General features: G+C 43.8%; 2 protein-coding genes across 3 annotated transcripts; one reads left to right on the top strand and one right to left on the bottom strand.

The window, feature by feature from the left end:
- The first annotated feature begins 25,660 nt into the window (after positions 1–25,660).
- CDHR3 (cadherin related family member 3) lies at positions 25,661–87,972 on the top strand. The gene is made up of 21 exons (XM_073331857.1): positions 25,661–25,732; positions 29,790–29,992; positions 32,465–32,633; positions 37,240–37,331; positions 39,041–39,135; positions 39,246–39,350; positions 45,033–45,184; positions 48,619–48,808; positions 52,940–53,108; positions 55,344–55,443; positions 55,591–55,689; positions 59,293–59,519; positions 64,361–64,532; positions 66,650–66,894; positions 70,239–70,420; positions 72,142–72,155; positions 74,557–74,597; positions 76,503–76,551; positions 82,242–82,342; positions 83,549–83,597; positions 86,947–87,972. Exons 1-21 carry the CDS (start codon positions 25,663–25,665, stop codon positions 87,333–87,335), a joined length of 2,913 nt encoding a protein of 970 aa, XP_073187958.1. The 5' UTR covers positions 25,661–25,662; the 3' UTR covers positions 87,336–87,972.
- A 32,576-nt stretch (positions 87,973–120,548) lies between these two features.
- On the bottom strand, positions 120,549–132,711 carry SYPL1 (synaptophysin like 1). 2 transcript variants are annotated; one of them, XM_073331837.1, is made up of 5 exons: positions 132,628–132,711; positions 131,328–131,446; positions 129,704–129,908; positions 122,277–122,465; positions 120,549–120,786 (listed from the first exon to the last, which is right to left on the bottom strand). In XM_073331837.1, the coding sequence occupies exons 1-5, from the start codon at positions 132,694–132,696 to the stop codon at positions 120,655–120,657; spliced, it is 714 nt and encodes a 237-aa protein (XP_073187938.1). In that variant the 5' UTR covers positions 132,697–132,711; the 3' UTR covers positions 120,549–120,654. The 2 variants fall into 2 exon arrangements, with proteins under 2 accessions (XP_073187938.1, XP_073187946.1); XM_073331845.1 differs by having other exon boundaries at positions 132,640–132,696.
- Between the last annotated feature and the right edge of the window lie 11,468 nt (positions 132,712–144,179).

Here is a 144,179-nt window from a genome sequence, read left to right as displayed (position 1 = left end):
GGGCCAACTTCTATTGAGAGAGAGATACACTTTCGAGCTTACACAGAGCTCTTTTTTCAGGACCTGACCTGAAGAAGACCTCTCCCTCCACTTGGTTTAGGGGAGGGAGAAGGGGAGAGGTAAGGGAGTGTCTGCATTTTTCCTTAATCCCCTCTTGCTGGGGAAGGGTATCTCTGCATCTCCCCTCCCATCCATCCCCTAATAGTAGAAGACAAGTCTCCCTCACCCCAGTGCTAGGGAAGGGGATGGAGGTCTCTGGGTCTTCCCACCCCAGAGCTCTCTTGATAGGGAATGGGGGGGTCTCTGGTCATCCCCACCCCAGTGGTCCCAGGCTGGGGATGGGGCGGGGGGTGTCTCTGAGCTCCCCTTGCTGGGGAGGCTGGTTACAGTCCCTCTGCTTTGCCCTGTAATTAGGTGCTCAGAGCAAGAAGGAAGCAGTCATTAGAGTCAAGGCAGGAACCGCTCCACAGCCCCCCTGCTATGTGGAGGTCACAGGAGTCCCCAGGTCAGTGCTAAGAGCCAGACTGGACAGCTGGAGTGTGTGAGGAAGCAGCACCCCCTATAGCCTAGAGAAGGGGCTCAAGCCACAAAATACAGGTCTGCTTTTGGATCTGAACTTCCCCAGTGTTTGAGGGAAGCTGGGGTTTGGTTCCACCCATTAAAAGAAGGGAGAGGGTAGCTGGAAAGTTTGGATTTGGGTCAAAACTCCCAAAAGTTTGGAGCTGTCTGGATGTATGTTCAGGCCTCTCTCTAAACACACCTGTTTTAATGTAGGTCATGTTTTGGCCTTTAATTGACAAAACTGACTTGGATAAAATAATTCCCCCACCCCACCCCTTGCCAAGACCTTGCCCACTTTTAGAAGCCAACTCAAACCAAACCTTGCTTCAGGTTCTGAAATGTTTTGATAGCTGTTATTGTATATCCTATTTCCAGTCTGTACGGGAACCAAAAGTGTCAAGATCTCATGAGAAAGCCTGTTCTTTTTGTAATTCTGGCTAAGACTGGAAGCAAAAGTGCCAGAAATCAATCAACTCTAATCTATTGTACTTACAGAGCATTTATAGACCCTAAAAAGAAAAGGAATACTTGTGGCACCTTAGAGACTAACCAATTTATTTGAGCATGAGCTTTCGTGAGCTACAGCTCACTTCACGGTATGCATCCGATGAAGTGAGCTGTAGCTCACGAAAGCTCATGCTCAAATAAATTGGTTAGTCTCTAAGGTGCCACAAGTACTCCTTTTCTTTTTGCGAATACAGAGTAACACGGCTGTTACTCTGAAACCTGTCTTTATAGACCCTAACATCTACATGCTAAATTTAAAGACTATTTTTAATAAATTCCTCATAAGAACATAAGAATATAAGAATGGCCATACTGGGTCAGACCAAAGGTCCGTCCAGCCCAGTATCCTGTCTTTAAACCATGATTTGAGGACTTCAGTAGCTCAGACATAGGTGAGAGGTTTATCACAGGAGTGGGTGGGTGAGATTCTGTGGCCTGCGTTGTGCAGGAGGTCGGACTAGATGATCATGATGGTCCCTTTTGACTTTAATATCTATGAATCTATGAATCTACCAACAGAGGCCAATGCCAGGTGCCCCACAGGGAGTTAACCATAACAGGTAATGATCAAGTGACCTCTCTCCTGCCATCCATCTCCATCCTCTGACAAACAGAGGCTAGGGACACCATTCTTTACCCATCCTGGCTAATAGTCATTAATGGACTTAACCTCCATGAATTTATTTAGTTCTCTTTTAAACCCTGTTATAGTCCTAGCCTTCACAACCTCCTCAGGCAAGGAGTTCCACAGGTTGACTGTGCCCTGTGTGAAGAAGAACTTCCTTTTATTTGTTTTAAACCTGCTGCCCATTAATTTCATTTGGTGGCCCCTAATTCTTATATTATGGGAACAAGTAAATAACTTTTCCGTATTCACTTTCTCCACACCATTCACGATTTTATATACCTCTACCATATCCCCACTTAATGGGCAGCAGGTTTAAAACAAATAAAAGGAAGTTCTTCTTCACACAGCGCACAGTCAACAGGTCCTAATGAAGTGAATGACACTTGAGGCTGTTAACCAACTGTCCAGCTGGGGCGCAAAGAAATCTTTGTGTATCTAAGGCCATCAAATTATGTAATTGGCTAGTAACATCTAGTTATGCAGCCTCTTACAAAAATTATTCTAGTTTTTTATGTATACAAGATGGCGTGTGACATCTAGTATATACAGAAGATAACACTAATGAAAAAGTAAACTACATAGTCCGAGGGAGATTTTTTTAACAACAACCAAAAACATTATAAACAAAGTATTTAATTAAGTACTGTTGGCACAGTTCTACCGTCAAATACATTTAAAATCAATTGGAGTTGTGCCCATGTGTATGACAGTAGCATTCAGCCCAGTACTGGCTGTTGTTTTTTAAAACTTCCTTTAACTGACAGACAAAAAATATGCTATTCCTTTAAGAGACAGTGGGCATCAGTAGATTCCCTCTATTCGTGTATGTTTAATTCAGTTAAATAATAAAAATAATTTCAAATCGAAATATTCAAGTTCAGCCAAGTTACTAAACACAAACATCTCTGCTCCCTCATGTAGAGTTGGTGAATTCTTATTTTGTGTATATTGAAATGTGCTCAGTGTGAACTGTAACATTGCTTTTAATTCATATTTATTTACAAGAAACCTGTAATCATTTGGTAATGCAATACTAGCTTCCCTTTCTGCACTAAGAGAACTGTTTCTCCTCACTATCACACCAACTAATGGCCAGAAATATTACTGAAAACCCAGTGAGATCAGAAGACCTGCTGTAGAGTGGATTGTAAATATAACTGAAAATAATCTGCTCATAAACACACAGACTAGGCCAAATTCTCCAACACCATAAGCAGTGAAACTGCATATGAGTTGAAACATGTAATGGTGGTGACTTTAAAATGCTTTCAAAAAGCTTTGCCTAGTCAATTTTGGTAAAAGGGAAAAATGGTCATCTTGACGTTTTAACATATGTAAAATTGTTGATATAAACCAGCATAAAATGGAGTCAAAGGCTTTGTGTAATCTAAGTTTGTTTGGGATGCTATATGATGGTGAAAAGACCTCCAAGTAGTCTTATGAAAGCATAAGTTTACATAACAATGGACCACAAATTCCTTGAAACAGAAAGAAATGCCTACATTTGGGATACTGGAAATGATCTTATTTGGACAACTGAGGCAGAGATGTCTGACCATTCCCCTTCTAGATATTTTAAAAAAATGCGAGGGGCATCTATGAAGTTCTGGAGATACTTAAATATGGGGGAATTTCCACACCTTATCCAAGTTTAAACACCTTTTCCTGTGGACACTGGGAGACTTCTCTTGAGACATCAATGGACCAATAAGAATGTCAGGCCATCACCAGCAGATCAGTTGAATCCTAATGATGTGGCCACAGCGGCAAAATGAGGACAGATACATGCATGGAATTAAGCGGCAGGTGGTAAATTTTTTTAAACTTTTAACACAAGGGAGGGGCACTACCCACCCATCACCCATAGTCTCCTACACAAGGCATTTAATTGGTTCCAGTGTGGGGGTTACAGGGCTTCTGACCATATGACTGTAAGACATGGTAGGCTCTCCTCAGCCTATGTCCCAGGAATCAGCTCTTTCTGAGTCCTAGCACCCTCACCCTGCAAGGGGGACAGATGATGCAGCAGGGTGGGGACCTCAGCCCACGAGGGCCACAAGGTCTCACCCAATCATATAAGCCCAAGGCCCATCACCAAAATCCTAGGTCTTTTACCTCTGGGAACGGTTAATTTTATTCTCTTAACCACAGTGGAAACTGGCCACAAGTACTGATGAGTTAACAGCACCACTCCTTAGGTATCATGCGCGTTCCTACTTAACCCACTGTGGCTTGCAGGTGCTGCGAGGAAGGCAAAAAACTCCCTGGTCCTCTGTCAATTGACCCATGGGAGAAAAAATTCGTTCCTGACCCCCCAAACAGGAGATCAGCTAGACCCACAGCATCTGTCAGGGTGGGTTCCCATTCCTAGTTCAGGTGGGTAGGGTGGGCTGCTGGGAACACAGCTGAAAGAGGCTCCATATGACCCCTGTGCTGGGCTAAATCCCTTGGAGCTGGGGAATGCTGGCCAATCAGCACCCCTCTGCCCCAGCTGGCCAGTGGATGCCAGAGACTCCCATGGGAGGAGCTACCTATTGTTCCTGGCCAAGTGCCTCCCTCCCTTGTTACTGGGACTGTCCCCCTTTCACTGCCATCTCCGTCAATTTCTCTCACCCATCGATGTAGGTGGATGGCCTTTGTAACCAACCCCAGTACAGAGTATCCCTGTGGGTGTTGTGGTACACAATAGTCGCTCTAGGTGTCTGGTAGCACGCTCTGTGTACCCGAACTTTGGAGGCCAGGTGCTCCAAGCGCTAGGCTCTAGCTCTCACTGGGTTCCCACACACATACATGTTAAGTTACAGAAGATGCTTTACTAGGTCTGGCAAAGCAGAGAATGCAAATCCCCTAGACACAATTGCTTTTAACAGTTACAGGAAAGGATTAAAACAATAGTTCCTTACACAGCTCCTGGGGCAGTCCAGTTCAGGGACAAGGGAGGTTAAAGGTTCCAATCTCAGCTCTCAGGAAGCCTTCACATAAATGACGGATATAATATAAGCCTGCCCTGGCAGAGCTGCAGCCGCTGGATGCCAGTTGCGGGATTTGCATGGGAAGTTTTTGCTTATTATTATGCATATTATTATTATGGACTCCAGGGAGATTACTGAAGAACCCAGGAAGCTGAGTAACATACACCGCCTCCTCAGTTGTCCTGGAACGTGCATGGCGCATATAAAAAGCTCAGGTTATTCTGGAAGAGACAAGCTTTTTCCACAGAATGGCTTGGGATCACAGGAGGGAGGCATGCCACGGCTAGTGGGGCTCCAGCTAGCTTGGGGCTCCTCCGGCTGTTTGGGGGTGGTTGGCTCAGGGCTTCTCCGGGAGGAGGAGCTCAGGGCTCTGGCCGTGGAGGGGGACTCGGGCAGAAGAGGTGGAACCGGGGGGACTAGCCTCCCTGCTGGGGGGCTCCACCAGCTGCCCATGAGCCTGTGCTCTGGCCTGTCCTCCACAAGTAGTTCCCATGTTGCTTCTCTGGCCTGCTGCTCCTGCTCTCATCCAGGTTACTGATTCAGTTAGACCTCAGCGAAACTAATATTCCCATTGTTATTACTGCTTGCTGTGCGCTCCACAATATCTCTGAGAGTAAGAGGGAGACATTTATGGCGGGGTGGGAAATTGAAGCAAATCGCCCAGCCACTGATTACATGCAGCCAGACACCAGGGCAGTTAGAAGAGCACAGCAGGGCGTGCTGTGCATCAGAGAAGCTTTGAAAACCAGTTTCATGGCTGACCAGGCTACAGTGTGACAGTTCTGTTTGTTTCTCCTTGATGAAAACCGTCCCCTTGGTTCACTCTACTTCCCTGTAAGCCAACAACCCTCCCCTCCTCCCTTCGATCACTGCTTGCAGAGGCAACAAAGTCGTTGTTTCAAATTCATGCATTCTTTATTAATTAGTCACACAAATAGGGGGATAACTGCCAAGGTAGCCCGGGAGGGGTGGGGGAGGAGGAAAGCACTGGGTGGGGTGGGGGAGGAGGGAAGGACAAGGCCACACTGCACTTCAAAACTTATTGAATGCCAGCCTTCTGTTTCTTGGGCAGTCCTCTAGGCTGGAGTGGTTGGGTGTCTGGAACGCCCCCGCCCCTGCGTTCTTGGGTGTCAGGGTAGGAGGCTATGGAACTTGGGGAGTAGGGCAGTTGGTTACACAGGGACTGCAGTGGTGTTCTGTACCTTTCCTGCACCTCAACCATACACTGGAGAGTATCAGTTTGATCCTCCAGTAGCCTCAGCATTGCATCCTGCCTCCTCTCATCATGCTGCTGCCACCTTTCCTCTTGATCCCGACACCTCTCCTGTTGCTCCTGCCACTTGTCCTTTCGTGCATCTCTCCTGTCCTTGTGTTCATTTTGTGCTTTCCTGGACTCTGCCATTGTCTGCCTCCACTCATTCTGCTGGGCTCTTTCAGCGCGGGAGGACTGCATGAGCTCCGAGAACATTTCATCAGAAGTGCATTTTTTTCGCCTTCTTATCTGCGCTAGCCTCTGGGACAGAGAAGCTAGTCGCAGCGTTGAAACATTTGCAGCTGCGGGAGGATAAAAAGGGAAAGTAAAATGGAAAAAGACACATTGGCCATTTAAAAGGAGGAGCTGATGTTTTCGGGTTAATGTGCAGCACAAACCCAACTAACCCCCCCCCACACACCCAATTCTCTGGGATGATGGCTTCAGCCCTCCCCCCACCGCGTGGCTAACAGCAGGGATGATTTCTTTTCAGCCACAGGCAAACAGCCCATCAGGAATGGCCACCTCTGAATGTCCGCTTACTAAAACCACCCTATTTCAACCAGGTGACCATGAATGATATCACTCTCCTGAGGGTAACACAGAGAGATAAAGAACGGATGTTGTTTGAATGCCAGCAAACGCTGGGACCATACGCTGCAACCCTTTGCTTGGCAATGATTCCCGACTATGTGCTACTGGCCTGGTGTGGTATAATGTCCTACCATGAAGGACGCAATAGGGCTGCCCTCCCCAGAAACCTTTTGCAAAGGCTTTGGGAGTACATCCAGGAGAGCTTTATGGAGATGTCCCTGGAGGATTTCCACTCCATCCCCAGACACATTAACAGACTTTTCCAGTAGCTGTACTGGCCGTGAATGCATCCCAAGTCTTCAGGGCAAATTAATCATTAAACACGCTTGCTTTTAAACCGTGTATTATATTTACAAAGGTACACTCACCAGAGGTGCTTTCTCCGCCTTCAAGGTCCGGGAGCCCGGGTTGGGAGGGTACTGTCTCCAGAGTGATAAACAGTTCCTGGCTGTCAGGGAGAACGGTTTCTCCGCTTGCCTGGTGTGCGCTATCTTCAACCTCCCCTTCCTCCTCATCTTCCTCGTCCCCAAAATCCTCATCCCAGTTGTGTGAGACTCCCTTGCAGGAGTCAACGTACAGGTATGGGGTAGTTGTAGGGGCACCCCCTACAACTGCATGCAGCTCATCATAGAAGTGGCATGTCTGGGGCTCTGACCCCGAGCGGGCGTTTGCCTCTGTGGTTTTTTGGTAGGCTTGCCTGAGCTCCTTAAATTTCATGCAGCACTGCTGCGGGCCCCTTTTATAGCCTCTGACCTTCATGCCCTTGGAGATTTTTGCAAATATTTTGGCATTTTGTCTTTTGGAATGGAGTTCTGATAGCACAGATTAGTCTCCCCATACAGCGATAAGATCCAGTACCTCCCGTTCGGTCCATCCTGTAGCTCTTTTGCGATTCTGGGACTCCAGGGTCACCTCTGCTGATGAGATCTGCATGGTCACCTGTGCTGATCAGCTTGCCATGCTGGTCAAACAGAAAATGAGATTCAAAAGTTCGCGGGACTTTTCCTGTCTACCTGGCCAGTGCATCCGAGTTGAGAGTACTGTCCAGAGCGGTCACAATGGAGCACTGTGGGATAGCTCCCGGAGGCCAATACCGTCGAATTGCGTCCACACTAATCCAAATTTGACCCGGCGACGTCAATTTCAGCGCTAATCCCCTCCTCCGGGAGGAGTACAGAAATTGATTTTAAGAGCCCATTAAGTTGACAAAAATGGCTTCGTTGTATGGACAGGTGCAGGTTTAAATTGATCTAACACTGCTAAATTCAACCTAAACTCATAGCGTAGACCAGGGCTAAGTACTATGTAGACCACCCTGACAGATGTTTGTCTAATTTGCTCTTAAAAATCTCCAATGATGGAGATTCCACAATCTCCCTAGGCAATTTATTCTCGTTCTTAACTGCCCTTAAATCTTGAATTACTTTGTGTCTACTAAGGGAGCAGAGTGGGGTAGTTTTTCACCCCTCACAAGAAGAGGAGGCAGCACTGGTTTTTTCTCAGAGAAAGGTCTTCTCCCAAATGTTTGTCAGGAGTCTGAATTAGATAAGCATTTGCAAAAACAGGAAGAAAAAAAGTTTTTTTCAGAAGTAAGTTACCTTTTAATGACATTCTTACAGAATTGATGATTGAATCCCCCCATGAATTTTGCCAATAAATTCAAAGATTTGTGACCAGCACCTTTGTGTTTTGGGAACTTTCACCAGAAGTGGAGAATGTTGCTTTCATCCTCACATTCTCTAAAAGAAGATGATGAAGTGAAATTTTATTTTCCAGTGATTCTCTGCCCCCCCTCCCCCAGTATAAAATATTTGCTTTCCATTTTTATTTTTTTTAATTTAAATTAGAAATGGGTTCTTGGAATCAAAAGTTTGAGTTATTACGGACTACTCTGTTCAATGATCTCACGAATTATGTATGTATGATGCTACTGGTGTAGATGTTAGCTTAAATTCCCTGCTTGAGGGGATATATCATATTACAGTGAAATTCTTTTTTTGGCACCTTTATCATCACCATCATCCCTTGTTACTGAGGAAAACAGATCAAGGAATGAAAAGGAAAAGGAGGAGAAGAGCTTTCCCAGAATTATAACAAGATAATTTTTCATTTTCAGATTTCCCAGTATGAACTCCTCATCCATGGGGATGGAGCAAATTCCAACCTTCCCTGACTGCCTACAGGTCTTTAGGATTATTATTTACTCAGTACAGGTAGTGTGCTTGACACTGTGCAAGTATAGAAGATACTCATGTGGGCCAGCTGCCAGGATTTTGTAGGTGCTGCAGTGTTAGCATCTTTAAGTAACTGTTTGAGGCTGTCTTGAAAACAGAGAAGCTTATCCACCACGTCAATACGAACCTTCCATAGTAGACTATAGAAGCTATTGCTCAAATGCACCCTGAATGTTTGGAAAGATGTACCAGTGCAGTTTAATTTAATCAAAAATAGCAGCAGTACAAGGTAGCTTTGAATGATCAAAACCTTTAATAGTAAATACAATCTTTACAGTTCTAATGTGGAAAATTTTCTTAAGGAAGGCATTACACAGGCTGCTTTGACACTTACAGAGTCAAGATTTACAACCACAAGGCAACATGGCTTGCACGACTGCCTGATATTCTTTAAAGCTGGTGTCCTTATGATGTCCAAGATCTTCCTCTAAACACATTTGTTGGACCTGCCAAAAACAATGCATGCTTTGTTAATCTGTATGGTGATTTCAGCATCCATACAAAAAAGCATTGTCAGATTCAACACTTCCCAAGTGGCATCACTGATGAAAATTTCATGTTCAGTGAAGGGATGGGCAGATGGAGCTTGTCAGAGCAAGTCTGTCTTTTCTTAATCTAACAGTAAGAAAGTTGATTGTTGCTATATTAAAATGAGTTACCAATGTGTGGAGTTCCTGCTCAGACTGAGCAACAAGAACAGCATCCTAAGGAGGTCGAGCTGTTTGGAAACTTTAGTTTTTCCTTCAGGCATGATAGATTGGAGAATTTACCTTATTGCACATGACTGTCATTTTCTGCCTGGAGCTTGGTGGTGGATTCAGCATTAACTGCAGCAGTGAAACAGGTAAAGTGCAAACACACATCCTTGCTTGACATCTGTCCTGATCTGACAGATCACCACTGTAACCGATCCTTTCAGACATATCCTGATGGAATGAATGGATGATAGCAACAAGCCTATCTAGGCAGCACTCCCTGAAAGGAAGACACAACATGCTCACAAGCCTTAGATGAACTTAAGGCACCTATAGTGGTTAGTATTGTTCACATGCTCTTTTCTGAAGTTATTGGAGAATAAAGATCATGTTTGTGATACAATATTCTGCTCAGAAAACACGTTGGCTTTCAAAAGAACACATTTGGTACATGTTCCACAGAAGGAGACAAAAAATGGATTCTTCCCACTGCTTTGTCAGGAATAGCTACATTTTTATAGACATTAGGGGGGAGTTAACTTATTTTACTTAGCTTAGAAATGACAAACGTCTCACGGGTTTGAAAGTTCATTCAACTCAAATTTGTTGGCCCTATGTTCTATATAGGAGGAACTGTGCAGAAGTCAGAGAAGGGGAGAGGTAAGTTCTAATTAACAAATAAATACAATCAATATGTACTACATATAGGGTACTTCTTGTTGGAGCGTAGTTTCATTTTGGGCAGGTAGGGTGTATGTGTGTGTGTGTGTGTGTGTGTGTGTGTGTGTGTGTAAACACATTTTCCCCTAACAAACTAAGCATTTTTTAAATTACATGAAAAAAATTGGCTTACATTTTGAGGAAAAATATTAATTAACTGTAATTTTAGAAAGTCAAAAATGTATATTCAAGAGGATGGCAAAACCTTCATGTAGTTCATGCATCCCTAAAACAGAAATTTTGAAAACAAATATTTGGTAACAGATTCAATTTACCAGTAGCAATCCAGCTAATCTGGGAGGACAGAGTTACTTTCTCCCACCTGAGTAAATTCTTTCTCATTTGTTTTAAGAATGGAATCTAATTTATATCAAACAAACTGTTTAGCTGGGGGATGATGACTAACCCTCATAATAATTCACAGAGCATATAGTCCCATTTAAATGGAAGGGTACAACGTACGTTAGGTTTTGAGAATTACATTGAAATCCAGAGACATTGGTATACTCCTGTATTTCCCCACAAAGGAGGGCAATAGCAAAGGCTGAAGGTTAACAATCACAGATGAAAGCGGCAGAGTCCTGTGGCACCTTATAGATTAACAGACATATTGGAGCATAAGCTTTCGTGGGTGAATACCCACTTCTTCGGATGCATGTAGTGAAAATTTCCAGAGGCGGGTATAAATATTTATTTATTAATTATTATTATTATTACTATTTATACCTGTCTCTGGAAATTTCCACTACATGCATCTGAAGAAGTAGGTATTCACCCACAAAAGCTTATGCTCCAATACGTCTGTTAGTCTATAAGGTGCCACAGGACTCTTTGCCGCTTTTACATGGCTAACACGGCTACTCCTCTGATACTTGAAATCATAGATGAGACAGTAATGCCAATTTGTGGCCTGTCCCTCGACTCCCATAAGCATGACCTCAGATCCTTTAGACACATGTGCCTGAAATGTTTCAGTAGTTTTGCAGCAACGGGTACAACTACTTTTTTTAAAGTATTTGACAAAATGATGCTCTGCATTAGCAACAATTGAAGTGGGTGTTGCTTAGATGCTATGGTGGTAAGTACCTTAAATATGTATATGTCAAGGTTCCTTCCCAACTCCGAACTTTAGGGTACAGATGTGGGGACCTGCATGAAAGACCCCCTAAGCTTATTCTTACCAGCTTAGGTTAAAAACTTCCCCAAGGTACAAACTTTGCCTTGTCCTTGAACCCTATGCTGCCACTACCAAGCATGTTAAACAAAGAACAGGGAAAGAGCCCACTTGGAGATGTCTTCCCCCAAAATATCCCCCCAAACCCTACACCCCCTTTCCTGGGGAAGGCTTGATAAAAATCCTCACCAATTTGTACAGGTGAACACAGACCCAAACCCTTGGATCTTAAGAACAATGAAAAAGCAATCAGGTTCTGAAAAGAAGAATTTTAATTAAAGAAAAGGTAAAAGAATCACCTCTGTAAAATCAGGATGGTAAATACCTTACAGGGTAATCAGATTCAAAACATAAAGAATCCCTCTAGGCAAAACCTTAAGTTACAAAAAGACACAAAAACAGGAATATACCTTCCATCCAGCACAGCTTATTTTACTAACCATTAAACAAAAGGAAATCTAACACATTTCTAGCGAGATTACTTACTAACTAACAGAAGTTCTGAGACTGCATTCCTGATCTGTTCTCGGCAACAGCATCACACAGACAAACAGACCCTTTGTTTCCCCCCATCCAGCTTTGAAAGTATCTTGTCTCCTCATTGGTCATTTTGGTCAGGTGCCAGCGAGGTTATCTTAGCTTCTTAACCCTTTACAGGTGAAAGGGTTTTGCCTCTGGCCAGGAGGGATTTTATAGCACTCTATACAGAAAGGTGGTTACCCTTCCCTTTATTTTTATGACAGTATAGAACATCTTTTTTTTGCCTGCACTGAAGACAGTTCAGCCAATAGAGCAATCCAACTGGCTGAACATTGTGGAGTCTCTTTTGATTTGAGAAGAGATGCAGCATTACATTTAATAAGTGCTCCATTTTCACTAGAGATGGGAAACTTATTTAAGCATTACATTTATTTCTTAGCTTTATAAAAATGTATATATCCTGGGGCAGATCATAAACTGATGTAAACTTCAGTGGAGCTATGACACGTTCTAACAGCTGAGGGTCTGCCCCCATATTTCTCTAAGAGCCTAATCCAAAGCCTAGTGAAGTCAATGAGAGTCTTCACTGGGTGCTAGATCAGGCCCTAAACAAATATACAAACATTTAAATACCCCAATTACATAACAAATTGAACCAATGTCAAAAAGACCCTCAGCCACCCACTCAGAATGCACCAAACTATCTAGTCCAGCCCTTACATCAGCAAAAAGCCTGAGCAAACATATGGGACTAGCAATATTTACTAGAGGTCAACAAGCTCATGCTCTGTCAGACCATGGGGGTGGAGCAAATTCCAACATTGGTCATTAGCTCCCTGACATTTATATTTAGGGAAGCTGTTAGTTCAAGCATCTTAGTCATTGGGGAGTACATGAGGTGAGAGAGGGCTTTGTAATATATTAATAATCTCTCCCCTGCCTGTCTTTCAGATATTGTTAGGTATTTTGATTCTCTGTTTGGAAGACACTAGGACCTTTCACCAGCAGTTCATGGCATGTTGCAAAAGAATCCTGACCGCTCCCTCCCTCTCAAACCCACAGAAGAGACAGGCAATGGAGTCCTTATATACTATCTAGAAGTGGTATTACTATTATTATGGGATACCCATTAGCTAAACATTTCTTCATTTCTTGGGTGGTTTATGATACGTGTTTTGTGTCATACTCAAAGTCCTTCCCAAGGTGGGAGAAATTCCAGAACAGGACTTACCTTTGACTATGTCAATAACACATTTTTATATACATGTATGTTACTTACTCAGCTTCATGTTTAATTTGAGTTCATTTGTTTTCATTCTTTCCCACAACACAGTCTGGCTGTATCTGTGATTTGAATATTGTTTTTACATTATTATTGGGCAGAAACAGGAGTCAAATCACGAGCCCCAAACAGTAACATACCACACCCCAAAGATATTGGTGGTGCACTGTCGTGAATTTAAAGCAGCACACACAAACAAACATTACATTATTAGCTAGAAGATCTGGATATTGTTTGCAACTGTAAGTTTTGACTGCTAAATTGATTTATTTTCTAATTGTTTCAAAAGCGACAAATGTATTTACCTCTAGGTTCCACTGCTTTGAATCTGGTCCAGATTCATAATGACAGAAAATCATTACAATCTGGCACATATTTTGTCGCCTATTTAAATGAGCTGATGGTCTCAGTCAAGTATCTCAGACATAGGCCCATATTAAAAAAAATCATAATTAGCTCAGCTCAGAGGCGAAGGTTAAATGAGCAAGGGCACTGAACTACCATCTTACCCTTACAAGGGATCTCTTTAGGTCAGATCTAATTGGTGCTGCTGCCCATGGTGTTTTTTCTTTCTCTGTATAAATGCTAGTGTTCTTACTCTGGCAGCTTTCATGAACGGTAAATGCAATGCAGAATATCTATATGTGTGTGTAATTATTTTTTCAATGTAGTCAATGAGTCTACTTGTGTGAATAAGTGCTCACCAACACGAGGGAGGGTGACACAGTTAAATTCATAGCTTTCCAGAAAACAGAGTGATATATATTTTACCTACCAATAAACAGACCCACGAGAAAAATTGCAAACCCAGCAATGGACAATATAGATATATGATCAGTAAATGATAGACTTTGTGTCAAACAAGGCACAGAAAGGTCAGGCTCACATAATTCTCAATGCAATTTACTAACGTTTTATGTGTTTTTTATGTTTTAATAGCTCAAGGGATCTGTGGCTGAAGAACACCTGAGAAACCACACTGGTCTCTTTTGCAATGCTTTCTCTCTCAGCTTCAATTACCTGGTGTACGTTTTTTAAATGAGAAAAGTGTAAAACTTTCTACAAAGATCTTTATGCAAAGGACTCTAAGGCCAATGTTGTCTCTGGTGCATTTTTAATGTGCTCTGTAACATTTGTCTAAAATGTACAGGGTGACTATTTTTTCTGTGCTGGATTTCTGTGCGGCACTAGATGGCAATATTCCCTCAGCTCCAAAAACAGAGTCATGGCAAGAAGAGGGTATAGCACAAGATCAAATTCTGCCCTCACTTACCCTGAGGCAGTTCTGGTTACACCAGTGGGGTTTTATGTGTGATATCAGAATCTGGTCCAAAAGTTTCCCTGTTTCTTTATATTCATTCATCTAGCTTCAGATTTTACAACTCTCAGAACATTACTTGAACAAATAGTATGTAGCAATAAGAGCTGCTGTTTCATTACAAAAGCTTGGTCTCATAATATTTGCACCAAAACGTGTCACTGGACAGGCATGTCTGCATCTAGAATATCACTCTTGCTTTCCTGCTGCACTTTAAATATTGATCTAGAGATGGAATAAGTCACACTCACTCCTCCAATAGAGCTTTGCCTCATGTCATCTGAACCTGGATCACTTCTTCACTCAGACTTGCTCTCAGTTACACCAGCGTAATCAGAGTTACTCCACTGACTAGCATGCGGCAGCTCTGCATTCACACCAGTATAATTAAGAGCAGACATTTTTTTCTTTTTATGTATTTAATTGAATTTTTTTCTCCCCAAGAATAAGTGGAGAACAGAAAAAAAGTCAAAAGAACAGAAAAAGGAAAGGAAAGGGGAAAGGAAGATGACATCTTGATTTTCATCTGCTATGAATTAATCAAAGGTTCCTAAAAAGTTAGACCAAATCTTTTCAAATTTGTCAGAGATCCCTCTGGATTGTATTTCTAGAGATGAACCTTAGCCATGGAGTTTGTGGGCAAGGAAGTTGGAGGCAGTGTTCACATTTGTCCTTACCTCCATTTCTTTACATAATTAAGATTCTACTCGCCTCCGGATCACTTTTTTAGGGCCCAGTCCTGTTCCCATTGAAGTTGCATTTTGTCATTGACCTCAATGTATCTATTAAATACATCAGAGGGATAAATACCAGCAAGGGAGAAGAATTATTTAAGTTAAGCACCAATGTGGACACAAGAACAAATAGCTATAAACTGGCCATCGACAAGTTTAGGCTTGAAATTAGATAAAGGTTTCTAACCATCCAAGGAGTGAAGTTCTGGAACAGCCTTCCAATGGGAGCAGTGTGGGCAACAAACCTAAGTGACTTCAAGACTGAGCTTGATAAGTTTATGGAGGAGATGATATGATGAGACTGCCTACAATGGCATGTAGCTGATCTACGACTGCCAGCAGCAAATATCTCCACTATCCAGTAATGGGACACTAGATGGGGAGAGGTCTGAGTTACTACAGAGAACTCTTTACCAGGTATCTGGCTGGTGGGTCTTGCCCACATGCTCAGGGTCTAACTGATCACCATATTTGCAGTTGGGAAGGAATTTTCCCCTGGGTTTGATTGGCAGAGACCCTGGATTGTTGTTGTTTTTTGCCTTCCTCTGCAGCGTGGGGCATGGATCATTAGCAGATTTAAACTAATGCAAATGGAGGATTCTCTGTAACTTGAAGTCTTTAAACCATGATTTGAGGACTTCAGTAACTCAGCCAGAGAGCGTGGGTCTACTACAGAAGTGGGTGGGCAAGGTTGTGTGGCCTGCAATGTGCAGGAGGTCAGACTAGATGATCATGACAGTCCCTTCTGACCTTAAAGTCTATCAGTCTAAAGAGAGCTGGCATATTCTTTGTTTCCGGAGGGACACACAATCTGTTAGCATTCATAGGAAGAGGCACAGTCCCTGCCCAGAGACCTTACAATATAACGGCCAGTGTGTGGCCTGGATTGTGCAACAGCACAACAGAGCGTAAGGTTCTCCCCTTATTTCCTTGCACTAGTTACCTGGATCACAAGTGGCAGCACAGGGAGGCCTCCATAAGGCTGCTATGTCCCCACTACCCTCCTTGTGCAAGTAGGTGGGACGTGCCATGCAGTGGGTGAAATCTTGGCTCCTTCCCCGCAACATGCCGGTTAGTATCAGTGTACTTAGGAAAATCGGCTGCACCAGGTACAGGGAGAGGCAGAGTCCTGAGAGTCACAGTCTGCCTCCAGTCTGCTCCAAGGGAAGGGAAAACTTGCTGCCCCGTGTTGGTGGCTTGTGGCAAAGCACAATCAAGGCCTAAAGTTATAAGACAAACAGACAGAGGGTAAGGGGAACAGGGAACAAAGCACAAGTGAAGTAGTCAAGGTGGTAACTGGACATGACTTGGTAACACAATGTCTGATTAAAAAATGAAGCAAACCAAACTGTCTTAAGCTATGTAGGCCCAGATGCTGAACTGTGCCTCTCAGGAAACATAGCCCCAGGAGCGAGGGGGCGGGGGGAGAGGAAATAGGCAAATATGGCCTTACTGCCCCCACAGAACCTGCCACGAGCTGGTTCAGTTCTCAGCATAAACTATAGCAGTCCAAGAGTAATTGAGCCCAAAACACTGTAGACACGTCTCCTCTTCCCACAGCAAATCCATTCCCACCCCCACGCTGCCCAGGGACCCAACCGCATGCTGTTCAGGGAACCCCCTCACCCCCTGTTTGTGCTGGGGAAACTGGGCTGCTTTCCAGTCCCATTGTGCTGCCAAAGTGGTGTAAAGGGGCCAGAATGCAGCCCAAAACGAGTTGGCCTTCAAGTGGGATTGCATGCAGAAAGAGCTGTGGCTTTGGATTTCCTGTACACAGAGAGTGGTGTGAAGATGGCTGTGGGGCTAGAGGAGAAATTCATGTCAAAGTGGCACCACTGGCTGGGGTACAACAGGGAAGGAGACCAGTGTGGATACGCAGGGAGGAGCAGAGCTATGCAGAGCCTTGAAAGCAAGGACAAGATGCTTAAATTTGGTGTGGTAGAGGAAAGGGAGCCAATGGAAGGATACAAAGAGCAGAATGACACCATCAGATTGACAGGCAAGGAAGATGACTTTAGCAAGTCCTCTGTCTGGGTTGGAATGGAGGACATGTCTCAGGGAGGCTACAGAGGGGAAGCTTGCTGTAATCAAGAGAGGAGGAGCTGGGCAAAAGGTTTAGTTGTAGGAGTAGAAAGGTGGCACCAAGAGCATGTCATTTTCAGCGGAGGCTTGAAGAGGCACAATCCATCCCAGAGCCAATGAAGCTCTGGACCATCTTCAATACAGGGCTATGCCTATCAGGCACAATTGAGCCTTTAGGATGGTTGGGGAAAGGTTTGGGTTGTGACTTATTTTAAGGGAACTTGTTTTCCTGGTCTTATGATAAAAATAATATTTTCCACTTCTATAACCTTTCCAACCAAGGACCCCAACATGCTAACAAACGTTAATGAATTAAGTCTCACAGCACTCCTATGAGGCAGTGATGTATCATTCTCCCTATTTAATAGGTGGAGAAACTTGGCATAAAGAAGTTGTGACTTGCCTATGGTTACACAGTCACTCTGTGGCAGAGGCAGGAATGGGGAACCCAGAACTCCCAACTGCCAATCCTCTACTAGGTCACACGTTATTCTGCTAAATACAATGCAAACTCTTTCACAGATGACAAAGGAAAATATTCTTGCTGTGTTAAAATACCCTGTAAAACCACCTATTTAATATTTTACATGCAAAATATAATTTCATAATAGAAAAGACTATTTATTTTGTTCCTTGTGGGATAGGACGTTGTTTGACCATGCCATGCATCACCTTATGTACATAGAAACCTTAGAGTTTCTGTACCAGGAATTATACAGCACTTTCTTCCTTGTGGCATTTGTATCATTCGCTACTTTAAAGGGACATTTGTATATTTACAAATCTTATCAGCTCAGGAGGCTAAACAATTATAGCAACAAACAAACTAGTAATATGCAGCAAGTGCTGTAGCATGAGGTACAGTGGATTGTCACATGGATTTAACCCTGATTCAATGGCCACTGGATTCAGTGGAAAGACTTTGATTGACTTCAGTGTGTTTTGGACCAGGCCTTTAGTTGCCTTTAGATTTTAAGACAAATCAAACAGTCACATATCATGTCACACTCATGACTGACATGGTCATCAGTGGGAATTCCATCTAGACACTGAACGCAGCGTATGGTCAAATATTTTTATTGTGTACTACAGGACCTGTATTTTTAAAAAAATCTTTATATACTTTTTGAAGATCAGGAACCACAACTCACAAAGTCATTGTTGCCACATCCATTCTAGTTAAGGTGGATTAATTTTTAAATTTATGTTTCATGAAAACAGTTTTAAAAAAATATGAAACCAGGACAGAAACTCCTCCTGAAACATATTTCTCAGTGACGTGCCCCTTACATTCATGGTGTTTTAGAAGGAGCATTTTTCCTGGTGTGAGCTTGGGGCTGGGGGCCAAGAGCTCCAGCTATGCTGCTGACTTGCTGTGTGGCCTTGGGCGGGTCACTTGACCTCTCTGAATGGCTGGTTCAAACACAGCCAGGGTGCAACAGAATCCTTGTTGGTTCCTTGCTGTGAGGATGGGAGAATCTGACCATGCCCAGTTATCTACACTGTCCAGCACAGGCTCTACTTCCTTACTATTTGCATGGCAGGGGAGGGGCGTGCTCTGCCTTTTGTGGGCTAAGTCTCTCCAGATGGGGGATCAAAATGAAAATGACAAACCCCAACACATTCAAGGATAATCCCTCCCTGTAACCCCAGCAAAAGGGGTGGGGGGGAGCAGGGTGAGTCTACAGTGCTGCCAGTGATCCGGCACTAATGTAGTGAGTTGTGTGGAAATTGCTCTGGCTGGGCTTCTGAGTCAGAGATCAGCCTGTTCGCCTTACCTTGGGAGTGCACTGTACGCCCCTCAGGGGCGGACTCAAGGTCTCCTAGCTAGGTGTTCCTGCTGCAGCTTCAGGAGTCACTCCTGAAGTCTGCTGCTTAGGGCAATCTGACTCCTCCCCCATCCCACTGCATTTCTTCCCCTTTAAAGGCCTCCTCCCTATCGTGAATGATCGACAGGACCGGAGATGGGGGGCTATCCCTATCTTCAGGGGCACTCTGGCACCTCCCTCGTCTGTGTGGGGTCTATACATTCCATCACACAGCACCCTTGTGAACCCATTTGGTTGGGCTGTTCCCTTCCACAAATCAAATCAATACTCTCCAGTCCATACTTTTAATTAAAATTGTGAGAGGGGATACAGAGGGAGGGACAAGCAGGAGATGAAGCAGAAGGAAAAGAAGGGATGCAGAATCATTTTGAAATCCTTTATGCATCTCTCTCTCTCCTTTTCATATGAAAAGAATAAAGCCAACTGTATCTATATTTATTTGGATTCATATGAAACACCTAGTGGGATTTCATTGACATCAGACACACTATGTCAGACACAATCTTAATTTACATATTATTTAGAGCTGATACAAGGAGAAATTTTCAGCTAGATGAGAATCAAATGAAAATGTTGTGTGGGCTCTTGGTGCTGGCCCTCAGAGTAGCTTTAACATTTTAGGGGGAAAAATGATCAAGGGAGCTAATAGAAAACAATTGCAGTTTTTAAGAGGAGGGAGATGAAGATAAAAACTGATTCAGTAAGTTACCAAAACTGGTCATTGTAATAACAATAATAAATATTCCCTGATGGCTATGAATCAAGTTTGCAAAAGTCTCTCACTTATTTAGGAGCAGTGGCTACCTACATTTCAATGGACAATTATCACAGCAAGTACAAAATGTCCTCTTCCCTAGGGTAGCCGTAGAAACAGAAAAGTAAACTGACTCAGAGTATCACCGCAGTGCCTGAAGAGCGGCAGGATGAAATTCAATAAAGACAAGTGCGAAGTACTTCACTTAGGAAGGAAAAATTAAATGCATAACTACAAAATGGGGAGTAAGTGTCGAGGTGGTAGGATTGCTGAAAAGGATGTGGGAGTCATAGTGGATCACAAATGGCATATGAGTCAACTATGTGATGCAGCTTCAAAAAAGGCTAGAATTCTGGGGTGTATTAACAGAAATGTATGTAAGACACGGGAGGTATTTGTCTCGCTTGACTCACCACTGGTGAGCTATGTTCCCTGTAAGCGGCGCAGTTGGGCGGCTACCCAGCAGAGCTTCAAGTGCCGCACAGCTGATTATCAGAGCGCACACACATCCAGCCAGCAGCGTGTGTTCAGGTGCCCCTCCACACCCTCTCCACCCACCTACCCCCCGCTGCTTTGCAGCCATGTTGCTCCTGCAGCTGCTCCCAGGACCCTCCTGGTGGCTGTGCAGAGCAGGAGGAAGAGGGGGTGGGGTGGGGGAAGGAGGGTGCTGATGTCAGGGTGTCCCTCTCCCCTGTACTCCGTCTCCACAGAGCAGGGTAGAGGGGTCAGGACTCAGGACTCGCAGCAGCTCTGAGGTCTGAACAAGCCTTCAGGTGAGTGAGTGCCTTAAAGAGAGACAGCACACAGTCTATCAGAGACTTCCCCAGCAGTCAGCACACCATCTCTCTCTCTCTCTCTCTCACACACACACACACACACACACTCTGTCTTTCCCCCTCCCCATGTACCCCATCTCCGCAGAGCGGGGCAGGAGGACATGGTTCAGGAGGAGGAGAGCTTTCACTGAGTGCCATAAAGAGACAGCAGACAGGTGTCTCTCAGAAACTTCCCCAGCAGCCAGCACACACACACACACACACACACAGAGTCTCTGTGTCTCTCTCTCACACACACAGAGTCTGTGTATCTTACACACACACACTGTCTCTGTGTCTCTCTTTCACACACACAGAGTCTCTGTCACACAGTCTCTCACACACAGTCTGTGTTTCTCTCTCACACACACTGTCTGTGTCACACACCTCCCAACACTGTTGTTGTTGTTGTTACTTCTTGGTACTTCCTGCAATGCACATATATTCTCTGTAATTTTATTATTTCAAAGTGCTGTTATTTGAGTTTTTTGACTGGTCTATGCATTTCATAACTTTTATTTCGCTCTCCCACTTAAATTTAATTCTTTGAGTAGTGAGTTCTAAAATGCCTTCCTTGTCCTGGCTGGAGTAATTATCCCTACTGGTAATTTCTTTAAAATATATATTATACCTAAGTTTTTTGTTTCTACTGGTGGCGCACATCTGCACATTACCTTGGTGCACATAACAATATTTAGTCTGCACATGGGTAGAAAAACTTAGAGGGAACATTGCTGGTGAAGCCTCAGCTGAAGTACTGTATCCAGTTCTGGACACCACATTTTAGGAAATTGGACAAATTGGAGAGAGTCCAGAACAGGGCAACAAAAATGATAAAGGGTTTGGAAAATCTGAACAATGAGGAAAGGTTAAAAAAACCTGGGATGTTTAGCCTTGAGAAAAGAATACTGACAGGGGGGACCTGTTATCAGTCTTCAGATGTGTTAAGGGCTCTTAGAAAAAGGATAGTGCTCAATTGTTCTCCATGTCCACTGAAGGTAGGACAAGAAATAATGGGCTTAATTTACAGCAAGGGAGATTTGGTTAGATATTAGGGAAAAGTTTCTAACTATAGGGTATAGTTAAGCTCCGGAATAGGCTTCCAAGGGAGGTTGTGGAATCCCCGGGATTGGAGGTAAGGGCCGAGAATTTCTTTAACCATTTGTTCTGGTGCAGCCTCCAGATGATGTTGTATGATGTGTGTCCTCCCCAGGCTTTTGCAGAACACCTGAACGTACTAAAGTCTCAGATCATTTGCAAAAACTAGGCCTTCTATTCTTGTGCAAGAGCCCCATTCAATGGCTTGAGTCCAGACTCTGGGCTAGCAGCTACCTCAGGACCTAGTTCAGGGCTCGCCAGCCAGGGATCTATCAGGAGGACTCCAAGTCTTCCATGACTTGAGAAAATGTACATGATAAATCTTTGTCTCTTTCCTCTTGCTGGGTAGCTTGATTTCTTAATCAAACAGGCCATTTGACTCAGAGAATGGTAACAGGAGCAACACCCTGTCTCTGGGGTGGAAGGTTTGTAAGTACGCCCTGTGGATGTTCTTGACTCTGTTGAACCTGGATGAGGTCCTCCTCTGCGAAAGTGCTCAACTTCTTCAGACGTTCCAATAGTCAGAAGATGTATTGGGTTTCCCCAAGCACGTTTCACCTTGCTCCTTCCATCCCTCTAGCAACACATCCAAGATACCTTGGGGCTGGCATTCATAGAGCAGTTCAAAAGAAACTCGTGGAGGGTTGGGGTACCTCTCGCATGACAAACAGAAGTGGTGGGAGGAGCCGGTCCCAGTGTCTGTCCCAACAAACCTCTTCAACATCTCTTTTAACATCTTTTTAAATCTTTCCACCAGGCCATCAGTTGATGGATGGTACATTGATGGGCCTTGATTTTAAGTAGCTCAGATTGCTGCAGTGGGGTTTGTACATGTTTTCTGTCATGCCCAGGGTGCAGCATCTGCCCTAGCTGGTGAGCAGCTGGAGGCAGTGTGTGTCCCATCTCCAGCAACCCCTTGGCTGTGAGAAAATTTTCCATCAGTTGTACCACATCCAACAATGAGTCAGGGCAATGCTGGAAAACCCACTCCTGGCCCCTCACCAGAAGTATAGACAAGAATTGCTCTGTGAGGACCAATTCTGCAAATTGAAGCCTGATGTGTTCCTTGGGGTGAAGCCACCATCAGCAGTCCTCTTTTAAACATTGCGTCACTACTCGCAGGCGTGCCTCCTTGGGGTAGGTCTCCAGCCTAAAGCGGTACCTAAGTGTCTCTTCACATATATCCAGATAATCTGAAATAGCTGTCTTCAACCAACGGTAGTCTCTAGCTTGCTCTAGATCAAGGTTATTTTAGGCTGGTTGTGCCTGTCCTGTCAGGTAGGGAGCTAAAACTAATGCCCAGTGCTCTGGAGGCCATTGAGAGGCCAACACTACCCCTGACAGGAGCTGAGAATGCCTCTGGATCATGGTTTGGGCCCATCTTCAGCGGCACAGGTAGCAGCGCTCCTCTTGGCTGATTGGGCCATGCTAGGCCTTCCTGTTCAGGGAAAGGGGTTTTTAAATTGCAACAGAAAGATACTCTGGCGTTCTTGCTGGTGGGTCGCAATCGCCTTCAGAAGCTGCTGCGGCTGTGCTGGCTGGGCCTGCTGCTGGATCATCCACTGCAGCAATGTTCGCTGCTGAAATTGCTGTTGCTGGTTGGCCTGCTGCTGTTGTCATTCTACCATCCACTTACACCGGTGCTCAGGGTCCATATCGACTGATAATCCCTCCCCAAGGTCTGGTGTGAAACATGTTTCTGTCTCAAGGCCTTGTATCAGGCATAGGACATCTTGCCCATATTCGCCACCACTTGTAGTCAGCTGGCTCGCAGCTTGGGCTCAGCCATCATCTCTTTAAAACTCATGCCCTAGGGTCCTTTCTGGAATCCCCATTCCCGAGCAAGCTCACTTTTTCCAGCGGGAGTTGGGCTTACTTCGAGGGTCCTTTCTGATTCTAATTACCTCCTGTTCTTGGCACCGCTCCTCAGGTCCAGCTACGGGGAACTGACAGAGAGTGGACATCAGATCCTTTCTCAGGGCTGCAGTGTCTGTCTGCCCTACTCTAAGAGGGGGGAGGAAGGAAAAGCCAGTCACTGTCTTGGGCTGGACTCCCCTGGCTACTGGGCTCGCTAGTGGTCTCCAGCAGCCTCTCTTCTTGGGCAAACTTCCCCACATTGTCTGTGACCCACTTCACCTTTTGAAGCTCCCCTTCTCCAAGTAGAGCATCCTCTACAGGTGTGCCTAATTGGCACTGCCTGAGTGCAGGGACACTTGTTCGGCTTGCTGTCAGTGGGATGGGGGGGGGCGGTGTCCCATCACAGCAGGAGGCTGACGAGATGTTGGGGGGGGCTGATGGAGTAGGGGGGAGTGGAGGAGAGCGTGGGCATCATTATTATCATAGATGTACCATGAGGCTCAGAGAGTGACAAGGCAGAGCTGCTGTGGTTGAGAAATTCCTTTGCTAAGCCAGTGTCCCTTGTTTTCCTGCCACATTGTCCCTGAAGTCAGTGTGAAGTACAGCAGAAGAATGACTTCTCGTGTCTTGCTTACGTCATTCCTGCTAATACATCCCAGAATGATGTTTGCTTTTTTTGCAATAGTGTTACACTGTTGACACATATTTAGCTTGTGATTCACTACTATGATGATCCCCAGTTCCCTTTCTGCAGTATTCTTTCCTAGGTAGTCATTTCCCATTTTGTATGTGTGCACCTGATTGTTCCTTCCTAAGCAGAGTACTTTGCATTTGTCCTTATTGAATTTCATCCTTTTTACTTCTGACCATTTCTCCAGTTTGTCCAGATCATTTAGAATGTTAATACTATCCTCCAAGCACTTACAACCCCTCCCAGCTTGGTATCGTCCGCAAACTTTAGAAGTGTATTCTCTATGCCATTATCTAAATAATTAATGAAGGTATTGAACAGAACAGGACCCAGAACTGATCCCTGTGGGACCACACTCGATGTGGCCTTCCAGCTTGAACCAGTGATAACTATTCTCTGAGAATGGTTTTCCAACCAGTTATGCACCCACCTTATAGTAACTCTATCTAGGTTGCATTTCCCTAGTTTGTTTATGAGAAGGTCATGCAAAACAGTACCAAAAGCCTTACTAAAGTCAAGATATACCACATCTACCGCTTATTCCCCTATCCACAAGGTTTGTTACCCTGTCAAAGAAAGCTATTAGGTTGGTTTGACATGATTTGTTCTGGACAAATCCATGCTGACTGTTCCTTATCACCTTATTATCTTCTAGGTGTTTGCAAACTGATTGTGGAGAAGTCTGATTTATGTAACTGTGCACATGAGCACTGATCTATTGTTGGCAAAGGGATCTGTGTGGGCATTCAGACAAAGGAAGAACCAAACCAACAGACTCAAATATATATTTATAGAAGAGAGAAAATACAGGACAAAAGTTATGACACAGAGCATGGAGGGAGCGGGACCTGCTCATGTCATTGCAGAACAGAGGCAAGGGAAAAGCCCTGTGCTCTCATAAGCAATAACGATACATTGAGTGCACACTAGAGGATTTTGTGAGAATGGATATACCAATATAACTATAGTGGCAAAACCCTTCTAGTGTAGACAAGTCCTAAATGACTCTGACACCCCAGAACAGGTGTGAAACACACTAGCAGCATGGGGAAACATGCAATGCTGCACCCAATATTGTCCCTGGTCTATGGAGAGAGAACACCTCATTCCTCAGAATTATCAAGCTGGCATTGTATTATCTATTCCCCTCCTTCTTTGTCATTCTAAAAGGATTGCAGTTTAAGGGATATTTTATGGTATGTCAGCAAGGAGCCATCCACTGAAGAGCAAACAGGCTGATGGTGTTTAGAAACTCCCTTAGATACGGCAGAACCTTTGTTTGATTTCTTACTGGACAGCATGACAAGGAAGAAAAATTTAGGTGGAGCTGAAGCAGACTGAGGCAAATAAGACCCAGATCTTCTTTCAGTTCACATCCTAGGACTATGGATGGCAGGATTCTAGGGAAGAGGCAGAACATTTTTCTTCTTTTGGTTTTGTTGGGAAGAATATCTGGTAAGAACACTATTTTATTCCATTGCTAAATTTAAATCATTCTTGTCTGTTATAGTTTCTCTTAAGGGACCTAAAGTGTACTTTTGAGATCAGAACTTTTGACAAAAGAGTTCAAGGAACAGCTGTTTTGTTACCGGACTGCAGTGAGCCATGGGGCTGCATCAGTATAACTGTCAGGAGATTTCGGCCCATTGTGATCATTTATATACCATTACAATAATATTATGCCGGATGCTGTGCTACAGAATAACATCCATGGTTCAAGATGAGCGTATTGGGGTGGGAAAGCAGGTGAATTTTCAAAAAAGCAAAGTCAGTTCACTTTAGGCAGCTCCAGGTTTTGTTCATATTTCATTTGTGGGTTAATTGAATTAAAGAAAAATTGTAGTTTTTAAAATGACATGAACTTGACCTATGTTTGTAGCAAGTTTTAAGAAGACCTTGCCATAAAGACATGTATAGAGCCCAGTTCTCCACCACCTTAAAGCTTGTGTAAATGGTAACATTTTATACCCTCTTCTGATCTGGTCGCTTTTTAAACACTGATGTAGTCATTTACACTAAAAATCAGACTGGTAGTGTTTTATACCCACTTTGCACAGATATAAATGACTGTACCAGGTACAAAGCGATAAGAATCAGGCCAGTAGAATTTAGACTTTTTTTCTAGGTTCATGTTAGTGAACAGTTGGTGAATTAAAAACCAACCAATCAACCAACCAACCAAACCCTCTCACCCACCCCCCACAAAACCCAGACCATGGCATGTTAACTTGGCAATATCAGTATTTGGGTTCAGCATGAGAGCATTACAGATACACAAAGAATAGACCTTCTAACAAGCAGCAAAGAAGAATGGATTGCTTACAGCAGAGGTTTCTTAAACTGTTGTCCATGGACCACTAAGCACTGGCTGGTGCTTGCAGAGAGCTGGCTGGTCACACATTGCTGGCTCTCCTCCTTTTTTTCTAGTCACTAAGTTGCTTTAAAAACAGTGTTGCCAACTCTCATGAGTCTCATGATATTTGGTGTTTTCCCCTGTAAGTCCCAACTGCTTTAATCTGTAGATTGCATGAGGATCTCAGCTTTCAAGAGAGTAAAATTTGAGTGTACCATAAAGGCTCAGAAATCAGAAGGCAAAGCAAGAGGTCTCAAGATTTTTTTTTAAAAGAAATTCATAATTTTTAATAAAAAGAAAAGGAGTACTTGTGGCACCTTAGAGACTAACATATTTATTTGAGCATAAGCTTTCATGAGCTACAGCTCACTTCATCAGATGCATTCAGTGGAAAATACAGTGGGGAGATTTATATACATAGAGAACATGAAAGAATGGGTGTTACCATACACACAGTAACAAGAGAGTGATCACTTAAGGTGAGCTATCACCAGCAGGAGAGCGGGGGAGGGGGGAACCTTTTGTAGTGATAATCAAGGTGGGCCATTTCCAGCAGTTGACAAGAACGTCAGAGGAACAGTGGGGGGTGCGGGGGGGGGGAATAAACATGGGGAAATAGTTTTACTTTGTGTAATGACCCATCCATTCCCAGTCTTTATTCAAGCCTAAGTTAATTGTATCCAGTTTGCAAATTAATTCCAATTCAGCAGTCTCTCGTTGGAGTCTGTTTTTGAAGTTTTTTTGTTGAAGAATTGCCACTTCTAGGTCTGTAATTGAGTGACCAAAGAGATTGAAGTGTTCTCCGACTGGTTTTTGAATACAGTATCCCCGATAATGTCACGGCAAACCTGGTGGGTGAACTTTGTGACTATTTCACATTTGGGGACAATGTATACCTTCAAATCAGTGGCACTGCTATGGGTACCTGCATGGCCCCACAGTATGCCAGCGTTTTTATGGCTGACTTAGAACAATGCTTCCTCAGCTCTCGTCCCCTAGTGCCCCTATTCTACTTGTGCTACATTGATGACATCTTCATCATCTGGACCCACGGAAAAGAAGCCCTTGAGGAATTCTACCATGATTTCAACAATTTCCATCCCACCATCAACCTCAGCCTGGACCAGTCCACACAAGAGATCCACTTCCTGGACACTACGGTGCTAATAAGCGATGGTCATATAAACACCAGCCTATACCAGAAACCTACTGACCTCTATTCCTACCTACATGCCTCCAGCTTTCATCCAGACCATACCACACGATCCATTGTCTACAGCCAAGCTCTACGATACAACCGCATTTGCTCCAACCCCTCAGACAGAGACAAACACCTACAAGATCTCTATCAAGCATTCTTACAACTACAATACCCACCTGCTGAAGTGAAGGAACAAATTGACAGAGCCAGAAGAGTACCTAGAAGTCACCTACTACAGGACAGGCCCAACAAAGAAAATAACAATACGCCACTAGCCATCACCTTTAGCCCCCAACTAAAACCTCTCCAACGCATCATCAAGGATCTACAACCTATCCTAAAGGACGACCCATCACTCTCATGGATCTTGGGAGACAGGCCAGTCCTTGCTTACAGACAGCCCCTGAACCTGAAGCAAATACTCACCAGCAACCACACATCACACAACAGAAACACTAACCCAGGAACCTATCCTTGCAACAAAGCCCGTTGCCAACTGTGTCCACATATCTATTCAGGGGACACCATCACAGGGCCTAATAACATCAGCCACACTATCAGAGGCTTGTTCACCTGCACATCTACCAATGTGATATATGCCATCCTGTGCTAGCAATGCCCCTCTGCCAGCAATGCCCCTCTGCCATGTACATTGGTCAAACTGGACAGTCTCTACGTAAAAGAATAAATGGACACAAATCAGAAGTCAAGAATTATAACATTCATAAACCAGTTGGAGAACACTTCAATCTCTCTGGTCACTTGATTACAGACCTAAAAGTTGCAATTCTTCAAAATAATAAGTTCAAAACCAGACTCCAATGAGAGACTGCTGAATTAGAATTAATTTGCAAACTGGATACAATTAACTTAGGCTTGAATAAAGACTGGGAGTGGATGGGTCATTGCACAAAGTAAAACTATTTCCCCATGTTTATTTCCCTCCCTCCCCCGGCCCTGCACCCTCCACTGTTCCTCAGACGTTCTTGTTAACTGCTGGAAATGGCCCACCTTGATTATCACTACAGAAGGTTTTTTCTCCCCCCCCACCCCCGCTCTCCTGCTGGTAATAGCTCATCTTAAGTGATCACTCTCCTTACAGTGTGTATGGTAACACCCATTTTTTCATGTTCTGTGTGTATATAACTCTCCTCACTGTATTTTCCACTGAATGCATCCGATGAAGTGAGCTGTAGCTCACGAAAGCTCATGCTCAAATAAATTGGTTAGTCTCTAAGGTGCCACAAGTACTCCTTTTCTTTTTGCGAATACAGACTAACACGGCTGTTACTCTGAAACCCATAACCTATGTCCTTTAATAGGCCAATGCTACATGAGGATACCTTCAGTGAACAAACAGGCTGCATGCTTCACTGGGCTGAGCAAGGCTTGCTCCTCCCTGCTTTGTCCCAGCAAAGGTGAAGTGAGCTGTAGCTCACGAAAGCTCATGCTCAAATAAATTGGTTAGTCTCTAAGGTGCCACAAGTCCTCCTTTTCCTTTTGATTTTTAATGTGATTCAGTGCAGAGAGGCAGCAGCAGGGGGTATCAGGTGACTGATATTTCTAGCTATCATGCGAATACAAGCAATGGAGTAACAATACTGCATTAACATCAGTAACTTGCAGTGGCAGAGCCCCAGCATTTAAGCAGAAAATAAATAGTTTGAGCCTCCTGTCACTTGCATGGGTTCGACAGCAGTGTAACATCACAATTCATATCAGCATGAGAAGAGTTTCAGGTCATTTCTGTTCACAGCACGTGGCAGAAGGTGTGTGCTCTGTCCCAGCTGACATTCACAGAGAGGGCATGAAGTGAGCTGTAGCCCATGAAAGCTCATGCTCCAATAAATTGGTTAGTCTCTAAGGTGCCACAAGTCCTCCTGTTCTTTTTGCAGCACAGCTGCTACTCTGGAACCCTTCACAGAAGTGTAATTTTACTTTCCTTTTCAAATATGCAGGGGGAAAAACACTGTCACTTAATGGCTTGCCTGCTACAGGCAATGTGACAGAAAATTCTTCAGCTTATGTTTTGGTTCATACGTTTAGTGTTACTTTATCACCATCACCTTCTGAAGTGGCTTCAGGATATCCTTTAATAATAAACTCAAATCCACTTACGAAAGCTTTTCGGATTGATCCTGGAGCTACACATACTTACCAGGTAAGTTTTCAATTCAACTTGGGCAATGTGTTTAGTCTGTAGACTGATGCTTACTCTTTGGATTACTGAGAGCTGATATTGGTACCGTATTTATTCATGTATCATTTAATTGTAAGAGTTGCAAAAGCAGATCAAGGTATCTATTACAGGAAATTCAACTCTTATAGCACCCAAATAGCTGATAGTGCTTCTAGGCTTTTTATTGGTTTTCAAACACCATATTTGTTCCACATATCACAGAAGTAATTGTTTTGAAAAATACTAAGGTGAATAAAGAAAAGGAGGACTTGTGGCACCTTAGAGACTAACCAATTTATTTGAGCATGAGCTTTCGTGAGCTACAGCTCACTTCATCGGATGCATACCATGGAAACGCACGGTATGCATCCGATGAAGTGAGCTACAGCTCACTTCATCTCATGCTCAAATAAATTGGTTAGTCTCTAAGGTGCCACAAGTCCTCCTTTTCTTTTTGCGAATACAGACTAACACGGCTGCTACTCTGTAAGGTGAATAAAAGCACCTGGGGCCTGATTCTGATCTTACCTACCCCTGTGTGGATCAGGTAATGTAAACTCAGAATCAGGCCCTCATTGAATCCAACTTGTTGCACTATAACAGAATTTTACTAACTCACCTTAATGGGGAAGATTGTCAACCTTACTTAAGCTGAATCCAGTTTAATCAGCCCCTTGAAGGCTCCCTCAGTACTGAGGAATCCTTGGACTTCATAGAGCTGCCAAAGGGATGGTTTGCCACCCTCCTGGCTGCTGATTCAGATGGCATCTTTGGGGAAGGGAGGTATAGCTTGGGCCCCAGATATCCTCAGTTACTGGCAGGGCCCTTGGGGGCTCTGCACAGCAGCATAGCTGGAACAAGCTAGAGCAGTTCTCCAGGTTCCCTAACTTACTGGGAGGCAGTACAGATCAGCTGCAGGATCCGAGGGACAAGAAGTTAGCTTAAAGCAGAAAGGTGCAGCAACACCAGATTGAGGCCTTCCTTACCCCTAAAAAAATAGATCGACTTAGCTTTATCTCCCAGGGCTGTGAAAATTTTCACACCCTCTGTGATGTAGTTAGGTCGATCTAACCCCCATGGTAGATGCAGCTAGATCAACAGAAGAATTCTTCCATCACCCTAGCTACCGCTTCTCCAAGATTTTTCACACTTGCTATCTGGTCACCCCAAAGGGAAACCCCCCCTTCTGAAAATGTATGATGCATCTACACTGCAGAACCATACCTGTGCTGCTATAGTGTAGATGTGCCCTGAAATCTGTCCCAATGACTCCATTGTGAATTACTAAGTTCTGCAAACTAGTAGGCAAGTGAACAAACATGATTTAAAAAGCTAGGATGATGCGGCACAAATGTAATTAGCTCATTTACTGGACAAGCGTAGTTAGTGTTAATTATTTATGCTGTTGCATAATATTCTAATGAATGTGTAGTACCATATTTTGTAAAAGTAATGAACGCCTAGTAATGAGATACCCCAGAACTACACTCTACTATTAAGTCTTTGCTGAGATATGGGGAAGGCTATTTTCATGCATGAATTATGGGGGCTGACAATTAGAATCTCTATTTTCACAGCCCTCTGCTGCTGTGGTGCGAGAGCGGGAGGAGAGCATAGGGAGATTCTTACCTACCCTCCACCCACAGAACAAAAGCAGCAGAGCAGGTTCCCCACACATTATGCAGGAACATGCTAGCCCATGCACCAAGTCTCCTGCTTTGAGCAGTGTATAGCTAAGGCTCCCCCTCTCCAGGCCCACAGCAGCAGCAATCGGTAGTTGGAGGTAGAATTGTTCCTGCTCAGAGGCGCAAAGAGTGGTCCAGCTCACCTCCAGATAACATGCTGTATTTCTCCATCGTGCACTGTAAGGACAATTGAGCATCTCTTTCCTCTTCATTGGAGAGGCATCTAAAAACAGCAGCATCAAAGCTGAATATATAGCTTACCACACTGTTCATGAAATCAGTGAAAATGTTTAATTGTTGTGAATTGGAGGTATATTTCTATTAAGCAGGACCCAATCTGCTTAGAAATATCTAGATTCTCATTTAGACTGTGTGACAGAGTGGCACCCACCTCCCACGAGCGCACCCTGGTTGAGGGTGTGCATGCCTGCGATTTTTTTCTCTGCTCACAGCGACCCATCAGCCACTGCGTTTGTTAAGTGGGACTTCGGTGACTCAGCCCTCCGGCCAAGTCACACTCTCTCCATGTGCAAAACAAGCAAAGCCCTTCCGGGGGATACAGTCCAAAATGTCCTTCAGTCCTCCCTGGACTCAGTCTTTAATAGTCCAACAGGGACCTACTGCAGTACCCCCTCAGTTGGTGCATCTTCCTGTAGCCCTCAGTCTTTAACCAGTCCAACATGGCACCTTTTTATATGTATTTATTCCTATATACAATAATTACAGATTTGATTGCATAGTGTGCTACTAATAATTTGTTACATTTCAGGTTGTTACCACTGGAGATCCTGTTCTAGATTATGAAACTATGCCAAACAGCTTTGATTTGCAGATTTATGTCAGTGATACAGCTGGGGCAAGTGACCTTCAAATACTTACTGTCCAAATAACAGATGTTAATGAACCTCCTGTGTTTCGTGGCAATTTGGCAAACCAAAGTAAGAGAACTGCTTGAAAGTAACAAAAGAGACTAATGCTTGAAATTACAACATTGGGAAACTAAACCTTAATCACTAAATGTTATAGACAGAATGCCTAGCAATGCTTATAGTTAAGATTGGCCAAATATTTCCATTCTAGAGGGTCACTGTGGTTGTTACCTGTTTTATGTTTTCAGCTGAAATTTAGTGATTGATCTCATGCAGGGAGTGACTTCCCTCCTTGAGACTTGCACTAAAAATGGGTTAGGCATTTTCAAATACCAAAAGAGTGAAAAGAAAGCAGTGCTAGTGATAACAATAAATATTTATGAGCTTTTTTGATTCGTTGAAGTGTCTTAGTGGCAGCTATTAGAGACTTCCCATTTGATAGGGAGGTAGAGTGGGATCCATACAAGTACATAAACATCCGAGTACTATTTTTAGGCATCACAGCAATCCACAAAACTCCCCTTGGCTGCGCCTAACCATCTAGGCACCTAAAGTCTCTTGCCATCTAAGTTTCTGCATCTGAACCTCCTTCTGCGCATCCGGGTGCCAATCTCCCACCTAAGCCACACAGTGATTGACAAACCAGGGGAAAGACAAACTGTTTGGCCACCTAAATCATTTGTGGGGCCTGATTAGAGGTTGCCTAATTCCACATGAAACAGCTGGGGTGTGAGGCAGGAAAAGAGGCCCTCCCTTATAACCTTTAGCATAGTGGCTAGGGTTCTGAGCTGGGATGGGGGCAATGCTCAGTTTAAGTCCTCTCTCTGCCTGATGAGGAGAAGCATAGGCACCGACTGCACAGGTGCTCTGGGGCTGGAGCACCCACGGAACAAAAATAGTGGGTATTCAGCACCCACCCGCCGATCAGCTGTTTGGCAGCGAGCAGAAGATGCTGGGGGGAGAGGACGGAGTGGGGCCAGGAACAGGAAGAGCGAGGGTGGGGTTTTGGGGGAAGTGGCATGGCCTCTGGGCAGAGTGGGCGTGGAGCATCCACCCAGAAAAATGAAAAATTGGTGCCTCTGAGCAGAAGGGATTTGAACAGGGATCTGCCACTTCTCAGGTGAGTGCCCTAGGCTATGCAGTCTCCCTCAATCTCTCCTGTTGAAGTTGTTCCACTTTAAATAATTGAACAATTAAATATTAATTGGGCCAGAAAAAGAGCCTATAGCCTGGTGGTTAGGGCACTCCCCTGAGAAGTGGCAGATCCCTGTTTGAATCCCTTCTCCTCATTGGGCACTTGAACTAGGGCTCTCCCACATCCCGGGCGAGTACCCTAACCCTTGGGTTAAATATTAAGGGAGCTCCTTCTCCTGCCCAAGCCTGGCTGTTGTGTGTGGATTTAGGCAGCCTCTGATTGTTCCCTGCATGTGACTTAAGTGGCCAAACACCCACCTTCTCCCAGTTTGTAAATCACAAACAAAGATAGGCCCCTCCTAGCAGCCCGGATTTAGGCATGGAAATCTGACCTGAGGGTGTGGGGCTTAGGACATGCTCCCCACCCCCCATCAGCATCTCCCATTGGCTATTTTAGGCAGATCCCCACCTAGCCTGTTGGCTTTTGTGGATCACATTCTGAGGCACCTATCTATCTCCTCATATAGAAGTCTAGTGGCTAACCCAGGCCTTTCAGATTGCAGTGTTGCTCCTGTGTTTTTTAGTCACCTAAAAGTTAGGCATTGTGATGCTGAGTGTCTCGACATTCGAGTTCCTTCTATGGAACCAGGCATAGCCACTTTGTTATGGACATACTGTTTTGTGCCTTGTTGAAAACTGAATTGGATTTGGAGAAGCAACAAAGGTTTAAATAAATGTACTTTGTGCATGTGCAAGAGTTTCTGAAAGACAATAAAGCTAGTGTTCAGCCGGCGTGCACAGCAGTACAGTGAATCTGCATGTGTGTGAGAGAAATTTATGTGGGAAATCAGTTTTAAATGTAAGGTCATGGGGATTATGATCTGTGATAGTGCATAAGGAAAGAGACAGGGTTCCAAAAATACTATCTCCATGTGATCGGTGATATTGGCCCAGCTCTGTGTGTGTGTGTGTGGGCGGGGGAGGGTGCAATGTGTGGGAACTTGGAGCACCTCTGCTTCATTCACTGCAGCAATTGCTCAGGGTGTTGAGAAGGAGGCTGGAGTTCAAAAAATCCCTTCTTCATTCAGGGTGGGGTTTGGAAGGAGAGCAGTGTATGTTCAGTACATGGCCCCACATCTCAAAGAGGATAAAAGTAAATATCAAACAGCTGCCTGGCTCACTGAGCACCTATCTAGCTCACTCAGTAATGAGGGGACTTGCAGAACTTATACCATGACATCATGTAACTGAAGGCTGTATAACATATACATATATAAAGGGGCAGAATTAAGGTTACAAGAGAAATCATAATTTTGTCACTTCCTGACTTTTAAGAGTTTCAGTTTGAAACTTCAGTGTTCTAACATGTGTGTGTGTGTATATGGAACAGCAATGAATTATTAAACATTCAAAGATTTTTTTTTCCTACCCAAAAATACAGATGGGCCAGAGCCACAAAATATGGAGCCAGCTTATGAACTCCTCAATAGGTGGGAGAATGGCAATGTTATTTCAGGGTTTTGGCTCACTGGCAGAGGCCAGTGATGAAGTTTGGATCTAAGTTTAAATACTGATCCCTGCCAAAGTTAAGGATTAAGAGCCAGTACAGGTTTTGGTTCAGGCCCATTTCTAGCTGGAAAACAGCCAGTTTAACAAATAACATGTAAGCATCCCTGGAGTTCTTGCTTCTTTACTATACTTTGTACAAGAGACAAAATAAACTCCTTGGAGAAGGGCCTGGGTCTTCAGAGCATGGACAGTGCCTAGCATGTTGTGGGTGCTACTGTAAAAAATAATAATGAGATTTGACATGATGATGCTTCAGGGGATGGGCGCAGCATGAAACATGCTATATTTGGGAGCTTGTTAAAAATAATTGCATCAGTTTAACACTCAGCTAGAGCTGCAGTAAATCAGTGAACACAGACATAGGAGTTGTCTAACTGGGTGGGGTTAGTTATCAATACCAGCTGCCGTTAACACTGATGGCACATTCACTGGTTATTAAAATGTGTCTGTTTCTCATTAAACTTCATATTCATATCACTGTCATCTAGGAATCCTCATTCTGCTGTTTGGGGATTACTGCTGCTCCTTTGGGCACAAGCAGCCAGTCAGGGTCAGGGACAGATTAATATTCTATAAGCACAGGACACAGCAGACATGAAAAAATCTACAGTAAATAATGAGTTAAAGGTCCGCTTACTCATTAACTGCCCATACTAGCAATAATTCCTATACGTCTTAGGAAAGCTGGGGTTCCCATGTTTCCAATGATGTAGCACATGAGATCCTAGTCCTAGCAGTTCATGATATGAACTGAATTGACGTAGACACAGTGAAGAAAAAGGACAAACACAAGGATGGATTTTAAAGCATCAGGCCACAACTTTATTACATTTAACACTTGGGAGGGCTGCTATCTATCCTGTTAGCCATACTCTCACCTACCAGGCATTTTAAGTGGTTCCAGTGTGGGGGCTAAAGGATTCCCTACCCAATAACCCACCACTCATGTAGGCTCTCTTCATCTTACCCCTAGGACTCAGTTCGTTTTTCTGAGTCCTACTCCTGCCCACAAGGGGGACCAAGGGTACGAAAAGGGGGGAACCTCAGCCCACAAAGGCCTCAGGGTCTCCTCCTATCCCATGAACACAAGGCCCACCAGTAAAATCCCAGGTCTTTTACTTCTGCGAACCATCCCTTTTATCCTTTTAACCACACTCAAAACTAGCGGCAAGTTGCGATGAAATAACATCCTTATTGAGTATTAATTATTAAACTCTGTTCTTATTTAACTTAACCGTGCCTCCAGGATGCTGTGAGCAAGGCAAAAAACTCCCCAGCCCTCTGCCAGTTTGGCCCCTACAGGAAGAAAAAAATTCATTCCTGACCCTACAGCGGGCAAACAATCAGAGCCATAGCAGCCACAAAACACAGCTTCACGGCTGCTAGTACAGGGGACGAAGGGTGAGGCTGCTAGAATGGAGCAAAAAGCAAGAGGCTTCACGAGGCCGAAGCTAGGGTTTAAATTAATGAAAGAGGAGAGTGAGGGACCAGTCAGATCCCTTCCTCCCCAAGCTTGCCAACCAGTGACTAGAGACTTTGAAGGGGAAGGGCACCCCTGCATCCTCTCAGCACATGTTCTCTTTCCACATTCAACTGGGCCTAACCCAATTGCTGCTGGCCCCATCAGGTTTCCCATTCATTGAGGCAGGTGGGTGGTACTGGTCACAATCCCCCAATGACATAAAAATTCAAGCTAGCCCAGGTCATTTACCAATGACCAGTTCAAGATATGCTCTGTCTGTCAGTGATGTAAGCTTCATAATCACAAATATTGATGGTTGTCTATTTACAGCATGGGGGCATGTTCTTTTGACCCAGCTGTGTGTTGTTTTGGTGTGTGTTTGGGTATTTTGTTTATTTTGGAATTAGACAGAGTTGCAGAGTGAGTACATGCATCAGGTAATGACGTGTTCTGATACCTGTGTCTTTTTTAAAGATAAAATTAACATTGACTATATTTCTATTCATCCAGCTGTAATGATCTATATCTTGGAGGGAAATAGAACACCTCCTGGAGTTATTTACCAGATTGATGCATCTGATCCTGAACAGTCACAACTCACAGTAAGTTTAATTAAGGAAAAAAGAGAGAGAGACAATGCAATCCACTGCATCTGAAGTATAACTAATTCCCAGGAACTTTCTCCTCTGAACTCACTCATCAGGCATATAGAAAACGGAATATTGTCAGTTGAAATGAAACATTTTAAATAATAAGCTAGAATAGCAGAATGTTATTTTTGATAAGAAGGGACCAATCTCTCACCACTGGGGTATGGAGTAGGTTTTAAAATTTGAACACCCTGAAGTTAGAGTTTGGAGACAGGGTTTTGCTATGACCCACCATAGATATAGCAGGTAACGGGGTCTTTCTTACAAACTGTCTCCAAAACCCCTTTTCAGAGTAAGGGTTAAATGGGGCTTTTAATCTTTTATGTTACATTGAAGTTTCTTTTAAATGAAACATTGGGGAAATAACTCTTCATGCAATGAAACCTCAGCATTTAGCCATCTGGAAAGCAATACAGTGTGATTTGTGGCCAACAGCTTAAAAAAATGAAAAGGTTCTGGAAATCAGCAGGAATTTCAGAAAAGTCACTTTTTGCAGACTTTTACCTGAGAAACTGGTGAAAGATACAACATTATCACAAACAGACACTTCAGGTGTTACTTCAGCCTGTAGCAATACTCAAAAGACCAATTACATTTTAGGAGCTGCATTCTTGACCTCCTTACTCAGTCTTTTCTCAGTCAAACTCCCACTGAAGTCAATGTGGGTTTGACTGAATAAGAAAAGATGTAAAGGCCTCAGGATTTAGCTCTAGATTAACGATTATTGCCAATGAAAGAGAAAAATAACTGCAGTGAATTCTTCATAAGCAAAAGTCTTTGAATCTGTGATAAATCCCAGTCATAATAAGGAGACGCACATGCAGAAATGATGGACTGCTGGTACAATAATACTCCCAGCAGGAAAACTAGAGTGGTCCATTGATAAGAATTTGTTAGCTTAATTGATTAGATTACTCAGCCGCTTTTTCAGCAACTTCAGTTAAACATATCACAATAGGAGATGAGTTCTGGTTACACTCGGTTCTATTTCATTTCTGTTTGTCAAAGAAGTAACACAAGAGGAGTAGCACCAGTTGAGCAGGTCTTTCATAAGGCTGTAGGATTTTTAAGAACACTTTACTGATCACCTGGCTTATCATTATTTGATGCTGTATGTTCTAGAATATCACTTGTTAAGTTAGGCCTGGGCTACACTACACAGTTAGGTTGACTCAAGGCACCTTACGTTAACCTAGCTGTGGGTGTCTCTCCACTTGAATTTGGCTCCTGATGACATAAGTGCCCCATTACACTGATTTAATAACACCACCTCCCCAAGCAACATAGAGTCAGGGTCAACGTAGTTAGGTCGACGCAATGTGAGTGGGGGTGAGAATTATTCTGATAAAAATGTGACACAATGACTAGCTTGGTATGTGACCATGTCTCTTTCTAATGGGGACCACTGTCATGCCCTGCTTGCTATTTACCAGAAGATCTACTTCTATAGCTCAAGTGACAGTGGCTTGTGTTTCTGGTGATGAATGTCCTGGGTTTGATCCTGCTGGTGACCACGATGCCTGTACATTTCCATACACAGAGTTCTGGGAATACTGTAAATGTGGGGCATATATTTCCTTGATCCATTCTGTATGCCAGTGAATGAATGGCTGGATGTTTTAAAAAGATACAGATACTAATTCATAATCCTTTTATTCCAGTATTCATGTACCCCTGTGTCACAGCCATTCATGGTTTCTCAAACTGGAACCATTTCTTCCACAAAAGAATTTGATTTTGAGAGAGATCCACATCTGTAAGTATTCATTTTGATCCTCTGATCATTCTCGTTGTTCATTGTTAACAGAGACCTACTGCATGTAATCCACGGTGTGATTCTGGTTTGATTTTGTTTTTATTTAACAGTTATTTGTTAAACATAACAGTGACAGACCGCCTAGGGCTGAGCACCACCAGGGCAGTGATAGTCAACATCATTAACACCAATGACGAAACACCTTACTTTACCACGTAAGTGAAACGATCACTTTGCACCCTAAAAATACACATAGTTCTCAGACTTTTCAGCCTCAGCATTATTGGTTCAACCTTTTGGGAGACTCTATAGCATAGCCATTAACTGATACAATGTCTCATTGTTTCCATGTACTTCTCCCTCTTTCTATATCCATCTTTTTTAAACTTAGATTGTAAGCTATTTGGGGCAGGGTCTATCTTTTTGTTCAGAGCCTATCACAGTGGGGTCCTGCTCCATGACTGGGGCTCTGAGGTGCCACGACCATACACATAATAATAAACTAATGATAATACATAAGAACAGCCATACTGGGTCTGACCAATGGTCCTTCCAGCCCAGTATCCTGTCTTCCAACAGTGGCCAATGCCAGGTGTTTCAGAGGGAATGAACAGAACAGGGTAATCATCAAATGATCCATTCTCTGTCACCCATTCCCAGCTTCTGGCAAACATTAATAACTATTCTAATAACTGTTGCTAAAACACTATTTTCATTTTGTTATGACTTCTTAGTCTCTTGTTGGACGTTTTTATCAGTTTCTTTCCATTATCCCTGTACATGTTATTACAGTTAATTTTCAAAGCTTGTGTTTGATGCTAAGTCAAGCATGAAGACATACACTCTGTCTGGCTGAAACTCACCCCTGTGCAGAATGTCAAAATAAGGTCTATGGTTCGGATCCACAAAGGTACTTAGACTCCTTACTGCCATCGATTTAAACTGGAAGTTAGGAGCCTAAATATCTTTATGGATCCAGGCCCTAAGTCCCAATTTTAGGGTCCACTGCAATGCATAAGCCCCCTGTGACGAAGTGGGACTGTTCTTAATGTTTCCTCTGAATAGTGTGGGGGTGCCTCAGTTTCCCCTATGCAGTTCTTAAGTATCTAGGTGGTGGGGTAAGGGTGTATGATCACTGCAGAGCCCTAGAAGGCAGGTGTGTGCAGGAGTCTGGCCACAGAGAATGGCTGACACCCTGTTTCCGGGCAACTGATGATCTGGGCCCTTCCCCCCTGCAAGGTGAGAGCTAAAGGGTTGGAGAACAAAGGAATCAGGTGACCTCCTGGCCTGGGAAAGGAACAAAGCCAAGAGGACAAAGCCAACTTCTTGTCAGCAAGTTAAGGAAGTATGGGCTGGATGAATGCACTATAAGGTGGGTAGAAAGCTGGCTAGATTGTCGGGCTCAACGGGTAGTGATCAATGGCTCCATGTCTAGTTGGCAGCCGGTATCAAGTGGAGTGCCCCAAGGGTCGGTCCTGGGGCCGGTTTTATTCAATATCTTCATAAATGATCTGGAGGATGGTGTGGATTGCACTCTCAGCAAATTTGCAGATGATACTAAACTGGGAGGAGTGGTAGATACGCTGGAGGGGAGGGATAGGATACAGAAGGACCTAGACCAATTGGAGGATTGGGCCAAAAGGAATCTGATGAGGTTCAATAAGGATAAGTGCAGGGTCCTGCACTTAGGACGGAAGAACCCAATGCACAGCTACAGACTAGGGACCGAATGGCTAGGCAGCAGTTCTGCGGAAAAGGACCTAGGGGTGACAGTGGACGAGAAGCTGGATATGAGTCAGCAGTGTGTCCTTGTTGCCAAGAAGGCCAATGGCATTTTGGGATGTATAAGTAGGGGCATAGCGAGCAGATCGAGGGACGTGATCGTTCCCCTCTATTCGACATTGGTGAGGCCTCATCTGGAGTACTGTGTCCAGTTTTGGGCCCCACACTTCAAGAAGGATGTGGATAAATTGGAGAGAGTCCAGCGAAGGGCAACAAAAATGATTAGGGGACTGGAACACATGAGTTATGAGGAGAGGCTGAGGGAGCTGGGATTGTTTAGCCTGCAGAAGAGAAGAATGAGGGGGGATTTGATAGCTGCTTTCAACTACCTGAAAGGGGGTTCCAAAGAGGATGGCTCTAGACTGTTCTCAATGGTAGCAGATGACAGAACGAGGAGTAATGGTCTCAAGTTGCAGTGGGGGAGGTTTAGATTGGATATTAGGAAAAACTTTTTCACTAAGAGGGTGGTGAAACACTGGAATGCGTTACCTAGGGAGGTGGTAGAATCTCCTTCCTTAGAGGTTTTTAAGGTCAGGCTTGACAAAGCCCTGGCTGGGATGATTTAACTGGGAATTGGTCCTGCTTTGAGCAGGGGGTTGGACTAGATGACCTTCTGGGGTCCCTTCCAACCCTGATATTCTATGATTCTAGGAGGAGGGGCTGGAGGGAGTTTCAGTTTGGGGCTGGCTGGAGACATGGAGTGAAGGGCAGACATGGTTGTCTGGCTCACTGCCCCTAAAATGGACCCAGCTGAGGGGTCCGATTCTCTGCACCTACAAGCTCTGTTTTAGACCATGTTCCTGTCGTATAATAAACCTCTGTTTTACTGGCTGGCTGGGAGTCACGTCTGACTGTGAAGCTGGGGTGTAGGACCCTCTGGCTTCCCCAGGAGCCCCGCCTGAGCGGACTTGCTGTGGGAAGCACACGGAGGGGCAGAGTATGCTGAATGCTCTGAGGTCAGACCCAGGAAGGTGGAAGCCGTGTGAGCTGTGTGTCCTGAAGACAGGCTGCTCACAGAAAGGAGACTTCCCCAGAGTCCTGACTGGCTTCATGGGGAGCAGTTCCAGAGCATCACCCAGGGACTCCGTGACACCCCCTACTCAGGTGCCACCTTTAGGTACCTAAACATTTTCTGTAAAAGTTCCCTAGCTACCTTTCTGCCTCTGGACATGTGAGCTGCTGCCTCCCTCTAGGGGTCTGGACACCTGTCTCCTGCCTAACTCCCAGCACGATCCATGAACTGAGGGAAGATAGGCATTCACCTGCCTATCTTCCCTGCAGAGCCTGATCCGGCAGCCACCCTGAGCAAGTTTTGGTGTCAACAAGGTTATTTTACAGTGGAAAGGAATGTGGGCTATAATGGTTAGAGCAGGTGCCTGGTAGGTTGAACTCCCAAATTCTTGATCTGACTCTGCTAACGACTGCCTGTGTGGTCTTGGACAAATCACTGAAATATTGTATCCATTTTATAGAGGTTATCTACCTCAAAGCAGTGTTAGAATTAAGGGCCTTAATCTTCACTTGCACAGAGAAAGGCTCTAATTCTTCTCCTGATCCTGGTGGCAACCTGGCACAAGTTAGGGCACAGCAAGGGCTGATCTAATCCATGCTAGGTTGTAACGTCCCTCCACAGGCCATTATGCCTGTGAAGATCAGCCAGAGTGCAGTGAGGTTCAGCCCTGCCCTCTATACAGAGGAGGGAGAAGCCAGCGACACTGTTTTATCACCATGCCAAGAGACTTCCAGCTGCCCCTCTGGCTGCTTTGTGCTGCCTGACCAGTGGAAAGCTGCTGGAATTGGGGCCAAGGATCTGGGTATGACCTGTAAAGCCTGAGATGTTTGGTGAAATAGAAGAACAAAGTATTATAAATAGAAATGTGGCTTTTTCTTCCTGCCTATTTGATACTTGAAATGCATGAAGGAAACAATTAGCAGAGAGAGGTTTAAATGTAAATGCCCCACGTTAGTGTGCTGGTCACATACAACTAGGAGGAGCCTACATTTCAGAAACACCATTTGTACCTGTAGGACCACATTGTTTTCTAGACTGATTTTCCCCCTCCAAAAGTTGCCATTATTGTTATTTTATCCAGGAGACTTGAAAGACTACTGGTATTATGCTAAATATCTAGCTACCTTTTCAACCATACTATATCCTAAGCTAATGAATAACAGCAATGACTTCGTGTTTTAGATGTAAAAAACAATATTTATATAGAACAGAGAATCACTGGTATCTGGTTGATCCCTGAATGAAATGGTCTCTTCCTATTCAGAATAAGGATTTCTATTGGTATTACAAACCAAAAAGCACAGCTCAAGCTGTTTGTTAAGAGCTTGAGCTTCCAAAGATAAAATGACACTTCATTAATTGACCTCCCATATCACTACTGAGTCACATACAAAAACACATGTGAGCTGCATGCCTGGGCTTTGAACTTCATGACTCTATCATGATTAGAGCTGTGGTGGGAGTTTGGGAAAACCTGACAAGTTTACAAACCTGTTTTCATTTTTTCTGATCAAAGCTTTTAGGGTGAAAGTTTCAAAGGGTCTTTTTAATAGTGCCCACAAGATATGCAAACACATCAGTTTTTGGTGTGCAAAATCCTACATTGGCAGCCAACCCTTTGAAAATCTGTTCCTCAGAATGGGAAACCAAAGGAGGAGACAAGAAAGCAAATATGTTTCTCTCTTAATTACATTGTAGTCTTTGTCTAAAAGGCATTGCCTGAAGCATCCTATATAAAGCTACTGGCAGGAGGCTGATAGATCAGCAACAGCACGTAGTCTAGATATATCTCAAAAGGAAGTGGCCAAACCCATGGCACAGTGGTGTTGGCATTCAGCACTACCTGCAGTGTGCTCAGAAGCTTCCTGTCTCTCCATGCAAGACCCTGTGGAGGGCTGAATAACCACTCTATGTCATGGCTAGGACTGCCTGTGGGGGTGGGTAGGTGGTGTGGGTTCCAGTCACAAAGAGGGCAAGTTTTTTAAAAATTGGAATTTAAATGAGTTGGAACTTATTGTGTCTATTCTCCATAGACCTCACTACCTTCCTGTTTGCTTCTAGGTGAAATTCAGGTTGTCTTTGATCTGTCAAGCTCTATGTGGCTTCCCTCCTCTTTCCCTGTGTGCTGATGTAACAATTAGGGCAGCTTGCGTGCTGTCCCTAGCAGTTCCTACATTCGAAAATCTGGGGACCAGAGCCACGATATCCTCCACAGATGAACTAGGCTTTGTAATTCACTTCCCTGGCTGGTCAAAGCTACCCCATGTCTATTGTCCTTCAGAGTATGATATATTGCCCCCTGCTTTCCTTGGGGGCCATGGACTATGGAATGATTAACTAGTTAAGTAATGACATGGGAAGCTCATTGAAATGTTGACGTTTGCCAGTAAAGATGCTGAGCACTTCTGGAAAGTGTTGAGCACCCTCCACTCCCTTTGACTTCAGTGAGCACCTTGCCACAGCGGGCCATAAGACATGTGCATTATTTTCAATAAAATAGGTCAGATTTCCATTAGGGGAGTCCTGAGGCCCTTGCATAGTTTTGCGCATGCTCTGCCATGCCTACTTTTGCACATGCAGTGATTGCAATTGCACATCAGAATACTCATTTGTACATGCAGCTGCAATAATCACAAGTAACCATGCAAATCTGCATGTAAAACAATGCCTGGGCCATAAGCTCATTCAGGAGAAATCTGGCCCTGCCAGGGTGAATATGTTGAGCTGATTTTATAAATAAAGTGAACCAAATGTTGCCTGGAGTTCTGGGAATGCTCAGTCAGGGGAAAGCAGACCCTGTCATTTAAAAAGTTTATTGCACCACTGAGACAAGTTCTTTAAAATGATATTGTCCTGGCAGCAGTGACCGTATTTATTCCGTAGCAAGATTCCTTATACCGCTGCCGCTATTTTTATCTTTTAACCTGTATGTGGATGGAATGAAAACAGCTAATCCATTTGCCAGGAGATGGATTGGATGATCTAACAGGTCTCTTCTATTTCTGACATCTACAATTCTATGACTCTCAAGCAATATTGACACTTAGCAAGGGACGTGGGGGAATATTTATTTGCCTCTGTTGAACTTCTTTGTCTACTCTAGGAAAGAGAGAGTCTACAGGATTCCAGAGGAAAACAGCCCAGGAACTGTTGTTGCCAATATAACAGCTAAAGATCCAGATGATGATGAAGGGATTATCAGCAGACTTGTCTACAGCATCAGTCCACCTAATACGCATTTTGCCATAAATCCATGTAAGACAAACAAAAATACTATTTGTCTTTCAATCTATCTCTGCCTTTTGGTACAACGAAAGGAAACAATCTAGGTTAGAAAAACTCTTTTGGCTCCAGTTTTAAGTTACCTTATTTCCTTCTGTCGCTGCCCATATGAAGAAGCAGCATACTTTATATAGGGTTAACACATTCTTAGGGCCAGGTCCTTGGGTCTGGCTGAGCTGTGCTCAACATGGAAGTGAAAAATCGGGGGGGGGGGGGGGGAAAGAGGCAAAAGTGGCTTAAACTCATCTGATACTGAGGGCTGTTCCCCCCCGGCACCTCCAGAATAAATTAGTGTAGCCCCACCATTTTCCTAATCTGTGTTGGCTGCAGAATTCCCCAAGGGGCTGTTGCGCTGGCTGGAGATTTTCAGGGCACACTCCAGCCACCTCTGGTCCTGCCTGCAACATGCGTACTTCGTCAGCAGTGGGCTGGGAGGGAGTGATGTAGATAGTGATGTAGCCTGGGTTTCCCCTAGGGAAGCGGTCTCCTCAGTTGCCTTCTTAGGGCAGTTTTATGCCTCTTTGAACCATGAGAGCAACACAACGTGGTCAGATCAGGGGGCTAAGGACTGGGACTTTAATGTTCTTCATGGTGCAGGCTGAATCCCCTCCCAGGATATGACCTACAGAAGCCCTGTAATTCAAATCCATTATTTCCCCCAGGTGAGACATCTCAGAAGACTTGAAGAGCTCATATAACAGGAGAGAAACACTTCTGCCCCCTATTTTCCTTCTGCCCATGCATACCGGGTTCTCCTCAAGTCATTTACAGCTGCGTCAGTGAATGCTACCCTTCCGAGCTGGTAGCACTTTCAATCTGATTGGTGCAGTTGTAAATGACTACACAAAGCACAGGACAGAATAGAATCAGGCTCAGTGACTTTTTCTTCTTGCTAAATGCTTTGGATTCCTTATGCCTTTTGGGCTTAAAGCGCTACACTCCCCATTAGTACACTATGAAACACAGACAGCGTATACACACATTCTGTCACCCTCTTCTGGCTCTTTATCTATAGTAATACGTGGCAGACAAGTTATCCTGTTTGAACAGTGGCAGATGAAAGGGTATATAACCAAGAAGTGAATGAGTGAAGACAGAACTTGTCACACTAGAGGTGGTTTTGGAATTAATTGATAAATTTAACAGTAACAAGTCATCGGGACCAGATGGCATTCACCCAAGAGTTCTGAAAGAACTCAAATGTGAAATTGCAGAACTATTAACTATGATTTGTAACCTGTCCTTTAAATCAGCTTCTGTACCCAGTGACTGGAAGATAGCTAATGTAACGCCAATATTTAAAAAGGGCTCTAGAGGTGATCCCAGCAATTACAGACCAGTAAGTCTAATGTCAGTACCAGGCAAATTAGTTGGAACAACAGTAAAGAATAAAATTGTCAGACACATGGAAGAACATAAATTGTTGGGCAAAAGTCAACATGGTTTCTGTAAAGGGAAATCATGTCTTACTAATCTATTAGAGTCCTTTGAAGGGGTCAACAAATATGTGGACAAGGGGGATCCAGTGGACATAGAGTACTTAGATTTCCAGAAAGCCTTTGACAAGGTCACTCATCAAAAGCTCTTACATAAATTAAGTTGTGATGGATAAGAGGGAAGATCCTTTCATAGATTGAGAACTGGTTAAAAGACAGGGAACAAAGGGTAGAAATAAATAGTAAATTTTCAGAATGGAGAGGGGTAACTAGTGGTGTTCCCCAAGGATCAGTCCTAGGACCAATCCTATTCAACTTATTCATAAATGATCTGGAGAAAGGAGTAAACAGTGAGGTGGCAAAGTTTGCAGATGATACTAAACTGCTCAAGATAGTTAAGACCAAAGCAGACTGTGAAGAACTTCAAAAAGATCTCACAAAACTAAGTGACTGGGCAACAAAATGGCAAATGAAATTGAATGTGGATAAATATAAAGTAATGCACACTGGAAAAAATAACCCCAACTATACATACAATATGATGGGGGCTAATTTAGCTACAGCTAATCAGGAAAGAGCTCTTGGAGTCATCGTGGATAGTTCTTTCAAAATGTTCACGCAGTGTGCAGCGGCAGTCAAAAAAGCAAACAGGATGTTAGGAATCATTAAAATGGGATAGAGAATAAGACAGAGAATATCTTATTGCCCTTATATAAATCCTTGGTATGCCCACATCTTGAATACTTTGTTTCAGAGTAGCAGCTGTGTTAGTCTGTATTCGCAAAAAGAAAAGGAATACTAGTGGCACCTTAGAGACTAACCAATTTATTTGAGCATAAGCTTTCGTGAGCTACAGCTCACTTGAATACTGCATACAGATGTGGTCTCCTCATCTCAAAAAAGATATACTGGCATTAGAAAAGGTTCAGAGAAGGGCAACTAAAATGATTAGGGGTTTGGAACGGGTACCATATGAGGAGAGATTAAAGAGGCTAGGACTTTTCAGCTTGGAAAAGAGGAGACTAAGTGGGGATATGATAGAGGTATATAAAATCATGAGTGGTGTCGAGAAAGTGAATAAGGAAAAGTTATTTACTTGTTTCCATAATATAAGAACTAGGGGCCACCAAATGAAATTAATGGACAAATAAATAAAACAAATAAAAGGAAGTTCTTCTTCACACAGCGCACAGTCAACCTGTGGAACTCCTTGCCTGAGGAGATTGTGAAGGCTAGGACTATAATAGGGTTTAAAAGAGAACTAGATAAATTCATGGAGGTTAAGTCCATTAATGGCTATTAGCCAGGATGGGTAAGGAATGGTGTCCCTAGCCTCTGTTTGTCAGAGGGAGATGGATTGCAGGAGAGAGATCACTTGATCATTACCTGTTAGGCTCACTCCCTCTGGGGCACCTGGCATTGGCCACTGTTGGCAGACAGGATACTGGGCTGGATGGACCTTTGGTCTGACCCAGTATGGCCATTCTTATGTTCACTACATCATAGCTGAGAATGGTTCTTATTTATACGTAGATCTAGAGCTGCCTTGAGAGCACTAGAAAATGAAGTTCTGTCTTTAGCCACAGAGCAGGGACAGCATGAACATTAGCAGTGCACGCTTCCCAACACTACTCTGCCAATGTACCTCACCCCTGACTTACAAAGACCCCTACTAGGGGTGAGAGGATAGGCCAGTCTCCATGCCTGGTCAGTTATTGGCTTCTCTGCTGAGGCTGTCAGCCATCATGGTATTTTTGTGCTGTGGACACTTATCTGCTAAGAGTTAGATAAAATGCATCAGTTTATTTCAGATCACTAAACAAACAGCTGTGACGTGGAGGTAGGGAAGGCTGTATATTTATCACCAGTTCCCTGAGTCATCAAGTCCTTAAGGAGAACAATACATTTAAATAAGAATTCTTGTCATTTCTTTTCCAGTAGTATCTAACCTGTCCATTCTTTTCCTCTTAGTCACTGGTGTGATTTACGTGGCTATGCGAATAGATCGAGATGCTGCTCCCCTGCGTCTACATCCTAACATCTCGTTGGTCATTCGTGTGGAGGACAGTCCCAGTGGTGGGCAAACGAATGAAACAGAGATAACCGTCATTATTGAGGATCTTAATGACAACCCACCAGAATGTAGCTTGTACAACTTCAGGTACTAAGCCACTCACAGTGTCTCTCACCAATATGACGGGGCCAGTATGTGGTGTAGGGCACCCTAGTTAGGCACCTAGATCCTGCATATGTGTGTTCAAATGGGCACTCCCTATCGGCTCCTACTGGTAAGTGCTGACTGTGTGTGCTAAGATGCAGGGCTCAAACATCCTGTTGGCTCAGATTTGAAAATTGGGCCCAAAACATCTGTGCCAAATCAGGCGTTTATTTATCTCTCTCTCTCATTCAGCTGCCAATCACCACAGCATCGAGGGGCCATAGACTGTATATAATTAAAAGTAGCATCATTTCTGTCCAGAACAGGGGCAGACTTTTCACCTCTCTCATTTCATGCTAATTTATTAAATGGGATCATTGTAAGCGGTTGACTTTCAGACTGTTCTGGCTGTTATTAATTTTAACCTTTGCTCTCTCCTTTCCCAACTCCCTTCCTTTGTCTGCTATCTTCATGTTCCTGGCCTGCAAACTCTTCAGGGCATAGACCACTCTGCCATTATACACAGTTGGTGTGCAGTTGCAAGCACTATCAATTACCATCAGTCCTGCTATTTTCTGCTGGACGAGTATCATTCATACTGTATGTGTGTGGTAAGGGGGGATAGGTGAGATTGTGACATGAAGGATTTAGAATCTTTCACAGTTCATGGGGCTGATCATGGTGTTATTCTATCTTTGTGCTGTTGTCAATAGAGCTGGGAGAAATTTTTCACACTGTTTATTTGCCCCCCTCCCATGCAAATTTAGTCAACATGAAACTATTCACGAATTGGACAGGAGTTTTCCAGTTTTAATAAACAAAGAATGGAGGGAGGGGGAGAACAGGATTGACAAGAAGGCTTTGGCACCATTCACAAAACTGCTGTAGGAGGAGGAAGCTCCCTTTTAATCTTTAGCCCAGTGATTAGGGTACTCATTGAGATATGGGACCAACCGCCCCCCCCAGCCACTAAAATTTTTGAGTTGCTGAAATTTTTCAGTTTGATACAAACTGCATTTTATTTCACAATTTTTCAGAACTACCAGGAAACCGAAAAGTCAGTTATTCACACAGCTCCAGTTGTAAGGCTCATTGGATGTATTTTTTGTCAAATCTTTTCAATTCACATTTAAAAGACCCAGTCCTGTAACCCGTCTATTTGTGAAACTCCAGAGAGGGTCAATGGGATCTGTGATTGAACAAGAACTACAGAGTTGGATCCCAGGGCCTGGTTCTGATCTCATGTCCAGTTTTATATCAGTCTAACTCAATTGACTTCAGAGGTGTCACCCTTGAATTAAATTGGTGTAACTGAGAGCAGAGTTGAGCCCTAAGCACTTTGTTTTTAAAAAACTGCAATACAGTTTTAATAAAAACAAAACAAAAAAACCCCAGAATCAGAGTGATAGGCAAGAAATTCACTTTAAACCAGTCACTTCTGATTAGATTGAACTCCTAGATATTTATTCATTCTTCAGGAAATGAGAGAAGAGCTCTCTAATTAAAGCATATTGAAAAAACCAGAATAGCATTAAGTGAGATGGGAAATCAGCCCAGCAAAATTAGTTTAGTGACAGGAAAGTGTTTCTCTCTAAATTGAGAAATTATTAAATTGATCTGAACGGTTTACTTTAGGTTCCAAGGATGGCACAAAGCACCCAATTAGGAAGAAAGCCTGTAGTAATGAAGAATCTCCCTCTCCTGTGTTTTTAAGCATCATGATCCTTAACCTGTAGCTCTTTGGGATATTTTTCATTGATTCTAAGGCCAGAAGGGACTCATTTGATCATCTAGTCCAACCTCCTACATAACACGGGCCATAGAACTTCCTTGAAATAATTCCTGTTTGAACTAGAGCAGGTCCTTTAGAAAAACATCCAATCTTGATTTTAAAATTGTCAGTGATGAAGAATCCACCATGACCCTTGGTAAACTACTCCAATGGTTAATTACTTTGACTGTTAAAAAATTATACCTTATTTTCAGTCTGAATTTGTCTAACTTCAGCTTCCAGCCATTGGATTGAAGAACCTATTATCAAATATTTGTTCCCCATGTAAGTACGTACTTACCACGCCATCAAGTCATCTTTAACCTTCTCTTTGTTACCCTAAATAGATTGAGCTCCTAGCATTTATCACTGTAATGTTTTCTAATCCTTTTGTCATTCACATGTCTTTACTCTGCACCCTCCCCAATTTATCAACATCCTTCTTGAATTGTGGACACCAGAACTGGACACCATGTTCAGTAGTGGTCAAAGCAGTGCCAAATACGGAGGTTCATCCTATTCCTCGTCAAGATTCCCCTATTTGTGCATCCAAGGATCACATTAACTCTTTTAGCCATAGCATTACACTGGGAGCTCATGTTCAGTTATTATCTGCCATAACCCCAAAGTCTTTTTTCAAGGTCCCTGCTTCTCAGGATAGAACCCCACATCCTGTAAATAAATCCCCAGGAGTCTATGTCTCAGACAAAGCACAAGCTATTCCCAACTTGCCTGACATATACAAGGCTGCTCAAGGAGTACTGAGTGAAATGACTGGAGTGGTCATGATTCCATCCCATCCCTGCAAGCAACAAGGAAGTAGGGAGATGGAGGAGATACTGTGGGAAATAGAACCGCAGAAAGCTGCAAAATCATTCTGGATCGGGTTCTTGACATTGCATTATAATATGGGTATCAGAGCCTTTCATCAATAGAAGATGGGATTGTCAAGATGACAACCATTAGAACAGAACATCTGGAACTCATTCCAACTTCGTTTGTCTACTATTCCATTCATGGAGGAAATAACTCTTCAGTTCTGCAAATCTGATGTGATGAATGAGAATTGCTTTGATTGAGGTATATCAGATTCAGCTGACAGATCATGGGTTATTGTAAGTAGTTTAGTTGGAAATATATCACACGCTGTTCAAAGATAAAGAATAAAAACTAATTTCAGTGTTTGAAAGTAACCTTATGCCTTCATAGGCCCTGATACAACAAAGCACAAAAACATATACTTTAAACATGCAAGTAGTCTAATTGATTTTGGTCCCACACCAACTTCAATGGGACTACTCACATGAGTAAAATTAAGCATATACTTAAGTATTTTGTTCAGTGAAGAAAAACCCAGGCCAAGTATCAATTAAGGGGCAAATGAAGTAGCATGTCTCAGCATGTAGATAGAGTACTGAAATGCAGATTTTTAAAAGATACTCATTTGAAATTAGAGGTGGATTAAACTGAGATCCTGATGCTGGTTCCAAAGTTAAGGGGTGTTCTGAGCATTTGAATCATAGAATCATAGAATATCAGGGTTGGAAGGGACCCCAGAAGGTCATCTAGTCCAACCCCCTGCTCAAAGCAGGACCAATTCCCAGTTAAATCATCCCAGCCAGGGCTTTGTCAAGCCTGACCTTAAAAACCTCTAAGGAAGGAGATTCTACCACCTCCCTAGGTAACGCATTCCAGTGTTTCACCACCCTCTTAGTGAAAAAGTTTTTCCTAATATCCAATCTAAACCTCCCCCACTGCAACTTGAGACCATTACTCCTCGTTCTGTCATCTGCTACCATTGAGAACAGTCTAGAGCCATCCTCTTTGGAACCCCCTTTCAGGTAGTTGAAAGCAGCTATCAAATCCCCCCTCATTCTTCTCTTCTGCAGGCTAAACAATCCCAGCTCCCTCAGCCTCTCCTCATAACTCATGTGTTCCAGTCCCCTAATCATTTTTGTTGCCCTTCGCTGGACTCTCTCCAATTTATCCACATCCTTCTTGAAGTATGGGGCCCAAAACTGGACACAGTACTCCAGATGAGGCCTCACCAATGTCGAATAGAGGGGAACGATCACGTCCCTCGATCTGCTCGCTATGCCCCTACTTATACATCCCAAAATGTACTTATACATCCCAAAATTTGGTTTGGGTTCTGTCTAAGGGTTTTGGTTCAGCCCATTAGAGAGAGAAAGGGGTTAGCCACAAAATACAGATCAGATTCCAGTTCTGCTCCTAAAGTTTGGGGTGTTGGAATCTGGGATTTTGGTTTGAAAAGTATGTGGAAGTCAATATGCAGTACACTTCAAAAGCTGTTCAGAGGAATGTTGTAAAGAGGCATGATGGGAAACATTTCTTTTTGACAGACTTGAGGTATCTGAAACAGCCACCACTGGGACACTCTTCCTTGACCTACGAGATCACTGCCAGGATATAGATGTTGAACCACCAAATAATGAATTTAACTTCACTGGACTGTCCGGACTTGGAAGTAACAAATTTACACTGAATCCATCTGGCTCTGGAAAAATTGTGGTTAGTTAATTGTTTTGTTTTAGGAAGTCTCAATTAAGATGGCAGTTTCTTAAATCTAATTAAGGTGTCTTCTAATACTCTACATTCATTATCCTTTCAGGAAAAAATGTTATTCACATTGGGCTAGGGTGAAGTCTATTGAAACTGTTGATGAAATGCACGCATGATTTGTGTGTGTGTGTGTGTGTGTGTGTGTGTGTGTGTGTGTGTGTGTGTGTGTGAGAGAGAGAGAGAGAGAGAGAATGTTCTTTATGGAGTCTAGAGATCATGATGCACAATTGCTCTTTATTCTAAAATCTGAAAGAATGGTTAAAACTGGAGAAAAAAAAACAAAGCCATAGACTTGTTTGAAATCTCCTTTCTAAGCAGTGTGGGGGCACATAGGAATGAGTTTCAAAGCACTATATTGACATTGATTGTTTAACATTGATATGGAAGTATAACACGAGCAACCAGGGGCAGGTCTCAGCAATTTAAACAGTGCCAGACTAATCCCAATTCACACAAGTGTTTGTAAAATACTATATGAGATCTTGGCTATTCAGAAGAAAGATTGACATACCATAGAAATCTCAAACTCAAAACCGCCTCTTGACTCCACTGATAAGAATTGTAGAGCTACCTGATCACTCTTGTTACAGTGTGTATGGTAACACCCACTGTTTCACGTTCTCTGTGTATATAAAATCTCCCCACTGTATTTTCCACTGCATGCATCCGATGAAGTGAGCTGTAGCTCACGAAAGCTTATGCTCAAATACCTTTGTTAGTCTCTAAGGTGCCACAAGTCCTCCTTTTCTTTTTGCGGATACAGACTAACACGGCTGCTACTCTGAAACCTGTGAAGGTGGTCAGTTCATACAAATGCACGTTGGGATTTGCACTTGTTTATTTCACATGACAGAACAATGGATTCCTTGTGCTGATATCAGTCAGATCTGCAGTTACAAGAACTCTCTCCCATTGCTTGGCATGTGTAATGTTGGTTGTTTTGTGGATAAAAACTGTGCAGATACACAAACCAGCAAGCACCTAGATATACCATTCAAAAGAGGAGAACATTGCTGAAGCATGATGGATGTTGATGTACAGCAAACTACTTCCTCATCTACAAGGCTAAGAAACATTTGCATGACAACACAGGAATTTATGATCCTAATCTCCTCTGCTCACCCTGGCTGTATAATGTAACATGCTGACTAACTGTGCCATTTCCCCTCCATTGGCTATTTCATAGAGGATAAGAGCCTACTACTGCTACCGGCTGAAGGAGTTACTATTTTAACTCAAATGGTAGAGACTTGAGCTTTAGTGCTGACAACCCCAGTATGGGTGCTACAAAGGATAGCACAATGCAAGAGACTGGGTTTTAATTCCCCATTTGGGCAACCACTTTGTAACAACTCTCCTCAGGGATTATCATCAGTGACTGAACCTGAGACCTTAAGCATAGGCCTACACCCCATGATCTAAAGCAGGGGTTCTCACCCTTTTTCTTTCTGAGGCTCCTCCAACATGCTATATAAACTCCATGGCCAACCTATGCCACAGCAACTGTTTTTCAGCATATCCAGTAGATTAAAAACCAGGGCCGGCATTAGGGGGTAGCAAGCAGGGCAATTGCCTGGGGCCCTGCAAAGCTAAATTGCTTGGGCTTTGACTTCAGCCCTGCACGGTGGGGCTTGGGCTTTGGCTTTCTGCTCTGGGTTCCAGGGAGCCTAATGCCAGCCTTACTCAATGGTTTATTTTGGAGGACCCCCTGAAACTTGCTCATGGTCCCCCCCAGGAGGCCCCAGGCCCCTGGTTCAGAACCTCTGATCGAAGGGATCAACATTGTTAAGTGGTGGTGGTGGTAGTGGTAGTAGTAGGCTTTTTTCCTCTTTATGGACCAACCATGAGATAAGGGACTTGTTACACTTAGCCAGCAGCTTACACACACTTTGAACTCAAAAGATAAAAAGATCAAGACTTTCAGCTACATATAACACAGGCCACCTACAACTTTAGCTAAAGGAGAATGAATCTTCTTGGCTGTAATGAAGTTAGGAATTACAGCTAGCCACCAGAGAGTGTATTCAGTCCTGTAATTTATTAATTGCTTGTATAATTCAAAGAGGGCGGTGATATATGTACTTAGCCAGCACATGGACAGAACACTGGAAATCATCATTTGCTTGGTGTGTGCTGTGACTTTATGTAACAAGGTATAAATACAGTTTCCTTTTTTTAATCTAGTTGATTGGAGGTCTGGATTTCGAAAATCCAGATAATCTAGCAGTTGAGGAATATACTTTGACAGCTGTGGTGCAAGATATTGCCCAGCCTTACTATACTAGCAAGTATCCCTTTTATTCTTCTTTGCTATTTTTTTCCTATGCTGTTACTGCATAGAAGAAGGAATGTTATTCAAAATATGTTTATGTTCAACAGATGTTTTCATAGCCATACTTAACCATTAGTTAATCTTCCATTGTGTTTCCAGATAATATCTACATTTACATCAAAATAATTCCAGTGAATGAATTCTTCCCAGGCTTCAATAACCCATCATATGTATTCAATGTTTCAGAAATTACCCGAGGTACAGTAAGTAAAGGCTGTCCTACAGGTGTAAGGTTGTTACAGTGTAAAATAATCATCTTGGAGCAAAAATATATTAGTTTGTATTACAATAGTGCCTCAAAGCCCCAGCCAAGATCAGGACCCCACTGCACAACCTCAAAGTACAGGGTTTACATTGTAAATAGACAAAACAGGCAAAGGGTGGGAGAAAGGAAGTATTTTTATGTCCCCTTTAACAAATCGGGGAGAGAGATTAAGTGACTTGCCAAAGGTTACATAGCAATTCTGTGGTAGAACCAAGAACTGAATACATCTCTCTTGGGCAAGATCCTCACTCCCACTCTGGCCACTTTACACTATGTAAAAGAGCATAAATGGATCCAAAAAGCCTTGGTTCAGCTAAGGGATAATTCCCTTGTCTCTGGCACTGTGAATGACAGCCATAAAGCTGCCTTCTGAGGACCCCTTGAAGCCTCTGTTGTAGTGGGTGTGTCACCATGCCCCTGAATCCCAGGGCAATACTTTAAGCATAAGACTATCCACTCCTGCCTAGTAGGGTGGTATATACAAGGAAACAGAGTTAGACTTGCACTCGCTTGGGGGTGGGGGAAAACGCATTTGTTGTGAGGAACCTACTTTTGCAATAGAAAAAATCTGCAGGTTAAACAATGTGGCAAAAACCTTTCAAGCATGAGTTTTTCCACTCATGCTGTCTGAGAAGTTTTTGCACATCTTTTACATGGCCTGCCTCAGCCTCCCCTGTGGCTGCCCACTGCCTTTTCCACTTCTCCCAGCATCCCAGACCTTCCAGCTTGCTCTCTGCTCTAACACCACCTTTTGTTCTGCAGTTATTCCTAAGCAACTTCTTTGCAGCGTTAGCAGTGTTTTCTTCCTCTGTGTAGGGTGCCTGCCACCTGTGTGTTTACAATGTCCCTTACCTGCAGCTGCATTTAACTCAAGCTTTTAAAATCTTTTTACTTGGAGTGTACGGTAATTGAGAGGAACAGACAGAATTCCATCAGGAATTTGGGGGATTTTTTGGAAGGAGGGGGTAAAAGATGGAAGTTACAGTCTTTTGCAGGCATTTTCACTGGGTTTAAAGGGCCAGGTTTTTTCTAGTTCACACAGCACAGTTTCATTAGCCAATTTGCACTGGCTGTGGAACTTTTCTATTATAACATGTCATTAAACCAAGCTTAAATTGGAATCAGCAAAAACGTAAAAGTGAAAACTCACCCCCAAAACAGAAGCGATAGTCTTTATTAAAATCCACTCTTCTACCACGCACTGTAGTGGTTCCCTCCCTCCCCACCACCATGTTGAATTTTAAAAAATGACCCACATATTGGGACTGTGAAACCTGATATTTTTTCTAACAGCATTGAGACACACATTACCCATCAGCTAAATATACAGTAAAGCAGAACGGTAGCTCACCACCGGCGTACCCCCTCCTAGCTGAGCTTGTGCAGCAGGGTCTTCTCTTCTGGTATCCCCTACTGACAGCTGCTCCAGGCTGGGAAGGAGTTGATGAGAGTCTGTGGGCTCTGTCAGCCCTGTGCTGTTACATCTGTGAGAGTTGCCAAGCCGGGAGGGAGGAGTTAAAAGAGGAAAGAGCTCTGAAGGAGATGTGGACCTCTCAAGGAAGGCCTGGTCTACTTCTTGTGACTCAGATCAGTTACAAGGAACAAAGCAAATTGAAAGGTCCCTATCTACCCTGGGAGACTCTGGTATCTAGGAGGCTCTGGATAGGCCCTGGGTACCAGCCCAGGCTTCCTCCAGGCAGCTTCTAGGTTTCCTCTGGTCTCAACCAGGCCTTCCTTTAAGGGCCTAGCACAAGAGATCCATTCCTTCTCCTGGTCAGCCACTACTGAGCTGGGCTTTTCCTCTTTGACTCCTCCCTTCAAGCTTGACACCTCTGGCAGGTTTTAATGGGTGGGGCTGACTGAGCTCACAGGCTGTCATTAACCTCTTCCCAGCCAGAGAGGGGGTCATATCATCTGAAGATGGCCACAACTGTAGGTCGACAAAAGACAATGCACAGAACCATCACTTGAAAGAAGTATGGCAGGCCTACAGCAAAATTGCAAGATATGACTGGGCCTGCAATACCTACCAAATCCTGGCCTGCGTTCAGGGGGGAACGTGTTGAGGCTGCTTCTGAAACTCTACAAGCTTTGTGTGGTTTGAAAGTACCTGTTTGAGCTCAGCGATGCTTTTCAAGCAAAACAGCAGAACAAAGGATGGTGTAATGGTAAGGCACTGGACTGGGACTCAGGAGATGTGGATTCAATTCCTGTCTCCTCAGAAGAGGAGAACTTTCTGGTGGCTTGGCAGGCTAGTATTCCCTGTCAGTATGGCTTCTGCAGGAGCTAAAATGTCAAGTTGCTGATGGGAATCAAGGAGAGCAGAGACATAGCGTGGAGGCATAGGTCTCCATGTAGAGGGCCAGGGCCCTGATCTTCAGCTGTTTCCCCTAGATTCATGCAGCTATCAGGAATGCTTTGGTTTTGAGAGATCTGTTAGTTCCATAGTGTAGGGGTGAGGCTAGGCATCATACACTGCCTCTCTGTATGCACAATATGGGGAACCTCATGGAGTTTCCTGTCTTGCATGTGTTTTCCTCCTCCCACTTGTGTGATTCAGACCTTTGTAATGTAATCGTTTAAATAAATCTCTGAAACACATGTGTGACTATAAACCTCTGTGTCCATCCCAGAGTTTTGCTGGATTCTGCAGAATGCTTATAGGAGTTAAACAAGTGTTAATGTAAACCTTTAAATACTGTTGCTTTAAAAGCCCTTTGCAAAACAGCACACATTTTTGGAGAAAATACAGATGTGGGCTCTAACAGGATTCTGGGGATGGGGTAGTGCTGGCAGAAAGCATGCTGGCTGTCACACCAACTAGGAGCTAGCAATCTGCAGCAGGGCTGGAATTCACAGAGCCAGGAGGAGAAATAAATGAAATGCTAATGGCCTCAGTGACAACAGCTCCTCAGCCTCCCCTCCCTGCTTCACTTTGGGCATTTAGCCTATAGTTCATAAGAAGCTGGTTATTTACATATGCATTTAGGGTGAAATTAACTCCTACACAGAAGTCACTCTAGCATCACATAAGAAAAATCATATATATGGGGAAACTGACAGCCAAAATATGGGAAACTTTTGGATTTCTTCTCCCTCCTCTTTTTTTTTTGGGGCGGGGGGAGAGCAGGGGTTGGTTTTAAAAAAAAAGAAAAAACAAATATTGAGGGCTTGTTTATATTGAGAAGTTAATTCAGATTAAGGTAGTGTATGAACTTCAAGCACAGCATCTATTCCTGATTAAGTCCTGGTGTGGACACACTCATACCAGAATAAGAATACCTTTGGAAATGGATTAAGCTAATTTGGAATAAGGGACTATTATTCTGGAACAACAACATCCACACCAGGAGTTAATCTGGAATGACTATTCTGGAATAACTACTTGTGTAGACAAGTCCTAAATTAGAGTTACAATAAAATCTGCCTACATCATTTGAACTAAGAAACTCACTTAGGAGGAGCCTTATAGTCTGTACATTTCATTTTGTATGTAATTTTTTTAAACGTTAAGATAACATGACTCTTCTTTTCAGCTGGATCCAGCATTGGAAAAGTGAGTGCAACAGACAAGGATTTACCGTTTACTGGAATCACATATTCCATTGTAGCTGGAGGAGGTACCCTTTCTTACACAAATATATTTTGGATTGACCCAAATGAAGGAAATCTGGAGATTATAGCTACACTAGACTATGAAACAACACAGAAGTACATTCTCACAGTGCAAGCTTCTGACGCAGAGAAGCTTGCTACAGTGTCCGTGAGTAAAACTATACTACTTTTGCAAATGTCACCCCCACCTGAGGCAAAACTTAGCCTATGTCCACGGTCATCCCAAGACCTATGCACCACTCGACTCCCACTGAAGTGATATTAGGGCTGTGGGCCGGCTCTCTACACAGAGCTGAATTTCACACAAAGGGAGGATACAGTGGGAGTGAGCAGGGAGTCCTAGCATTAAAAAACAAAAACAAAACAAAAAACATTTTTATTTGTTGTTTTTTTCCTTTAAACGCTTTCTTTTATCTGCCTGTTATTCATCCTTGATATTTTTGGTGGGCAGCGAGAGAGCTTTCTGTGTATCCACAAAGGCCGTAAAGTGCATGCCTACACTTACAGCAGCACGTTGAGTACAGATACTGCACACCCAGCTAGCACGGGTATAAATAGCTGTGTAGACAGTGAGGCACAGCTTAAGTGAGGGGAGTAGAGTGCCCAGCACTCCTGATATCTAGGCTATACACCCTACATGGCCAAGCAAAGCCTCCCATGTCTACACTGCTATTTTTAGCAGCATAGTGTCCTGTTGTCTCCCCGCTGCAGGAGCCTTTCCCCACCACTGTGAAAGGCTGCAGCAGTGGGGAAAGGCTCCAGCAGTTTCCTGCTGCCAGTGCCTCTCTCTGCTGTCTCCCACCTTCCAGAGCCATTCCTGGATGCAGTGAAAAACTCTGGCAGTGGGGAGCTGCTGCAGCCTTTCCTCACTGCTGGAGCCTTTCACTGCCACATGTGGCTACACAGCACAGTGACAAGTATGGATGCAGCCTGCCTGTCACTGTGGCGTATACCTTCATGTGTAATACCTGTATTGTCAGGGCCGTCCTTAGGATTTATTTCAGAGTAGCAGCCATGTTAGTCTGTATCGGTAAAAAGAAAAGGAGGACTTGTGGCACCTTAGAGACAAATAAATTTATTTTGAGCATAAGCTTTCGTGAACTACAGCCCACTTCACTACATGCATCCAATGAAGTGAGCTGTAGCTCATGAAAGCTTATGCTCAAATAAATTTATTAGTCTCTAAGGTGCCACAAGTCCTCCTTTTCTTCTTAGGATTTATGGGGCCCTACATAGTATTAAACTGGTGCCCCTATGCCCAATGGCAGCCTGAGCTTGCAGCCCGGCAGTGGGAGGTGGGGGCGGGACGAGACAGCAAAGGATAACAAGACGCCCGGCCTGCCTCACGGTGGCGGAGAATCACAGTTCCCCACAGAGACCCCCGTACCCTCTCCCTCACGCAGGATGGACATGCAGAAGGTACCTAATTAAAAGCACTAAATTTGGGAATAAAAAATGTCAGTCAGGTTTTTTGATAGGCCCTGAAGTTTGTCAGACATTTATTTGCAAAAACTTTGTAGTAAGGGTGAATCAGCTGTCTTGCTGAATACAACATTATTACGAAATACATGATGCAGCTCTTCTGCGTTTTACATTTTCTTAATCAGTATTTCTAAGCTGATTTTATATTTTAAATGTACTCTTAAGCCTTCGTAAAGTAATCGTTCTAGATTACTACATATTTAACTCACTGAAACAAAGACATTATTTTAAATTAATCAGTCACAAAGGTTTAGGGTGTTCATAACAATGTTCATTGCTTTTAGAAAAAGGGAACACTAATTTACTTTGTGTGATCTCCATAACAATAGACAATGTTTATGAAATTTCACCAACTTTTTTTTTTTAAAGTTTCCAAAGATTTTAGGCATAACAAAGGATTTTATATCTTACTAAGGTTTTGTTGGAGGGTTCTCTTAAAACTAGTTCATTAGATAGTCAGAAGTAAAGAAAACTGGACAAAGCGTTTCCCTATCTGGAAGGAAAGGGGTGTTCTGCCTTTAAGGGCTCTCTTCAATTGGAGGGGGCAGGTGTGAAGGGAGAAAGGGAAGGACAGAGACTTTCCAAGCAAGTTTTTTTTTACTTTAGTAATTAAAATGTGTATTTTAGATAAGGGTGGTCTTTTGAAGGATTTATTTAAAAAACTATATGTCTGAAGAGCCAAGTGTTTAAGGCTAAAGATGATTGTGCATCTAAAAATCTATGCAAGGATTTTTTAGAGATGTGATTTTATAATCTTCACTAACTCACTAATGAAATATTTTAAAGCAAATTTTAAACTAAGGTCCTGTAGACTGACATGTTCTGACTAAATATTACAGCAATGCACAACTGTTTTTGTCAGTAAATTCAGAAACTGGCAGTATATACCTGGGGTTTGGCAAACGCCTGTTAAATGACTTCATTACCCTTTGAATGGCTCTTTAACAGTTTCAGCGTTGTGCTAATAGGTCTGGCAGGCTGGAGGCTTTTTCACTTTTAAATACTAAAAGTGAAAGGAGTACTTGTGGCACCTTAGAGACTAACCAATTTATTTGAGCATAAGCTTTCGTGAGCTACAGCTCACTTCATCAGATGCATACTGTGGAAAGTATAGAAGATCTTTTTATACACACAAAGCATGAAAAAATGGGTGTTTACCACTACAAAAGGTTTTCTCTCCCCCCACCCCACCCCAGATTGATAGAGCCAGAAGAGTTCCCAGAAGTCGCCTACTACAGGACAGGCCTAACAAGAAAATAACAGAACGCCACTAGCCGTCACCTTCAGCCCCCAACTAAAACTGCTCCAACGCATTATTAAGGATCTACAACCTATCCTGAAGGATGACCCAACACTCTCACAAATCTTGGGAGACAGGCCAGTCCTTGCTTACAGACAGCCCCCCAGCCTGAAACAAATACTCACCAGCAACCACATACCACACAACAGAACCACTAACCCAGGAACCTATCCTTGCAACAAAGCCCATTGCCAACTGTGCCCACATATCTATTCAGGGGACACCATCACAGGGCATAATAACATCAGCCACACTATCAGAGGCTTGTTCACCTGCACATCCGCCGATGTGATATATGCCATCATGTGCCAGCAATGCCCCTCTGCCATGTACATTGGTCAAACTGGACAGTCTCTACGTAAAAGAATAAATGGACACAAATCAGATGTCAAGAATTATAACATTCAGAAACCAGTCAGAGAACACTTCAATCTCTCTGGTCACGCGATTACAGACATGAAAGTTGCGATATTACAACAAAAAAAACTTCAAAACCAGACTCCAGGGAGAGACTGTTGAATTGGAATTCATTTGCAAATTGGATACAATTAACTTAGGTTACCTTGCATAATGATTTAGGCTTGAATAGAGACTGGGAGTGGCTATTTCCCCTCATGTCCCCCCTCCCCCCGACGTTCTTGTTTAAACCCTGGATTTGTGCTGGAAATGGCCCACTTTGATTATCATACACATTGTAAGGAGAGTGATCACTTTAGATAAGCTATTACCAGCAGGAGAGTGGATTGGGGGGAGAGAAAACCTTTTGTCGTGGTAAACACCCATTTTTTCATGCTTTGTGTGTATAAAAAGATCTTCTACACTTTCCACAGTATGCATCCGATGAAGTGAGCTGTAGCTCATGAAAGCTTATGCTCAAATAAATTGGTTAGTCTCTAAGGTGCCACTAGTACTCGTTTTCTTTTTGTGAATACAGACTAACATGGCTGTTACTCTGAAACCTTTTAAATACTAGATCCCCTCCCGAGGAAGACTCACCAGGCTGCAGCAGCCAGCTGTGGGAGCCTGCAGAAAGAGTCAGAACAGGGATAGGAAAGCCAGGGGGGTGGACACAAAGACCCAGTGGTGCCCCAAATTTTCAGGTGCCTTACGCAGCTGCGTATGTTGTGTATGCCTAAGGATGGCCCTGTGTACTGTACACACTGCTTTAAGTGTATACATAAACTTACATTCACTCCTTATATGTTTCAGAGAACACCAAACTTCTGTGCATATAAACTCTTTCCTTCAGTGGTTAACATCTCTCTTTACCCCATTTTTGCATTACATTTGATTTTGCTATTCAAAAAAATTGTATTATCTCCAAGAATTTAGACCCAATTTTCCATTCCAGCCAATAACTGCTTGGTGAAGGAACAAGGAGTGTTGGGGGGAGAATGTTTACCTTCTCACTGCCCCTCATCTCCACATGGGGAAGGGTAGATCTACATGAGAAGGGCTCCCTTCATGCATAGAACAGTCATAGGATCATAGAAGATTAGGGTTGGAAGAGACCTCAGGAAGGGAGGGCCAGCACGTCCCTTGGCCCGTGCTGCTTCTCGCAGCCCCCATTGGCCTGGAGCGAACCAGGAGCGGCCAGTGGGAGCCACGATCGGCCGAACCTGCAGACGCGGCAGGTAAACAAATCGGTCCGGCCTGCCAGGGGCTTTCCCTGAACAAGCGGTGGACCAGCTTTGAGAACCACTGATCTAGTCCAACCCCCTGCTCAAAGCAGGACCAACCCCAACTAAATCATCCCAGCCAGGGCTTTGTCAAACCAGGCCTTAAAACCTCAGTTGCTGAATTATTATTAAATGTCAGGAAGCTTAATTAACATTTGTGAAGCACTTTGAGAACCTTGACTGGCTAGATCTAATAAGTGTAAAGTATTATTTTCCATTCTGACTATGACATACTTTAGGCAATTCAAAAAAATCAGAAGTCCCACATAAAAGAAAGTTCAATGTTAGAACATAATTGCCTTAATGAATCTGAGTTCTAAAGAAATATCGGTCACAACATGAGTTCATAATCTCTTGAACTTTAACATGTCCAAGGCAAAAACTAAATTAATGGACCATCCCTGCCACTCTTGTTTAACTACTGTCAATAAAAAGAATGAAGAACAAATCCTACCAGCTACTAGAGCTGGTAATATTCTGGCACAGCATACTGGAAGAATCTCACCTGATCAGCTGGCTCTCTTTCAGGTAACCATCAATGTTCTTGAAGTAAATGATGAAAAACCAGTTTGTTCAGCCAATACCTATTCATTGGCAATCCCGGTAGACCTAGCTGTTGGGACCAACATTGAGGGTTTCAGGATAGAGTGTGTTGATCGCGATTCTAGTCCCAGATCTTTCCGGTACTTCATTAATTCAGGTACTGCACTTGTTTGACTCTTGAATGTCATTGTTACATGCCTGGTGCATGGGGAAAATGCTTGGATATAGACAGTCCATTTGATTTTGTGAACAAAAAAGTCTAGTACATGTTACATGCTAATGCTGATATTGGCTAGGGTTTAATAAGATGGTGATAGACAGGCACTTTAGAAATAACTTAAAGATTAGCTAGTGAGAGCTTCCATTTAAATTAATGGCAAAACTCACATTGACTCACTGGAGCCAGCCAGACTGCTACTCCTCTTGTACACAGGGACAAGTTGTACTTTCAATTATAACAGGTACACTGGAAAAACCCCAGTGGACTTAATGAAGTTCCAGGATTTCAGATTTCTATCAGTGTAACAGAGTGGAATTTGGGGCACTGCTCCAAACTGCTCGACAAAACTTGTGTCCTAACTCCATGCTGTACTCATTAAAATCCCTTTGTAAGAACGTGTGCTTGGACACAAAAATCAATTATAAGCCAGGTGCTGAGACATTTGGTGTTGCCTCATTTCACAAAAAGGGAGCCATTTGAACTTAGGAAAAACTTCTGCTTTTGAGGCAGTAGCTGAGAATGGGGTAATGATTAAACAGGTGATGCAGACAAATATCTTAAGCAGAGAGGGTGAGAGCCTCACCCCCACTCCAGTCCCTTTATACAACATAAAAGGCTCAGAGTAGCATAAAGGGGCTCTAAAAGCCCTGGTCCTGGCCATGGGATGGGTCTCCTGGTGCAGGCTCTGAGGAAAGAATGGTAAGGCTGTCTTCCGAGGACAAAGCCTTGTATAGGGGACATGCAGGGGATGAAGCTGGGAGCGAAAGAGGCATGTCAATTGGTGGGTCTCCACAGATACAAGGTAGTGCTGAGACCCATAGTGCAGCCATAGGGATGCTGCTTAAGGCCTGGGCTACACTAGAAAATGAGATCAGCAGAACTACGTCACTCAGGAGTGTGAAAAATCCACAAACCTGAGTGGCGTAGTTAAGACAACCTATGTCCCCATGTAGACAGCGCTAAGCCAGTGGAAGAATTCCATCTCTCGGGGAAGTGGATTAGCTATGCTGATGGAAGAATCCCTCCCATCAGCGTAGGTAGTGTCTACGCTGAAGTGCTACAGTGGTGTAGTTATGCTGTTGTAATGTTTTAAGTGTAGACAAGCCCTAAATTAAGCCGGTGACCCAGAACAGCCCAGGATTGGGAGGGCACAAAAAGATGTCTTAAAGCCACCTCAGGAAGTCATCTAGTCCAACACCCTACTCAGTACAGGACCAACCCCATCTAAATCATCCCATTGTCAAGCTGGGCCTTAAAAACCTCTAAGGATGGAGATTCCACCACCTCCGTAGGCAACCAATTCCAGTGCTTCACCACTCTCCTAGTGAAATAGTTTTTCCTAATATCCAGCCTAGACCTCCCTCACTGCAACTTGAGACCATTACTCCTTGTTCTGTCATCTGTCACCACTGAGAACAGCCTAGCTCCATCCTCTTTGGAAACCCCCTTTCAGGTAGTTGAAGGCTGCTATCAAATCCTCCCCTTCCCCCTACTCTTCTCTTCTGCAGACTAAATAAGCCCAGTTCCCTTAGCCTCTCCTCATAAGTCATGTGCCCTAGCTCCCTAATCATTTTCATTGCCCTCTGCTGGACTCTCTCCAATTTGTCCACATCCTTTCTGTAATGGGGGGCCCAAAACTGGACGCAGCACTCCAGATGTGGCCTCCCCAGCGCCGAATAATCACTTCCCTCGATCTTCTGGCAGTGCTCCTACTAATGCAGCCAAATATGCCATTAGCCTTCTTGGTTACAAGGGCACACTGTTGACTCATATCCAGCTTCTCATCCACTGTAATCCCCAGGTCCTTTTCTGCAGAACTGCCGCTTATCCAGTTGGTCCCCAGCCTGTAGCGGTGCATGGGATTTTTCCATCCTAAGTGCAGGACTCTGCACTTGTCCTTGTTGAACCTCATCAGATTTCTTTTGGCCCAATCCTCCAATTTGTCTAGGTCACTCTGGACCCTATCCCTACCCTCCAGCATATCTACCTCTCCTCCCAGTTTAGTGTCATCCGCAAACTTAGTTTTATGTGGATTTTTTTGCTTCTACTTTTAGGTAACGTGAATAATCATTTCACTTTTTCACCAAGTGCTGGCTCCAACATCTCTCAGTTGATTCTTGCATCTAGATTTGACTATGACAGTGGTTTGGATAGAATCTGGGACTACAGACTGCGCGTCTATATAACAGATGACAATTTGCTGTCAAGTTCGAACAGAGCTACAGCCCTCATCGAAACTGGGACAGTGACATTAAGCATCAAAGTTATCCCAAACCCAACTACTACCATCACTACTACAGTAAGTTCACTGAAATTCTGAATCTTCAACTTAATTCTGTGGCTGTTGCATGGGGGATCTGTGTGGGACAATTAAAACAACGGACGGTAAGTGCACTCAAAAGAACACAAGAATTACTGTGGGCCCAATCCTAGGCAAGGGTAAGCATCTTCCGCTTACAGTGAAGTCAGTGGGAGACAGGGAGCTCAGTGTCTTGCAGGATTGGACCCATATACAAACCCATAATGTTTATTTAACTTTCTACAACAAAAAAGGCACCTACCCAAAGGTCCAGGTACCCTGCCATCACCTAAGATCATAGCCAATACAAGAAAGCATCCCAAAGCCTATCCCCTTGTCAAAATATCAAGCCATAATAAAATAATTGATTAAAAATACCCCATTCTGCAACATACTCTAAATGCCATCCCCTCTAACTCCCACTCTCCCTGAAAGCCTGAGAAAACAGATGGGCCCTGCCTGAGCCTTGGAGCCTACCATGGGGAGACTGTTAGAGCAGACAATTGAGAAGTTATAGACGTTGGCAGCTGCATTGATAAGGAGAGAGCAGGAGTTAACCTTTGCCTGGGATATTAACTTTTCTTCACGCATTTCTCAGAGACTGGTTTTTGGTTCCTAGCTATACACTGCTTTGGCTGACTCACACATCTGTATGTTTCTCTAATGATGGAATACACAAATTAATTAATACACAGATTAATCTTTGTGTGTGAAGATCGAAAAAAGGTAGCACAAAACTAGCTTTCAAACAGCCAGAAGGGATATTTCTCCATCACTTGGATCACCCAAATATTACACCCAGTGACTGTCTACACCTCTCGCATATCCCACTCACCCTCATCCAATGTTTCTTCTGTTTCAAACACACAAAGCTGCAAAGAAACGCTAAGTGTGGGATGGAGCCTTTGGTCAATGCCCTACATATGCAGTGGGAGTTTAGCCACTGGGCCCCCGGGGCCCAGGCCAACTGGGGGGCCCTGGCTTCAGCCACCTGGCGGGTGGGGCGGGGGAAGCCCCGCCCAGCATCCCCAACCCCATCCCTGACAGAAGCTACAGGATAGGGGAAGCCCACCCCCAGGTCCTCAGACTGCGTCCCTGGTAGAAGCTGCGGGACAGGGGAAACCCCACAGCACCCCCCCACACCTTGACCCTGTCCCTGGCAGAAGCCGCGGGATGGGGGAAAACCCTGCAGTGCCCCACCCCCATCCCAGCAGAAGCCAGGGACAGGGGAAGCCCCCTCAGTACCCTGACCCCATCTCTGGAAGAAGTCACAGGACGGCAGGGGGAGCACCTGTGCCTGACCCCGCTCTCCGGCAGAAACACCAGGCGAGAGAAGCCCCAGCACCCCGACCCTGTTCCCCCCCCCAGAAGCATGGGAGGTGATAGGGGAAGCCCCAGCACCCAGACCCCTACTGCGCTCCTGGGAGCTCTCACTCCCTGCTGCAGCCTGGGGCTGTGTCACAGGGACAGAGCTTCTCCCATCTTGGGGCCACCGTGGGGGCGGGGCAGAAAAGAGCAAACGGGTTGTGGGACTGGCGGAATGGGGGGGACCCTGGGTGGAACAGGGGTGTGGTCCCAGGGAAGGGGCAAAAAAGGGTGGGGCTGCGGGTGGGGCTGCAGACAGAAGGGATGCCTAGGGGCCCCCTCACTTACTCTGGCCCAGGGAAACCTTAATCCACCTTTGTATATATGGGATGGTCCATAGCTGAGCCACTTCAGGAAGAACTGTGGTTCAGAGTCACAATTCTTTCCCTGTCTCCATCACTTCCCCCAGAGGAAGGCAATTTGTGCCAGCACTTTACCAGATGCAGTTTGCTTCTGTCATCCTGCGCCATGTCAGCTCTACTGGCTGGTGTTTTAAAAAAGAGGGGTGTGCAGCCACGGGTCTCCCCCATTCTTCACCCCTCTCTGCCCCCCTGCTTGCTGGCATCAGTCCCTACTCTCCCCAGCACACCTGAACCAAGATGTGGGGAGGTTGCAGAGGGTGGACGAGGGAGTGGAATCTTACATGCTGTGCCCTTAGTAAACCCACAGATGAGCCAAGTAGACACAGGCCTGGATCAGAAACCCAGAATCTCACACATGGAATGTTTGAAATCACAAGAGCTTTGCTTTGAAAATGCCTGGATCCAAACTTCCTAACGGACTCCTATCTCTAGTAATATACAAAAATACCCTGTAGTGAATGAGTTAAGATTTCCACACCCACCAAACTATAGAAATCAGATGTTAAACTGCTTACCGGTACTTACTCTCTACCCCTTCTCCCACAGCCACACACTTTACTATTACCACAAACTACCACGCACCACAGATCACCTATCATAACCCCAATTCTGCTTCCCTCATGCTACTAGCCTCCTAGCAATAAGGAATAGCCAGAAACCCTGATGAATTTAGTGCAGAGAGCAATCAAAAATTTAATGAAAACTATATAGGAAACTCAAAGGCAATGAAAATGAATAGTGTAAAATTTCACACAGAAAGGATTCCGCAGTAGAGAAAAAACAATAATTTATGCTCCATGTTATGCCCGTTTCAAAATACAACCTTAACAATGGATCTGTTAACTCCTTAATAATGGGCCAAATCAAAACTCTGTTTCTGAATACCTCTCATTTGGGGGGACCTCCGATATAGCTCACAACTTTGTGTTTAGGCTTTTTTCTAGAGCCAAGGAAGGTCACATGAGAATTTGGGGTTTCACCTATTTTTATGTAATGTATTGTAACAGTATTCCTACTACATTGGCATTGAACTGCATACAATGGTAGTGCTTTAAAACTTTCCAGTTTTGCCTTAGATAACTAGAAACTATTACCTCAACACTGGGCAGCATTTCCTGTACTTCCATATACTAAGATAGTGAGGTAGAAAGTTCTCGTTGTCTAAGGGTATATCTTCACTGCAGTCGGGAGATGGGATTGCAGCATGGGTAAACATACCTGAGCTAGCTAGATCAAACCTAGCTCAAGTAACAATCTCAGTGGAGGAGGCAGCAGTCTAAGATAGGCTACCTTCTTGAGTACCACCCCGCCCAGGACTCTGGGTACATATTTAAATGGCTAGGGGCTGTGCCACCATCCCTGCTGCTGCAGCCACACTGATATTGTTACTCAAGCTAGCTTCAAGGTTAGCTAGGATATGCCTACACATGCTGCAGTCACACCTCCTGAGTGCAGTGTAGACATACCCTAAGGCAATCCAAAGTTTTTAAACACACGTATGCATGTTTTACTATAAAATACAGGAGCACAATCAGAAACATACTTTCTACACTAGTTGTCAACAAAATTCAGTTTGCAGCATTTAAGAACCTTTTCTGTTTTATTTTTTTTTCAAAGCCTGCCATTACACTTCTGATCAGAACAGAAAATATTTATTCTGAATCAGCTTGGTATGTGCCGTTCCTCATTTCTGTTGGCAGCATGCTACTGCTTGGACTGCTTGGATACCTATCCTTCCTGCTGGCAAAATATATCCGTACCTACTGTCCACCAAAACCCAAAACAAATAAAAGAGCACTGTAAGTAACCAAAAAAAGAACATAAACACTAGTTTCCTTGAGAAATAGTGAGTTTGTTATTACTATTGAGAAATACCCACTACTTATAAAGACAACTTGAAACTCTGAGAGTTAATGGAATTTATACTTTGAATATTTTAGAGCAATGTGTCATTTGCTGTAATAAACTTTACTAGTTGTTGGAATAAGATGTTGATTCTTTAAAGAGATAGTCAAATCAAAATGACATAGAAACCCTTGGTGGATTTACTGATACTTTAGCAAATGCTTTAGCTGAACATCACTAGCAGAAATAATAATAATCGTAATTACTAAATGTTTATTGTTACCACCAGAAGTCCCAATCAGGATCATGGCCCAATTGTGCTCAAATCTTTCAGAATGAGAGATAACTTAGGCTATGTTTTAGTCATGGGTACTTTTAGTAAAAGTCACGGACAGGTCATGGGCAGTAAACAAAAATTCACGGCCCGTGACCTGTCTGTGACTTGTACTATTACCCAAAACTAAAACTTGGCCTGGGGCCTGTGGGTGCTTGGGGTGGGGGTGGGTAGTCTGGGGGTGCTGGCCCTTGACCTGTGCTGGTGCTGGGGGAGGGGTGGGGGGCGGGTGCTGGCACGCAGCCCGGGACCCGCGCTGGTGCTGGGGGGGGAGAAGGAAGGGGGGTTTGGCAGTTGGCAGGGCTGATAGAGTCCCTACCTGGCTCCCCGTGTCCCTGCAGCTCCTAGAGGCCAGGGGGTCACCGCGCACTACCCCTGCCGAGCTTTGGATCTGTAGCTCCCATTGGCCGGGAACCGCAACCAATGGGAACTGCGGGGGTGGTGCCTGCAAGCAGGGACAGCGCACAGAGCCCCCTGGCCCTTCCGCCTTAGTCAGGAGTTGCAGGGTCATCCCGGCTGTTTCCAGGTAAGCACCACCTGTTCCCCACCAGGTAAGCACCTCCCCACATCCCAATCTCCTGCCCCAGCCCTGAGGCCCCCTCCCACACTACTGCTGCTGCTGGCCCAGGGGCTGCCTCAGTAGCTCCTCAGACAGCTGCATCGGCTGCTGCAAAAGTCACGAAGGCCATGGAAAGTCACGCAATACATGACTCCCATGACTGACCCGCAGCCTTAGAGATAACCTATGAACTGCAAGATATTGTTACTATTCTAGAGGTGTATGCAAGGAGTTTAGCAATGTGTGGTAGAAATGACAAATGGATACAGTGGCATATAATATGGCTATTGTTATTATTTATTAATTGGTGACAATGATTCATCGAGACTCATGATCTCCTGTTAAAAAGCAATCTTGATATTTTCAAGTCACATTTTAAACCTTTCAAATATTTTAAAAGATATTAGCTCAGCCCTAGTATTGGATGGGGAGTGTAGTTTTTTTAAAGTATAATTTTGGGGGGTTGTATAACTCCACCATGCTCTTACTGATAAGATTAAAAATATATATATACAGCCATTCTTTTGGGAGTCGCAAAAACAATATTCAGGGCTGTTTTACTGCTTCTGGTAGCTCAATAGCAGGAGTTAATAGTGCTGAGGCGCAGCAGAACAAACATGCCCAAACTAAACAAACCGAAAAAGGTCAAACACAAGAAAATATCCTGTTTGCCAAATCAAAAAAGAACAGGATTTCTTAGGGCTAGAACTGGAACATGATATTTTTGTAGGCATAGGTATTGCATATTTTACTATATTGATGACTTTATATTTTTATTATAGGAAAACCACACCAGGTATGTATCTTTTTTTAATGCTTTCATTACTTCTTAAGAACAAGCGCACCACTTACTAAGCTGCATCTCCTCTAGCAGCTAGGGGTGTAATTCCCAGCTCCTGTACACATACGCTAGCTCTCATCTGAGTTAGCGTGCTGAAAGTAGCACGGTAGCGGTAGTAACATGGAGAGTGGCAGCAGTGGCATGGGCTTGCTGTGCTGGGAGCGTATTCCCGGGGATCAGCTGGGTTTGTACTTTGTACCTCTGGTAGCTTGCGTTGCTACTGCTGTTGCCCATGCTGCCATGGCTATGCAACTATTTTTAGCATGCTAGTTCAGATGAGAGCTAGCACTAGTAGGTGTATGCAAGCTGGGAATCACACCCCGAGGTTGTAGGGGAGACGTAGCCTTAGTCAGAGAAATTTGTAATTCCATTTTCAGATAAATAATCCATGTACTGACCTATGTATTGAGCTCAATACAGGGATAACTGGGTAAAATTATATGGCCTGTGCCAATACAAGTCACAATAGATGGTCTAATGGTCCCTTCTGGTCTTAAAAATCTATGAAAATGTCTAGTGCTCTGGCATGGTGGGGCAGGAATTTATTAATTATTTTCCAACTAGCCTTACCAGCACTCTACATTAGTTCAATCTCCTAAATACAGTTTGAGCTGACTCAGCAACAACCAGCTTTTGGACACCGCACACACAACCAGGCCATCCCAATTTGGAAGCCATGATTCTCACCTATAACAAGTTTCAGAGTAGCAGCCGTGTTAGTCTGCATCTGCAAAAAGAAAAGGAGGACTTGTGGCACCTTAGAGACTAACCAATTTAATTGAGCATAAGCTTTCGTGAGCTACAGCTCACTTCATCGGGGAACATCCGATGCAGTGAGCTGTAGCTCACGAAAGCTTATGCTCAAATAAATTGGTTAGTCTCTAAGGTGCCACAAGTCCTCCTTTTCTTTTTACCTATAACAAGTGATTTTGGGTGCCTGGTTTGAGACACTTAGAGGTGCCTGGTTTTTCAGAGGCTGGATGCCTGGTACTTTCTGAAAAATTGGGTCCCTTCAAGTTGCCTCAAGTTGAGCCCCAAAAGTTGAGTTGGTAGGGCGGAAAAGGAAGATGGTTTGAAGTAATTTTTCAGGCTCAGACCCATCTGTAGTAATTATACATTTTAGGCCATCACATGCCAACCACCAGAGCCTGTTGGTGGCGGGAGGTGTTGTTTGAAGGGAGATTAAAAAAAAGCCTCAAAGGAGGGAACAAAAATGGAAATGCAGAAATATAGAGGCAGCATGCACCCTTGAAACTGGGCAGCATCCATGGATCTGTGCTGTAGAGAAGCCCAGTCTCCCTACTGTTGGCGCTGACTCTGTGTGTGCTCCAGGGCTGGAGCACCCACAGAAAAAAAAAAGTGGGTGCTGAATCCCCTATCAGTGCCTCCCCCTTCTCCCAGCACCTCTTGCCTGCTGGCAGCCCCGCCAATAAGCACCTCCCCCTCCTTCCTGCCCACCATGGATCAGCTGTTCTGCAGCATGCAGGAGGCACTGGGGTGGGGGGAGAGAAGGCGCTGATTGGCGGGGCATGCTCGGCGGAGGGGTCGGAATGGGTCAAGAAGAGGCAGGGTGGGGTTGTGGCTGTGGGGGAAGGGGTGGAGCCAGGGGAGCACCCCCCCGGCATATTAGAAAGTTGGCGCCTATACTCTCTTCTAACTCAGAATGAGTGAAAATGGGGGTTGGGTGCGGGAAAGAGATTGCAAATATCCAATCCATTTTACAAATCAGAATGTTGCTTGATTGGGTTTGCAACACTTTCTTGTTTTGGCTTTCATGAACTTGCAAGTGCATAAGCTTTACAAGTGCAAATACTCATGAAAGCTACATTTTAGTTCAAATATTCCCCACAGGTAAAATTTACTCTCCTGTAGAGGGCCAGTGCAAGGACTTTGCAGCAGCTGTATCCTCAGAATATGGCTTGATTGGGAGGTCAGTTGTGCATAGCCCTAGTGCTGTCTGTCTGCACAGAGGGGAATTTCATCCCCAAAGCAAATTATTCACTCTTCAAAGGTGTGAATAATTTTGAATAAAGAATACATGTCAATTTCTAAATCTGTTCAAACAATCAATGGAAAGTAAAATTCATTGAGGAAAATTATTTGTGGCAAAATATTCACCTCTACTTCTAGGGCAAGATTGTCAAGTGTGATTAGCAATTTTGGGTGCCCAACCTGAAATACCTCAAAGGGCTCTGATTCTCAGAAAGTTCTGATCATCTGTCCTGTGAAAGTCAGGCTCTTCTTTTAAAAGGTGTCTCAAACTCACTCATCACTTTTGAAAATCTTGGCTTTAATGTCTGTTTATCACAGTCAAAAAAATTCTGATTTCTTACAATGTACATTTCATTTCCTGTAGAAAAGAAGAAAGTTAAGAAAGAAGAGGTTTGGGTAAGTACTGTAAGTCACAAACTAAAGTAAGTGTTTGGCCCACACCAGTCCTAAAGTATGGTCACAGAACCTGTGGAATTTTTGTATGATGCCAATGAGGGAGATTGCAAGGTAGAATTCTTGGCATAGTTTGTTTCTGCCACTATACATGTTTTCTACAAACCCACTATTTCAAAAATATTGAATAGTGCTATTTTTTAATTGTAGACATATCCTAGTGGTTTTTTCATATATACAGACTGAGAATTGGAAGCCATCACTAGAAATACTAATGGGAATTTTAGCAAGTGGATCAATGATGCCATATTAGATTCTGGTCCCACAGATCTTATCAGCCAATGAGAGTCTGGTCTAAACAAGGACTGTAGGATTATTATTAATATAACAGTAACACTCAGATTCCAGCTCAGACTGGCGCTCTGTTGTGCTAGATGCTGTACATATATAAGTGACAATCCCTTCCCTAAAGAGTTTACAACCTAAAGAGAGAAGACAGGTAAAGAGTAGGAAGGGAAACAGAGAGAAGTGATTTGCCCAGGATCACACAGTAGGTCAATAGTAGAGATGGGAATGGGTGCAAGTCCCGACTCCCAGTCTGGAGCCCAATCTGCTAAGCATGAAGCTCCTTATCCACCAACAGTGTTTTATAGAGGAGGGGTGAAATCCAGGCTTGATTAAAGTCAATGGCAAAACTCCCATTGAGTTTAGTGGGGCCAGGATTTCACCCAGATCCCTGCCTGAACGGAGTTACAACCAAGACAGACACACAAAATACAGTGAGTAACGGGATTCAGTGGGAAGCAGAGTGACTGAATGGTGACACTTAGCAGGGTTTGTTAGGTCCATAATTTGTTTGTGGGCCTTTAGGGTAAGGATTTTCAACCGTCTAGCTTGTTACCTTCCTACCTGAGGAAAGGATTACGGTGAAGGGCATTTTGATTTATGGAGGGATTGGATGAGGAGATGGAAATGGGGTGAACCAGGTCAGGGTTTTTATTTAGTGACTTTGGAAAAACAAACCAATATGACCTGTTAAATCTGGCCCAATATGTGATATTAAACACTGAGAAAGCAGGCACTGAAAAGAAGGAATCTTGAGCTATTCAGGCTACACAATGCTGTCATTTGGGCTGGTCGAAAATTTTCCATCGAAGTTGCTTTAGAAGGGAATTGGTTTTTCAACTAAAGCAAACATGGTTCATGAAAAATTTTGTTTCCGTGATATATTTTGACTTTTCATTATAACAAACAAAAACACCCAAATATCAAAATGTTTTTGGCCAAAACCTGAAAATGTTCTATTCAGAAATCCCACTGTGGTGCCTCTTGGGAGTTGTAGTTCAGGTGCATCATCCCCCACAGTCACCTCCATGGACTGGGCTCCCCAGCCAGACTACATTTTCCATCCTCCTATATCAGACACAAGAGAGGTGGAGTCACGGGGGTCAGAAAGGAGATTATTATCCGAAGGCCAAGCAGAAGGAGAACAACAAAAGGCCTATTTCTCCATTCAAACCAATTTTACACGGTGTAACTTCATTGACTTCAACAGCGTTACTCCTGACCAGAAGCAGTGTAACTGAGGGGAGACTCAAGTTCTAAATTTTTTAGTTCTGATATGATGCAGCAAAATGACGTGATTAATTCCAGGTAAGAGAGACTTGCGTACTTCTAACATGACATTTGGAGTCATTTAGAAGGTCAGACCCTATTAATTCTCCTTTAAACATTTGGTAGCAACACCCTAAGTCACAATGACTTTTGTTGTCAGTTCTGATTAAACTCACCCTAATGCAACATGCGGGTCATATAAATCTGCTTCAATCCATGTAGGTAAAAATGTCCAAGTCACTGCTACTCCTCCTTCTTTAATTATTTCACAGGTTTGATTTCACATTGTGTGTCTCTTCATAGGAAATGACCAGGATAAACACCGTCTTTGATGGAGAAGCCACAGATCCAGGTAAGGAAAAATTAAAAGTGAATTTAAATGTTTGGCTAGAAATAAACTGGATTGGTTACCTTGTAGCAGCCCCACAACTTATTGTGTACAAATATATGACATGTCCTTTCCTTAGGCTTTCCAGACTACCTTAGCTCTAAAGCAACAAGGTGGGTGAGGTAATAGCTTTTATTGGACCAACTTCTGTTGGTGAGAGATACAAGCTTTCATACAATCATAGAATAACAGAGTTGGAAGGGACCTCTAGAGGCCATCTAGTTCAACCCGCTGCTCAGAGCAGGACCAATCCCAACTAAATCATCCCAGCCAGGGCTTTGTCAAGCCTGACCTTAAAAACTTCTAAGGAAGGGGATTCCACCACCTCCCTAGGTAACGCATTGCAGTGTTTCACCACCCTCCTAGTGAAAAAGTTTTTCCAACCTAAACCTCCCCCACTGCAACTTGAGACCATTACTCCTTGTCCTGTCATCTGCTATCACTGAGAATAGTCTAGATCCATCCTCTTTGGATCCACCTTTCAGGTAGTTAAAAGCAGCTATCAAATCCCCCCTCATTCTTCTCTTCCGTAGACTAAACAATCCCAGTTCCCTCAGCCTCTCCTCATAACTCATGTGTTCCAGTCCCCTAATCATTTTTGTAGCCCTTCACTGGACTCTCTCCAATTTCTCCACATCCTTCTTGTAGTGTGGGGCCCAAAACTGGACACACTACTCCAGATAAGGCCTCACTAATGTTGAATAGAGGGGAACGATCACATCCCTCGATCTGCTGGCAATGCCCCTACTTATACACCCCAAAATGCCATTGGCCTTCTTGGCAACAAGGGCACACTGTTGACTCATATCCAGCTTCTCGTCCACTGTCACCCCTAGGTCCCTCTCTGCAGAACTGCTGCCTAGCCATTCGATCCCTAGTCTGTAGCGGTGCATTGGATTCTTCCGTCCTAAGTGCAGGACTCTGCACTTGTCCTTGTTGAACCTCATCAGATTTCTTTTGGCCCAATCCTCCAATTTGTCTAGGTCCCTCTCTATCCTATCCCTACCCTCCAGCATATCTACCACTCCTCCCAGTTTAGTGTCATCCGCAAACTTGCTGAGGGTGCAATCCACACCATCCTCCAGATCATTAATGAAGATATTGAACAAAACCGGCCCCAGGACCGACCCTTGGGGCACTCCGCTAGATACCGGCTGCCAACTAGACATGGAGCCATTGATCACTACCCGTTGAGCCCGACAATCTTGTCAACTTTCTACCCACCTTGTAGTGCATTCATCCAGCCCATACTTCTTTAACTTGCTGACAAGAATACTGTGGGAGACAGTGTCAAAAGCTTTGCTAAAGTCGAGGAATAACATGTCCACTGCTTTCCCTTCATTCACAGAACCAGTTATCTCATCATAGAAGGCAATTAGATTAGTCAAGCATGACTTTCCCTTGGTGAATCCATACTGACTGTTCCTGATCACTTTCCTCTCGTCTAAGTGCTTCAGAATTGATTCCCTGAGGACACGCTCCATGATTTTTCCGGGGACTGAGGTGAGGCTGACCGGCCTGTAGTTCCCAGGATCATCCTTCTTCCGTTTTTTAAAGATGGGCACTACATTAGCCTTTTTCCAATCTTCCGGGACTTCCCCGGATCGCCATGAGTTTTCAAAGATAATGGCTAATAGCTCTGCAATCACATCCGCCAATTCCTTTAGCACTCTCGGATGCAACGCATCCGGCCCCATGGACTCGTGCACGTCCAGTTTTCTAAATAGTCCCGAACCATTTCTTCCTTCACAGAGGGCTGGCTACCTGCTCTCCATGCTGTGCTGCCCAGTGCAGTAGTCTGGGAGCTGACCTTGTTCATGAAGACAGAGGCAAAAAAAGCATCGAGTACATTAGCTTTTTCCACATCCTCTGTCACTAGGTTGCCTCCCTCATTCATTAAGGGGCCCACACTTTCCTTGGCTTTCTTCTTATTGCCAACATACCTGAAGAAACCCTTCTTGTTACTCCTAACATCCCTCGCTAGCTGCAACTCCAGGTGTGATTTAGCCTTCCTGATTCCATTCCTACATGCCTGAGCAATATTTAAATACTCATCCCTGGTCATTTGTCCAATCTTCCACTTCGTGTAAGCCTCTTTTTTGTGTTTAAGATCAGCAAGGATTTCACTGTTAAGCCAAGTTGGTCGCCTGCCATATTTACTATTCTTTCTATACATCGGGATGGTTTGTCCCTGTAACCTCAATAAGGATTCTTTAAAATACAGCCAGCTCTCTTGGACTCCTTTCTCCCTCATGTTATTCTCCCAGGGGATCTTGCCCATCAGTTCCCTGAGAGAGTCAAAGTCTGCTTTTCTGAAGTCCAGGGTCCGTATTCTGCTGCTTTCCTTTCTTCCTTGTGTCAGGATCCTGAACTCTACCATCTCATGGTCACTGCCTCCCAAGTTCCCATCCACTTTTGCTTCCCCTACTAATTCTTCCCGGTTTGTGAGCAGCAGGTCAAGAAGAGCTCCGCCCCTAGTTGGTTCCTCCAGCACTTGCACCAGGAAATTGTCCCCTACACTTTCCAAAATCTTCCTGGATTGTCTGTGCACCGCTGTATTGCTCTCCCAGCAGATACCAGGATGATTGAAGTCACCCATGAGAACCAGGGCCTGCGATCTAGTAGCTTCTGCGACTTGCCGGAAAAAAGACTCGTCCACCGCATCCCCCTGGTCCGGTGGTCTATAGCAGACTCCCACCATGACATCACCCTTGTTGCTCAGGCTTCTAAACTTAATCCAGAGACTCTCAGGTTTTTCTGCAGTTTCATACTTGAGCTCTGAGCAGTCATACTGCTGCCTTACATACAGTGCAACTCCCCCCACCTTTTCTGGCCTCCCTGTCCTTCCTGAACAGTTTATACCCATCCATGAAAGTACTCCAGTCATGCGAGTTATCCCACCGAGTCTCCGTTATTCCAATCACATCATAATTCCCTGACTTTGCCAGGATCTCCAGTTCTCCCTGCTTGTTTCCCAGGCTTTGTGCATTTGTATATAGGCACTTGAGATGTACTGAGAACGAGGAGCGATCAGCGGGTTGAGGCAGGAGCCCTCCCCTCTCACACGCTCCTGCTCGTGCTTCCTCCTGGTATCCCGCTTCCCCACTTACCTCAGGGCTTTGGTCTCCTTCCCCCGGTAAACCTAGTTTAAAGCCCTCCTCACTAGGTTAGCCAGCCTGCATGCGAAGATGCTCTTCCCTCTCTTCGTTAAGTGGAGCCCGTCTCTGCCTAGCACTCCTCCTTCTTGGAACACCATCCCATGGTCGAAGAATCCAAAGCCTTCTCTCCGACACCACCTGCGTAGCCATTCATTGACTTCCATGATTCAACGATCCCTACCCCGGCCTTTTCCTTCCATGGGGAGGATGAACGAGAACACCACTTGCGCCTCATACTCCTTTATCCTCCTTCCCAGAGCCACGTAGTCTGCAGTGATCCACTCAAGGTCATTCTTGGCAGTATCATTGGTGCCCACATGGAATGGCAGGAAGGGGTAGCGGTCCGAGGGCTTGATGAGTCTCGGCAGACTCTCCGTCACATCGCGAATCTTAGCCCCTGGCAAGCAGCAGACTTCTCTATTTTCCCGGTCAGGGCAGCAGATAGATGACTCAGTCCCCTTGAGGAGAGTGTCCCCGACCACTACCACCCGCCTCCTTTTCTTGGGAGTGGTGGTCATGGAACCCGCAACCTTAGGACAGTGCATCTCATGCCTTTCAACTGGTGGAGTCTCCTTCTGCTCCCTTCCCTCAGACGTATCATCTGGGCCACTCCCTGCTATGGTACCTGTGGAGCTTTCAAGCTGCACAGTGCTCTTCCTCTTCCCAAGTAGCTCGAAAGCTTCTCTCTCACACAAACTGAAGTTGGTCCAATAAAAAAGATATTACTTCACCCACCTTGTCTTTGTAATATCTTGGGACTGACATGGCTCTGTGAACAATGTCTACAAACGTTACATCTAAATGTGACGAATACAAAGCTGTTTGGGCTCAGGCTCTAGCTACAGAGTTCAGAGGGTCTGAAATGCACCACAGTGGGATGACATTTGTGCTATGCCCTGACTTAAATGTTATACTGCAGTACAACGTTGCAGGGGCAGCGGAGATATATGTGCTCACTAGGAGTGCGTTCCTGCAGCCTGGCGGAGGATGGCTGTGTTGGCAGGTGCGTGCCGGTTGAAAATGAAAACTGCCACGCACACTAGGGTTATTCCCAGAGCGGGTGCTCTTTGGGATGAATGAGCACATCTTGGGGACAGTGCCACAACATCCCACCTGCCAGACTTGGATTCATAAGTGCTCAGTTCAGCAGACTCAAGAGGAGCTGGGTCAGGTGTCCTGCAAACTCCACTGGTGCAATAACTAAACCTTGCATGAAAGCCCTGCTGGAGCGTATGTAAACATCCACATTTTCAGGCTGTAACCTCAGCACCTTTTGTGCTGGTAGCTACATATAAGGCTATTAGACATTCCCTATTCTTTTCTATTCTAAAGTGCCTAATCTATAAGTAGCCAAATCATGTGAGGAGAGATCCAATTTTATTTTTAAATTGCCCACATTTCACTAATGTGTTAAGATCCATTAATCTTGATACAGTACTAACTATAGCATAGAACCTCCACTTCTCTCGCCAATCCTTAAAAGTCGTTTTGTCTCACAGTACCTGGTAAAAATAATGTTTAATTAATTATAGGCAATGCCGCTAGTTGCCCTTGTCCACTTAACAAGTAAGGAGTAATTTAGACAATAAGGTAATTACAATGGACACCAGGAAATTTCTCTACATATCTGTGGAAAGTAAATGAGCTGAAGTAGTGGATGCCTGTTTCCAGTGTACAAGGGAAGAGTCACTATTAAAGTCTACAGAGAGCTATAAGTACTTTCTAACAAAGCACTATTGCACAGTGCACTAAAGTACCAAAGATTTGTGACTGCAGGACCTGTAACTATGAGCTCCCCCCAGCATGTAAACAGAGAGAACACATCGTCCCATTATCTTTCACTGAAGTATAGAGCATCTGTCAGGGGGAAAGCATTCTAGGCAAATTAAAAGTCAATGAATAGGCCAGATCTTTGGTGATGCCAGATCTCTGAGTCTGGGGTGAACTTAGACCAACTAACCTGAGTTTAAAGGTGTTGAACGATGTCTACAATAGATGCCATGTGGTGTTTCAAATTGTTTGTTCAAATAGTTAGCTACTTCGATGTAGCAAACCTATCACACACAGTCTTTCTTAGTCTAGATAATAGTGTGTTTTAGGGCTGGTCTACACTAGATCGTTATACCAGGATATCTACATCAGTTAGCGGGGTGGGTCAATAAACTACTACAGCCTCTAGTATTGACAGAGCTATATCCTTATAAAGGTGCCTAATAGTGGTATTGCTTACTCATCTTCGTGAACCAGGATAATCACTTCGACACCTCTATAACTGCATCCACAGTACAGGAGTTTTGCCGCTTTACTATACCGGTATAGTTAAAATAGAAAATCTAGGACTTAGATGAAGAAGTTGGGCTTGCCAAACTGACCAGAGTTTCCAGACCTTTTGATGAGATTTACTCCTTTTTAACTGACAAGCTAAGGGGAACTTCCTTCCATTAGTCTGCTAAAAGGAGAAATAGTTTAACTGTTTGTGTTTTTCCCCCTATCCAGTCACTGGCAAAATGTATGAATACAATTCAAAATCTGGGGCCCGAAGATGGAAAGATACGAAGGAGCCAGTTCAACCAGGAATAAAGGATCCAGTTGCACAGGTAATTTCAACTGCCCCAGCAAATAGCAGTGAAGGGAAAGACAGAATGGGGACTCCAAGAAAGCAAGAAGCTGGACCAAATGGCAGGGAGCTAGCAGCAGAGAACAACATGACAACAAAGCCCTCAGAAGGGAAGGCAGAAACTTCAAGCCAGGATAGCCTGAAATTACAGAAGCCAAAAGATGGAGCTGGGGGCAGGGGGTCATCCTCACCAATCAGGTCACCTGTCCCCACTCCCAAAATATACCCTCAGTTACAACCAAAACCAGCCTTAAAGAATGCAGTGTGAAGCTTTTGGGAACCATCCCAACTGTGTGCTCCATGGGAAAACCTTCACCCTGGCATTACAACATTAACAGATTCCACAGACAAGAGGGGTTTGTGCTTCTTACTCAACACCTTTCTTAGTGTGAGGGACATGGTAAATGGACAATACCATATAAATTGCACCCAAAATGTAAGGCCAGGTTGTCCCTGCGCCTGTGTGGGTACATGAACTTGGGGGAAGAGGAAAGGGTACAAACGAGCTTCCCCATTCCCCTTTGTGTCACTCAACATAAATGCATAAAACCATAAATGCATTCCTCATGCTCCCCATAACACAAAGACTGTTAGCTAATGCGGCTAGAAGCATGAGCTATCCCAAAAAGGGAGGGCAGGAGGTGAGCCCCTGGCCACAGAAGGGATCCATACTACACGTCCATAAGAAGCGTAGCAGCTGGCACATTGTATGTATGTGTGTGGGTGTGCTCTCTCTCTGTTCAGAAAGTGTCATGCGTCCATTCTGCCTCAACATGGGCCAGTGCCTGAAAGGCAGAATTGCACCCTTTGGTTGCATTAAAATGATGGGGCGAGGGGGATGTAAATATGAACAGGGGGTTTCACAAGTTTTTATGAATTAGAATGGAAACAACTGTGTGGCTTGATCTGAACTTTGGTCTACCATAAGGAATTCCCAAACCTCTTCTCCTCTGGAGATGCCCCTCTTGTGACTGCATGTTTGGAGTCATTGAGCACATCAGAACTGATTAATTCTCCTCTGAACATTTGGTGGCAACACCCTAAGCCACAATGGCTTTTGTTGCTAGTTCTGATTAAACTCCCCCTAATGCAACATGCAGGTCATATAAAAATGTCCAAGTCACAGCTCCTCCTCCTTCTTTAATTATTTCACAGGTTTGATTTCACATTGTATGTCTCTTCATAGGAAATGACCAAGATAAACACTGTCTTTAATGGAGAAGCCAGAGACCCAGGTAAAGAAAAATTATAAGTGAATTTAAATCTTTGGCTTGAAATAAGGTAACTTATTTCCCAAGGAGAATGGGAAGTAACATTTCAAGTCAATGTTGATAAATGCATAGTAATGCTCATTGGAAAATATAAACCCAGCTATACATATAAAATGATGGTGTCTAAATTAGCTGTTACCACTCAAGAAAGAGATCTTGACATCATTGTGAATAGTTCCCTGGAGACATCCGCTCAATGTGCGGCAGTAATCAATAAAGCAAACAAACAATGTTAGGAGCCATTAATAAGGGATACATAAGAAGACAGAAAATATCATAATGCTTCTATGTAAAGCTATGGCCCACCCACACCTTGAATAATGTATTCAGTTCTGGTCGCCCCGTCGCAAAAAAGATATATTGGAATTGGAAAAGTTACAGCGAAGGGCAATAAAAATGATTAGGGGAATGGAACAGCTTCCATATGAGGAGAGATTAATAAGACTGGGACTTTTCAATTTGGAAAAGAGACGAATAAGGGGCAATATGATAGAGATTTATAAAATCATGCAAGGTGAGGAGAACATGAATAAGTGTTATTACTTCTTCACCTAAACACAAGAAAAGGGTCACACAGTGAAATTAACAGGCAGCAAATTTAAAACAAACATAAGGAAGAACTTCTTGACGCAACACACAGTCAACCTGTGGAACTCATTGCCATGGGATTTTATGAAGGCCAAAAGTATAACTGGGTTAAAAAATGAATTAGATAAGTTCATATAGGATAGGTCCATCAATGGTTATTAACTAAGATGTTCAGGGATGCAACCCCAGGTGCTAGGTATCCTAAGCCTGCAAGTGCTGGAAGCTGGTACTGGGTGACAGGGCGTGGATCACACAATGAAAGAGCCCTGTCCTGGTAACTCCCTCTGAAGCATCTGGCCCTGCACAGTCAGAAGACAGGATACTGGGCTAGATGGACCATTGGTCTGACCCAATATGGCCGTTCTTATGTTCACAGGTTATGAAAATCAAGCCAATACCCTAGTAACATTTACAAATCAGCTAAGATATCTAAATATCTCGAACTCGAATATCTCGAATATCAGTGACTATACAGAGAGAATATGCATTATGGGGAAACTCCTGTTCCCCCTGCCAAGCAGTGGCACCAGTTGGAAGGGCCACGGGAGGGGCAAAACCCTCCCAAGATTTTTACATTTGTTTAAAGTTCCACAGGCAGCAGAGCCGGGGGTGGGGTGGGGGCATGGCCTGACCACTTTTAAGCAGTGGTTCTGTAGTAAATCAGTACAGCTGCTGCTGGAGGGGTCCAGAGAGTCACTCTGGCTGCATGGTGGCAACACCACTGAAAATTGACCTGCCCACCCCTCTAGACAGATGGAGGGGTGGCTGGATCAAAATGGTGTTACTACCTTGTGCAGGGGGAAGAGCGTTCCTGTAAGCAGAGCATAGGGGAGTGGCTGAGAACTCGACTCCTGGTGGCATCATCTTGTGCACTGTGTGGATAAGAGAGAGGAGGGGCTCTTAGCCTGAGGGAGACTCGGGGAGTCCGGCCAGGGGATCAGATGACTGGGGACGAGATCAGAGTCTCTGTTAGGAGAGTGGGAGGGGGGAGACCAGAATCCCTCCCCACCCCCCCGCAAAGTGTCTCCCTGTGGAAATATCTGAATTGGTGCTACTGCTGCCAAGCAGGACTATGTAGGGTGACCAGATGTCCTGATTTGACAGGGACAGTCCTGATATTTGGGGCTTTTTCTTATATAGGTGCCAATTACCCCCCACCCCATCCCGATTTTCCACACTTGATATCTGGTTACCCCATCGTGGACTTAGCAGAGGGAATGGGGAGGAAGGACTGCTCCATGACTGCGATCATAGTGCTAGGGCTGCAGAAATCCCTGTGGCCGTTGCACCCCTCCCCCACATTCAGGGGGGTCGGCCTGTGGAGTAGGAGTAGATGTATTGACACAACCTCCAAAGTCGCCACAGGGAAGCACAGCAGGGGTCAATGGGTCTCGCTCCTGCACAGCTGCTGAGAGCTCACCCTCATCTCATGCAGCAGAAATGCACTGATGCCACCGCATCCAGGGGTTACCGACGGTAGAACACAGAGAAGCCGACGGGTCGGGCTGCCTCTCAGAAAACAGTAGGACAGACAAGAAGAGAGAAAGAATTGAGTCAAAAGCTACAGCACTGATCTTCCGCCTAAACGAGTGGCCATTGTGAGATCTATACCTTAATGCGTCGAAAGGCTGGAAAAATGTGCACCAATTGGAGAAAGTCCAGAGGAGGCAACAAAAATGTTCAATGGCCTAGAGAACATGACCTGTGAGGAAAGATTGAAAAACCGGGACTTGTTTAGTCTGGAGAAGAGAAGACTGAGGGGGGACATGATAATAGTCTTCAAGTATATAAAAGGTTGCTATAAAGAGGAGTATAATAAATTGTTCTCCTTATCCACTGAGACACAACAAGAAGCAATGGGCTTAAATTGCAGCAAGGGAGATTTAGGTTGGACATTAGGAAAAAATTCCTAATTGTCAGGGTAGTTAAGCACTGGAACAAATTACCTAGGCAGGTTATGGAATCTCCACCTGTGACATACCAGGTGCAATCCAGACTAATTAGCAGCTGTGTCACTCCTGCCCTGCAATCTTGGGTGCCTTACAATGCCTTGCTGAAGTAGCTCTCACCTGGGCCACTCACAAACAGCTTTCCAGCATGCAAGCCACACCCAGAGGGTCTACATGTAACTGAAGCCTGCTAGACACACATGGGTTACACTCTGACTCGTCTCAGCTTTGGTTATACTGCAGGGTGGCCCCAGTACACTCCCAGTCTTAGGTTTCCTCCCAGAAATGTATGTCCTATATTGCCCGTCCCTCTCTTGGACAATAAAAGTTTATTTCTTTAAAAGGAATAATATGCACTCATCTTGTCACCCCAAATGGAGTTTCCCAGACATTTCAATTTAAAACACACTGGATTAGATAAAATAATAAAACAAGTTTATTAACTACAAAAGATTTTTAAAAGAACAGGAGTACGTGTGGCACTTTAGAAACTAACAAATTTATTTGAGCATAAGCTTTCGTAGGCTACAGCCCACTTCATCGGATGCATAGAATGGAACATATAGTAAGAAGATTTTATATACATATATATATATATATACACACACACATATATATACATACATACATAGAGAGAGAGAACATGAAAAAGTGGAGTAAGAGGCTAATTAATTAAGATTTACTCCTTTTTAACTGACAAGCTGAGCGGAACTTCCTTCCATTAGTCTGCTAAAAGGAGAAATAGTTTAACTGTTTGTGTTTTTCCCCCTATCCAGTCACTGGCAAAATGTATGAATACAATTCAAAATCTGGGGCCCGAAGATGGAAAGATACGAAGGAGCCAGTTCAACCAGGAATAAAGGATCCGGTTGCCCAGGTAATTTCAAGTGCCCCAGCAAACAGCAGTGAAGGGAAAGACAGAATGGGGACTCCGAGCAAGCAAGAAGCTGGCCCAAATGGCAGAGAGCTGGCAGCAAAGAATAACATGGCAACAAAGCCCTCAGAAGGGAAGGCAGAAACTTCTAGCCAGGATAGCCTGAAATTACAGAAGCTAAAAGATGGAGCTGGGAGTAGGGGGTCATCCTCACCCGGCAGGTCGCCAGTCCCCTCTCCCAAAATATACCCTCTGTTACAGCCAAAACCAGCCTTAAAGAATGCGGTGTGAAGCTTTTGGGAACCATCCCAACTGTGTGCTCCATGGGAAAACCTTCACCCTGGCATTACAACATTAACAGATTCCACAGACAAGAGGGGCTTGTGCTTCTTACTCAACACCTTTCTTAGTGTGAGGGACGTGGTAAATGGACAGTACCATGTAAATTGCACCCAAACGTAGGGCCAGGTTGTCCCTGCACCTGCGTAGGTGCATGAACTTGGGGGAAGAGGAAAGGGTACAATGAGCTTCCCCATTCCCCTTTGTGTCACTCCACATAGGCCCAAACCATAAATGCAATCCTCATGCTCCCCACACCACAAAGACTGTTGGCTAATGCAGTTGGAAGCACGAATTACCCTAAAAAGGGTGGGCAGGAGGTGAGGCCACGGCCACAGAAGGGATACATACTACACATCCTTAGGACATGTAGCAGCTGACACACTGTGTGTGTGTGTGTAACCCACACACATCCTGGGTGTGGTGTTCTCTCCCATCTAGTGACACCAAGACCACTTAGAGAGAGATTAATGATCTAAAAATGCCAGAAAAAGCCCAAAATGAAGCTGATTTTATACACACACACACACAAAACGCAAACAAACAATGCTAGGAAACTGAACAAGTTTGCTTCATTGTCCAAACTGAGTGAGCGGCTAAAAGAAAATAATCATCATAAAGAAAGAAATGTAAGTTTAAAAAGTCTAGTATTTTGTTGGTAACAGCGAAGTGCTTTTCACACATGATTTTTATCTGTATCCTGTCCTTTATGACTTAGAAAAGAAAACGTTTTGAAAATATTTTTGAATGGAAATATCCCTAGCTTCTTTTGTTGTATTAGGTCCTCCTGTTAAAGTTCATAGCTTTTGTAACTTTATTATTGTTCAATTTCATCATGTTCTGTGCTTTTTGTATTTTGCAAAATCAAGCTGAAGATACCCAGAAGAAAAATGATTTCACAACGTATGTTACAATATAACTGGTCTAGTGTGATAATGTATGAGGTTTATGCTGTGCACAATACTGAAACAGGGAAAAAAGTGTTACATCATTGCAAGAAATTGCTAGTTTGCAAACAAAAATATTTCTGAATGAATTATTTTTCAGAAATCCTCTGCTCTTTTTTTCTTGAGTACAAGGGGAATGATCTGATCAGCTCAATGGCAGCAGAAAATGTTTGGGATTAAGTTAGGTGAGGATCTTAAATTCTAATTTTATTTGATCTTAACTTTTCCGATGTGTCAGTCTGTACCACGTTAAGGGGGACTACCCTTATTTCCAGATACACATTTGGAAACAGCAATCTGATTTTCCAGGACTGATGGGAAAAGCACACAAGACTTGACTCCATTCCCGTGCAGTGGAAGACATATGACAACTTCATTGATTGGGTTCCTACTAATTGTAAGGCTGTTCCTTGTGGTGTTGCATTAGCACGCTGTTTCTGAGGGCCTGGAAGGGGTTTGGCTCATGAACTATTTTATTAGGAAACACCAATTGCAATTGGAAAAGAAGAAAGCAGGGAAAAGTTCTTCAGTCATGACAACATTTCACTTAGCAATTAGAAACCTAATTTATCTTTAATAACACAATGCTAGAGATAGGAAAGAGTGATTCACTGCCTTTGCACAGTCTGGGCATGTTACCAGTTACTGTGTCTGTGCTGGTTGTTATAGTGTTGCTTGACCCTTGAGCACCAACATTACTAGTCACCTATTCAGAGCTCCAGCCCACTATTGTTTGTAGTGGTTTCATGTAAATAAAGTACATCCCATTTCTGCACGAGCTGCTTTCCAGTGTAATAAGAAGTGCTGCAGTAACTGGTACTGGCATTGTAACTCTTATCTTTTCATCAACATGGTTCAGAGATACCCACAGGTACACCTGTCACTGATAAAGAAACTTCATTTCTGTGTGTGATGAAGATTTTGAATTGCATTATACTTATTATAAGAAGACAGCCTGCATTTTTCAGTTTGCCCTTATTGGCATTCCCGTGGTGCTCCTCACTATAGTTTCTGAAGGTCCCGCACATCACCCTTGAAAGGTAGGGAATCATTATCCCTCTTTTACAGATGGAGAAACTGGGGCACAAATAGCTCCTAGCATCACTCAGAAAGCCTGTGGCAAAGCAGGGGGTAAAAATCAGCTCTCCTGGTGCCTAGTCCTGTGCTTGAACAACATGACTCCTCCATTCTAGGGAGAAATTGTGGAACATTATGCTTGCAACAGCAATACGGATGACACCCAGCTCTGTCTTGCTCACCTCCCCCACTAATAGAACCATCACCCCAGGTAGCTCATTGCCTAGATCAGCAACTGCATGAAAAGCAGCAGACTGAAACTTGGCTCAAGTTAGACAGAATTGTGTTGGTGGGAAGCCATAAACGTTTTGAAGGTTTAGTCACCAAAACAGCAGCTCCCCCTTTTTAGAGATTCCCCAAATAGTCACAGCTTGGGGTTCTGCTTGACCCTCCACTGCTACTGGAAACTACAAGCTATGGCTCCCAGGACTCCTCCTTCCATCTGAGGTTGGCTTGAGGTTTGGCCCCATACTGCGAGCCGTGACTTGGGCACAGTAGAAGGCCTGCCTTTGGGAGTCCCATGCAGCTCACTGTACTTGGGAACAAGTGAACTGATCATAATGCTCCAGCTGCTCTAGAACACAGCATCCTTAGCCACCACAGTTGCTGAACATACCTCATCCCAGTACTCTGCTCACTACACTGGCTCCACATGGAACACTCCGTATACACTTCAACTTGGTCCTCCTCTTTAAGGACTTCCATGACCATGAACCAAGCTACATAAAAATGCCTCTTGCTCAGGAACCCCAAGTTCCTGCAGGAGCTAAGTTTCACCGGGACTATGAAAGGGTCAACCTCATGCCAAGGGGACAGAGCTTTTTCCAGCAGCTGGCCCAGTGCTATGGAACTCCCTCCCTGCTGGGAGGAGTTGAGAATGACTATGGGTCTCCCCACTTTCAGGGGAGCAGTGGAAAATCCACCTCTTTAGCCTATCTTTGCCACAGCAACAGTTCTAAGGCTAAGATAGTAGGATGAAGAGAAGAGGTATACACCTTAATAATAATACAATACACTACATAATAAAGCTTCTAGCCACATTTTGGGGAGGAGGAAGACATCTCGTCTACATGTTGGACTAAACCTTGCATTTGTTCTATTTGGGAGGCATTCAGATACTACAGAGCCAACAACTGGAAGCTAAAGCTAGATAAACAAACTTGGATTAAAGTGCAAGTTTTTAACAGTGATGTTAATTAATGATTGGAGCAATTTCCTTCAGGATGTAACGGATTTTTCATCACTCAAAGTCTTTAAATCAAGAGAGTGTTTGTCTCTTTCTAGAAGATATACTCTAGCTCAACCACAATTTGTGGGAATTACTGGGTGAAATTCTATGGCCTGTGCTATGCAGGATGTCAATTTAGATGATTGTAATTGCCTCTTTTGGCCTTACACATTTATTAATATACACAGCGATGGATATGGTATAAGAGGGTGGAGGAAAGATTCTAGCACAATTTATTTCTGATAGATACCATTGATTGCAGCTACAAGATGTTATAGTGAGAAGAAGTGGGATCTAATGGCTAGAATAGTGGGGAATGGGAGTCAGAGCTCCTGACCAGTGATTTGCTGTGATCATGCACAAGGTCTGATCCAACACCCACTGCAGTCAATAGGAGTCTTGCTATTTATTACAATAATTTTGCACTGGGCTTCAAGTCATTGTGCCTCTGTTTCCTGATCTCCAAGATAAGTATGGTGATATCTTACAGGAATATTGTGTGGTTTAATTCATGTTGCTGAAGTGCTTTGAGAACTGTGGATTAAATTTGTTATATAAGTTGCAAATGTTGTTCTAAAAAGAGCACAAATCAGTTCTCCTGAGGAGGATTTACAGTTTGCTTGTGGTCATATTAGCAGATTTTTTGGGTCTTTTCTCTTGAGGAAAAAAAGTTTTATAACCCATAAATACCTAGCTTTCATGGTTAATGCAACTACTATTTATAATACAAACATGATAAATCTCAGCTTGCTGCTGGCCAAATAACTATAGTTATCAAGGAATGCAAAAATGCCTTTACTGTATTTGTCCATGGTCTGTCTGAAATATGTCTGGCCATAGTAGTCTACTCAGAAGTGACCTTTTGGACCTCATAGCTAGCGTTATTTATTTGCTGATCTAATTAAAAAAAAAATCACATTAACTATCTTGCCCATTTGCCAAGTACTCCCAGCTGGAGTACTGTGTCCAATTCTGGGCACCACAATTTAGGAAGGATGTGGACAAATTGGAGACAGTCCAGAGGGGAGCAACAAAAATGCTAAAAGGTCTAGAAAGCCTCACCTATGAAGAAAGTTGAAAAAATTGGGCATGTTTCATCTAGAGAAAAGAAGATTGAGGGGAAACCTGATAACAGTCTTTCAGTATCTTAAGGGCTGTTATAAAGAGGACAGGAATCGATTGTTCTCCATGTCCACTGAAGATAGGACAAGAAGTAATGGGCTTAATTGCAGCTAGGGAGATTTAGGTTAGATATTGGGAAAAACTTTCTAACTATAAAGCTAGTTAAGCTCTGGAATAGGCTTCCAAGGGAAGTTGTGAAATCCCTGTCATTGGAAACTTTTAAAAACAAGTTGGAAAAACACCTGTTAGGCATGGTCTGGGTTTACTGGGTCCTGCAAAAGCACAGGGGAGTGGCCTTGGTGACTTCTTGAGGTCCCTTCAGCCCTACATGTTTATGATTCTATGATTTATTCAGCAATAGTCATTTTGTTTCTATGTCTGCAATTTTAAATGTCCTCTTAAGAACAAATATGTAGCTCTCTTGCCAAAAAGCAGATTCATTAGCGTTTATGATGTGCAATACATTCTTATGAGTGGCAGAATAACAGAGTCAGTGCTGCCTTGGGGGTAGAGCACAGGCCTGGCTATCAGGATTATTGATGTTACTATAGGATTGTTGGGCAAATCATTTTAACCTTGTTGTAGCTCAGCTTGCCCTTCCATAAAATGATCAGGGGGCCTACTTCATAGAAGAAAGTCCACATTTGAAAAGCATGATGGCCTGGCTCCACAAAGGGACGTAGGCATGGCAACACTCAGCATCTAGAAAGTCACAGGAACACCATCCCCAAAGCCTGAATTAAGTGCCTAGGCTCCCTATTTAGGAGAGAGAGGTACCTATGAATGTGATCCATAAAAGCCAGCATGCTAAGTGGAGGGCTGCCTAAACTTGCCAATGGGCGATGCCAACCAGAGGATGTATCATAAGCTCTGTCCTCTCTGAGATTGGAGCCAAAGTCAAGGCTTCAGGGAGGTGCATATCTCTGCTTAGTGATCCACAGCCAGGATGCCCCCTCCTGGACTGAGTAAGCTAAGCCATTTCTTGTGAGTAGGAACCCACCTTATAAACTTTAGCTCAGCAGACAGAGGACTCAGCTGGCATACGGGAGACCCAAGTTCAAGAACAGGATCTCCCACCTCTCAGAGGGTTGCTCTCACCACTGAGCTATAAAATAGTCTGATGTGGGGTTGCCTCACCCATCTGGGACGCTCCAGCCAATGGCCACTACTCGTATGCTTCTTCCACTGTTAATTGACCCAGTGAACATTGGTGTTTAAAAATCAGACCGGAGTCCCAAATTAAATTACTGGAATCAAGAGAGGCTGATCTTTGACAACATATTCTTGTCAAGGCTGTACTCCACTTGAAGAGTTTTGTTTATTTCCCCAATACCTTTCAGTGGACTATAGCTGGAGATAATCAGATGGTTGCTAAGACCATGTTTACACTAGGAACACTTTACTGGTGTACTAGACTGGCACAGTGCTTCTACTGTGGATGTGCTTTGTACCAGCAGAGCAAAATCACCCCCATGAGAGAAACAGGTTGTACCGGTAAATGTGCAGTTTCTACGCTAAGGGCATTTGCTCTTCCACCTGTCAATCAGAGATCACACCTCTTCACACCCCTGACCAACAGCTATGCCAGCAGATGGTTGTAGCGTAGACACAGCGTATGTGTTTTAATGCAATGACATAGCACTGTATTTAACGAGTAACATTGCAAGTCTCCCCCCACCCCGAAAAAAGCCATCCCCAAACAAAAACCAAAGCCACATTCTGCCATTGAAACAGCCTCAGACAGGAGATGGAAAATGCATTTTCCAACTTATCTGTCTCTATTATAGCACAGCATGGTAGCACTATTAGCCCCGTTAAAATGATGGGATCATGCACGCCATATTAATGTACTACTATATCCTCATTTAATATTCCAAATGCTAATGAGAAGACCTCCAATGTTGTATGTGGCTCAGACAAGTATTGCAAAATGATGTTCGGGATCTTACATAGCTCTATACTTAATACCTTGCACTTCTATAGCACTTTCATCCAAGGATCTCAAAGCACTTTACAAACTTTGATTAATCAGTTACAACACAATTGTGATGACTAGGCATCTGGCCAATATGTTGCATACACAGATAATCCACACAAAACCATGGCTGTATTATTATTATTATTATAATAATTGCTGGAACTAGCGGTGCGGGGGGCGCTACTGCACCTCCTGGCTTGAAGTGGTTTCCATTATCTACGGGGTTTACAGTTCCGTTCAATGGCTCTCAGCACCCCCACTATAAAAATTGTTCCAGCACCCCGATTATGAAATCATCCTTCTCCAATCCCAGCTCATTTATTTGTTTCATCCACATTTTATATCTCGTCTTAACCAAGATTATAAACTGGCAGGGGCAGAGACGGCCTTTTACTGTACATCTGTACAGCACCCAGCACAATGAGACCCAAATCCCTGATTGGGGCCTCTGGAATACAAATATGAATGATAACCAGGAGGCAGGTTAGTCTCATGAACTGCATTTTACAGATAGGGAAATTGAGACAGACAGTCTAAGCTCAAGGTCATAAAGTAAGTAACTGGCAGTGTCAGAAATAGAACCCAGGACTCCTGATCATGGCAGCTCTAGTCTTTACTTGTCTGTGGTTGTCCACAGAGCTGCTTCTCTCACCGTGGTGAAGCATCCGTCATTCTTCAAGCAGCGACACTTCCTATTCTGTAAAAAGAAAAGGAGGACTTGTGGCACCTTAGAGACTAACCAATTTATTTGAGCATAAGCTTTCGTGAGCTACAGCAAAGCTTATGCTCAAATAAATGTGTTAGTCTCTAAGGTGCCACAAGTACTCCTTTTCTTTCTGCAAATACAGACTAACACGGCTGCTACTCTGAAACCTTCCTATTCTGTGCAGCTTAGCCATGGCTCTTTTCCGGGAGGGTTTCTGGAGGTTTTTCTGACCAACCAAACTAAAAATCTTTTTTGCTCCTGTGCAGCTGTTTCCTTTGTTGTGGGTTTCTTTAGGATAAATACAACCATGGTGAAATCTGATGATGACACTAGAACTACAGGGAAAGCAAACATGCGCACAAGTCATTTAAGACCAAAGGTTAGGTTTTGGTTTTGAGAAGGGTATATTAAAGCTGCTCTTAATAAAAACATGTGTGAGGTCTTTTGTTTGTTTTTTAAGAGAGTACATTTCAGTTCATAGAGTTCCCTCGCCTCCCAGAGCTTAACAATCTCTGGTGGTAGGAACAAGTTATATCTGCAGCACTGTGCTAGCACATGGGAACAGGCCACAGGGATATGAATCATAGAATATCAGGGTTGGAAGGGACCTCAGGAGGTCATCTAGTCCAACCCCCCCACTCAAAGCAGGGCCAATCCCCAATTTTTGCCCCAGATCCTCAAATGGCCCCCTCAAGGATTGAACTCACAACCCCTGGGGTTAGCAGGCCAATGCTCAAACCACTGAGCTATCCCTCCCTGAATGACATTGATTATAAACTGACTCAGCTAGGTTTGCTGTCCTAGAAGAGTCAAATGCGAAATTAAACAAACTGCATAAATGGAAGAGATTTTAAATACCCTGCTAGTTTAGGCCAAGATTTTCAAAGCCAGATGGGGGATTTGGGAAATTAATGGGAAATGGACATCTATATCCCCTTGGTGGCTTTGAAAATATCAAAACTTAGTCCAAGGGCCAGATTCCATCAGTGGAACTTTGGCTGAAGGCCCCCAGTGGAGGAAAGTTCACTTGGGGGTGTGTCACAGTACCAACCCCGGGGCATTTTCTTCCAGGGTTGACTCCCAGCTCCTACTTGAGCTGTCCATGAATGCATTGATGTGCAAACTACAAACCACACATATGTATTCGGAGTAGAGGTGTGTCGGGGGAGGGAGATTCAAGCCTTAAGTTATTAGTAACACAGAGAAGTGTAATTCACCTTTGGGCAAAGCTCCAGCCCAATGTCCATGCACAATTCGAGTGCCATTTCACATCCCAAAGTATGGAGCCTGGGCCTTGGGCTGGCCCTATCCACAGGGGTGAGTTTCATCTACAAGAAATTACTTTCTCTAAAACCAGATTTTTTATTTTTCCCCTCTTTATCACGTCCCTTTAGGTATCTCCACCTTTTCCTACTCATGGCTCACACCTCTTTCCCCCCCCCCCCGCCCCCCTTATGACACTATATCCTGGAATCCTTTGCGCTGTTTCAGCCACATGCATACACACAGGCCACCCTCAATTCCTTAAACTCTTGAAGAAAGTATTTCCCCACAGCCTTTGGGTAGCAGGCCTTTTTTTTACGTTTTGGCCTGATCCTCAGCACCTGTGTGGCTTCTTTTGTGGTCTGTGGGAGTTTCACAGTTACCCAGGTCCTTTCAGGATCAGACTTTTCATTCATGTCCCACAGATTGGTTCCCATCCCCACATTGTAAAGGTTCGTTTTCTAAGTTCTTGTTCCAAGCAGAAGATTACAATTCACTCAGAACTGTCAAAGAAAAAAAGTCTTGTTATTTCGAAAGCAGAGCGGCTTTAAATGCCACCACAGCATCACCTGGTGAACTGTGATCTCAGAATTTATGGTCTTTGTGGTTACAGATGTGCCAGTTGAGAGCCTGGAAGGAACCGATGTGCCTGACTCTGTACTTCAGCGTAAAAGCACATTTATCCCGCAGCATCTAAGCAGGCAGCAAATGCTTCATGATAGAACTACCCAATAACCTCAGGGAAAGCAGGTTAATGCTACCAGCATATTCATCTCGTCCTATGTGCATTGCTGCACGCATTCTCTTCTAGAGAACGTACTACTCTTTGAAGCAGAAGGGGAGGAAATAGAATGATTTTTACTATTTTCAAGGGAAGTAACCCTGTGGTTTCAGTCATAGCATTTCTCAGGATTTAAAAATTTGTAGCCCAAGGGTGCCCTGTGGTATTGCTAGAGATATGAGAAGGGCTGATGGAAAATGACCGGCAAGAGCCCACAAATACTGGCAAAAAGAAAAAGGAGGACTTGTGGCACCTTAGAGACTAACCAATTTATTTGAGCATAAGCTTTCGGGAGCTACAGCTCACTTCATCGGATGTGAATAAATTGGTTAGTCTCTAAGGTGCCACAAGTACTGCTTTTCTTTTCACAAATACTGTGTTGTTTTAAGCTTTATGGAACAATGGTGACCCCTAGTGGTACATCAGGTTAATGATGGAAGAAACTGATCAGTCATTTTTCTATTTAAAAAAATAAGGGAGATTGTGTAGATGTAAAATTAGATATGGAAGGCATGCCAAGTGTAACACATTCCCTTGAAAGGTAACCCAAAGAGAGAGAGAAAGAGAGGCCAAGGTGTGCATGTGGCAGCGGTGGAGAGGTAGTAAGTGATGAATATGTAGGTTCACCATGTTTTAATGGCTATCATGTGAGTTGAAATCTCAGTTTAGAATCATGCTCTTAAAAAAAGCTGGGGAAAATGAAGGGGCTTTGGATACCAAGAGATGGCAGCCAGTAGAACAGATTCTTTCTTTGCCTTCTGTCAACTGGTGATCCCATTAGATACCTCAGAATAAATTGAGTTCCCTTCGCTAATGTGATATAACAAGTGTTTATATTTCTCTTAAACTTTCTATTAAACTTTCCAATTAATCAGACCTAATCAAATCCTTCCTTAAGTCGTATATAGACTAAAGGCCTGATTTCCTCCTATGTTCCACCAATTAATTATTTATCATCTGTGCAAAGTAAGTGTAAAACTCTACCGGCCCAACATGGAAGCGTTCCACACCCAATTTTCACAGGGTTAAAAGACGAAGGTCTACAGAGTTTTGTCAACAAAAGTTATGCCGCTTTAATTACACTGCTTTTACATGTCCACACTATGCTCCTTGTGTCGGCAGAGCACATCCACACTAGCAGTTCTTGCATCAATACAGAGAGCAGTGCACTCTGAGTAGCTAAGCCCTGGTTCAACTGGCCAAGGGCTGTCTTGGGAAGGGTTTACAATGCCTCATGGGGAAGGTACAGCATCACATTATGCAGGTTTCTCAATCCCATTGTTCCAGGGGCATCCTACCAGATTGCCAGCCGCTTTTCAACTGAAGTGTATGTGGCGGGGGAAAAAGGGGGAGAGTGTGTGTGACAGGTTGTGTGTGTGTGTGTGTGTGAGACAAACTGTGTGTGTGTGTGTGTGTTGGGGAAGTGTGTGAGAGATTGTGTATGTGACCGAGAGAGAGTGTGTGCTGTGGGAGAGCACGTCGGCATGTTGTCTCTAAGTTCAGACAGCAGCCTGAGCCGGGGTGATGGACTCTTCCTAAAAGTGGGGGAGGGCCATGAGGCCCCACCCCCTCTGTGGCCCCACCCCTTCCCCCCAAGGCTCCTCTTACCCAGGCCGGGCTCCAGTTTCTGGCCCGTGGTGAAAAGTGGATGGGCCCCTTGACTCCCTCTATTCTGGCACCCCTGGCCTGAGCAACCAATCCTGGGGCAGGGGGAGTGGGAGGGGGAGGGGGGGAAGGGGAAGGAGGACAGCTCCCCCGCCCATCAGCCCCCAGCTCTGCACAGAACAGTAGTATCTCCCCCTCCCCCTGTCTCTGCTCTGCCTGCCTCCATGTTCCCAGTGCCGGGGAGAGCGGGATTCTATATTAATGGTTCTGTGATTCCCTCCGAGTTCTCCCACAGCCGCCTCAGCTGCTGGGAGCGGCATCCTCAGCAGCTCTGTGAGCTCTCCACCCTGAGGAATGTCAAAGCTTCCTGGAGCTTTGAAAGGGGAGGGGCACATGCAGTGATGAGCTGCCAAAATCTTAACAATGGGTTCCCTCCTCACCCCACTAGGGGGTCGTTGCCCACCCCTACCCCCTGGGACTCCTGCCCCATCCAACCCCCCCGCGTTCCTTGATGACCCCCCCTCAGCCCCATCCACCCCCCTCCCCTGTCCCCTGACTGCCCCCAGAACCGGGCAGGAGGGTCTCATGGTCCACCATAATGGGTGCCCACCCCACCCCTAAGAGCCAGAGCCACCTGCCAGGGGGCCAGGTGGGGAGTCCCGGCGGTGCTTACCTGGGGCAGCTCCCAGGAAGCATCCGGCAGGTCCCTCTGGCTCCTAGGGGCAGGGTAGTATAGCTGGGGGGGAGCAGGGGGAGCGGCCGCTCCCCCCATTGATCACATCAAAAGTGGTGCCTTAGGCGCCAACTCCCTGGGTGCTCCGGGGCTGGAGCACCCACGGGGAAAATTTGGTGGGTGCAGAGCACCCACCGGTAGCTCCTTGCCCCACCCCCAGCCCCAGCTCACCTCCACTCCGCCTCCTCCCCTGAACGCACTGCCCTGCTCTGCTTCTCCGCGCTACCCCGGCTTCCTGCGAATCAGCTGTTCAGTGGGAAGCTGGGGAGGGCTGAGAAGCAAGCGGCGGCTTCCCGCTCAGGTCTAGGGTGGCGGAGGTGAGCTGGAGAGGGGAGCAGTTCCCCTGCGCACCCCCCAGGTTACCTGCTGCAGTGCGGGCAGCCCTCCTCGTACCCCGCCCCAGCTCACCTCCGCCTCCCTGGGCCTGAGCGGGAAGCCGTAGCCTGCTTCTCAGCCTGCCCTAGCTTCCCGCACAAACAGCTGATTCACGGGAAGTCTGGGGTGGGGGGCAGAGAAGCAGAGCAGGGTGGCGCGTTCAGGGGAGGAGCTGGAGGCAGGGCAGAGGTGAGCTGGGGCTGGGGCCAGGGCCAGGTGTGGGGTGGGGAGCTGCCAGTGGGTGTTCTGCACCCACCAAATTTTCCCCTTGGGTGCTCCAGGGCTGGAGCACCCATGGAGTCGGTGCCTAAGGCGCCACTTTTGGCCAGTTAAATTTAGAAGCCCTTTTAGAACCAGTTGTCCCTCGCGGACCAACCGGATCTAAAAGGGCTTCTAAATTTAACAACCGGTTCTAGCGAACCGGTGAGAACCGGCTCCAGCTCACCACTGGGCACATGCCTGAGTGGCTAGATGCAGGGCAGCTGCATTCTAAACAGTGAGCAGAGCGGTCAGAGTGGGCATTGTGGGATACTGGGGGGACCCAGTTATAGTGACATAACAAAAGGCAGCACCTACACTAATGCTGAGTCACTTGAATTTTGCTGCAAAAAGCTGTACGCCTCCTGTCGAGATGGTTTTGTTTTGGTGGCAAAACAGCAGAGTTTTGCCACCAAAAGTAGCTTTGTAGTGTGCACAACTCCACAGTTTTCAAAACCGTGTAGCATAGACAAGGCCTTAGGCAATGTCTACATGACAGATGAACAGCGGCACAGCTGTACTGCTGCAGCTGCACCACTGTATGGTGTACCATGCAGTCACTCTATGCTGACGGGAGAGAGCTCTCCTGTTGGCATAATTAAACCATGCCGAGGAGCCTCAGTAGGTATGTAGGCGGGAGAAGGACCAACAAAAGTTTTACATAAGAACAGCCACACTGGGTCAGACCAAAGATCCATCTAGCCCAGTATCCTGTCTTCTGTCAAGTATCAGAGGGACAGAGACCAACACCTACAAGATCTTCACCAAGGATTCTCAAAACTCCGATACCCCCACAAGGAAATAAGGAAACAGATCAACAGAGCCAGATGTGTACCCAGAAGCCTCCTGCTGCAAGACAAGCCCAAGAAAGAAATCAGCAGAACTCCACTGGCCATCATATACAGTCCTCAGCTAAAACCTCTCCAACGCATCATCAGTGATCTACAACCCAACCTGGACAACGATCTCTCACTTTCACAGGCCTTGGGAGGCAGGCCAGTCCTCGCCCACAGACAACCCACAAGTCTGAAGCATATTCTCACCAGAAATGACACACCGCACCATAGTAACTAACTCAGGAACCAATCCACGCACCAAACCTCGGTGCCAACTCTGCCCACATATCTACACCAGCGACACCATCACAGGACCTAACCAGATCAGCCACACCATCACCGGTTCATTCACCTGCACGTCCACCAATGTAATATACGCAATCATGTTCCAGCAATGCCCCTCTGCTATGTACATCGGCCAAACTGGACAGTCCCTACATAAAAGGATAAATGGACACAAATCAGATATTAGGAATGGCAATATACAAAAACCTGTAGGAGAACACTTCAATCTCCCTGGACACACAATAGCAGATTTAAAGGTAGCCATCCTGCAGCAAAAAAACTTCAGGACCAGACTTCAAAGAGAAACTGCTGAGCTTCAGTTCATTTGCAAGTTTGACACCATTAGCTCAGGATTAAACAAAGACTGTGAACGGCTAGCCAACTACAAAAGCAGTTTCTCCTTCCTTGGTGTTCACACCTCAACTGCTAGAAGAGGGCCTCATCCTCCCTGATTGAACTAACCTCCTTATCCCTAGCCTGATTCTTGTTTGCATATTTATACCTGCCTCTGGAAATTTCCACTACATGCATCTGAAGAAGTGGGTATTCACCCACAAAAACTTATGCTCCAATACCTCTGTTAGTCTATAAGGTGCCACAGGACTCTTTGCCGTTTCTTCTGATGGTGGCCACTGCCAGGTGCCCCCAGGGCCAGCCCACCACATTTTGGCACCTGAGGCGGAGAGCTCAAATGACACCCCAATGCCCCCTTGCTTGGGCCAAAACTTTGAAGGGTCTCAATTCTGCCTTCTTTCTGTTCTACTCCTCTCATGGTACTGCTCTGCTACCTACCCCAATAAAGGAGAACTAACAACTTAAAATGCCTTGTTCAAAAATTTTAAGTAACACTTAACTTCAAATGCCTGAACAGCAAATGTAACTTTTCTTGTCTGCATAGTAAACACTGGTGTTTTTATCTGTCTGAATAATCAAAGTGGTGCTTTCTGTGCCTTCTTGGTTGCAAAGATTTGAACTGCTTCCTGCCAGCTCATGTTCTGTTGAGATGGTTGCAAGGCCAACCAGCCTCTCCTGTGTCATTGTGGAGCATAGATGTGTTTTTATTAATTTCAGCTTGGCATAGCTGCATTCTCTACTGGCAACTGTTACAGGAAGTGTTAGAAGTATGCACAGAGCAGCAAAAACATTTGGAAAGAGGATGGTCATCTTATTTGTGCACATGTATTCCAGAACAGCCTTTGGAGTTGATCCTGCTGAAATATATCTTGAAAGGGCTTTCAGTTCATCATCTAAATCACTCACATCAATATCGCGCATGTCATCATGTGTCACTGTCTCTAGTGCCCTGCATTGCTGGTGTAGGTCTTCTTCAGGTATAGCGAGGAGTTTTGGAATATCATACAACATCCCAAATATACTGCTGTGTTCCCTGAGCTGCATGAAATGTTCTTCAACTGACTATTGCACAATCTAGCACCTGGTTAAAAAAATTCAACTTTGAATTGTTGTTTGGGGGTCTCTTCTGGGATTATCCCATGCCTCGTAATAAAAATGTCTTCTTCTTCGATGACTTGTATTCTTGAATGGGTGGGAAAATAGCTTCAGCGTGAAGTTCCTCTGCCAACTTCTGTGCACTCTTCAGAACATTTTGAAATCCCTCATCTGACCGGTAAGACTGTAGGTATGACTTTGCTTTATCCAGTCGTTCCATTGCTCCAGATATATCAAGGTCAACACCTTGGAGTCTCTTGCTTACAACATTTTTTTCAAACAGTATGTCATGCCACAACACTAAGCCACACAGAAATGTGAAGTTATGTACGTTTCTGGTGATTCCATTTCCCTCTGTCACTGTTCCCCCATGAACAGTTCCTGTCATACCATTATCCTCCATAATGGCAACTATGGCATCATCTATCTTCCCAGTTTGGTGTTTGATAGGCTTTATCACCTCCACTCGACTTTCCCATCGTGTGACACTCAGTGGTTTCAGTGTCAGAGAGGATGTTGCTTCAAAATTTGCCATCAAGGAGTTGATGCAGAGAAAAATACATAGATGCTTTGAATTACATTAAAAAATTCAGCAGCCTCACTGGAAGCTGATGCTTCATTACTGAGCACCAAGTTCAATGAATGAGAACTGCATGGGACAAAAAAAGTTCCAGGGTTTAACTCTCGCATCTCTGTCTGCACTCCTCTGTTCTTTCCTCTCGTGTTGGCACCATTATCGTAGCCCTGACCTCTCATGTCAGCTATCGCAATTCCCATATCTTTCAGCTTTTTAAGAAGCACATTTGTCATACCATCTCCTGTAATATCATCAATGTCAATAAATTCTAGAAAATGCTCTCTGACAGTCACCATTGCAGGGACATTTTCACTAGGTTCTGTTGTTGTTACAAAATGCACCATTAAAGTCATTTGTTCTGTATGGCTGATGTCAGGTGTGCAGTCCAGAATAACAGAGTAATATCTTGATGACTTCAGATCTGCCACAATCTTCTGTTTGACTTTTGTTGCCAGTAACTGTATGATCTCATTTTGAATGGTTTTTCCAAGGTAGTGGTGTGTGTACATTTCTTGGGTGGTGACTCTTCTTAGATGCTCCTTGAGTACAGCATCAAACTTAGCCATCAGCTCCACAATTTTAAGGAAGTTTCCATTGTTTGACACATACAGCTGATCTGAAGTGCCACGCAGTGCTAGGTTTTGGGTAGCAAGCATTCTCACAATGGCAATGAGCCTTTTCAGAACATTTTCATAGATATTAAGATCAGAAGGGACCATTATGATCATCTAGTCTGACCTCCTGCACAACGCAGGCCACAGAATCTCACCCACCCACTCCTGTGAAAAACCTCTTACCGATGTCTGAGCTATTGAAGTCCTCAAATTGTGGTTTAAAGACTTCAAGGAGCAGAGAATCCTCCAGCAAGTGACCCGTGCCCCATGCTACAGAGGAAGGCGAAAAACCTCCAGGGCCTCTTCCAATCTGCCCTGGAGGAAAATTCCTTCCGGATCCCAAATATGGCGATCAGCTAAATCCTGAGCATATGGGCAAGATTCACCAGCCAGATACCCAGAAAAGAATTTTCTGTAGTAACTCAGATCCCACCCCATCTAACATTTTGCCAGTAAAGAGACTCTGATGCAATCTTCTCTTGATGCTGATCATCTATGGTGGCCTTTAACCTTAGTCTCATCTCAAGCTCTTTCCACCTATGGAATGCTCTCTGGTGATTTGCTGCCTTCTCATGGCATGCCAGATTTCTAACCAGATTTTTCCAGTCCTTTGCTCCTGTAGAACCCAATGTGGCTGGAACATTAGACTGGAAGAGTTTGCAATAAAAACAGTATGCAGCATTCTGGGTTTTTGAGTACATAAGCCATGGCCTCTCCACTTTGTCACCATTGGGGATTTCACGCCAGTAATGTGTCGGATGGAAACTTCTATTTTCATTGGCTTTGGGGAAAATGAAGTTTTTCATTTGCTGTGGCCCATGCAGTACAAGGAAGTCCCTTGGGCTACTGCTCAAGTTGGTCCACAGTCCTGGGTCATCTAGACTTAAGGAACTAAACTCAGCAGCAGCCGTTTCTTGCACCTCCACCACACTCTTCTCTTATCTACACTTTTCTTCAGGAATGTACATGGTTACATCCATTTGAGATGGAGATATGGATGCTGAAGTAGCTGCCAGGTCACCTGCACTCTGACTAACTGGAAGATCAGGCATCTCCTCACCACTCACATCCTCACTGCGGACGGAAGGCTCACCGTGAACATTTGTGTCTATGTCTCTCAGGAGAGCTCCTTCCTGCTTAGATAGAAAAGCTTCCTTTGCTTTCTTTCTTTTTCTGAATGCTGCCCCAGAGGGGCGTTTTCTTCACTCATGACTGCTGTTCTGTGCCAGCTATAGTGGCTCTCAACACTCAGCTGAAGGGGACAAATAAGCAGGCTGGTAGCAGGGCGTGAGTGAGGGAAGATATCAGCATCTTAAGGGCCTAACTGGCTCCTACTACTTCAGTTGACTGCCTGCTCTCCTCAAGTGGGTTCAGGGAAGCAGCAGGAAACAGGAAGCTCCCTGAGAAGCTGGTGTTAATCAGTCCAAGCTCCTGAGGGTGCTAGAGAGGTACATAAGAGGCTCCTCCTCCTTTCTCTCCCTGTACCTCCTGCTTCTTTCTGTTATTCTCTCTCACCTTTTCTCCTGTCTGCCTGGTCTCTTGTGCCCTCCTTCCTCCAGCACAGCACTCCACCATCTCTGTGCAGCTAGAGCTGAGAGAATACATATGAACCAGCAGCAGACACAATTTTCTAAACTCTGCGTCCTAGTGGCACCCTCCCCCCCCAGTCTGGCACCTGAGGCGGCTGCCTCACTTCACCTTATGGTAAGGCCAGGCCTGGGTGCCACGGTGGGAATGAACAGAACAGGTGATCATCAAGTGATCCATTCCCTGTCACTCATTCCCAGCTTCTGGCAAACAGAAGCTAGGGACACCATCCCTGCCTATCCTGGCTAATAGCCATTGATGGACCTAGCCTCTGTGAATTTATCTAGTTCTTTTTTTAACCCTATTATAGTCTTGACTTTCACAACATCCTCTGGCAAAGGTTGACTGTACGTTGTGTGAAGAAATACTTCCTTTTCTTTGTTTTAAACCTGCTGCCTATTAATTTCATTTGGTGACCCCTAGTTCATGTGTTATGAGAAGGAATAAACAACAATTCCTTATTTACTTTTTCCATACCAGACATGATTTTAATAGACCTATCATATTCCCCCTTGATTGTCTCTTTTCCAAGCTGAAAAGTCCCAGTCTTATTAATCTCTCCTCATACGGAAGTTGTTCCATACCCCTCATCATTTTTGTTGCCCTTTTCTGAACCTTTTCCAATATATCTTTTTTGAGATGGGGTGACCACATGTGCATGCAGTATTCAAGATGTGGCGTACCATGGATTTATATAGAGGCAATATGATATTTTCGGTCTTATTATCTATTCCTTTCCTCATGATTCCCAACATTCTGTTAGCTTTTTTTGACTGCTGTGGCACATTGAGTGGAAGTTTTCAGAGAACTATCCACAATGACTCCAAGATCTCTTTCTTGAGTGGTAACAGCTAATTTAGACCCCATCAGTTTATATGTATAGTTGGAATTATGTTTTCCAATGTGCATGACTTTGCATTTATCAACATTGAATCTCATCTGCCATTTTTTTGCTCAGTAACCTAGGTTTGAAAAATCCTTTTGTAGCTCTGCGCAGTCTGCCTGGGACTTAACTATCTTGAGTAGTTTTGTATCATCTGCAAATTTTGCCACCTCACTGTTTACCCCCTTTTCCAGATCATTTATGAATATGTTGAATAGGACTGGTCCCAGTACAGACCCCTGGGGGACACCACTATTTACCTCTCTCCATTCTGAAAACTGACCATTTATTCCTACCCTCTCCTATCTTTTAACCAGTTACCAATCCACAAGAGCACCTTCCCTCTTATCCCATGACAGCTTACTTTGCTTAAGACCCTTTGGTGAGGGACCTTGTCAAAAGCTTTCTGAAAATCTAAGTACACTATATCCACTGGATCCCCCTTGTCCACATGTTTGTTGACCCTCTGTAACTCCGCTGCCTTGGTCGGACACTTCTGAGAGTGTCAATTCAGGACAAATTGCTTAGAGCAGGGCGATTATAGACCAAGGCTGGGGTTCCTTTGCACACCAAACCAGACAGACAGAGAGAACTTTGGTTTTACCCCACTGGCTAACCATAAGTCATACAAGCAATTCCCTTAGACACTCCAGTTTCCCACTATCACCACCAGTGCCATTCCTTATGGGGACGAATGGTTATGAAAACCAATACCCCAGTAAAAGAAAAAGGTTCTCCCAATCCCAAAGGACCAAGCCCCAGTCCCAGGTCAATATACAACAAGTCAGGTCTTACTCACAAATCATGCTGTTGCCAATCCTTTAGAATCGAATATCTAAAGGTTTATTCATAAAAGAAAGAAATATAGATGAGAGCTAGAATTGGTTAAATTATATACAGTAATGGCAAAGTTCTTGGTTCAGGCTTGTAGCAGTGATGGAATAAACTGCAGGTTCAAATCAAGTCTCTGGAGTACACCCACAGCTGGGATGGGTCATTCAGTCCTTTGTTCAGAGCTTCAGTTTGTAGCAAAGTCCCTCCAGAAGCAAGAAGCAGGACTGAAGACAAAATGGAGGAGATGCAGCAGCCTTTTATATCCTCTGCCCTGCGGACGATCACAGCAGCAGGATGGAGCCTGGAGTCACATGGGCAAGCCACATGTCCATGCATAACTCAGTTCTTTACAGGCCAACGCTATTGTTTACATGTTAGTTTGAACTAACAGTTTGAACCCAGGAAAGCTCAGATATGGATTGGTGCCTCCCAAAGTTCTTTGTCAGCTAAGTGTTTCTTGATTAGGCACTTACTGAGAATAGTCCCATCTCAAGAAGCTGACCAAATGCTTCACTGACGCTACTTAGAACAGGGGTAGGCAAACTACATCCCGTGGGCTGGATCCAGCCCCTCAGGGCTTTGGATCTGGTCCATGGGATTGCCACCCCCATGGCGCCATGGGCCCCGCTCCGCTCCCAGAAGTGGCTGGCACCACATCCACCACCAGAGGGAACCGAGGCCAATGGGAGCTTTGGGGGAGATACCCACAGGCAAGGGCAGCACGTGGAGCTCTCTGACCCCCCATCCTCCAGGGGCCACAGGGACATGGGGCCGGCCACATCCCAGAGTGGCGTGGGGCTGGGGCAGGCACGCAGGGAGCCTGCCCTGGCCCCAGTGCACACTGCTGCCACCCCGGAGCCACTCCAGGTAAGTGTTACCTCCAAAACCTCCTCTAGTGACACCTCAATAGATAGTTCCTGGGATAGTTCCTCAGATTTGTCACCTAAAAAGAACGACTCAGGTTTAGGAATCTCCCTCACATCCTCAGCCATGAAGATCTACGCAGAGAATTCATTTAGTTTCTCTGCCATGATCTTATCATCCTCGAGTGCTCCTTTAGTATCTTGATCGTCCAGGGGCCCCACTGGCGGTTTGGCAGCCTTCCTGCTTCTGCTGTACTTACAAAAGTGTTGCTATTGCTTTTGGAGTCTTTGACTAACTGTTCTTCAAATTCATTTTTGGCCTGCCTAATTGTATTTTTATACTTCACTTGCCAGCATTTATGCTCCTTTCTATTTTCCTCACTAGGATTTGACTTCCACTTTTTAAAGGATGCCTTTTTGCCTCGCACTGCTTCTTTTACTTTGTTGTTTAGCCACGGTGGCACTTTTTTGGTTCTCTCTGGCTTTTTAATTTGGGGAGTGCATTTAAGGTGAGCCTCTATTATGGTGCCTTTAAAAAGCGTCCATGCGGCTTGCGGGGATTTCACTTTTGGCGCTGTACCTTTTAATTTCTGTTTAACTAGTTCTCCTTTCTGAAATTAAATGCTACAGTGTTGGGCTGCTGTGGTGTTTTCCCCGCCACAGGGAGAAAACTGACAAAAGGTAGACATAACCTAAACAAGATAGTTGAGAACCAGACCTTAGCTGTCTTAATATTTCTAAAGCACTAGTCACCATAAGATCTAACCTTACCGTGCATTCCTTCTTCCTGCAGACTGTACATCTTTCCTGCCTTTTAATATTGATCCCTTCAGTTTAGGAATAGTCAAAAATTACACACTTCAAAATTTAATACAATAAACATTGTCCTTCCAGCATGCATGGAGAAAAGCCCTCATCCCCATCACTTGACTTCCGTTTGTGGCAAGGGGAACAAAGTGCACCATGACCCTCTTGAAGGGACACCAGTTTCTCAGACATTTTACACAGAATTAGTTAATTAACCCCCCACTCCTATGCTGGGCCTATAGAATCTGGACACTGGAAAGAATCTGGCCCACTAAATCATCCAGGAATGAAAGTCATTGATAGTTCAGACCAATAAATCCAGCTACTTCTCTTCTGAGCAGGCACTGCTGCTGACAGTATTCTGCCAGACAAGCTGGAGCAAAGGCAGACATGCTTAGAGATTTCCCACACAGCCTGGGCTGAATTAATAGTGACATCACTTGGTTGTAGAAGGATCATGCACTATTGTTGAATCAGGAAAGGGAACAACAATACGGGGGCATTCCAGTTTCTCTCCGCAACTAACAGTATAAACTTATCCACTCAGCAAAATAGTAAAGCAGCCACACAGCCTTCAGCAAGGACTCAACCTTAATTAATTATGCAGGGTTTTACCTTGTGGCCTGGCAGATTATGCATCTTTTAACTCTCTGTAGCAGTAGAGCATTACACGTGGTATCAGCCATATTACAGACATGGAGGTTGATTTTCCAGAGCACTGTACCTCACACAGTCATTTACGCTGATGAAATGTGGCTGTAAACTCTGCCATTCTGCTTTGGTAACATACTGCACCCACTTTGCAATCACTGTAAATGACTGCACATGGTGGTGGACGCTGGCGCATTAGGTTCAAGGTCTATGGAAGAAAAAAGCCACAGAATCCACACTGCAGAGGCCCTGCAACTACCTACAGCTGAGGAGGTAATTAGCTTTGAAAAGGCCACCTCCACCACATGCTAGGAAGCAGACAGCTGCAGTGAAGTTATAGATTTTAAAAATTCAGATTAAATGCACCAAATTGTACTATTGGCTCATACCTGCCTCTTCCTTATTAGATAAATAAGGATCACATGTTGGTGTATCAAAAGCAATGATCTCCTGCACTTAGAGAAGTTCCTCTCAGGAGTTGTTTATTATTAGTAGTATTATCTTAATGCCTAGGTGCTTCAGTCATGGACAAGAACCCCCATTGTGCTAGAGGCTGTACAAACACCGGATCAATTCATAGGAGGAGTATACTTTACTCCCCCCTGTGATTAGATGGTTACAGGGACAAACCATCCCGATGTGTCGAAAGAATAGTAAATATGGCAGGCGACCAGCTTGGCTTAACGGTGAAATCCTAGCGGATCTTAAGCATAAAAAAGAAGCTTACAAGAAGTGGAAGGTTGGACATATGACCAGGGAAGAGTATAAAAATATTGCTCGGGCATGTAGGAATGAAATTAGGAGGGCCAAATCGCACCTGGAGCTGCAGCTAGCCAGAGATGTCAAGAGTAACAAGAAGGGTTTCTTCAGGTATGTTGGCAACAAGAAGAAAGCCAAGGAAAGTGTGGGCCCCTTAATGAATGAGGGAGGCAACCTAGTGACAGAGGATGTGGAAAAAGCTAATGTACTCAATGATTTTTTTGCCTCTGTCTTCACGAACAAGGTCAGCTCCCAGACTGCTGTGCTGGGCATCACAACACGGGGAATAAATGGCCAGCCCTCTGTGGAGAAAGAGGTGGTTAGGGACTATTTAGAAAAACTGGACGTGCACAAGTCCATGGGGCCAGATGAGTTGCATCCGAGAGTGCTAAAGGAACTGGCGGCTGTGATTGCAGAGCCATTGGCTATTATCTTTGAAAACTCGTGGCGAATGGGGGAAGTCCCGGATGACTGGAAAAAGGCTAATGTAGTGCCAATCTTTAAAAAAGGGAAGAAGGAGGATCCTGGGAACTACAGGCCAGTCAGCCTCACTTCAGACCCCGGAAAAATCATGGAGCAGGTCCTCAAAGAATCAATCCTGAAGCACTTACATGAGAGGAAAGTGATCAGGAACAGTCAGCATGGATTCACCAAGGGAAGGTCATGCCTGACTAATCTAATCGCCTTCTATGATGAGATTACTGGTTCTGTGGATGAAGGGAAAGCAGTGGATGTATTGTATCTTGACTTTAGCAAAGCTTTTGACACGGTCTCCCACAGTATTCTTGTCAGCAAGTTAAGGAAGTATGGGCTGGATGAATGCACCATAAGGTGGGTAGAAAGTTGGCTAGATTGTCGGGCTCAACGGGTAGTGATCAATGGCTCCATGTCTAGTTGGCAGCCGGTGTCAAGTGGAGTGCCCCAGGGGTTGGTCCTGGGGCCGGTTTTGTTCAATATCTTCATAAATGATCTGGAGGATGGTGTGGATTGCACTCTCAGCAAATTTGCGGATGATACTAAACTGGGAGGAGTGGTAGATACGCTGGAGGGCAGGGATAGGATACAGAGGGACCTAGACAAATTGGAGGATTGGGCCAAAAGAAATCTGATGAGGTTCAATAAGGATAAGTGCAGGGTCCTGCACTTAGGACGGAAGAACCCAATGCACAGCTACAGACTAGGGACCGAATGGCTAGGCAGCAGTTCTGCGGAAAAGGACCTAGGGGTGACAGTGGACGAGAAGCTGGATATGAGCCAGCAGTGTGCCCTTGTTGCCAAGAAGGCCAGTGGCATTTTGGGATGTATAAGTAGGGGCATAGCGAGCAGATCGAGGGACGTGATCGTCCCCCTCTATTCGACATTGGTGAGGCCTCATCTGGAGTACTGTGTCCAGTTTTGGGCCCCACACTACAAGAAGGATGTGGATAAATTGGAGAGAGTCCAGCGAAGGGCAACAAAAATGATTAGGGGTCTGGAACACATGACTTATGAGGAGAGGCTGAGGGAACTGGGATTGTTTAGTCTGCAGAAAAGAAGAATGAGGGGGGATTTGATAGCTGCTTTCAACTACCTGAGAGGTAGTTCCAGAGAGGATGGTTCTAGACTATTCTCAGTGGTGGAAGAGGACAGGACAAGGAGTAATGGTCTCAAGTTGCAGTGGGGGAGGTTCAGGTTGGATATTAGGAAAAACTTTTTCACTAGGAGGGTGGTGAAACACTGGAATGCGTTGCCTAGGGAGGTGGTGGAATCTCCTTCGTTAGATATTTTTAAGGTCAGGCTTGACAAAGCCCTGGCTGGGATGATTTAATTGGGTATGGGTCCTGCTTTTGAGCAGGGGGTTGGACTAGATGACCTCCTGAGGTCCCTTCCAACCCTGATATTCTATGATTCTATGTTCGGCTGTGTGTGTTTTCCCTGTGTGCTGTCCCAGCTCTGCGCAGACAGCCGGCACAGCTGAACTTGGGCAAACTGCCCAGTGACCACAAGATACGTGAAGATACGAAGGCACCAGGCCAGGTTTATTGTTGACAAAGTACGATAATAGCACCTGGCAGACTCTACAAGGATATTAAGATATGTATGCCTGTAACCATGGATGCAGCTCAGTGAATGGTGGGGCTTTCCATTTCCCCCCTCGGCTGGACAAAGATACTTCCTCTGAGATACATTTTTATACCCTGATAAAAACAAGTTAGTACTGCCTCTGACATAATTAGTTACTGCCCTCTGATGTTGCTAATTATTACCCGTTACCTTGTACATGTTGGTTTAAAACATTTTTATTACATACTGTTATCCTGACCTTATCTTTTAGGAGGGGTCAGTGTGTTTCTGTTAACCTTGGGGAATGTTTTGTACCATCCTTAATATCGGTATGTTCTGGTACCACTTGATATTGGGATGTGTTTCTGTGAGTACGTTGTGCTTAGCATTTCTTAGGAATGTGTATTTTTGCATTATCAGCCCTACTCTTGCCAGATTTTGTGAGCAGGTCCTGCCTCATACCAGGCCTCTGATACAAAGGCTTATGTTTCAAGCTCTCTTCCTACTACACCCACCCCCATGGTGACCCCACAGAATGAGCAGAGGGTTCAGGGGATCTGGTGGAGGCCAAGGTCTTCTGTCTGGTGGCCCCTGTAACTTCATAACTCTGGCCCCCCTCCCATTTCCAGCTCCCTGGCAGACAGGCTGCCCTGCAACTTCCCCTTGTGGGAAGGGGATATGCTGTGTCCCCTCCAGCGCTGTCCTGGCCGTCTCACTCCTCACCTGTGCATCCAGCCCTGTGCAGGGACTCTGGCACAGTGTAGCTACAGGGGTATAATACTGCTGAGGTGTTGGACCCACCCATCTCTATGTAGGCAGGAAGAGTTCTAGCCCTTGATCAATACAGCTCATAATGAGATACAGACCTACTAAGTCTCAGTGCTTAAGAGATGCCAGGGGCTTGGGATGTGGCAGGAACATGAATCCTTTATCTATACACTTGCTCTGAATAAGAGTTTTTCTTTAGAAACTTGTTTATTAAACCTGGTGTTCTGACTTGGCTCCATCTTACAGAGATATTATGCATGGGACGCCCTTCCTGAGCAAATCTGATAGGTCCCTGAGTTCTCTGCATATAAGTCCCTCCTTAATCACTTGTGGTGTGCTGTCTCTGGGGAAACTAGTGACAAGTGTAAAAAACAATTAACTTTATTTTGCCAAGCTCCACCTTGATCTCTCTACTTTCACATGGCATCCCGTCCCACCAATCGCTACTATTCATCTGCCCGTTTTAAGGCTGTGAACTTCTTAGGGAAAGGACTGTGCCTCCTATTTTATTCTATTCAGGTTCTCATACTGCACCCATCATGGTGATCTGAGCATCTTCCAAAAATGCATTCAGTGATGTGTCTAGCCTGTGTCTTGAAAGTGCCTATCACATTGTGGACACTACTGGAAACATAATCAGGAGTTCAGACCTGAACTTTCCCAGAGTTCAAAGGGTCTCATCTCTGTGGTTCTGCATTGAATCCATTATTAGTGTGTTGCTTACTTATCTCTTCTCAGAACTTCTATGTTTTCTTTCAGGGAGTTCTTCCCCGTTATCTAGCTTGATATGCATGGAAGTGAAATGTGCAGTTTAATAACATGCTGTTTTCATGATGCAAACTATGTCTTATTCCAGTGAGACTATTAACTACTTCACATCTGTGCAATTTTCTAAGCCCTTCTGAACTGTGTAGCTGCTGTTGTGCAACATTATAATAAATGTTTGCGCAGGAACACGACAAGTTGAATTTGAAGTCATAATAGCAGCTTTTTGTACAGCTCAGCCCACTAAGCTGCCTATTAGATTTGCACAAATCCGATAGTCAGGGGCCTATCAGATTTGCTCAGGCAGGGAGTTCCATGCATAACATTTCTTCAGATGGAGCCAAACCAGAATGCCAGGTTTAATAAGGATGTTTCTGACGAAGAACTCTTGTTCAGGGCAAGCTTACAGACAAAGGAGACACTGCACAGCACTAGCCAATATGGGTTTTTTCCAGCTACTTGGTATGTTTCTTTTACTGCTTTCCCAGTTCCATGCTTTGCTTGAACTAGAATATTTAAGGCCAGATCCTCAGCAAGCATCAATCCAACATCAGTGGAGCCATGCCAATTGATATTAGCTGAAGATCTGGCCCTTAATATTTAATTACAAAATCATCTTCATGCAGCCCGGTGCATCGGCCCAACGAAGCAATGTATGAGTGGTTTCCACTGATTTACAACAGAAGGAAATGTGTGCTTTTGAAGCTGTGGAGGGATGAGTGGTGGCTTAAAATGATCCCGCAGATCTTCCTTGGTTATAACAAAAAAGCACCAGCAACTATACAGGGAATTTTTAGACCCTCACAGATGCAAACTATAGTATAAAAAATTTGAATAAAAAAAAGAAAGAAGAGAAACCATTTCTCCCGGAAGATAGAGACCGTGTGAAATGCAATCAAAATGAGCCATAAAAATTGCAAAAGCAATTGGCAGTTGCCCTATGCTTTGTGCACTCCTCTACACCAATACAGAGAGAGTATAGTTCTGCTGCTCTGATTTAGACCCAGGTGATCACACCAGGTGCAGGGGAACAGTGAATCAGGCTCTGTCTTGCCCATTTCTACCCAAGCTTCCTGTACCTGGGGATGTGTGCGATACCCCCTTTCTATGGCAAATGGGTTCTTCTGGAATGTAATAATTTAATTTTTCTCTTGCAGCAGGAGATCCCTCTTTGTTACACATTAGAGCACTCACTAAAGGGGCCAGAGGCCCTGACTGGAGGACTTTTTCAAAAAACTCCAACCCACGCGATGCTCTGCTAGTTTGGGGTTTGAAATGGAAATGCAACTAGCCAAGTTTAGCGTACAACTCTTTTGGGTTCCATAATCCTGTTAGTGAAATTAAAAACAGGGGCTTTTGCTGTCCCCAGGTGAGCACAAAGGTTTTAAAGCAGCGTTTCCTGGCTCTGGATGGGTTTCATAATGAAATGTGTGATGTATAGCAAATCTTCTGGGTAGAAAGAGCCGTGATGAGGTCTGGCAAACCTTTTGGAACTGGCACCCCATCCAAAGAACTGAAAGAAACTTGCTATTTCAGAATAGAACTCAGAAATCTTGACTCCTAGTTTCCTGTTATAACCACTAGAACACGTGTGTGTGAGGGGGTGTGTGTGTATACTTTACCAATGAGATTGAAACATACTTCATACAGTAAAAAAGAAAGTTGTCACCTATTCCCTAGTGTTGGTTTTGAGACTTGAAGGAACCTACACACCTAGAGTGACCAGACAGCAAGTGTGAAAAATCGGGACAGGGGGTAGGGGGTAATAGGAGCTTATATAAGAAAAAGACCCAAAAATCGGGACTGTCCCTATAAAATCGGGACATCTGGTCACCCTAACACCGCCTCCACAACAGAACACCTAACAGTGGAAACACAATGCTCCAGTGTTAACATTTTCCTGAATCATTGTCATGATTCAGGTTAATATTTAATGATGATTAATAATAAGGACTGTCCTTACATGTGGCAATAACTAATCTGTTTTAGGTTATACAGGGCCATGTAAAACTGCTATAAAAGAACTCAGACTAAATATTGACACAAGAAATGAAGTAGAGAATAAACTCAGTGGAACAGCAGAATGCCTAACTGGGAAATAACAACTTTGCTTAGACTCCCTCATTTGTGAAGATAATGAGGGTACTTGTGGCACCTTAGAGACTACAAGTTTATTTGGGCATAAGCTTTCATGGGCTAAAACCCACTTCATCAGATGCATCGAGTGGAAAATATGTAGTGGGTTTTCGCTCACGAAAGCTTACGCTTAAATAAATTTTAGTCTCTAAGGTGCCACAAGGACTCCTCATTGTTTTTGCTGATACAGACTAACACGGCTACCACTCTGAAATCTGTCATTTGTGAAGGCAGTAGTGATTCTCTTAATACCACTCCAAGAAGTATATTCTCTTTTCAGCTTCCCAGGATTCTGCAGCTGGATTTGGTGCCAAATCCTGGGTCACTGTGCACCCGCAGGCAGCATAGTGCAGCACAGCAGGGCTGAGTTTCCTAGCAGCAGAAGCCTGATCCAGTCTAGGGGCAGGCAGGAAAGAGTTCCTCTCAGGGTTTCCCATCCAGGAGACCGTGTTGGAGACTGTGACTCAAGTAAGGCATTAGGAGATGATGTCAGGAAGGCAAGTACAGTGCCTCCCCAGCTGTATCTACACCAGCCTTTCTTAGGAAATCTCCTACCATTGCAACTTCACTGGTGGTAGTAACAGTGGAAGTACATGTGTAGACCAAGCTCAGATGATTTTACCACAATGTCATAAAACACCACTCAGAATAGGTCTAAATAAATAAATGCTATTAACGCAGGCCCTTTGCTGGTGTTTTGGAGTTCCCTGCTATACATCTGGGGCGAGGGGCCTGACTAATGCTGGGGGCCTGTCCACAGTTATCTCACTGGATTCCATTCAGTAACTTCCTTGAAATGGCAACTGGTAACCAGTAACCTCACCTTGCCAAATCTCCCTTGGCTAAGCTGTTACAACACTGCCTGCAGCATGGTGGCAAAAATCTTAGCCAGCAATTTAGAGACACAGGCTTTACTAGCCCAACAGTTGAGGCAGGCCCAGGGATCTCTTCTGGAAATCAATTAGTGGGACAGGTGCATTTTTAATCATTTTGGGACAGGCCCAGCTCTTAGATCAATAGTATGAACATTCTAAACCATAGAAGGCTCCCTTCCCTAAACAGGGGATACCATTCATAAGACTATCCATCCTTTCCCAGATCTTTAATAAATGACCGTGTGGTTTCTTTTTTTCCCCTCTACAACCATCACCCAAATCTCCCTTTCTTCCAAAGTGTTTTCATACCTCAGATTTCTGTCTCTCTCTTTAAAAGGTGCTTAATAAGCTTTAGTTCCCTAATATGATGATTCACTAGAGGAAGCTGTAACAAAGGTGATGAGCAAGAGGATTTTCACCCTCCTGACCACAAAAAAAAAAAAAGAAGCTTCCCTCCCCTGACAGATGTTGGTGAAATTGCTGCCAGCTGGAGATACCCTATGCCACCATACCTGTCTTGTACTGAAGTGACTTTGATGGTTTAACTGGGAATTGGTCCTGCTTCGAGCAGAGGGTTGGACTAGATGACCTTCTGGGGTCCCTTCCAACCCTGATATTCTATGATTCTATGCTGAGAGAATCTCACCTGGAGAGATCTGGCAGCTTGCCAGCTCTGTTGTTCTGTCAGAATGATCCAATCAGGCCCTCTATACATTTCCTATTAGTTTCAGTGCTTCTTGTAGTCAGAAAAAACACTATTCAGCCAGTGGAGGGTCCTTTTCACAAGTGCATAAACAAGACACAAAAACATTTCACAGCTGCCAGCACAAAGGTGATGAAATTCAAAAGCAAAATGTCAAGGACTAGCTTCCCACCACCTGTGAGCTTCCTGAGCAAATGAGGGCAGTTCCTTTTCCATCCAGCAGCCCTGCAGAGGCTGACTGCTACTGTGGCATGATGCCTTGAATTCTTCCTCCCCAATTTGCAGGACTCCACCAGGGAGGCCAGTGCAAGCAGCGTACATCAGACACTCCCCTCTGGAGGGGAACAGAAAGCCATGGAAGGGGAAGCAGCTGATGTTTATTCTAGGAAGGAGAGTGACTCAGATCTACTTACCCCTGTTATATAATTAAATTAAGAACTTGTCTTATTTACCCTGGAATAGATGTCACACTGAGCAGACTTCAGTGCAGCCCAGAGTCAAAATCTGTGGGTGCTACAACCTATTGACATTTAGTTGTATAAAATTTGTGTCCTGAAGTAATTAGTTTAAAAATGAACTGGTTTTCTTAACAATAAAATAAGCAACTTAGGCAGTTGAATTACTTGGTGCCAGGGATTCCTTGACAATTACATTGTATTTAGCAGTTAATGTCTGAGGCCAAAAGAACATTTATTATTTCACTTTGTTACAACCCACTAATTAAGGCTAGGTTGTGGGCACTTAGTGAAAATCCATTTATTTTACCAAAAATATTTATTTATTTATTGAAGCCTTTTCCTCTACCATTTTGTCTGTCCATCATTCAGTATGCAAACTCTTTAGAACATGTCTTCTCTTATATTTGAAAAGTGCCCACCTAATGGTGGGTGTTACTGCAGAACAGTAATGACTCTTTAGGGAAGCATTTTAAAAACAAAGTTACAGCAAGTTTCTTTCCCATATTTCATTACAGTGAAAGAATCAACACAGGAGACACAGCTTAATTCCACCTGCAGGTTATTTCCAAAATGCCAATTCTGCATGCCCTAATTTAATAAATCCTGCTTCCTTGTGACCCACTCTTGTAATCATGCCCTGATTAGCATCATCATGAGCATTAATTTCAATAGGACTATTCACAATAGTCAAGTTAAGCACATGTATAAGTGTTTGCAGGTTTAGGCCCTTGCTGGGGATTAAATTTACAGGGACACAGTCAGGGTAAAAAAATATATCCTAAGAAAACAAAATTTCCTTACAGTGTAAATAAAATCTTGAAACAAAGAATTTAAAAATTTGACTTACTTTTCACCATTTATACTATTTCCTTTGCGTACATCTATCAGTTTAAGCAAAAATATAAAAAGTACATTCTCATTTACCAGCAGACTACTGCACTGCTTAAGGTGTAAAGATGACAGGGGAACATTTGTTTTAAAAAAGTTCTCCTTGGAATCAAAGGTAAATTCATGACCACTTTTCTATTGTGCTAGGCTTTGTAAAGGGAGATTTTAAAAAATTATATAATACAAATAGAGAATTTGGGTTAAAGTTGAAAAAGGATATTTAACCTGCAAACATTTAATAGGTATATATAGAAAAGGTGGTGATAGAACTAAACTTTGGCAGTGAGCCTGAACTAATAACTGCTGAAAAGTCAAGTCCTTGGCTTAGGTTACTTGATTACTTCAGACATGGCCCAGTTTGATTTAGAGAAGTGTCTGACTAGGGTTTTCTGCAGCCAATAAATAGGTCTATTTGGGAAAATAACTATGGCCATTGAATAGCTTTCTTTTAGAAAATCAAAGAGGCACAGCTGTGTTTATAAAGGGATTTCCCCTACACTCTGCCCAAGCTTTCATTTTCCTATATGTAAAGTGACTTAGACAGGACTATCACCTGTGAAATGTCAAAGAGTGAATAATGTGTGTAGGGGGGGGGAGGAGGTGTCACCTTATTTTCTGCACACTATTCAAATTCTACTCTGAAGACAGAATTATTGATTTTCTGCTGGGCTTTTATCTGCTGCTTATCCCTATGGTATCTGTGTGCTTCACATTCATCCCTAAACTAGGTTCATCCTACACTCTGAAGGAGGCAAGAGTCCAATCTCAGTGTTCCTGTTTCTTTACTCACCCTATCCCAGTTTGTTCTGCACATGCTGGGTTCCAATTAGTAGAGCCCTGTGTGGATACAAAATTTGAATCGGCCTCTGATTCGCAATCCACAAACATGGTCTGTGGACACGGATATCCGCAGATTTGTGGGGCTCTACCAATTAGCTCTCTCCATCTACCCACACTACCATATCCTGCTTTAGCTGGGCCAAGGTCCTGCTCTTACTGCTACATTCCATCAGGCGGCTTCCTCCTCTACACAGCCAGAGGTAGAATTGCGAGGGAAGTCTGCTCACAGAAGCAAGCAAGGAAGTAAAAATGAGTATATGGACTAAAAGTTACAGCAATCCATCTTTATTAGAGGCTGTTCTTGCAACAGTACATTTTATTTTATTTATTTTTTTTACATCTTTACAGCTGGAAAGACACTTAAGGCAAGACACTGAAAGATCAAGAGATGTATGTACCATTACACCTGTCCTAGCTTTGAAAGAAAGAAAGAAAGCTTATAGAAATATTTGCTGCTTAGAGCGTATAGCCCCAGTAACTGTTTAAATATTTATTAAAGTTTGCAGAAACCATGAGACACATCTTTGTTGGACAATTCACATGGAGAAATAAATGAGGTAACAGTAAGTCAGATGTCTGAATATGTAAATATCTCATGGGAAGCCTGTCTATTTACTGGGATCAAGATTTGACTATTAAACAAGACCTGTATAGATTAGTAAGACAGACATCTCCAGCTGTTGTGTCACTAGGTAGGTAAGTCCCATGCACCTCCCATTGCTCTGCTTGGATTCATTTACCTGAATCAAAAACAATAAGTTTACTGATGGCGTCAGCTTTAGCATCTACAGTATCTCTCAAACTTACAACAATGCTTTGTAGCTGAGATGCACTTAAACACCCCTACCCTACCTAAATTTCTTAACTCTTCTGTTCTTAAATTATGCCACAGAAGTGTGACTTGCCGCTTTACTAAGTGTTTTTGAAGATTGTCCCGAATCATGAAGTATTAACAATGAACATATGAACGCCAAACAAGTCTTAAGTGTCTATCTGCAAATACAACATTAGAAAGTGTCTATACTAGATTCCCCCTCCAAAAAAACCCACCAACAATATACAAGAAAATTACAGAATGCCAGAATCATGCTACCAGAGATGACTAAATATTTTTTTAGAAAGCTTATCTGTGCAAAGTTATTAGTAGGTAACCTCTGAATGAGGGATTTAATATTGGAACTCCAAACATCCTAAGCTAAGTAGTCTTTTCAACTGAGAAATCAGTCATGTTACAGAATCCAAATCAGTTTCTTCCCACAAATGTTAACTAGAACCACTTCCTGAAAAGGTGTGTGTGTGAGGAAGTATTTGCCAAGAGATTTAGGAAGGTCTGAACAATTTGTTATTTTTTAATGAAGAAACTTCACTCATTTTAGAGTCATAATATATTTCACTGTAAAACACTTGAAAATTTACATCCATATTTCTGTGAGACATGCTTTAAGTACAAAGCAGAAGTTTACCCACTAATTTGTTTAAACTATTCATTACTACAAAAAAACTGCAGTGACTTCAAGTTGTTGGCCGTCGGATGCAAAATAGATGCTCTTTATGAAGTATCAACATCATCTTACTAATTATATTCCTGTTGTAGGTGGATAGATTCCTGAGCTTTGGGAAGTTGAGTTTGATGGGTTATGCAAGCTGGTCTCCTTGTATACAAACCAAGCATTTCCTCCCCACAGAATCATGTTAAGTAATCCAAAAGCCTGGGGGGCGGGGGTTAAAAATAGATTATAAAAATTAAACTCTTGTAGCACACAAATTTGAAACTAGCAGGCAAAACAGTTTGGCTTGCAACATTCCTTTAGAGATTTATACTTGCAAAGTGCTTTAAATATTAAGTTAATTGATCCTCTTTCCACAGGGATCTACTAATGAGTAGACCCATTTCTCCATGAGTTAGCAGTGATAGTTATGGCTAATGAGCATCCTCATTATAGATATGTAGGACCACAGTCACGGATATGCAAGGAATTATGAAGTTCCTCCATTCATTGAATGGAAACTGCAGGCATGCATTAAGGGATTAAGCATGTGATCTCCACTGGCCTAGTGAGCAAGTGTAAGATCACTTTTGAACCCAGATTTACAATTTAATACAATGTACTCTTGGCCACACTCCTTATGCTTTAGTAAAGGGGGAGAGTAGGGGAGAAGCTTGTTATCTATCACCACAAGAATACTGTGCAATTCCCAGCCCCTAAAAAGAGCTTTCCTTAAGTCTCTTTGTTTTGGGGTATGCGAAGAAGGTTAACAGTTACTACAAAGGCCAGGTTCGATAGATAAATGTCAGGCAGTAGCTAGTTTACTCCTACCAGAGACACCCCACATGAATTTCAATAAAGTTACTGGACAAATCGCACTCGCTGAGAGTGGCTATGGAGAGAAGTAATGTGGAAGCTTAAGAGAAAGGTGCCTGGAAGAGAGATTCCCAAATGACTTTGAAAGACATCTTTCTGCAAATTAAATTACACAGATTTGCCAAGAATGGTTTTAAGAGGAAACAGTTGCTGCTCTGGTTAGTGCTTTCAGCGGCAGATTAGTCACTGGGCTTATGAGGCTCATGCCCAGGGGCCTCGGCCAACCGGGGGACCCCAGAGCCCTGGGCAGGTGGGAAAAGCCCCCGTGCCCCCAACCCTGTTCCCTGGTAGTTGTGCCAGGTGTGGAGGTAGGGGAAGCCCCTAAAGCCCCTAGCGCCCCCAACCCCATCCCCAGCAGAAGCCAGGGGGAGCACGGGAAGCCCCAGAACAGGGATCCCTGCTGCAGCCCCAGGACTGGAGGAGCTCTTGCTACCTGCTGGAGCCTGGGGCCACAGTGGGGGAAACAGAGCTTCTCTGGTCTTGGGGCCGCAGTTTGGGGATGGAATGGGCAGGATCCCGGTGAAGGGGCACAAAGGAGTGCCATGGGCGAGGTCATACGTGCAGGGGCTGGATCGGGTGCAAAATAGGGGTGAGACCACAGGTGGAAGGGGTGGGGAGGGCCCCCCGCCACTTGCTCTGGCCCAGGGCCCTAGGAAACCTTAATCTGCCTCTGAGTGCTCTGCCTTAGGATGAGCATCATGCATGACTGGTAACCCATGACGGAATTTCAGTAAAAACTAAAAAATGGGTGCTACATAGAATACCATAAAGTGTGTATTGTAAGTTCAGGTGCAATACAAGCAAGATAAGGATGCTATAACTCTTGACATACGTACCACGGACACATTCAGAGTTCCCATGCTGGTAACAGAGGCAAACAAACAAGTTGATCCTGGTAATTTGCAAGATGCAATCTCCTGAACAATGCTGGGACCGGTGGATATTTTTATATCAGTAAGTGCCTTAGCCCAGGCTGAAGTGCTGACCAGCCACAGAAAAGCAGCCATGACAGTAATAACCAAGTCCTATACCAAAGAGACAACTGTCAATTACCACTTCCACAAGAGAATTAAACACATTTTCCAGTTAAGGGAAAAGTGAAAAAAAATGCATCAGACTTACAGTCAAGATACAACACTGGCATATGTAGCTATTAGACAACGAGTTAGGTAACTATTAGACAGTGACAAAGACAATATCTTTAGTGGACCAGCTTCTGCTGGTGAAAGACAAGCTTTTGAGCTAAACACAGCTCTTCTTCAGGTCCATAGCTATTGACTTACCTGTGCAAACATATTAAGCCAGTTTAATTAGGCAGTCTCAGATACTAGTTTTCTTTCTGAGCACAATATAAAAGTTACACAGACAGTACTGTAACTGGACTACAGAACTGTCTACACCCCTTCTATACTAAAAAAGGTTATAAACATTCAACTTAGCAGTTGTGACTAAAATATGCTGGCTAGCATATAAAGATATAATACAGTGTGTATTATCCACACCATATTAGTATGCATTAGTACAAACATTAAATCACAAATACTGTAACAGTAATTTAGCCTAAACTGCCTATACCATAATCCTGTTCACTTATGCCAAGTATCCCACAACACCTTGCATTTGCTGAAGTAACCATTTGGAATAAGCAGACAGGAAACTTGTAAAAATCAAGGTACATTCGTTCTGTGTCTTAGCACAAGCTACGGAAGGAAGTACCTTCACATATCAGTGCCTGAAATGCTAGTATCCAAAAGGAAGATAAGGAACAAAACAAGTTAGGGAACTGGAACAAACTGATGGGTTGGATTGAAGTGACATGTAAAGAAATGTGTAACTTGTCAAATAATTTCAGCTGAAATGTACAACTTGGAGCACACCTTGTGTAAGGTGAACGTAATATCGCTGCACGGGACTGCTCTGGGGAGACTGGTGTTGTCTAGAACATTTTTCCTGTACCTACCACATTAATAAACCTGACTGATGCTGGTTATTTAGTCTAAGTATATTTCATTATAAAATAACTAACCAAATGTAGTCAAGCAATTACTACAATTTGTCAACACAATTCAGATAGAAGAAGTCTACCTCTCTCTAATCTGAAGGCTTGCACCCCCCAAAAGTTATTTAAAACATGGGCAGAATGTTAGGTACAGTTCAGTGTGATAAGTTATCCTAAATGTTCACCACCACCCCCAGAAATGGCACAGAGGCTCAGGAGAATCAAATTGTGCTTGAGAACGCAGTACTGATATTTTTAATATTAAATCTCTTGGTACACTGACAGCCAAAAAGTGTCATTCTGCTGTTTGAAGTGCTGCAGTTTTTAAGTCATCCAATATGTAGACTCTGAACTATTCAGAGAATTGTCTATACAGTAGTGATTATCTTCACAAAATCCCCGTGAGGCTGGAAAAAAAAAAAAAGTTACTTGCCTAAGGTCACTCAAAGTCTATAGAAAAGCTAATATCTGGGTTCCAAGCCAAGTCCCAGGCCTGACCCACTAGAAGAGTTATAACAGCATGTCAGTTAGGAGTGTGTGTGTGTGTATATATATATATACACACACACACACTAATGCAGTTATACTGGTATAAGCACTAAGATGATGTTATTGATTTAAAAGGTGCCTTATACCAATATAGCTTATTCTATTTTGGGAAGCGAAAAAAAGAAAACGCTATGCCTATAGAAGTACTTTTATACCGTTAAAATTGCATCCACACATGCAAGTAGGTGAGGAGGTTTGCCATTTTAACTATACTAACACAGCCCTTTCTCGTTTAGCCCTTAGACACAAGGCCCTCCTTCACAGATAGGACTTGGTGGCCCGGGAGACTTTCACTGTGTCTCACAATTTCCAATTTGTCCAAATGGCACTTTAAGTTTGGGTAGTAAAAATTAAAATATGGACATTAAATTAAAAGAAGTAGTTTTAGGTGGTATATCTGACCCCTAAATCTTTCTGCCCCTGTCATAAATATAAAGGGAAGGGTAAACCCCTTTGAAATCCCTCCTGGCCAGGGGAAAGCTCCTCTCACCTGTAAAGGGTTAAGAAGCTAAAGGTAACCTCGCTGGCACCTGACCAAAATGACCAATGAGGAGACAAGATACTTTCAAAAGCTGGGAGGAGGGAGAGAAACAAAGGGTCTGTGTCTGTCTGTAGTCGTCTTGGCCAGGGACAGAACAGGAATGGAGTCTTAGAACTTTTAGTAAGTAATCTAGCTAGGTATGTGTTAGATTATGATTTCTTTAAATGGCTGAGAAAAGAATTGTGCTGAATAGAATAACTATTTCTGTCTGTGTATCTTTTTTTGTAACTTAAGGTTTTGCCTAGAGGGGTTCTCTATGTTTTTGAATCTAATTACCCTGTAAGATATCTACCATCCTGATTTTACAGGGGGGATTTCTTTATTTCTATTTATTTCTATTTTTTATTAAAAGTCTTCTTGTAAAACACTGAATGCTTTTTCAGTATTTTCAGATCCAAGGGTTTGGGTCTGTGGTCACCTATGCAAATTGGTGAGGCTTTTTATCCAACATTTCCCAGGAAAGGGGGAGTGCAAGTGTTGGGAGGATTGTTCATTGTTCTTAAGATCCAAGGGTCTGGGTCTGTAGTCACCTAGGCAAATTGGTGAGGCTTTTTACCAAACCTTGTCCAGGAAGTGGGGTGCAAGGTTTTGGGAAGTATTTTGGGGGGGAAGGACGCGTCCAAACAGCTCTTCCCCAGTAATCAGTATTAGTTTGGTGGTGGTAGCGGCCAGTCCAAGGATAACGGGGGTAATATTTTGTACCTTGGGGAAGTTTTGACCTAAACTGGTAAAGATAAGCTTAGGAGGTTTTTCATGCAGGTCCCCACATCTGTACCCTAGAGTTCAGAGTGGGGGGAGGAACCTTGACAGCCCCTAAACAAACAAACAAACAAAAAAAAAAACACACAAAACAAAACTGCATCTCTTATTGATGTGTGAAAAAGCCTGCACAGAGGAAACTGCAGAATTGACAATATCCAGAGAGCTGTCAAGTTACCTCAAATATTTTTCTGTAGTTTTAGGTGTTAAAAGCAACACTAGTAGGGGAAATATTTTCATATTTAAAGTGAGATTTAAATTGACTGTGACCCTTTAGACTAAGACTTAATTTACAGAGACCTCCCTACCAACACTACAGAAAGAGGGATTCTAGGTGGACTCCTCCTGAAGGTCGAAACAGCAGACTGGACTTCTACATAGAGTGCTTCCGCCGACATGCACGGGCTGAAATTGTGGAAAAGCAGCATCACTTGCCCCATAACCTCAGCCATGCAGAACACAATGCCATCCAGAGCCTCAGAAACAACTCTGACATCATAATCAAAAAGGCTGACAAAGGAGGTGCTGTTGTCATCATGAATAGGTCGGAATATGAACAAGAGGCTGCTCGGCAGCTCTCCAACACGAGTTTCTACAAGCCATTACCCTATGATCCCACTGAGAGTTACCAAAAGCAACTACAGCATTTGCTCAAGAAACTTCCTGAAAAAAGCACAAGATCAAATCCGCACAGACACACCCCTGGAACCCCGACCTGGGATATTCTATCTACTACCCAAGATCCATAAACCTGGAAATCCTGGACGCCCCATCATCTCAGGCATTGGCACCCTGACAGTAGGATTGTCTGGCTATGTAGACTCCCTCCTCAGGCCCTACGCTACCAGCACTCCCAGGTACCTTCGAGACACCACTGACTTCCTAAGGAAACTTCAATCCATCGGTGATCTTCCTGATAACACCATCCTGGCCACTATGGATGTAGAAGCCCTCTACACCAACATTCCACACAAAGATGGACTACAAGCCGTCAGGAACACTATCCCCGATAATGTCACGGCTAACCTGGTGGCTGAACTTTGTGACTTTGTCCTTACCCATAACTATTTCACATTTGGGGACAATGTATACCTTCAGATCAGCGGCACTGCTATGGGTACCCGCATGGCCCCACAGTATGCCAACATTTTTATGGCTGATTTAGAACAACGCTTCCTCAGCTCTCGTCCCCTAAAGCCCCTACTCTACTTGCGCTATATTGATGACATCTTCATCATCTGGACCCATGGAAAAGAAGCCCTTGAGGAATTCCACCATGATTTCAACAATTTCCATCCCACCACCAACCTCAGCCTGGTCCAGTCCACACAAGAGATCCACTTCCTGGACACTACAGTGCTAATAAACAATGGTCACATAAACACCACCCTATACCGGAAACCTACTGACCGCTATTCCTACCTGCATGCCTCGAGCTTTCACCCTGACCACACCACACGATCCATCGTCTACAGCCAAGCTCTGTGATACAACCGCATTTGCTCCAACCCCTCAGACAGAGACAAACACCTACAAGATCTCTGTCAAGCTTTCTTACAACTACAATACCCACCTGAAGAAGTAAAGAAACAGATTGATAGAGCCAGAAGAGTTCCCAGAAGTTACCTACTACAGGACAGGCCTAACAAAGAAAACAACAGAACGCCACTAGCCGTCACCTTCAGCCCCAACTAAAACCCCTCCAACGCATTATTAAGGATCTACAACCTATCCTAAAGGATGACCCAACACTCTCACAAATCTTGGGAGACAGGCCAGTCCTTGCCTACAGACAGCCCTGCAACCTGAAGCAAATACTCACCAACAACCACATACCACACAACAGAACCACTAACCCAGGAACTTATCCTTGCAACAAAGCCCGTTGCCAATTGTGCCCACATATCTATTCAGGGGACACCATCACAGGGCCTAATAACATCAGCCACACTATCAGAGGCTCGTATACCTGCACATCCACCAATGTGATATATGCCATCATGTGCCAGCAATGCCCCTCTGCCATGTACATTGGTCAAACTGGACAGTCTCTACGTAAAAGAATAAATGAACACAAATCAGATGTCAAGAATTATAACATTCATAAACCAGTCGGAGAACACTTCAATCTCTCTGGTCACACAATCACAGACATGAAGGTCGCTATCTTAAAAAAACTTCAAATCCAGACTCCAGCGAGAAACTGCTGAATTGGAATTCATTTGCAAATTGGATACTATTAATTTAGGCTTAAATAGAGACTGGGAGTGGCTAAGTCATTATGCAAGGTAGCCTATTTCCTCTTGTTTTTTCCTACCCCCCCCTCCGATGTTCTGGTTTAACTTGGATTTAAACTTGGAGAGTGGTCAGTTTGGATGAGCTATTACCAGCAGGAGAGTGAGTTTGTGTGTGTATGGGGGTGGGGGGGTGAGAAAACCTGGATTTGTGCTGGAAATGGCCCACCTTAATTATGCACATTGTAGGGAGAATGGTCACTTTGGATGAGCTATTACCAGCAGGATAGTGAGTTTGTGTGTGTGGTTTTTGGGAGGGGGGTGAGAGAACCTGGATTTGTGCAGGAAATGGCCCAACTTTATTATCATGCACATTGTGTAAAGAGTTGTCACTTTGGATGGGCTATCACCAGCAGGAGAGTGAATTTGTGTGTGGGGGTGGAGGGTGAGAAAACCTGGATTTGTACTGGAAATGGCCCACCTGATGATCACTTTAGATAAGCTATTACCAGCAGGACAGTGGGGTGGGAGGAGGTATTTTTTCATTTTCTCTGTGTATATATAAAGTCTGCTGCAGTTTCCACGGCATGCATCTGATGAAGTGAGCTGTAGCTCACGAAAGCTCATGCTCAAATAAATTGGTTAGTCTCTAAGGTGCCACAAGTACTCCTTTTCTTTTTGCGAATACAGACTAACACGGCTGTTACTCTGAAACTTTACTAGTTTTGCTATTTTAAGCAGAAAGATCCAAAAAGTCTGATTATAGCCATTTTACAAAGAAAGGAAAGATCAGATGACCTTCACAAGCACATTTAAAACATAAGTGTCTAAACTTATTGCATGTATTTCACACCGCAGACTTAGGCCTACATTTTGCAATCAGATTGTACATGCAAACTTCGGAAACCACAGAGTTCCATGGTCTCCACCCAGCCACCAACGTAGACCCAACTGCAGAATCCAGGTCCTATATTCTTAGTCATTTAAATCTGCAGCAATCAATAGGAATAATTCGCCTGTTTTCTGTGAACCATACTTGTATTAAGATTCCCAATCTGTTAAAGTATTTAATGCCTATTCATGATTACAACTAACTAGTCAGAAGATTTCAGTCAAAGAAGGATAATAATTTTAAACTAAAATTGGCTTGTTTTTATTTACGTTAGTTTTTTTAGCAATTTAAGACTGTAAAATGGAAAAAGGAGGTAGAGTGGAAGTTCTTTACTTGTCTCCCAGTTGTTAAAAGTTCAAATGATATGTGAAACTTCTTAATAAGAAAACTTGTAAAGTGCTTATCTGTGCTGAAACAAGTCCAGGCCTCGCTAACGTCCTTACTGTGATAAACAGAGCAATAAAGTTGGTCTGCAGCGAACAACTCCTTTCAATATATTGAACTTCCACAAGTCAAGAAATCTGAAATGCTTTGACCAGGCTACATTCCTTTGTCCCGTTTTGCAGTTTGAAGTCAATGTGACTTGTGTTAAGTTACTTGTGTGTCTTGTTTTAATGCATCTAGCACCCTCCCCCAAAACAAATCTTTATAAGCAAACGTTAGGCTCCTATTTTTGTGTATGCCTGTTTCTGTACACAATTCATAATAGTGTCATTGATTTATTGAAAGTAACTTTTTAGTGCTGCCACTGAGTCAATTTTGTTTTGAAGTAATATTTTCTGCCACTACAAGTTAATGAAGATGGCAGTGTCAGGGGCTAAATCTAACACTTATGCACATACTTAGCTTTTAGCATGAGCAGTCCCATTGAAGTCAGTGGAATTTATGTGAGTAAAGTTACACACCAGTTAAAGAGTTTGCAGGATCTGTGCCTTCATCTTTGGTTTTCCTTTTTGCTTACATTGGGTTTGTTAAGATTAATAAAGAACCCCTTCCAGTAAATATTTTAAAATGCCATACCATTTATAAATTTAGTTTGTTTATATTTTAATCTAAAGTTGTAGTGGCAACAGTTTTCAACTTAATTTTAAAAAGCAGCAACTTTATTTTTTTTTAAATTAGCAAAGTTTAATAAACCCAAGTGATTTTAAACCATTCCACACTGCACCACAATGTGACAATTTAAGTTTAATTGTCACTTAAACAGGTCTGTGCTGAGCAGAAGTCATTTTTCCTTTCAGTGGTTTTAAAAACAAAAAGACGAAAATAGCTTAGTGTTAGTTACTTACAATCAATGGGATTTTGCCAGTGTTCTGATACAGGTGCATGTACCCAACATATAGTACAAGGGCAGCAATACAGTAAAGGAATACCAGGACTGCAAAAGTTACAAAGAACTGTGCAGAAGAGGAGAAGTTGCCCACAAGGTGAAAGTCAGTCCAACTGCCACCGCATCGTGTTGGATCTGGTGCACTAAACACAGCTGTATTCAACCTGTGGGGGAAAGACAGTGCATTTTCCATAGCAAGACTTTCTTGCACAAGGGGAAACCTCAGTATCTTAGCATTTTATGAGAACAATACCATCAACACTCTGACTGCATAAGGCATTCTTTAGATGAATACATTGACTAGCAACTCAAGTTGCATAATACTCTCTATAGTCCCCTCCCCACCTTAAAGACTTAGATTTTGCCACAAGGCATACCACACTTAAATAGAAGTTACAAATGAAGACTAACTCAGAACCTGAAAGTTGAAGTTTAAGCCACTCAGACTTGGAAACAAGCCTAATTTAACTGTACTTAATTCAAGTGTGCCAGCCTAAGCTGAAACAGCTAGATGAGAGCTTGCCAGCCACAGGGTTAAATCATTAGCTGTAGGTAAATGCAAATGTTTAGGCTCCCAGCAGTTCTGCTGAGAGATTCAACTCAACCCTAGTGGGTTACTGAATGGACAGCACAATAGATTTGCCCCCTCTGGATGTTGACTTGGGGCAGGGAGTCTTGAATCTTTTATACTAGCCTTCACTAGCCATCAGCATCTGCTAAAGCTCCAATCCCATAGCCTACTCTGTGCAGCTACAGCCCTTGATACCTGTCGAGCAGTTTACAGGATTGAGGCCTATGTTTATTAGGACCCCTTCTGGATGCTGGGAAAGCGGAGGAAGGGTCACTCTTCTTCCTTCCCTATTTTTCTCTGAACCTTGCGGTTTATATTTGGCTGGGATTCCAGTCAAGTGTTGTTTAGTCTCCCTCTCATATTCCCACAGAAATATTGTTCTGTCTTTGCTTCAATGTGTTATGGGCAACTACCAAGTTTAGTTGACCATATTCATATAGAAATCAGCTGCTGGTGCACATAATGCCAGGTGAGCTTTCCTATTCAGTACTTAAGCAAAATGCTACACCTAAAGTCTAAATTGGATCCCTCAATGGAATTAGAATTATTCGATAAACAGAAAGCATCTGTTAAAGATTTTAGAATTCCCCTTAAAATTCTGTTTAAAGGATCAGCAGTACTTTAGTATTGAGACAAAATGAAGACAACATGAAGGGTAACTTTTTTAAAAATCTAGAGATAGTTTAATGATTCATGCACCACTAAAGTAAATGCTTTCAGCTCATGATAGTCATCAAGAAGGTGTATATTTCAATTTGGCAATATAATCTCTTTTCACAGCCACATAATCTGCATAGAGATGGAGACAAACATGCTTTCAGTAGTCAGTGCCCTGATTTCTCAATTCTCTGATTTCTCAAATCAGACTATACATTGCAGGGTGTTTGAATTAGCATAAGAGAGGACTTTAAAAAAAAGGTAGATTTCTCCATATTATAGTGGGTAACAAGTGAATCCAATAAAATTAGTGGGCAGTGGTGAGGACAGTAAGGAAGTAAAAGAATAGACTCACCTGAATGGATAAGCAAAAGCAGCTGTAACTGTTTTGTTCACAACACCTTTACAAGAAACTAAAATTGTAGTTGTACCTTTATAACCTCCACAGGTGGCAAAAACAAAGATGGAAAAAATCTATAAAAATTGAAACAATATATTAGTATTCTCAGACTGTGTGAAATCTAGTACAGTCAATAATGGGAGGAAGACACCATTTATTCACATTTGTATTAAATTATTTCAACATTCCCAAATAAGAGTTAGTGTATAGTGCTCCATCAGCAAAGGTCTGATTCAAACAAGCACTCTCATTGCCACAGCATTTTTCTACAAGTAGTGCAGTCAAGTTTCACCAGAATTACTCTCTTTCCATTTCAAAGAGAGGTTGTTTGGATTTAAGCACTCCACTACAGTCTAAAGAAAAGAGTGAAACCAACTTTAATCCAATAGTGAAAACTAGTAGTCCTTATTTTACTTTTTTACACTCACCAACTTTAAAGAAAATAAAGATAAAGATTTTAATTTTAGTTTCACTAATCCAAGGCATCTGTAATATCTAGAGAGGTCTGCTTTTAAAATAGAGAATTATTTTTAACTTTCCCTGCCTTTGTTAATTAGCGTTGGTGAGATAGCAAAACACATGGGCAATTACCCAGAGAAACAGGGCCTGCTTCAGAGATGCCAGCCCCCTACAACTCCAACTTCACATCAGTGGAAGCTACCTGTACTTAGAACATTATTTATTAACATTCCCCCCCCAACCTCCACTGCCCAAGAAACCAGCAACAAAAACACAGGCCCAAGGCTTCCACTGACAGGAAGCAGAGTTTCTTCATAGATCTTGGTCAATAGTTCTTGTTTTCCCCTTCCTCACCCCAACAGACAGAAGACCCACCACACAGACACCCCAGTGGCACAAATATGCTGCAGTTATACTGGTTTCTCTTTAAATGAAGTGAGGCAGGCACAGCTCTGTCACAAACACCAGCCAAGAAGTTATTTTGTGGTGAAAATACTTGTAGTGGGTAATAAGGGATCTGGCTAGTTCTCTGAGGCACCGCCACCTTGGAGAGCCAGGAAACCCCTCACCAACCAGGCCACGCCCAAGCCCACGCCTGCAAGCGCTTGGCCTCATCAACATCCCTACCCCACAGAAAAGGCTGCTGTTTCCCTACAAGCCCAGCCCAGCTGGGGAGTTTGCAACCTACAAGGGGAATGGAGAGACCTGAGGGGAGGACTCTTGGGCCTTTTGCTCCCTTACAGCTCAGCTGCTCTAAGAAAAAACAACCCCCCAGCTCACCCTACTCCAGACTCACCCACTCAAGGACCTTCATGAAGCCAAGTGGCTCCAGCAGCGGGCTGAGGTTGACCTGAAGGCCAGTCATTTTCTGGGGAGAAAGAGACAAAGAGGCCTGCAAGTAACCCCCTAGCTTGAGCAGCCCACACATTAACCACCCACTGCTGGTAGCCAGAGAGGAGCCCTCTGCTGGTCCCTATAGGGCCTGCCTGACTAGGCCCCGCCCAGCTACACCCTGGAGCCCGTCCTGCCTCACCCCAACTGTCACCTCACAATGGGCCTGGGTGAGTGGCAGCTGCAGCTGGCCCCGCCCAGTGCTAGTGTTGCCTCCCTGTTCCAAGGCTTCTACTTACATGGCTGAGAGCAGCCTAGGGGCTCACTGCCGTGGGGAGAGCCTCACTGTTGCTTAAAGCCTTAGGGCATCAGGGCGTGTGCAAGGATCCCACTGCCAGTTGGGGCTCTTCTGTGGGCATGAGGGCTCTGCTGTCACTTGAGGCAGCATTGCCATATCCAAAGGATGGTAGAGTTAGGGTCACAGCCATTGTAAGAGTTGTCAGACAAAATGTGGGGGAGGTTGGAGCTTGTCAGGTGTGGCGCTAAGTGAATGGGGGTGAGGAAGGCTGCTGGCCTGAGGTGGGGCTGGTTCTCCTGGGATGGGTGGCTTGTGGAATGAGGGGGACATTAGTGCTCCTGGGGTGGGGAGGTTTCTCCTTCCCCTCCATTTCTCCTTGCACAGTATTCAGCTCCAGTATTTAAGCAAAATGCTACATCTAAAGTCTAAATTGGATCCCTCAATGGAATTAGAATTATTCGATAAATAGAAAGCATCCGTGAAAGATACTAGAATCCCCTTAAAATTCTGTTGAAAAGCACCACTGCTACGAGGAGTGACAAAACCAGCTCCATTACAGCCCTGTCTGAGCCCTGTCTCAGAGACAAACATTGTGGGCAAAGTGAACAGCCCTTCTCAGATTGGATGAAGGGTGGCAGGAGTAGAATAAGGGCAAAGGCAACTGCCACTGTAGCCACAGCTATAAGAAGGAGTTGCAGGCAACAAGCTACTTCTTCTTTCCCTTACCTGGGCTCCAGCTGGATCCCGGTGACTGTGTGAGAACTGCTGGTTTAGGGGCTCCCTATGAGTGTGAAGGCTGGTGGTTCTGAAGCTTTCTTCAGTCGCAAAATAGCTGAAAAAAAATCTTCCCATGACCCACCATAAGCAAAAGACTGTGGGATTTGGATTTTTCTGATTATGGATCAAAAAGTGGGGTGGAGGGGAGAGGCAGTCATGCTGGGACAGACCACTGGGTAAATGTTCCAATGCCCTGTCCCTTGCCTTTTCCAGCTTAAGGAGAACACATGCAAGGAACTAGCTACTTGATTGCTGACTTGAAATAGAGGGGTTGCAATCCTCTGCTTCTGGGGAGATAAGGAGTGTATTATTGTTATGGAGGCACAAGTTGCAGCTCCATATGTAAGGGTGAATTGAGTTTTCCACTTGAAGTGGGATTCAACCTCTTTGTAATAGATGAAAAAATACAGGTTATTTTCCCCACATTTACAGCACCTACTCTTTTGAGTATAGACTGAATTTTCTGAGAATTTCCAAGTAAATCTGCAAAAAGAATAGGAGTACTTGTAGCACCTTAGAGACTAACAAAATTATTTGAGCATAAGCTTTCCAAGTAAATCTTTCCAAGTAAATCTGTTAATTTATAAGTTAAAATTGATTTAAAATGAGTCCTCCAAGAAATTTAGCACCTTAAGCCACACTTTGATTTGGTCTTGAATGATCTTTGTAATAGAATAATGCAAACTTGTTAAACTTCCCATTTAATTAAAACCCTCTGAAATCTTGTGCCTAGGCTACATTTGAAGAATTGTTTATTTTTTTTAGTTAATGGTAATTTTTTGCTGTTAGATTTTGTAACTGAAGGTTATTCTTCATCAGAGGCTGAAGAATTAAAATCTTCAGTGAAGCTCATGGAGCATTGTCCTTTTTCATAATGGCCGTGATCTCTCATTGTTCTCAGTGGGACTGAGGCCACAGGCTGTCCTCAAGAGGGGATGTCATCTTTCCTCCTATGGGAGTGAAGTCAAGCTGCCCTCAGGGAAGACAGTGGCCCCTTGTGGTGTCAGGAGGTGGAGAAGAACTCTGTGAGGAACTGGTGAGTGGAGGTGGTAACCATCTTAACTGAGAACAGCCTGTGGCTTCAATCCCTTTGAGAACAGTGGAAGACACAGCCATTTTTTAAAAGGGCAGTTCTTTATGAGAAGATTTTATAACTTCAGCTTCTGCTGAAGAATAAATGTACAATTATGAAGAATAATGGCAAAAATTATGATAATCCTTAACATAATCCCCCTCAAATGTAGCCTATGCGATGCTCAAGACTTCCTTGAGTTTGAAATCCCATGCTTCTGTTTTCCCAGAATTGTCCCTTTTCTGAGGTAGCTGTCCGGGGAAATCTGTAAGGGTACTCAGTACCAACTGCCAGCTGTCCATTTTTATAGGCTCAGAATAACGCTGGAAGTCCTAGTTTTTTGTACCTCAGAGGTTGCCACCCTACCTGCTTCTGGGAGTGTGACTGGTGTGTTTCTGTCATACAAAGACACAAGGATCCAGCCAGGGAGGGAAGGAGAAGGGGAAGCTGCCAGGCCAGGAGGTTGCCTGTGAGACTGCGGAAAGAACCAATCATTACACAGGCACAGGCCTGGACTGCTGCAGGAGCTGGCATCAGGGACATGAGGATCTCACTGGAGTTTCTTCTCATATGCAAGGAGAAGATGCAGAGCTTGTGAGATCTGTGTGCCACTACTGGTTCCTGGAAGTAGTCCAAGCCTGAAGTCGTGACGAGGATGGTTCTTTCAGTGCCTGCTTTACAAAAATAGCTGCCTGGCCTGGCAGCCTCCTCGCTTTTTTCCTTGGCTGGCACCTTCTCTCATTCACTCTCACTTGTGCCAATGAGCATAATGACTCACACACACAATATAGTATTTGAAGTCACATAATTCATCCCTGTGTGTCATCACTTGATGCACTTCTCCTTGAGATACGTGCCCATACTATAGCTCATAAAATGAATAGAGTTAGGATCATTTGATATGAAATGCAAGTAAGGCTTGATATTGTAGTTGTATTATTCTTCTAATAGTATCTACAAACTGCTGTTGGACCTGATTTAATTCCTGGCATGCCAATGTTGTTGTTAAAGCAATGCTGTAGATATTCCCACCCTTGGGAAATTTTAAGAAAAATGCTCTAGTAGACAAAGCCCTCAGGTGAAGAATGGCTACTTTGCATTTGGCCCCAGCTCTGCTTACAAAAACCCATAATGGTCTTTGGTTGTACACCTCTCTGCCTGGTGCCTCCAGCAGAAAAGAATGGGCTAACTAATATAGCCTCACAATCCACATGGGATATTTCCCTGTGATGGTTAAAAAAGATCTTTTCTCTGCTAATCCTACATTCTACCCCTTGAGGTATTTTAGCACCATCTACTCTATGTCTTCAGCATAAGCAACACAATTTTGTACAGAAACCTAAATTAGGAAACCTAACTGGTGACCTAGATACCATTAACAGAACTGCATTTATTGAAAAGCCTAAACAAAGAGATTCATCTTACAGAGTGCTGTAAAGGTTGCTGGGTTCGGGCTCAGATATTTAGTGGGAGTCAGTTCCCTAAGGGAGGATCTGCTAAGAAAGCCCTGTCCCTCACTGTCATTGGGTTCATACCCTTGTGAGACAGACCGCCAGAATGCTCCCTCCAAAAACATAGCTCAACCTCTGAGATAACGGGGACCCGAATACCTAAAATCTTTTTAGTTTGTGACCAGGACCTTGAATTACAGCTGACAGCCAGTACAGAGCAGTGGTGTAACATGTTCTTCTCAGTCTGTCCTGCTCATTTTGAACTAGCTGAAGCATTTGGGTAAGCCCAAAAGTAAGCTTAAAGGTAAGTCCCAGGAAGACTGTTGTTAATAGATGTGCCTCGGTGCTTAATTTGTAATGCAAGAGGTGCTGGGGCTCAAGCAAGTTTTTTACTTTCATAACTGATGGGGCAAGCTCAGAGATGCTGGGGCTATGAACTGCCAACCCTAGAGATGCCGGGGCTCAGCCCTGGCACAAATTAAGCACTCATGTACCTAAATTATTAAAACCAGCCCCTGGAAAGTGGCCGTAATATCAGTCACTGTTAATTTAAGGGATGGAATAAATCAAATATGGGTATCTTCATGCATTATGGTAACTGCAGTGAAGCAATACAGTACGGCAACTTACTCCAGCCATTGTCTAATTGAATACTGCATGCAGATGTGATCACCCCATCTCAAAAAAGATATATTGGAATTGGAAAAGGTTCAGAAAAGGGCAACAAAAATGATTAGGGGTATGGAACGGCTTCCATATGAGGAGAGATTAGTAAGACTGGGACTTTTCAGCTTGGAAAAGAGACAATTAAGGGGGGATATGATAGAAGTCTATAAAACCATGACTAATGTGGAGAAAGTAAATAAGGAAGTGTTATTAACTCCTTCTCATAACACAAGAACTAGGGGTTACCAAATGAAATTAATAGGCAGCAGGTTTAAAACAAACAAAAGGAAGAATTTCTTCACCTAACTCACTGTCAACCTGTGGAACTCTGCCAGAGGATATTGTGAAAGCCAAGACTATAATAGAGTTAAAAAAAGAACCAGAGAAATTCACGGAGGCTAGGTCCATCAATGGCTATTGGCCAGGATAGGCAGGGATGGTGTCCCTAGCTTCTGTTTGCCAAAAGCTGGGAATGAGTGACAGGGAATGGATCATTTGATGATTACCTGTTCTTTTCATTCCCTCAGGGGCACCTGGCATTGGCCACTGTCGGAAGACAGGATACTGGGCTAGGTGGACCTTTGGTCTGACCCAGCATGGCCGTTCTTATGTTCTAATTAGCACAGCACAGGAATGAATATGTATAGAGCAGGCTTCATTTGTTGTTGGTTGGTAATATTCGCAGAAATGTCAAAATATTAATGTATTGTACTGTCACCTCTATTACATTCCATTCTGATTCTTTTACCGCCCTCATTGTAGTAGTATCCAGTTTTGTATTCCAGTTTTGTATTAAACAATATTAGAGAGACAAGGTGGGTGAGGTAATGTCTATTATTGGACCAACTTCTGTTGGTAAGAGAGAGAGGCAAGCTTTTGAGCTACACAGAGTAGTTCTTCAGTCTCAGATCTCTGTAGCGCAAAAGCTTGTCTCTCTCACCAATGGAAGTTGGTCCAATAAATGATATTACTTCACCCACCTTGTCTCTATGATCCTGGGACTGACATGACTACCACATGACTGTATATTAAGCAATATGACTAACATGGGTCACAAATGGTTTGTTCTTCCTCTCATCCTCTTCCCAAGGCAGAAGTGTATGTGCTACGTAGGATTTTGTTCTGGTAGAATTTTTGTTTGTTTTTTTTAGGCAGGTGATGCTCTGGATTTGTGTTAGAGAAGGCCAGGTTAAAGAAGTGCACATTGCACTTGGTGCAGAAAGTGCTGAGGGTTGTGATATTCCTTAGTTCCTCAGGGAATCCTTTCTACCATCCCAGACTGGCCCCTGAGGAAGCTTAGTTTCCTACATAAACAATCTATACCCTCATGGTAGAAAGTTCCATTGGGCCTGAGGATCAGAGTTGTCAACCACGGTCTTCAGCCCAGAACTTTAGCTGATTTTTTAGATATGCTGGGGCGAGGCCATTGAGCACCTTGAAGATAAGGACTGAGACCTTGACTCTGTATTCTGGGGAAAGGCAGTGTAGAGCGTGGAGGACAGTCCTTGTCTATAATTACACCCATGCCAAAATCAGTCAGGTTAAACCATGGATAAATTTAGCCCTAGGGGAACAAACCCACAACAGAAACCTGAAAGTCTCTTTGGATCCATCCACACAGCCAAATCAACACAATAATGCCATAACTGTGTAACAATAACTCCATTTGGTCTTGCCTGTTTAGATGGGACCAAACTATATTCATTACCATGTTATGGAACTATGTTGCAGCCTGTACATTCTGTAAAGGCTGTAAAGACAACCTGTAGGCAGACATGCCAAACACGTGGAAAAAATGCATAAATTGGATTTGTTTTGGGCTTAATTGGCTTGTGAGTTGCTTGTTGGCTAGTTTTTAGCTTGTTGAATGGTTAGCTTGTAGGGTGTTGCTTCTTTTTTTTTTTTTTTTGATCGGCTCCCGGCAAAGCGGGGCTGGGGTGTGGAGCAAGCAGGGACAAGTGGGGGAGAGAGTCAGGGGTGCACAGTGGGCCCACCACAGTCCCAGACTGCACCTGGGGGTGGGGTGGGGGATCTAGTCACACAGAGTGTTGGGGTTCTTAGGGATTGGCTTGCTTTGGCCTTGTTTTGAAATGGAATTAGCTTGTTTTTTGGCTTATTGTGAAAGTTGGGCATGTGAAAGTTGGCAACTGTGCCTGTAGGGCAGAAGCAGGTTTTGCCTCTTTACAAGTAACCTCCTCCCCTCCCTGGAAAAAAAAACAGAAAAAGTATTAATCAATTGATGTAGAATCTGAACGTCCACTCACATCTTCTAAGAATTTATTACAATCGAACCTATAGCTTCTGCCACCTTCATAAACCTTCCGTTAGGTAAACAGTAACTGAGACTGACAGACCTTTCCTATAGAAGAGTATCTATGCCCTCTTGTGGCTACCTAGCACATTAAACCTATAAACAAAAAATCCTAGAGAGGCACTGACTGACAGCTGTCACTGCATCCAGGGCTTGTACCATCTGCCTGCCCCCAACTGCCATGTGTAAATAATTTGTATCTTTAGTAAAGAACATCTTAGTTAAGGCAATGGTAAGGTTTGTCCTGTGGGGCCCCCTGCGAAGCTCAATTCCGGGGCCCCTACTAGTGAACTCGCATATACAATGTGTGCAAGGTCACGCTGTAAGGAGATGACATTTTGAGCCCTAGGTAGCGCTAACCAGGATGGAGCAGCTGACACCTCGCTGGTTTTCAGGGGCCCTTCACTGCTTTGGGGCTCCATGCAATTGCATGGCTTTCAGGTGACTAACGCCACCACTGAGTTAAGGAACTCTTATTTTACTTTTGTAATGAATTATAGCCATTCGTTAACTCCTCCCTTCAAGCTTTCCTATGTTGTCTGGCAACAATCTCTGAAAAATAATCACTTTTAATTTTGAAAGTAATCTGTTATCTGCATGTGGGGGATATACACGGCAACATCTACTAATAGCATGTTTGCTAGTCCAGTAACTGATCTGAGGATCCTCTTTCCGCTAAGTACAGAGAAGAGGCAGAGCCGTGAGTGTAAGAGACTACAGGTAGAGACCCTGAACTTCCACTGCCTTGTTATAATTCTCCATAAAATCCCGCCTCCTTTTTTTCCTTGCTATTTCCCCCACTTAGAAAATGTTTGCTACACTTAACAACAGTTTGACCAATTTTACATCTTCAGGCCCTTTATTCTTTGTTCCTGCCAACTTTCCTTGTTTCCATGGCCCAACTTGCATCTTTCTCCTCAGCCCAGCTGACAGGGGAGACAGACAGACACAAAACAAAAAACCCCAAACCAAGCCCAAAAGCAAATCAGATGCGTTGCCTGATCTAGCATTCTCCCTGCCTGCAACGAGGGAGAAAAATGCCTGTTCTGCAGAACAACATTAAACAAGAATTTAGGGCACAAAGTGAAGGGAAATCTGGTATCTTTCTCCAAGCACAGGGGGAACTCGGGTGTCAGATTGGCATTTAGTCTGCACTTCAGGGCTAACACCACAATTCTTACATAAAAAGCCCTGGGATCATTAAGAACTACAAACTAGTCAGACTCCGTTTTACCTCTCACATAAAAGGCAGCACCTGGAGATCACAATATTCCCCCAAGATTAACTAAGGATCAGTATTGAGTCAGAAAGAAGAGTACCACCTCCTTAAATACCACCAGCACCCTTGGGTTTTCCCATCCAAGTACTGACCAAGTCTGACTTGGCTTAGTTTGTAAGATCACAGACTGAGGTGGTCTGGCTGCAGATATGCAATTTAATAGAAGATTGTTTAAAATATGCTTGTTTTTTAGAATTGGTCTCTATTTAGCTCTTGAAATCTGTACTTCAGTTATTCTATTGCTTGGTCCTAAGAAACTTTAGACGTGTGTCCCTCTGTTTCTAAAATGCACTATGGGTAGCACATGCTGTATCTGTTCATTTGGTCCTGCATAAGACCTTTTCATTTGCAACTTCATACAAAGTAGATATTAATTATTATTTGTATTACAGTGGTTCATACAAGCACCATCCAAGGCTGTTGTTCCCTAGTACGAAGTGCTGTGCACACACAATAAGAGACAAACTGAGGAGCTTAAAGGAGTATATAACTTTTATTTGACTCACAAATACACAACTTTCAGGCTTCAAATATCCTCTCATAATGTACTAGCTTTTGGGGGCTAGGAGAGCTTGAAAGCATCTGCATTTTAATGTATTTAGAGTCATAGTGTTTAAGACCAGAAGCAGCCACCAGGTCATTTAGTCTGACCCCCTGCATATCCCAAGCCACCAACATCTCCAAGCACCGTTATAATATCTAGGTGGTTGGAAAAAAAATCCAGCATCCACTTTATACATTGGGCTGATATTGCTATGAACATAACCTGCATTTCAAATCAAATCTGTTTGGCAATTTATTTATAATTTCATTATACAACTGAGTTGAATTCATTAGTTTGTCTTTTCTGAGATCATAGATAACCCCACAGTTGACTAAGGATGAGTTAATGGCATCAATATGAAGTTAAGTTGTTTATGGTTTTGTTCTGCTATTAGTCATATTATTGACTTTGGCGTAGTAGTCTCTGTTTTGCATGATTTCAAAATAGTATGCGACACAGAGGCATAAAATAAACCAAGATATTCCAGAGCAAACAGGACTATTACTACCATATGAAAATATTCTTAACACATTTTTGGATTTAAAAAAGAACATCATCATTTTAGGGCTCAAGACCAATTATCTTGAAACGATATCTAAATACTGAATGTTATGTCAAAACAAACCAAAAAACACAATAACCCCATCAACCTGAGGGTATACATAGCGTGTGTATTTCAGATAGTTTTGACATAGTGTTGGCAATGCAGGCCGGAATACGCTAAACCTAATCTTTTAAAACACACAATGATATTTTTAAAACACTTCAGTTTGTGACAGAAGTGTAGAGAAGTATCCTGAGTCTGAAATGACACATTCCTGATTAAAAAAAGCTGGAAGGTTTTGAAGACGATCAAGTTATATGTAACCCTGCCAGGTGGAGCCAGTGGCAAGCAGGACCAGGTTCAATACCTAGGGGTTCCTTTTCAACCATACAACACAGAACCAGCTCGAGCCCCCATGAGTAACCTGGGAAAATTACACAGCATTCCAAGGGGCCTCAGAGGCAATACTTCCTCTCTCACAAGCGCAGAGGCTGAGTGTAGGAAAGAAACTTTTAATGAAAGGAGGGAAGTCACTCAACATTAATTAGGAAAAATGCCACAAGCAGGATTCATAACCCTAAAACTGTGAGCAGGACACCCACCCCAGAGTGCGCGGGGCAGAGTCTTCTGCCTCATGTTCTTGAGTTCTACAACCAAAAGTTCCTTTTCAGTGCCCTCTCCCCCCTGCTCCCTCACCATAGCCCACACAGAGTGGTTGTCCTTGGTCAGTGAGGACCTAGGGTCCAGAGGTGCATCTGTGTGAGTTCACCTCCCACCAGAGGAAGAAGGCACCTAGCTTGCTCTGCCAGTTGAGCACTTGCTCTAGCTGGCTGCCCTGCCAGCCGATGTTCCTCGCCGCCTGGCCAGCTCGCCAGCCGATGTGCCTCGCCGCCCCGCCAGCTGACTACGTGCCACTTTGGCCGGCTGCCCATCAGTCACCTTCTGCTGCCACCTGCCTCTCTGCTGTGACGTCTGTAGGTCAGTCTCTTAGTGACTTTCAGCTTTTTGCAGGCTGGGCAGAAACACTGCCCCACCACAAGTGATTTCAGTTCTTATTGAGTACTTGACATAACAAAAGGCTCCTACTGAAGCCTATTTAGCTTGATCTTTGAACAGTAGGGAGGAACAGGTTAAACCAGACCACAGACTCTTAAGGAGAGTCCACACCTCCTGGCTGGGACACCTGTCCCCACCCCCCTTAATTTCACAGGGCTCTGGCATTTGAGCCCCTGGCTTAATGAGTACCTTTCATCTGAGGGTGACCCCCTCATTTGGGACAAATTAAGCACAGTTCTGCTCCCCTTTATTCATACAATAAAGACAACAACACTGATAACAGCATTTCACTACCCCTGTATTCAGTACTAAAGTGATTTATAACCCAACACCAGCTAAAGTTGATCACTTTGAGCAACATAGCTCTATCTGCTGGATATCTTGGCAGAGTAGATGTATTCATGTAAATACAGTTTGCTCCTGAAGTCTCTCCCCCTCCCAGTCAGGTGTCAGGGGAAAATTCATTCAGACCCTGCTTGTATGTATGTATGCATACACACACACACACACACACACACACACACACACACACACAATGATAGTAGATGTTGGCTGTGTATTGGACTTTAGTTGTAGAGCTGGTCAAATTATTTATTGTGAATATTAGTTACTAATTTATCCTTGTAACAATAACCACTGGAATCAGTGGATATGGACTTCTGCCATGTAACAGGGTTATAAACTTTTATAATTCTAATCCATGTCATGAAGTGGAGTCAAGAAATAAAGATCAGTCTCTGAAACAGCACAAATACCTTGCTGAAGAATTTAAAATAATGGGAAATGAGGTTTCATGTATTGGGTTGAAGAACCATCTACAAATGCAGATGATCAATGGATGTATAGTTTGTCTACAGAACAGGATGCGCCGAGTATTCTTAAAGAATAAATTAGAATAAATTAGATGTTTTGCTATTGAGCAAATTCAGATATCTGACTGGGTTCAAGATTTAGTCACCAGGGGAAAAAACCAACCAAGAATAAAAAACTCCCTATAAATTGTGTAGACCTAAGAGATTTGAATAAAGCTATTAAGCACAAGTGCTACTCCATGGCAACAATTCAGGAGATCATGTCTAGACTTCAAAATGAAAGAGTACTTTCAGTTCAAGTGCAACTTGATACAGAAATCACCAACTGAAAAGGAGTACTTGTGGCACCTTAGAGACTAACCAATTTATTTGAGCATGAGCTTTCGTGAGCTACAGCTCACTTGAGCTGTAGCTCACGAAAGCTCATGCTCAAATAAATTGGTTAGTCTCTAAGGTGCCACAAGTACTCCTTTTCTTTTTGTGAATACAGACTAACACGGCTGTTACTCTGAAACAAATCACAAACTGTACTTTTGGCAGATATAGGCTAATGACTTCCCTTCAGGATTGCTTCAGCCCCTGATGTGTCTAACAGTAGACAGGGAAGTAAATGGATATTGACCCTTGCAACGTGACTGGGTAAAACCATTTAAAATGTGACCCACATCATGTGATCAGAGCCAGGATATAGAAATCAATTATTTACC

The sequence above is a fragment of the Lepidochelys kempii genome, chromosome 1 (assembly GCF_965140265.1).
Source record: "Lepidochelys kempii isolate rLepKem1 chromosome 1, rLepKem1.hap2, whole genome shotgun sequence".
NCBI classification, from domain to species: Eukaryota; Metazoa; Chordata; order Testudines; family Cheloniidae; genus Lepidochelys; species Lepidochelys kempii.
Note: the sequence above shows the minus strand (reverse complement) of the source record. Positions and strands in the feature narration are given on the sequence as shown.

What these genes read in the sequence shown, in the direction of transcription:
- CDHR3 (XM_073331857.1), top strand. Translation starts at nt 25,663, where the DNA reads ATGGATGGCAGGATTCTAGGGAAGAGGCAGAACATTTTTCTTCTTTTG. An exon ending in TTTGTTGGGAAGAATATCTG is followed by an intron (nt 25,733 to 29,789) that starts GTAAGAACACTA and finishes TCAAATATGCAG; the next exon opens with GGGGAAAAACACTGTCACTT. An exon ending in CTGAACAGTCACAACTCACA is followed by an intron (nt 37,332 to 39,040) that starts GTAAGTTTAATT and finishes CTTTTATTCCAG; the next exon opens with TATTCATGTACCCCTGTGTC.
- SYPL1 (XM_073331837.1), bottom strand. Translation starts at nt 132,696, where the DNA reads ATGACTGGCCTTCAGGTCAACCTCAGCCCGCTGCTGGAGCCACTTGGC. An exon ending in TCATGAAGGTCCTTGAGTGG is followed by an intron (nt 131,447 to 132,627) that starts GTGAGTCTGGAG and finishes CAATTTTTATAG; the next exon opens with ATTTTTTCCATCTTTGTTTT. An exon ending in CTGGCAAAATCCCATTGATT is followed by an intron (nt 122,466 to 129,703) that starts GTAAGTAACTAA and finishes TCTTTGGTATAG; the next exon opens with GACTTGGTTATTACTGTCAT.